The 144,179-nt window shown below is 38.1% G+C and overlaps 3 long non-coding RNA genes across 4 annotated transcripts; all 3 read right to left on the reverse strand.

The window, feature by feature from the left end:
• Positions 1-10,002: 10,002 nt before the first annotated feature.
• LOC143693726 (uncharacterized) lies at positions 10,003-43,279 on the reverse strand. 2 transcript variants are annotated; one of them, XR_013181664.1, is made up of 3 exons: positions 43,069-43,279; positions 42,764-42,956; positions 10,003-10,493 (listed from the first exon to the last, which is right to left on the reverse strand). It is a non-coding gene; the product is annotated as an uncharacterized LOC143693726 (long non-coding RNA). The 2 variants fall into 2 exon arrangements; XR_013181665.1 differs by lacking the exon at positions 10,003-10,493 and adding an exon at positions 13,262-13,377.
• Positions 43,280-47,320: 4,041 nt separating this feature from the next.
• LOC143693727 (uncharacterized) lies at positions 47,321-95,217 on the reverse strand. The gene is made up of 6 exons (XR_013181666.1): positions 95,005-95,217; positions 93,810-93,926; positions 83,369-83,436; positions 54,599-54,733; positions 51,891-51,954; positions 47,321-47,856 (listed from the first exon to the last, which is right to left on the reverse strand). It is a non-coding gene; the product is annotated as an uncharacterized LOC143693727 (long non-coding RNA).
• Positions 95,218-105,357: 10,140 nt separating this feature from the next.
• LOC129118029 (uncharacterized) lies at positions 105,358-118,053 on the reverse strand. The gene is made up of 6 exons (XR_013181667.1): positions 117,943-118,053; positions 116,854-116,916; positions 113,345-113,437; positions 112,642-112,781; positions 106,328-106,425; positions 105,358-105,403 (listed from the first exon to the last, which is right to left on the reverse strand). It is a non-coding gene; the product is annotated as an uncharacterized LOC129118029 (long non-coding RNA).
• Positions 118,054-144,179: the final 26,126 nt, after the last annotated feature.

The raw sequence follows: 144,179 nt of genomic DNA on the forward strand, positions 1-144,179 counted from the left end.
AATAGACCAAGGATTCAGTGTTAATAAATAGCAAATTTTTATTTAGAATTTTGCTTTCCCATTGTAAAAGCCCAGAAGAAAAGGCACTATACTGTATGTGTCTGACACTGATAGCCAGATAGCCAGAGTCAATGATTGTTGGCAAGAACACGCTGTGAGAAAGAACAGGATGCACCTGGGAAAGGAGCCATACAGATGTAGAGCAACACTTTTCTGGGACAAATGTTCTTGTTCTAGCTCCTGGAAATAAGCACAACACAGCAAAAGCACATGAATGAGGCTGAGAAGTGGTCATGGACTTCTGACCAAGGGCTGACTCAGTAGCATAGATCAATATTTCCATAGACCCTGAAGACTTCCGACTCTTTTCCCAAAAGGTTGACAAGAAAAAACTGCACATGATTAAGAATTTGCATAGGAAGCATGAAACAGCTCCAGCAAGGGAAACTTATCTATGAAAAGGCACCCTCAGGAAGACTAGGCAGTGCCTCAAGCACCCTAAAAACAGCAGCAGGATCAACACTGGAGCTAGAACTCGTGATTGCTATCTTTCATTCTTCCTTTCTTTGTCTCTACCTCTCTTTACTCTGTCTCTCTCTCTTCTCTTTCACTCTACCCCTTAAGCAAAATCCATCCAAGTGTGTTTAAACTAAAAAATGAGGAACTAACTTATATCAATTTCCATGTTAAGGGTGTTAATTCACTAATAAAACAATTCTAAGTTTTTGAGGATCCTCTGACTGTTGCCATTCGTTTTTGACAATGGACATCTAGCACTCTTGGGTGCTCCCTTCCCCTTAAGGTGGGACATCACACCAACAAAACAATTTTTAATGCAAACAGCAAAAGTCTCATAAAGCTTAGAAATCAATAAAATACAGTGATTTTGAAGCATGCTAACTTTCTCCAGATGCCAAGTGTATTTCAGTCTGTTCTGCATCTGAGTTTCTTTAACAATTCAAGAAGGTTTTGATGCCTAGGGCCACCGTAGGAATTTGTTGACCCCCACCCTGTTAGACAACATAACTTCTTACTCTTTTATACCTTCTGGCTTTCTAAAATCAAATACCTGACTTGAAAATTAGATAAATGTAGTTTTTTCCCCTCACCTAATCAACTGCACATGAAAACAGAAATTTTAGGAAAATAAAATTATTAAAGCCTGTAATAAGCCCTGCCAGTGAGGAAAGCTATGCAACAGCTTTCATTTCTGTATCACATCTGCATTTGCTAAGATTTACTATTCAGAAGCTCCTTCTGCTCTTTTTCCATTGTTATTTGATGCCATCAACGTATTCATCATCAAAATTCAAATTAGCTCATCAAATCAAATTTGATTTATTAATCTAAAATTTCCAGGACTGATCATCACTCTCTGACAGAATCTCATAAAGACATTTACACATGCATTTAAACAAAGGTATAGCATGTATGTTTTAGATATGGTAAGGAGGCATGATTAGTGCTAACCCAGCTTCCTCCACAGGTGAAGATGTAGCTCCAGCAGCCTCCTTGGGGCTCTCAGACATCACTGCTCCCAGACACAGAAATAATTGCCCTTTGGAAGTGCCCCTCGGGGTGAATGGCAGAGCTGACCTGCAGATCACATTCATTTGGAGCTACTCTGCTTTATTGAAGCCTATTTCAGGAGCAAGCAGCTGCAGCCAGGGTATGTCTGAATGAGAGAATCATGTCATTCAAACCACATAGTCCACTAAGGAGACTCATGTTGTTATGCAAAAGGCTACAGAAAGCCAGGGTATTCTGCATTTCACAGGCTCAGAGGAGAAAAAAAAATCAGATGGATCTTTCTAAAAAAAAAGTAAAATTCTACTTTTATTAACATACATTCTGACTGAGAAAGCAGTCATATCCAGCAGAGCATGTATGCTTTATCCTAAATGCATCTTAAGCTCAGTGAGGCTTATGGGGCCTGAGCACTCAAAAGTAAAAGCCATTGCTAAGAAATTTTTCTTTAAAAAATCTGGATGGTAGAAATCTGTTACAAATGCAGTAGCAGGGGCACACACACCTGGACCAGATGGAACATCAAATATTCACTCAAAGGTCACTGTGGACATCCATTTTGGAATGAAACATTCATATTATCTTGGAAATTACTGGATGTGACAGATGTTCGGTTGCCATAGAAAATCAAATCCTCTTTACTAAGGTGATTAAATACATCCGTGGATGGCTGGTTTTATTGAAAATGTCTGCCTTAAGATCAATGAAGCTTATTTTTCTATATTCTTTGTTTGGTGTGACCAAATTATTCATGCTTGTTTATGTAAAATAGTCTTACAATTTTCCTGGCAGAACATGGCTTCCTGAAAATAACCTGTTCGAGTCCTATCAAAATACTGAGAAAAAAGTTGTCAATATTGACTAGAGACCAAAATTTAGAAACTACTTGCAAAGATTCTGATAGCATTTTCATTATATATATTGTAATATCATACCTTTTCGTGTCTTGGTAGCAGCTGGATCAGGACCCTGATGCTCACAAAGCACATAGGTATTCAAAAAAGTATTGAAAAAAACCCACCTGGAGTGTTGAATCAAGCATACAATACATAACTCACTGGAATTACCAACTGCATAACATTGGAAACGTGATTGTTCCTTGTGTTGTGTTGTTTTCTAATCCTTACACAAAAACTCTCAAATTAATGCCAAAGACTCATTTTCCAACAGAGATTCTAACATAGTGTGTTAGGTGTAACTACATGAAAAGCAAAATTCTGCTCTATATAGAGAATATAAGTTCATAAAGAAAAGTTAATTTTAATTTGCTTTTGTGAAGCACATCAAGATTTGTACATTACTGATAACTAATTCTAACACTGTTCAGACTGTGTGCCTGTGATGCTGGGATCAGAGCAATCCTTATCCCAAATCTGTATCAGAGGATTGCCACAAAATCTATAGATTTGGGACATAAGGTAATGGCAAACCGAGGGGTAACAGAGTTTGCAGCTTGTGAACAAATGTTCTTAGCCTGTAAAATGTGAAAATATATCAATATCTCTAGAGCCTGGAGAATAATTCCCTTTTTTTTAGAACATTATAGGATAAATTGCTATACAAGTGTAGGTTTTGCTTGCATTTCTGGGCAAATTTCCTTATTGCTAAGTTGTGAAACCTAAACAGAATCTACTTTGGTTAATGACTCTCATATTTTCATCTGTTCCTGTTACCTTTACTGCTGTTCATCTGTGAAAATGAACAACAGACATGTCAGTAAGCAGCCTAAGACACTTTAGCCAGGCCTTGAGGTTTCCAAGAACTCTATTTTCTTGAAGTCTCATCTCAACAATACTCAGTAAAGCTCCTTAAAAACTTCCTCATGTAGGGCCATCTCAATTTCTCATATTTCTACTTTACAAAGAAAACTGTCTTGCATGTAAGCAGTTTTCAAAGGGTGTCTGTGATTCAGGCAATCAAGTCACACTTTGAAAGAAACTGTCTCTCTCAGTGCCTTTAGTCATGTCTGAAAGGAAGATTTAGATTTCTAACTCACTTAAGCTTTTCTAAAAAATATGTCTGTCACCCATCTGAAATTAATTTACTCTATGCTTTCTAACTCTCTAGGCATTCGTTCCAAGATGTCATCACTCTGTTGGTAGTTTTAAAATAGCTACATGTACAAATTTTCTGAGCAGTTCCAGTTTTGCAATGAGTGATTTGTCAGTGCTTCTTTTCAGTCTTTTCCTTTCCATGGCTAAAACATCAACAAGACTAGAAAAAATTCAGTTTGTTTGGTTTTTTGGGTTTTCTAAACATGCATTTACACCACAAAAACATTTTGTACTGTGTGCTTTATTTCCTTTACTTTCATGCCTAATAATAAAGTGGAAGATGCTGAGGTTCAAGGACCACCTTGCAGTTTTTCTTCAGGAGCAGGGATAGGGGTTAAACTCCACAGAAGCCCTTTCTGTATGTGTCCCAAGATCAGTGCAAAGTCTAATATTGCCAACAGAAGCAACAACATCATTAGTCCTCCCCTTGTGGGTGATGATGGAAAAGAAAAACATGCTGCAGTCCACTCAACACCAGTGTCTTTATTTTGAAACCTGTTGGCACTTCTTTAGCAAGTAGGGAGCAGGATGTGCTGCTGGGGTGTGCAGGCTCATTCCTAGCAGGGGTTTGGCACAGTCCACTGGCAGGCATTGGTGAGACATTTCACTCTGCTTTTCAGCTTCCATGAGTAGCAAATAGGCCCTAGCATGGCCTCAGCTGGGACCTTTCTCCTTTTATTGATAAAATTATCTCTTCCATGCATTCACATTGATTTACCAGTATAAAGCAATGGTTAAAAGGGACTCCCCATTTTAGGCTTTACCATGTAGACCTGAATAGCTTCAGGACCACCTGTCTCTTTCCCAACAAGATGTAAGGCAATTGGGAGCCAGGTCTTAGTTCTCCCTTCAAAAGAGGCTGTAACTAAACAGTGAGGTCATTACTAAAGATGTAACAGGTATAGAAATAACTGAGTTGCCATCTTAAGGTTACCTGAAATACTTCTCCAGTAGATAGCGGTTCTCTCATGAAGACTGTGACCGTGAAGATGCTGTTCAAAACATTTGAAAGCTGATGCAAAACATTAAATTGTATGCAGTTATCCATATTTTGGAAAATTTCTGTTCTGCTCAGTTGTTTAATCTTGTGGCAGTCTCACTGCACTTGCATCTCGTTTTGACAAGCCACATTTAAGAGTCCAAATTGACTCGTGCAAAGCTCCATTTCTTTTAAAGAAACCAAGAAAAATGACTTCATGTGTATCTTGGATATTCTGTAAATCAGAGTGTCACAGTTTTTTCATTCTTATCACCCAGTACACAGATGCTCTTCTACTTTTCATCTCCATCTTATCTCAGAAAGCACCTGAGGACATGGTGAAGACCTGTCTGTCCACCAGAAGAATTTTTGTGGTTTGTGGAGATGATAGAATGTAAAGGTCTGGGGATGAGAGAAAGAAAGCTCTCTCATCATCTGGCTCATTCAAATCTGAACAGATTTTTGCTAAACTCCTTTTAGCAAAAAGGTTTTGAGATTGTCATACAAGCAATTCTGTGATGGTATTTTTTAGACAGTGAGGGGAAATGACACAAAATGGGGATTACCTATAATGTTTCACTCTATGATACACTAACAGCTTTTCAATTCTCATTAAACTTGTCTGTATTTAGGTTGCAAATGTATAATAACTTTTACCACTAAAATTATTATATAATTTTAATTTAATTAGCCTCCACACTCCACATACAAACATGCACATAAACTACTTTAGAAAATATTTCATAGAATTAGTAATACACCTTCTGCTTAGACTCTGAAGTAGGTAGTTTGGAACTAGATATGGCAGACTGAGAGACAAAGACACAAAAAAGGAATTCCTTGAAAAAATGCATTATCCACTTCTGAAAGCCTTTTGTCATCAGTTAAAAAACCCACATGCCATACAGATGTCACCACTGCCAGAGTGACAACGTAACTGAAAACTGAGTAAAAAAAGCAAGTGGTCTGAGGGCAGCACTGGAGGGAGTGGGAGATCTCCTCAGACCTCTGTGATGTCTCACCCCACTGGTGCCAGCAGGCCTTTCCTTCTTGTGACAGATCACATTCACAAACGGAAGGAACTCAGCTGGGCCTGACTCATTCATGTACTTTTGCCTTTTACTATGTCAGCTTAAGTTGGAAATATTGAGGTCCAAGGAGTGCCTGGAAGAGCACAAGGATTCTGCTGTTGTGTCTGATCCATGGGGATGCTGGGTCATGACCCTAAATCTGTTGGCCCCCCTTATCACCCACCCCTGCAGGAGCATTTCAGGGCAGTCAGTTTCCTTGCATCTCTTCAATGGCTGCTCAAACTTACTTTGAATTTTTCACACTTTCTTGTTTTCTGAATCACTTAGCTTATTTTCACTTTAGTTTCCTTCAGCATCTTTGTGAATCTTCTGCAAATTCTTTCCATCTTTTCTTCCCCATGAGCACTTTCCTAGCTAATTTGCATTTCTATGTCTCTTTTCTTTCCCCTTTTCTTGTTGTCCAACAATTCTTCCTTGTTGCCTTTCCCATTTTCCTGTTTTCTGTTCTCCTTACCTTTGAAGGCATGCCTCCCTGCTGATAGTGAGCTCTCCATTACTTGTCATCCTCAGCTGTTAAAGTCATTCCTGCTCCACTGGCAGCACAATGACTCTCTTTTCCAAATACTGTCAGTTATATTTTACATCATGGAAGTTTTGTGCGCAACCAGCCGGCGATGTGTGACCACAGCTCTGCACTGCAGACCACAAGCCCTGAGCCTCCCTCCAAATGCTCCCCAAGTCCTTGGCTGGCCAAGGCTAGCCTGCAGGAGCAGAGCTGCAGACCTGGCATCCCACGGATCCCTACCCACGACTCAGGGGTGTCCTCCTCTGAAACATCCCCACTCCCGAGTGCACCTCTTCTAAACTCAGGAGCACTGAGTTAATGTTGCTCACTGCTCTCAGAGGCAGAATGTGCTGAGGGTGACTGCTGAAATCAGATATGCAGAAAAGTAAGGTCAAAAAAACAAACTGCACATTTAAGCTTCTTTCCACCCCTTTGAAAATAGAAATGATTGTCCTGGACATCAACTAATCCCTGCAGGCCACAGCTGGAGAATGGCCAAGTTACTGCACCAAGGAAAGGAGGACTGCAAAGGTTGCAATAGCCTAAATAAGCCTGAAAAAAATATAATGAGAAATTTTGCTGTTGCAGGGAAAATGCTTGTTGTAATAATAATAGTTACAAATGGGAGTCTGAAAGAATTCTGAGAATACCTTCATGATAACCTATGGGAGGAAAAAAAAATCATCCTATAAAAACTGATGGAAAAACCTGGAATGAAAATGTATGAGCTGGGAATTTATGGAAGTACTCTGTCTAATTTATAAGGTACCCTTTTAATTTATTTTTTCTTTTTCTTTTGGCATTCCAGTCACATCTTTTCTGTCTGAATGAACAACCAATTCTTAAGATCTACCAATGATAGTGTTCCTAAGCCATCCTAGAAACTAGGTAATAAACAAACAGATTTCAATAAATATTAATGTCTTATTCTTCACTTCAAAGTTAATGTAATTCCACTTATTCTGGTAATATGTTTTTTTTCCCTTACTATCTCAAATGTCAAAAAATAATTCATTGACCATGGATTACTATGGCACTGAAGATTAATTATTAAGTTCAGGGGTCACAGGTTTTATCTATACATAGAAAACTAGGGACAGTTTATAATTTATTTTAACATTTAAAAATGCAGTATTTTTCTGAACATGCTGCAGCTCTAATCAATCTTTGATAAAGTCTTCAAAGAATCAGAGGAGGATGTATAGAATGTTTCAGTACTGCAAAAGCAAGTAAGTTTTCTCAGATGAGATCCTTGAAACTCCCTGAAAGATTAATATGGTACTTTAACATAAGTTAGCTCTAAAAGAAGTCTTCCACCTCCATTATGTGCCAAGCCTGGCAGCTGTGCCAGACTTTGTGTTTTAAACCCAGCTGTCTCTGTCTTAATGTAAGTTCTGTTCAAAGAGATATTAATCAGACTGGCTAGACTGTTGGGACTTAATGTTTCACTACCTACTTTTTCATGTAGGCTTATAAACTTTATGTTGAGATATAAATTAAGACTATTTGCTTCTTCGACTCCTTGCCTGAGGGTACCTTTTATTCTAAGCTATCTGATGAGCTATACAAATGATGCATGCAAGAATTCCATCAGCTTTGATATGATGTTTATTTCTTCCTGTTAATGAAAGGATTTCCATTTTTTATGCATATTTATTCCGGTTTAAGAAAATGCCATCTCTGTATTGCTTTAAAATTCACTATGATGGAAAGACTTTTTATTAAAACAATATTTTTCTCCAGTTTCAAGATTGGCACTTGCATCCTCTCACTCTGACAGTTTACATTATTTTTCTGCATAATAGGATTGAAGCAGTGGAAGATTAACAGGAGGCAATCTAATTTAATGGTTGCAATTATAGTTGATGAAGAAATGTGTTAATCAGGAAAAATATAACTCTGATGACTTCCTATGTGGGGAAAAAAAAACAGAAAAGAAGGAAAAAAATGTGGAAGAGAAATCTGTGCTGGGTGAGCCTTCTCATCTGTATATCCACTTTTGTTCTAGAATCATATTTTAATATAGATATTCTTGCATTAAATTGCATTCTGTAGTACATAGGCTGTGTCAGCCCAATGGCTCAGCCAACAGAAAATGTTGAGGAGTTACTCCAATGTCTTCACTAACACCTGAATAAGTACTGATAGAAAAATACCAAACACTTTGCTTACTAAATCATCCATGTAGGCAGGACTCCTGCCTGCATAACAGAAATGAACTGTGGGACTGCTCCTCCATTTTAGCTGCTTTTTAATCCTACAAGAGTGTGTAAGTATATAACAACTTGAGAAAACTGCCAGGGTATTGTGACCACTATAAACCACAATCTGCCTGATGCTCTAAAATGTAAAGTAGCATGCAACTGGGTGTTGCAACCTCACAGATCAGGCACTCAAAAAGGGTTCAGGGAACTCCTGACTCTCTTATTTCCTTAGGATTGGTTGATGCATTTTCATAGAAAATATATATGGCATTATTTAGTTATTATCAACATGACACGGTAAAAAATTACAGAAATACAGCAATTTAATAAAATATTATTTTACACACGGGGAGCACACTTCCTCCTCTTTGTGTCTTACTTCAGGAAATAAGAGAGAAGGGACTGATCCAAAGAGTGACCCTTCCTTCCTAGATATCCTGAGTAACCCAGCCATAAGTATCATGCATCCAGACACCTGACACAGTGGGCCTGGTACTGATTCTGCATCCCCTATCATGGGGCAGCATAGGTCTCAATGCCTGCAGCATTCCTGCAGGTACCTCCATGGACCTCTGCCTGCTGAACCAGCAGCTGCTGGCCTCATGTAGGACAGCAACCTTCTTCTCACAGGGCTGTGAATATGAGGTGATTCTCAACTATAAAGCAAAATCCACTACTTCAGATCCGACTTCCCCCACCAGGCCCTCCCACTCCCCTCCCAAAAAAAAAAAAAAACCAAAGAAACCAAAACAAAAAATAAACAAACAAAAAACTCCAACCCAAACCTCCATTCTGCATTCAGACATTTTTGTACAAATTCCTCCTGGAAAAAAAAATGCATCTCTGTCTCAGGGGAAATTTCAGTGAGCGACATTAAGAAGCAGAGGAACATAAACAGTACACAAAATGAACACTGAGTGCTTTACATAAATATTTGCAGTAGAACTGCATATTTTTGAGGATTGATTTTACGACTATAAAAAACATATTCTCCATGTGTTATGTTTAGTCTGATGACTACCTTCAGTGATGAGTATCTCTACCAAGTTCTCCCACCAGCTAAAGGTTCTCAACATTTGCAAGCAGGAAGAGCATCCCTTCCCAGCACCAATCCCAGTTTCAGGAGCAATATAATGCTCTGTGGGTCTCCTCCTGTTGTCATCCTGTGGACTACAGGGTTAAGCAGGGACATGCAGGGATCATGAAAGCATTGCTGGAATGGTCTCCTCCCTCTGCCAGCCGTGTGGAGTGGTGAGCCCCTAGGGTTGGAGCCCATAGGAGAATGGTGTCAGAAGGAGGACAAAATCGGCCCAGACCCTTGCTCCTGTGAAGAAATTAATCCACCCTACCTTTCTTTAACACTGTAGCTTAGAAATAACAAATAACACTGCCCCTCAGCAGCAGAGGCCTGAGGACTGTAGTTAACATCTACCAGCACTTTGTGCTGAGACTATATACCTTTTTGGCAACACACAAGAAGCATATTATCATTGTTACTATCATCATCATCATCATCATCATCATCATCATCATTATCTTTTGAAGGATGTGGAATTAATGGACTTAATGCTATCAACAGTAAATAACTACTGATTTTAAACATGCAGAGTACCCTCTAAGGCAGAACTTTGGTTCTTTATTACTTGCATTATAACAGAAAGATTTCAGTCATCTGAAGAAGCTGAACAAGGACTTGTGTTTCAAGTGACCAACCACAGATTACAAACAGACACTCTGCAGTGAAATGTTCATAGATATAAGATTTATATTCAGTGATTTAGTCACTATTTTGTGAACAATTCTGAATAGCAAATATCTTTGTATGCTTCATGGTCCATTCACAAACAAACAAGTTAAATACAGTGGATAATCTATTCATAGCAGATAACTCCTGGAACTCTCATGCTACATGGTTTTAAACCTGATCATCCAACTGTTCCCCTGGAGGGAAATCCTTGTGCATAAACAAGTAAGACTTCAAAAGGTGTGATCTTGCATTATCAGCACAATGCAGGATTTTTTTTCTGATTTGAAGCACTTCAGCTCTTCCAGAAGGCTCAATCTTCCAAACTCAAGAATTTCTGGAAGCAGCAAGTGATCTCATTACTTTTAGCATAGGGCTGTTTTCATGACCTAGAAGAAAAACAATACTACTTAATTTCTAAACTTGGGCATAGATATACATAATAAAGTAGATTCTGAGGAAAACTTTGCTCTGGCCTTTGGGTTTTGAAACAAGTACAACCATTAGCCTATTCTGGCAGATGCAACATGCACATATGATTTATTATCACTCATGGGCAATCCATCATGCTCCTATCTGTCCTCCTCCCTTGACATCCTCTCATTATGAAATGTTCTCCCAGCACTCCCTCTTCTGTGCTTGACTCAGCCTTCTGCCTTTGCTTAACATGTTTTTATGAGCTAAATCGTAATTGTTAAAATTGACTCTTAGAGCAGTTAATGCCATGGGTCTTTAGTGTTTGAAACATTTGTTGTGCCTTCAGGATATCTCATGGAAAAGTAGACTGCAAACCAACTGTAATATAGCTGCCATTTTCCCCTGTTCTCCTAGGAAAGTTATTATTGTCCTTTCCAATTGGTCTGGAAATAAAACCTGAATACTAATTTATTAGAGTTACAGATCTATATTCATTCAGGATGCACCACAAATAGCAAAAGAATTCATTCAAAAATACTTTTGACTTCAAGCTGAGTTAGGAAACTGACATTTAAGAAAATATGGGCTGTACACACCTCATATTTCATCTATGGATGATGTTTAGTTTAAAACTTTAATATAGAAAAAGAAGTCAACATACTTGCTTTTCTAAGCAACTTTATGTTTCAGAATTCTTTATTTTTTAATCAAAAAAAAGGAGAGAGAAAATACTCTATTTTGAAGAAGGAAAAAAAAGGGTAACAAATTGGTTACAGAAATCAAGGTACACCTCTTACATCTTCCAGATCCATAGAGTAAAAAAAACCTTGGATGGAGATTGCAAATTGAAAGATAGTGGCAATGATAATATGAATAACGACATACAAAAAAAAAAAAGAAAAGAAAGAAAGAAATGGAAATGAAAGAAATGGAAATGAAAGAAATGAATAGAGAATATAAATGTAAGAAGTAACTTGGAACTTTAAAATGAGCTCACTGGAAACAGAAATGGAAAAACCATTGGACTGGAACATTGAATGACAGGGATGGAAGAGGAAAGCGTGGAGGAAACCTTGGTGTGCACACAACTGAAGTGCTTTCAGAAACACTTAAACAGGAGGATATTAGCTGGCTTAATTCAGGAATTATTTTGAGTTACTAAAGAGAACAGAAGGGCTGATTATAAAAAGGTTCAGCTTTGTGGATAATATTTAAATGTTTTCCAGTACTGCAATACACAGCAGGAAAATCTATTGCTGTTATGTTAGACACACTGCATAATAATATGAAACTTTTCAAGGAAACTTTTCAACAGCTAATGTTTCTGGCAAGGGAAGGGGATTGGGGCAGGGAAAAAACCTGTTCAAGAAGAGAAAGAACTGGGTATTTTACCAAGATGTGAGTTGTGAAATTAGAAGTGATCAAAAACCAATAGTTTGCAGTTGCAATTTTCAGGGATGTGACAGAGATAGAGAGTGAAAAAATCTGGGTTTTTTGTTTGTTTTTTCAATAGGACCAAGTCCAAATCAGCTCCTTACAGTTTGTTGGAGAATTAGAACCAAACCTGCTGTTTCTACCTCAGAAGACTCTGACAGTGCTCCTTTTGATTTCTGTGTCTTCCCCATTTGAGCATGGCTAAAACAACAGCAGGATATTTCCAACTTGGCTTCCTCTTCCTTTCATCCGACTCTCTTTTTTCAGCTATTTCTCTGGTCCCCTGAAATACCAGGACTCATGGATCTAGGCCATGATCTGGGGTCAGATGAGAACCAGCAAACAAAAATAAGTAGCAAATAACATTGGTTGAACCAAATCCAGTTACATTTCAAGATTTTTTTCTGTTCCTCCAAAGAGGAAGATGCAGCAATGAGCCAGAAAGAAAAAGGAGTTATTGTGTTTGGATATTATTTCACTGGCAGAAATTCACAGAGTGGGATTAATAAAGATATCAAAATAAAGACATTTTATGCCGTATTTACTGTTACAGATTTAATCTATTTAATTTATAATCCATTTAAATTTCCAATTCATCCGCATATTGTAAAATTTCTAGGCATTATGTAAAGGAGTACTGCCTAATAATGGAGTGATCCAAGGAAGAGGGGCTGAAAGTCTATTATACATCTATTTATTCTGACCACAGGAGCTGTGCTTTGGTGAGCATTCAAGGACACTGAAACTTTCCCTCAAGGCTACCTCAGTTATTTTGCACAGGGCTCCATGGTGTAATATGGGTCCATCCCATGCAAGCTCCTTTTTGTGTAAATCCAGACATCACATGATTGTCACAATTTATATCCCCTGACACTACTGATTTTTGGAAAAGCAATTGAAGGAATTGCCTGACACGCTGCCTGGGTATGGTAATCAAATAAATGTGGGTTTGGCCTGGTGTGGCAAAGAAAAAAGCAGCTATCTGGAAAAGTCATTCTGTCTAGGAAATGAGAATAAACGTTTTAATTGACAATTTAATTGTCATCAGGGAGGTCCATGCCCTGCTTTTGAGTGATTGAAAACATTTTGACATTTTTTTCATTCTAAAATAACAAAAAAAATACACCAAAAAAACCCAACCAACCAAACAAACAAAAAATCACTCTCTTCCTGACAGACTTCCTAGAGGGATTTTTTTGAATCACTTTATGAAAAAATTTTGATACACCTGTGGGAAGCAGTGAGAAGTGAGGAAAGATTTAATGCTTCATTGCACTTCAGGGTATCTGCAGGAGACATCTCTAAAATTACCTTATCTTATGAGTAGTGCCTTTAAATGTTGTAGTAGTAGCATTCACATCACCAGAGATCAGGAGCAATTTCATTCCCACACCCCATTACAGATGATCAGTGCAGAAAAGTCTGAATCCCAGAAAAGAGAAAATGTACTGTCAGTGTCTAAACATCAAGCAACAACATCCTGGCTCAGACAGCAGCATTAACCCTCTCTACCCTTCCAACAGAAGCTTGGCCTCACTTTACTTCTTTACACCTTCCTTTTTTCTTGCTAGCCCTGTGACATATTTTTTTGATTTTCTTTCTTTTTCTCCTTTTTCTCTTTTTTTTTTTTTTTTGTGGTGTTTTTTTGTGGGGTTTTTTTTTGGGTTTTTTTTTTTTTTTTTTTTTTGTTGTTGTTGTTGTTGTTTTGTTTTGCTTTTGCTTTTGCTTTGGTTCAGGGCTTTGTAGTAGTGTTGTGAAATGTTGAAATGCTATTATTGACCATTATTGTGTACTCAGGCTGTTTCCAATTTTCTTTTTGTTCATTGGGTCATTCCTTTTTTTTCCTTTGAAAACTCCTTACAAGCTGTTTATTTGTCCTTAAACTAAAAATACAGGGAGCTGTCCAGGTGAGTAAGTACAATAACCCATTGGTGTGGACATTGTACATGAAATGGCCATCCCATAAAACTTGAGAAATTTTTATTTTTCAGTTTGATCTCCTGGCTAATTTACTGCGTATATTTTCTGTTTTACTTCATGGAGTTTATTTTCAGGGCTTGGCTGAAATTGTCAGCATGGACAATTTCAGTACTAATTAGCTTATTAGCAAAGCTGAAGTGGCAAAGCCCTTAGATAATCTCTGTTAGACAATTTTTAACACTTAAAAAGTTTTTACAATCTGTAGTAATATGTATGTAAAGAAAAATTAGCTTAAATTTTGTAGGCATTTTTCACAACTCTTGGTTCTAATAAATTGTAAATATTACTTTTCCTGGTTTTGTTTCCATGTTTTGGGTTTTTTTCAATCAAGGACACTCAGGCCAGTTTAAAATTTTGTTTGGTTCTACTACTCTGAGCTCTGCCTTAATTATAATGTCTATCCTAAAAAGGCTTTAGTCAGGGACTATCTTTTTGATATGAAATACTTTTTGACATTATATGATATGATTGTTATTATGTGATATATAGGAGCTATATGTTAATAAAATATTATAGTAATCACTGAATTTCAGTATTTTGGCTATGCTTTCTGATTTGATACGACTTGATAACATTTTGTGAAATAGTGAAGAAATAAACAAAAAAAGCTTAAGAGAACACTTTCATAACCAAAAGTAGGTGTTGTTTTTATTTAATTTTGAGCAAGCTCAGCTTGCTAATTGTTTAAATTATCGTAATTATCCAGTCCAAAAGGGTGAAATGGGAAAATCTGAATTGCCCTTTCTTTAAATTAAGGTTTTCACTGAAAATGTGCTGTGTGTTTGCACTGATGATGCATAAATGTTGCCTCTAATAGATCAAACCACAGGAGATGTTTAAAAGCACTCAGTGTGGGCCTAACTAGTGAACACAGTGAAAGAATTTTCCAATAACTTCAATGCCTGCTGACCTGGGTCACTGCCAAGTGCTTTAGAAACCCTTGCTTTCAGACTTTTTCTAACTAATAATTAATGTTTATTACATCGGTTCTTATACCTCACCAGAAAAATCAGCACTTCTGCTGCTTATTCAACAAAATGCCTTATGCAAATAGATTTAAATTCATAATTTATTTGAATATATTTTCAGGACGCTACATCTTAGGAGCTTATTGGATTTGTTTTCCATATAAGCCATTGAATTCCATGACATCCTCAGAATTGAAAACATGCTTCTGCCTCTTAAATCTGATGAAATGTTACCACCACTAGGCATGATTTCTGTCACATACGATCTGGAGCAATGGACTAACCTGAGTCACTCAGCTCCTCTCTCAGCCTCCCACACCTGAACTGTTTTTTGTAGTAAAACCTGAGTTTCAGTGTTCTTGTTTATAGAACTTTCAAAGCTAGCAACTTCTGCTTATTTCAAAGTTGAAGCAAATTACTCTTGTTTAAAAAGAATGTAAAACATATTTCCCAAATAATAAATGCTTTGTATTTCCTTTAAAAATTGAAAATCAAAATCAAGTTGTCCGTATGTTGCTGCTGTAAAACATTACATTTTTTCCATTAAAACATTTTTCCACACTAACAATTTTTTCTTTAATCTTCCATGGAAACAAAGTTTACTTACTGACCAACTTTCTACTGACTTCTTCCCAGAGCTCTACATGTCACAGTTTGAAACAGGTGAGGTATTGTACAGCAAGTGGGGTCCAGAGAGAGGAGGAGAGAGAATCTCCTGCAATGAGAAGTACATCTGTGTCCTCCCGTGTCATACCCAGCATTTATCCTCCTACCAGGGGCCATAATCTCACATCTGATGAGGTACCACCAAAAATTCAGGGCAAAATAGGGCTGGTTCTTCAAGAAAAGTCACAGAACTTTCCAAATATTTTTAGTGCACATGTTTCAGAAGGAGGGAGGTACAAACATGTGCAGACTACATTGAACAGTAAAAGAAAGAGCTTTTTTCCAGAAATACTTTTGCAGTGGGTCCTTACAGAATTTTTAGGTGTTTTAAGGAAAAAAATAGGCAAACAAATTTGCTGAATGAGAATTAAAATATCATGTAACAGCTATCATAATAAAACAGTGACTTAACTGCTTTATTACCAAATGCTAGTAACTTTGTTCAACCACTTGAAAAATATAATTACCATTTGCTCATATACTAATCATTTGTTTTTTCACATTAATATTCTGACCTGGAAAAAAGTCTCTTTTTTTTCCTGTTTTTAATGATCTTATAACTGATGATTTTTTCCCAAATTAGACAGATTATTCTAATTTGTGGAATCACATCTACAAATCTACAAATAAAAGAAAAGCTTTTTTTTTTTTTTTTTCAGGCAGAGCCCAAGTTTTTTAAAAAGCCAACAAGTCAAAAAAATGTGGTTGCTGTTTCTCCATTGCAAAGGACTGGAGATGTCACAGATCCCTGTGTCAATGCCCTGCTCTTCCTGTCAAGAGGAAGCACAATCCACTGTGCTGCAGTTGGTGTTGCTTTTAACAGCCCCAGTGGAGAGAATTCTTGCCCACCTGATACTTCCAGGAGAAGCTGTGAGTTGAAATGTCAGCCTCCACAGCAAGAAGCACCTCCTGTAAATTCTCATCAAGGTTTGGCAACACAAGCTGAGATTTAGCTTGAAGGCAGCGAGGACACCCTTCTTTCTCCCACACATGCTAAATTCAAGGGTTCATCCTCAAGAAGCCCCTGGAGCCTCATGGTGCTGTGAAGGCCACACTCAGTAGTGCACTTTAGGGCACTGAGCTTGCTTCAAAGGCCAACTGAATCTCCACCAGAGCAGGCTGCTGGAGACCTAACTGGCATCATTGAAATGCTCTGCTAATATGAATTTAGCTGAATTTTGTTCTGAAAATACAAAAAAAAAAAAAAAGCAAACTCAGAACAATCATCACAAAATATTTTAATGGGATATTTTCAAAATTCTCATTATTCCAAGGTCCAGCAGCCACTAGATTCCTAATTCTTCCAATCGTTGGCGTTTGAAAAGTCTGATACTGTCTTGGGGTCTTTCAGGTGGAAACAAAATTATTGAGCCTCCTTTGAGAGCTAGAACCCAAAACCCAGCTGCCTGCCCCTGGGACCCAGTTCTCTCAGTCATTGTGCTGTGTGGTTTACTACCTGAAGAGACAATTATTGAATTGATAGCCTGTAAAATGAAAGGACTTAATATAACTTTAAGACAGAAAGCTCACTCAGCGCAATGCTCCTGTAGCTTCTTTTCCATGCTATGGAAATTTATAGTTTGCCAGTATGTCCTAAAAGTTTCTTCCTCAATTCTCCCTAGTAAGTCACCCTGGGATATGCTCTTTATACCTGGCATATCTTATTCTGTCTCTGGTGATCTTCCATTATTTTTTTTCTTCCATTCTTACAAAAGGTAGGAAAAGATCATAGGGGAAAATTTTCACAAACCCTTAGAAGGTTGTGTGTGTGTGTGTGTGTATGCAAAGTTTCATCCTATATATTCTGAAGGTATTTTGTAAATCTTTGCGGGACACCTCTCTTTCTTCTCTTGATTATTTTTTTTCAGATATTACAGGTTATAATAGACCTGTTTACCAGAGCAACTGAATAAGTAAAGCTTTTCTTGTGCAACTAAACAGAACACCTATGGGACAGAATGCACCTCTTGTTTAGTACATCAAATATTTCCTGTGTTAGTGACAAGGAAAAGAAATAATTGCCTGCAAAAAATGTCATGTAGTCCTCAAGTAATAACTAATATATTTAACATATTGTAATAACTGAAAATTCTAGGAAGAGGTTTGTGATCCAGAAGAAAGATCTTTAAAAATCTTTAATCTGATACATCTATTTCATCCTCCCAATTTGTGGTTAACTGCTATTCAAGTTATATGCACAATGAAAAAGGTTATCCTGAAAAGGATTTTTTTTTATTATGTTTTCCAAAGTTTCATGATTTTTCTTATTCAAATTGTGAAAAATGCCTAAACCCTTTTCATGTTCTTCTTTCAAATTGTTATTCATAAATTGAAAGCCTCAATTCCTCCTGTAAATTTCTTCCACCCCCTTCTTTGAGATTGTAGGTCTTAGAGCAACATATTGTTTTTACTTAAAGTGAAATTCTGCTTAGTATTAGCATTAGAAGGTGTCTGTGAATTTGTGAAATGCCATTTTTATAAGAGACAGAGAAAGAATCTTGATATTTTTTATACTGGAGGAGCATAGAGGCTACAAAACCAGCCATTGTTGGAAAAGGGGGGTTTAGTCTTAGGTAAGGGAAGAAAAAAAAAAATTTTGCTAAGAAAGATATATAGAATACAGAAAAATTAAACTGGATATGTGGAAAATCTTCTAATAAGTCCAGAGCACTGAAATGACTATTCAAGGACTTTCCTAAAATTAGAAAAACATGCAAGGGGAAAAATGGATCTGCCTGGGTGGGAAACCTTCAGTGTCCCTTCCCACATTATGATTTATGATATTTATTTGACATAGTAAATCTAATTTAATCTCACAAACCTTACTATACCTCTTTCATTCTATGATATTTGTCACTTTTTGTCTTCTTCCACATCTCAAAATTCTCAGCTATTCCAGTGAGCCATTGTCTGTTCAGAGGCTCATAATTCACAAAATCTCTTTCTTCCCACCTTCCAGTGTGACAAAAAATATTTAGAATCTTCTTTTTATGTGTTAGCCTAGCCCATTTTATCTTAGAAGCTGCCACATATATTTGTCTTGGTTGTGCCTGTATTCCACACAAGACTTCCCTTCATTTATGCTGTGGTAAGTCGCTTGCACTAAAAACAAAATCCAGCATAACTGAATCACACGAACTGAGGAAACATATTGTTTGTTGGAAACTACCAAAAATTGTTTTGTTTTATTTAGAAAGAATGCTGTTTAAACCATCCATCTATGGGCCTTTGAGCAACTCTCTAGGCTACTTCTAAGGGGTCTGTTAAAGATAATAAAAACAAATAAACCTACTCATTGACAGTAGACAGAACATCCATGTACAGGGATGTATTAGGAATGTTTCAGAGGATTTGCAAATTAAAAGTCTTTACATGAGAGTATTACACCTCCAGCTTTCATTTTTGTTTGTAAATATTAGGGCATAACTTCCAATAGATCTTTATCCTTGACAGCCCCTCATGATTTAGCAGGACAGGTACAGTTTATGAAGCACCTGCAGCCTGGGGGAACTGGATGAAACCAATCTGGGTCTTGCATCAAAAACACAAACCTGTGGGTTTCTGCTCCCACTCCTACTCATGAGAGAAGGCAAGGATGGCTTGTCCCTGGAAGTGCCCTGACACCCGCTCACTTCCTGGCGAGACAGACAGCTGCTTCTCTTGGCTCTCCTAGACAATACTTCTGATCTTTATATAACTGAAGGGACCTGGGATGGAGGCTTCCTGTGGCAAAAGGAAGATCTGACTTTAGAGAAAAACAATGCCAGAAGCAGCATCATGAGTCTCTGTGCATGGCTCCAGTCACAGACATAAATGCGCATTTCTGACTGTGTATGGACACACTAGGACAACCAGAAGACTGAGGTTTTCTGTCCTGTTCTCAAGGCTGCTATTAATGGAAAACAAGAACAGGAGTTCTGTCCTGAAACCTGGCTATGAAACATTCAAGAATACACAAAGAAGAAAGATTTTTACACCTGCTGAGCTAAACATTAGTAATTTATATCTTCTGGGACAACAGAACATTTTAATTTCCAAAAACCCAAGTTTGAAGTTGAACTGTTAAATTTTGATGGGGTTTTCAAAGACATAACTAACCATTGTAATGGTTCTTGAAGAAAAGAAGTTCTTTCTTTGAAACCATGTCCTTAAAATAAACTGCTGTCTCCTAGTCACAATTAAGCTTTTTAAGTATGCCAATTAGACTGTATCTTGTTCTTAAGAGATTTTGATTGCACTTCTGAGAAAGTGATTTGAGAATCAAGTCAATTCTCAGAAGAGGCTCAAGAAGCTTTTAAAATAATTTTTCTAATGCATGAAAGCACAATCTAAATGGATCTGTGTTTTCACATAAGGTCTTTTTCCTTAATGTATGATGTATTAAGCAATACTACTCATAGTTATAATTCAAATAATTTTAAGAGGCACCAAGAAGTTTATTCAAAAGGTGGTAGGAAAAAAGCACCCACTTGAAATCTTTCTATAGAGCAAACATCCCTGTAAAACTTTTTTTTCAGCTTTCAGATGACAGCTTTTAACTGCTGGTATTTTTGCTTTGCATTGCAAACAAGCTTAAGAGCATGTGAATATATTTGCACTGTAAAGGTGAAGATTTTCAAGGGTTATTACCATTTAAAATTTTGCTTTAAGAAGGCAGAGAGGATCAAGATGGAAAGAAGGATTCATGACATCAAGAGCTCAACCTGCCTATCTGCAAGAGAGCCTGGAGGTTCACAGATATGAAGACCTCTCACTCCAGATTGTGTTCCACCAAAAGGTAGCTTGGGAGGCAGCACATCCCAGGACTACCATTTCCTGGCTGCCAGGACTTCAGGGAACTCTCTGATTTAATTTTTCACTCAAAAAACCCCTGTTTTCTCAGTGTGGAAACTGGGGGTTTTTTTATATGCAGCTTACATAAAATGTGTAGGGAGCTTCACATGAAAAAAGTGTTTTCAATCTGTCTACACTTGTTATATTTTAAACAGCTGGCTTTTTCTTTCTAGGTTCTGTGAATAAAATTCACCAAAGTGAATGAAATACCTGAAAGTGAGTGCAGAATTGTAGTGCAATACAAATGTCATGAGTGTCAAAAAGATATAAGAAATATTATGGTGACATTGTAATATGTGGTTGTAATAAAGTCCTTATGCAGCTATGGCCCCTTGAACTACAGAAGGTCTCAGAATAATACAACACACACACACACACAAACCTTCCCCCATTATAAACTTGGTCTAAAAAACACATTACTTCTGAATGATTCTTGCTAATAGTGAACAATGTCCACTTGGCTCAGCAGTCCCACTGGCAGTGCGAGCTCACACGACCCTCAGCTCTCACCGTCTCCCATCTCACTGCCTTCTCACACTCCTGCAACCCCTTCAGCCCTGCAGCCCACATTGCTGCAGAGGAGTGGTGTTGTTTGGCCTGCATCTCCATTTTCATCAACTCTCAGCCCATTTTGCAGAATTTTTTTATAATTAGTATCAAAATCAATGCAAAAAGTAGAGTTAGAAAATGTTTTGCATGTCATCCTTTCCAATGCCAAAGTTTCTGACATAACACAATAGCCCTGAAAATTTAACATTTTATCCTCTGTAGGAGCATTAAGGCACTCCCCTGGTAAAACCCAGCTGGCAATTTGGCTGTAATGGGGTGCTGAAGGATTATAGAAGTAGCTGTATTATGCTGCACAAATACTCAATTGCTATTTGCATGAATTTTTTAATTAAACTGTCATTAAGAATTACAAACAAATCTGAATGTATTACTGTGATCCTACATGGAAGAGACAGAGAAGATGGGAAATAAAAGCTGTTTCGTGCTGAGGATAAATTTCTAAAATAAAACATCCAATATCTCAGCCCAAAATCATAAAAAAGGAACAGCCCAAACATGTGCTCTTATTCAAATCTAGGTTATGTTGGTTCAGTGCAAAAATCTATTAAAAAATTAAAGAGACAGGAGAAACCCATGTGAAACACACACAAAGTATGGGAAAAAAGGTCACAAAATGACTGCGATGTCTTAAAAAAATATTTATATGGAAGCCTTTCCTCTTTTTCATATATTTCCTAATATGTGTTTTGCACAAATTGATTAGTACAGATTAGTACAGATTTGAAATAATTAAATAAAGTTGAAATAAATATTGGAACATAATACAGGCATGGCTTCAAAACAATCTTAATTAGTTAGTTGATACCATGGTAAGACATGCACTACTAAGACTCTTATTACATAGTTTCCCATCTGTGTTTTATTTAAGCTATAATTTCTTTCTTGTTCCAGTAACGATCTACTCTGTTTCCATCAGGAATGTGTTGTTCCAATTAAAAAAACACTGTGCTTATATTTATCTTTGTTACAGGCAATGGGTTGATACTTCAATTCTCTCACCAACTTTCAAATTATCTTTATAAGGAGTATCAATTTTTTTTTACTTTATTTCTGAGACCACATTGTCTACGTTTAATTACAGATGTAATTTTACATCATTATTTTCAAACCTGGGCTTTTGGAGACAGCTTTCTGTTTTTCAGGGTATTTTTATATTATTATAATTCACTGATTTTCCATAGCTGTAACCAACAGCATTTTCTTTGAGGTCAATAAAACGCCAGTATCTGTACAAAGGAGCTAGCTATTTACATGCAAACATGGGCAGCATCCCACCACTTCAAAACAGAAAAAGAATCAGTGCCTCTGTTAACCTCTTTTCTCATTTTATTCATGTAGCATTTCAATTAATTTTGCTTTATTCAGTTAACTCTTGGTTGAGTTAACAGATTTGTCCCTAATAAGGTTCATGTGGGTGAGTGGCAATGTGGAGGGATGATGTGATGTGTGCAGTATTTATTTTAGCATTGAAGGAAAAATTCAGTTAAAAAAATGTGGCTCGTATTAAGTGTTGGTAATGGCAGAAGACAGGAGTATTTTTTGACCTCCTGTGAGTTCCACTGTTGTGTGCCAGTTTCTGAGAATTTCATCTCCTTAGGCTTGAATTTCCTTCTAGTCCCTTGATTTCAGTGTTCTGGTGGAACATTACAGTGCCAGGAGCCTACTGAGCAGGTTGTGCCAGCCTGGGGGGCTGCAGGAAACATCAGGGCTGGGCCTGGACCCTGCCTGGACAGCCAGACCTGGCTGTGGGGTTGGGCACCCTGGGCAGCTTCCCCCTCTGGCAGGGGGGGGACAGGGGACATGAGATTTAATACTAAAAAGTGAATGGCAGCAACTTCAATTATTGCAGTGACCTTTTGGAAACCACAAATGTCAAAAGGAGAGATGTATTTTGTGGGTGAAGTCAGGGCTATTTCAGAGCTGGAAGAGGTGAAGTACCTGCCTATTTCACATATTCCTGATGTTATAATGCCTTCTGTTTGGGCAAAGGAGCACACCACCATCTGCTACCCTCTTTAAAACTTACAGCATCTGCTTTCCAGATGTGTTGCCAGTGCATCTGGCAGCAAGGTGAAGCTCACCCAGGCTCCTCAATCAGGAACAGTTGCTGCCAGAAGCTGTAGTGGGGCCTCAGAGACATGGCAGGGAGAGCAAAGCACCAACACCTCCCTCCTGTGACTGACAGGAACCAAAAACTCTTCCTGACAGAGAAATATCTCTTTTCCGATCCATGCTACATGACACAACACAGTGAGAATCTATTTCATTTGATATTCTATAAGTTGCTACAACTTTAAGCTAATTTGAAGCTGTGAATAACATCATTTTCTCCTAAGAGAACTAAGTAAATGATCATTTTTAGCCTTTTATTTACAGCATTTCAAAAAAAAGCCCTCAGCTTTACCTGCATGAACAGTCACACTAAAATTCTCCAGGCAGTTTGCAGGCATAAGGATCAGTACCTGCATGGCTTCATACTCAGTGTTTGCAGAACCCCTTTAACAGCAAGGAGAAAGGGTTAGGAGGTAATTTTTTACCTGAATTCATGTAAATCAGGCATTTCTGGTGTATTTTGCTGCATATTTAAGCATTTCAGAGAGTCATAGAATCGTTAAAGTTGGAAAAGGTCCTCAAGATCGTCAAGCTCAACCATCAACCCCTGCAGCACCACCATGTTCACCATTAAACCCTGTCCTCAAGTACCACACCCACAAGGTTTTTTTGAGTACTTCCAGGATGGTGACTCCACCATTTCCCTGGGCAACCGGCTCTAATGCTTTACAACCTTTTACATAAAGAATTTTTGCCTAATATCGAATCCAAAACTACCCCAATGCAACTTGATGTTATCTCCTCTTGTCCTGTCATCTAAATCCTATTTTCATTTGACAACAGAATAATTAAGATGCAGAAGTACCTTTATGAAACAATTTTTATTATAAGTTAGCTTTTGTTGTTGCTGCTTTTGGAAAAAAAGTACAAACATATTCACACATTTTGTATTAGCAAAAATAGCTCTGGTATGGCATGACCTTTGAATACTGTGAAACAATAATTATGAGAGAAAAAAAAATGCAATCATTTAATCAGCTGCAGTTTTCTGTATTTCCTTAAATCACACATATGTTTTCACTCCAAATATGAATAAAGATGAGGTGAGTGCTCATTTTATGCACATCATTTCAGCCTTTCTTAATGAGCAGGCTTATTTTCAGTGCAATTTATGATTTCTTTTTCTTTTGAAGTTTTACAGGTAAGAAAATAGAACAAAAAGCATCACTTTCCAAAACTGCTGTGGCACGTTTTAATTGAACAGCTGTATAGCAAACTTGCTGCACATGTTCAGGCAACAGCAACATGTTCATAAATCCCATTAATTCCCTTCCCCTGAGGTCTTTGCTCACTGTTTGACTGATAAAGTTCAAATTTTATTAGTTATGACAGATCAGGCTTTGATTTTCCTCTCTCTGGGGAAATGCCATCCTGTTATTTTAAGGCGAACTGTTCAGTTCAATTTAAAAACTGCCTTAAGTTCTCATGACTGTTAATGCAGGGCAGCTTTTTAAGTCAAAAACTTCCTCACTTTCCCTGACAGGAGGGTTATATTGATTATGAAAAAAAATTAAGATAGTAGATGTAATGTACAAGGGTCCTCCCAGGGATTCAGTCCACAATACCTGGAACACCCTGCTTCCCTGGGCTTCAAAAACATGCACCACAGAAAGATGTGCAAATAACTTTCTCTTTTCCCTTCTCTTTTAACTTGTTTGGATTTTATCATTTTTAGTATGATTCCTCTGCAAATTCTTAGATATCCAGCCACTACTGTGCAGTTGGGTGCAGCTGGGAAGTCCCAGTTTGTGATGTTTCTGCCCTGGCTTTGCTTCTCTTCTGTTATACATGTGTACCTACAGGTTCACCCAAAAAGCTGAGCCAGAATGTGTAGTGGGAGAATAAAAGTCCAACCTTATCTAATCACGGATTTCTGAAAAGCCATTTCTCAAAATGAAGTAGTATAGATTGTTCTTGAAATCCCCAAACTGTGGATTACTAAAAGCTGCTCTGGGACAAATAAGAGAAATGAGACTATCATTGTATGTGACCATGGGCAGACGTCAACAGTGAATCAAAGCTGGAAAATTCTGTGCTCCTCATTTTTAAGACCTGATGAGTTTCAGTCATCAGTTGCACTGATTAGTGGAAATAATTTTGTGTCCCAGGAAAGTTTCAGAATTTTTCTTTTCAGCCCCACTACTGCTTTGCTACACACTTGTAATACTTAATGTAATAGATTTATAGCATTTCTCCATTAGTAAAATTGATCATTAAACAATTGATCCTATAGAGCACCTTGTAACACCTGATGTTAACTTCCCTCAATTAAAAAAAATGGACTGTGCTCATATTTTTTCACAGCTGAGCTGTTTGAAAGGAATTGAGGGTACATTTCACACCATGGGATCACTTCATAGAGTTTTAAAATGAACCTTATTATTGGCTTTTTAAAAAATATTCATAATTTACATTGACCTTTTTCCCACAGACTGCCATTATTTCTATATGCTCAAAAAATTGCAGTAGATTAGAGGCAGATAGTATTCTTTTAAAGAAAAATTGCTGCTGTATCTTTGAATTATCTCAAATCTCTGCAAATTGAATAATTTTGTTTTTAAAGATCAATTTTATTGCTAAGATAAGTCTTAATTTTCTGCAGTTCTCTGAAGCATCAGCTCTGATTTTTCAAAGCATATATATAATGTTTTCTAACTTCTTGATCTTCAGTAAGCGGAATGATATTACTATTATATTCATCATGAAAAGTAGCATAACAGTTTATTTATGGGGTAACTGAAATAAGAATGACAAGCAATCTAATGACAAGAATTTGAAATTCAGTGTGGGACCACCACACAGCTCTGTTTCACTGGTGAGTGGTGAGAAATTCCCTTCCACTGAGTCATTAGTGGCTTATACATGCCTGAATTATTTCAGAAGTTCACTAAAATGTTAATTATGTTTTTAAAAAGCTCTTTTTGCCTTATGAATGTTAAGGGTCTTTCAAAGTGATGCATATTCTCAGGGAAGTACAATCAAAGCCAGAAATAATAAAAATGCTATCCAAGCCCCATGAATCCTCAAAATTACTCACTTGTCTTCAGAATTAATTCTAAACATGAAAATCCACTATTAGAAAGCTCTTGGAATAATCACAAGAGATTTGTGCCAGAATTAAACCAAATTGATACCTGTCCGGTGCTGATATGCTCCTGTCAATCATCTTTGTCAGTTTTTCCTACCCTTAGACTTGCTATCAGGAGTGTCACAAAGCTTGCACAAAAATGTCTATATTTTTCAAGTCAATGCAAGAAAAAGAATTGTAGAATCATTAAGGTTCCAAAAGACCTCTAGGATCTTCAAGTCCAACCTAACATTGCAAGGTTCTCAACTGAACCAAGTTCCCTTGAAAGGTATAAATTGACCTTCACCTACAAATACCTAAGTAGACCAGAGGTAGGTGGTCAGGGCAAGTTTTACTCATCCAGCCTGTCCAGCTCCACATTCCTCACTAGCCATCAGGGCTGGTAGAGTCCAGGACAGAACTTTTGTTCACAAATAAGTGCTGCAAGGGGCAGGAGCTACAACTTCTGTGTTTTCCATGGACACAGCACATATTGTGTCTGGCACTCTCTCAGAAGAGGGACTGTGCAAAGAGATACCACATAGGTGAGTACCAGAATCATGCTCATGACCTGAATCCTCTGGTCTTGTGACCTATTCCACTCTCACTGGCCACAAGTGATGGAAAAATATTAGCTTTCATCCCTATTCTGAGTGCTGCTATGAGTACTTAATCATCTCTTAGATTGATATTTTATCAGATCTCACAAGGGGTTTGCCCCATTTAAAAGAAGGAGACTTACAGAGAATTAGGAAGTGGGAGTGGAAAGGTAGTACACCACGTCAGGGCTTGTAGAGCTCAGATTGCAGTATGTCTGAGTGCAAAAAAATCCCATTCTTGCATGACTGAGGAAAATATAATCAGTGAAATACTGGAAAAAACCTTGCCTAATTACATATTTACACAAAAGAGAGAAATGTCATTGGAGTTTCTCCAGGTTTTTGGTTATATAATACATGTTTAACAAAACTTTCTGATTATAACTGCACATATTTACTCAAGAGATGTAAAAGGCTTCAAAGAATATCTTTCATGCTCCAGGAAAGATTTAAAAAATATTTTAATCATTTACTATTGCTTAAAAATCTGTTGCCTTTCAGTTTATAAATATATTAACAGAATATTGTTTAACATATAAATATTATATAATATTTATAATATTAAATAATTTTCAGTTCATATGTTTCATATAATATTAATATTATATAACAATGCTCTTTGAGTCTCTTTATTATTGCTTTCAGCCATTAATAGCTTGGAACTGAAGCCTGAGTGAGATATTCCTTCTAGAACAGACAAAAATAGACCACAAGGGCTTCAAAATTTTCCTTTCTCCAGGATAATTATCCAGGATAACTGCAGGATTCAGCCCTATGTCCTGTAGAACCAAAATATCTTCATGTATTAACACACAAGAGATGTGATGGCTTTTGGATGACAGAGGCTGTTGTAATGAGAAGTCGCCAAAATAAAAACAAAATCCAAACATAAACTGTTAACAATAGATCAGCAGAGTTAAATAGGAAAAGTCCATCCTGCTGAAAAACAAAATGACTCGTGCCTTTTAAACTTCCCTTCTAAGTATTGGCAAGAAGGCAAAATCCTGAAATGGACCAGTTTTCAAACAGATGTTATTATGGAAATATGGAAACAACCCTAAAGGACAGGTTTCTGGAATATTTTGCTTTTTTTCTTGTAGCTAAATATGATCTTTCCCTCTCTCCATCCCATGGGCTTCCTGCTTCTTGCCCCACACTCTGGACACTCCATTGCATGGTGCAAAGGACCAGCAGACTCTCCCTGCATCCCACATTTCAGCTTCTTTTCTCCTCCTTCCCTGCTTGTGTCACAGCACACAAGCAACCCAGCAGCCTCCCACCCCTTTCTGCTAGACAACCACAGTGCCCTGGAACCATGAGGTCTTTCACCTGTCCCTTTCTCCCTCCCCAGTGACTCCTCCTGGGCTCAGCCATCAGGATGGAGAAGCCAGTGTGTTCTCCTTGATGCTGGCATGCTGGGAAAGCTGCACTCCAGCTTTGAGGTCAGGAGACCTCCAACCCAGGAGGAAAGGGAGGTGTCAGGTAAGAAAGAAGTGTCATCAACACCTGGGGTGTCAGGAAGGTTCAGGAAGAAGCAGGCATCCTGCTCTTTGCCTGATTCCTACAGGAACCAACAAATCTCCACGGGTTGTCTCATTTCTGTGGAGCCAGTATTTTCTGATGGAAGAACTGCTCTATCAATGATTCCTCTTTTTTTCAACCATCTCTAGTCCTGAGATAAATTTAATGAGGTTTTGTAGAAGCATCATGTCCTCACCACATCAAGCAGGGACACAAAGCTGCACCACTGAATCATCTGACGCAATGCAAAATAACTCAGCACAGCAGGGCTTTAGAAGAAGCTCAGGGAACAAGTGACTTGTACCTTCTGTCATGATGAACTCCCAGCTGAAGAGCAACTTCATTTTTTTAGTACAAAAGCACTCTTTAGTCAACAGAACTTGCACACAATTGACAGGGCTACACATTAAATCAAAATTTTTCTTCTCCTAGAGTGTGTACAATAGAGTAGGGTCTTCACAGTAAGTAATGCTAACAACAGTACAAAGGCTTGAGATGATGGGTCTGCATGTCCTCACCAGAGACCAGAGATAAATTTTACCCAAGACAGAAGAAAACTCCCTTTTGCAGAAGCCATTAGCAAATGCATTTCTTGTTTTAATAGATGCACCTCCCTCCCACTTTTTTGCACTCCCTTTAAATATGTTAAATATCCAAATACATTATCAGGCAGAGAAGGATATTAGTCGAATGCTGGTTTTTAATCTGTGACAAATACATTATGCATAATAGATTCCTCTTAATATTTCATAATAATCTTCATTTAATAATTGATCTGAGTCTAATTTGTAATGCTCATTACTCATATGAATTGAGAATGTTTTTCATCTCACACTATAGATCCAGCACGGGCAAAGACAGGAGCCGCGACTGCTGCTCTCGTTGTGTTAATCAGGAGCCAGAGCCTGGAGAGAAGCACAGGTGCAGGGTGAGAAGCACGTCCCTTCCCTGGGAATGTTCAAGGACAGAAATTGCTTTACTGAGTGTGCTCTGACGTATGCTGAGTGCATGTCAGCAGAGTGAAGGGCATGTCTCACGCTATCTGTTCAATTGCGCTGTCACCGCCAGCTCAGGCATGTCTTTCCCTGTGTTGACATGCATGACAAATTGCAGAAAAAGCTCTGACTGCTAATACTTTCTTCCTTCATCCCAGCTTTCAGTGCCGGTGAAATGCAGTTAAGCCTCATGAAAGGGCTGTGCTCATAAATTCTTGCTAGATATGTAATTTTTTGCTACATGCACTGAGACGATCTGTCACGGAATAACTCTGCTCATACCTTGGAATCCTGCATGTTCAATCTATTGTGACAATCACCACTTAAAAGATCGAAGGACTTTTTTCTTACCTTGTAATATTACAACATGCCAACAAATTATTAGTACCTGTGAGGATCTGTTGACTGAACCATAGTTGAATGCAGGCAAATTTTCTTGCTGCAATATGTTTCTGTAGCACAAAATATACCATAGTGTTTGAACCATCAGAGCAGTGTTTGGACACAGGAGGTGAATTATCCGGCCTATTAACAGATGGGCTAACCCAAGGAAACCAGCAATTAGTCATGTAATGAGCAAATATTGGTGGAGGTATTTTAATTTGTAGAAACTATGAAGCAAAAAAATGTGGGAAACTTGTTTCAACAGCTGTGAAGTCATGCTCTTACAGGAGAACTGTGGACATTTTTAAGCCTCAGGTTGTTTCAACAGATGTCTTGCACTCTACATTACTCAAGCAGTAACAGGTCACAATAAGCATGAAAGAAAACCTAGGGTGAGAGGACATGGTAAAGCCCCTGCTGCAGCAGACAGACAGACAGACAGACAGGAGCAGCTAGACACTGCTTGCTGCACCTATGCCCAGCACTGGATGGGACTTCCTCCCTTTTCCACATCTCTGAAATGCCTCAGACCTCACCTAGAGATAGCTAAGGTGAAGCCTTCCATGAACATAATGGGGTTTACTTCAACAAATTTTATGTGAATCTATGCAAACTTCTTTTTAATTATATTCTATATTGTGTAATAAGAGGGATTCTTTTTGTCCAAATAGAGTATTTTAAATTTATTTCCTCTTCTGCTACAAGTTCTTTGCTGTAGGAATTATTTCTTCACATGTGAAGGTGAGACACCTCAGGCACTGAGTTCCAGAATTTTGAGGGAGGCTAATTATATTATCAATACAATAATTTTCAAGCATAGAAACCCATCTGTCCTATAGTATATAAAACAAGTACTTTAGTACTCTCCATCCTTCTTTCCAGGGAAAGACCCTGTTGAGAAATGAAGAGAAAAGAAAGGTTTGTTGAAATAGAAAAACTCTGTCCTCCTCCTCTTCTGTGTCAGCATTGACACAGAAGACCAAAGCCATTCTGAGCAAACTTGTGGTATTACCCACTCTTTTGGTATTTGTATGATAACATGCATGATTTTTTCCAGCAGCAAAAATTATCAATCAAGACCAACAGTGCTTGACCCAAGCAGTCCTGGCAGTACTTGCATCTTTTAAGACCCTGAGTCATGTTCCCCTCTCAGGGTTTTCATTTTTCTGTGCTGATCACCTGCTTTAACTCAATCCTAGTAATTGTGTATGTGTTGCATATAAAACACACAAAAAAAATCTTGCTGTATTTTGGATTGTCTGACACCATAATCAGCTCTGGTCTAAGCTGGGCATGTGACCAGCTCATGACTTTGTCATCATCTCTGACCTGGGCACTTGCATTAGGTCTCCCAAACAGCTGAGATAGATCTGAAAATGGGGTTAGGTGTTCACTGGAAGTTAAATGTCAGAGAGGATAGGGAAGCTTCACAGGAATTTCAAATGCTCTACCTCTAAAAGCCTTACACTGATTAGTCTCCTTTGCTTAAGCACATTCTCAACCCAGGTAATTTGTGTTGCTAATGTAAAAGTTAGAGAGTGGAAAACCTCCAATGCTGAATATGCACAGATGAATCCCACTGTTTCTGTGTGCAGTGCAGAGCAATTCCAGATGGCTTTGATGCATATTAAATGTTTATTATGTTTTCTAAAATTATTTGATTGAGTTTAACAAATTATAACTGAGTATCTGAAAGGAGAGAAAAAACAAACAGATACTCAACTATAACATTTCAAAAAGCTAAGTAATTGTTTGTAATTGCTATTCAGAGATATTTGTTTTCATGTATGGCAAAATAGTTTTGTTGTGTGCTCTCCAACAAGGACTTTGGAAAGCAGCTTCCAGAACAAGGTGTTCCTACTCACTATTTGAACTCCTGGCAAAAAGACAATAGGGATGAGGAAGCCCTTAAAAATAAAGCAGGCAAATAAGGTTCACCAGCCTGCCAGGATAAATGCATTCAAACTGGTTTGTTAAATCTGATCATTTCCCAGTAAGATTGTCTTTATTTTTTTTTTATTTATTTTGGTGCATAGTAAAATATTTCCAAAGCACCAAAGTGCTCTATTCAGAATATTAATTGTTCAAGTTAGTTGCTATGGCTTCTTCTTGACTTCAGAGAGAGCCCCAAGAAGTAGAAGGTCCCAGGTTTTTTTTCATTCCTGCACATAGTGACATGCCTTCATATTGCAGAGGCTCCAATGAAGGCAAACTTGCAGAAGATGGCATGAATATTGGATTAAATCACTTGTGAGCTTGACCTTCATTACAACTCACCATGAATTATGTTCATGATGCTTACCACCCAAGTTAGTCAGACATCTCTCTAACTCTGGTGAATTCTGGTCAAAGTTAGTCACAAAAGTCTTTTTGCTGGGCTGGATCTGAAGTTTTGCAACATCTACAAATTTGTGCTTAAGTATCTAGTCACCCAAGAAAAAACTAAATTTTAGTCCCTCTACTCCTAATCTCCAAATGCTGTGATAACAGGTGAAGCCACTGAAAATTAGTGAAAGAAGAGCAGACAAAACAAATTAAAATTTAACATGAAGTAAAATTCAGTTTGCTTCCAGCTCACCAAAACAATCTTCACATAATCATCAAGATTTAATTAAAATTTCTCTTGCACCTCTTAAACTGCTTAAACTGATGCTTGAGGTTATTTTCCACTTTTCACCTCTTGAATATTTTTTCCCATTTATAGGTGAAATGGAGAAAACCACCTGAAACATCAAGCACAGTTTGAAATGGCATTTATAGCTTTTCCCATAAGGCTTCCAGGATCTTAGTAAATGGTAGGTTTCTCAAGGATCAGATCAGCACACCTCACATTCATGATCATATATTGGAAAAGGTGGTTTTGTATCATACCTAGGGAAACCTCTCCCATGACTTCTGAATTTAAAGACAGGCTATGCAATCTCTTGGAGTCACAGCCTTGAGCATTTTCAGAAACCAGTGTTGGATTTTCCTCAATGATAAAAAAGCTATCATCAGATTCAAAGCCCTAGAAAGGAGTCCTTTGAAAAGCATCAGTGAAATACAGATGAATATAGACAGGGTAAGAGTGCTGAGGCAACAAACAAGGGAATATTAGGCCGTGTGAGAAGATCCCTTGGAAAGCTCACAGTCAGCACTGCTAGAGAAGTCTTCAGAAATTTACCAGACAGCATTTCACATGGCCAGGAAGAAAAGACAGGTATAAGAGGTGAATTAAAGCTGGTCCATCTGAGCTGTGCTGGGCATTCAAGACCTGCCAATCTCAGCCTCTGTGTTTAGGTGAGGTTACTAATTATTTCTTCTTAACTTCACCTGCACACATGAATATTTTCATAAGTTCCTAAACTAAGAAAATATTTGTTTGTATTTCTCTCCATGGTAAATATTCTCTGCTGCTAATTCTCTTATAGATGGAAAGTACTCTATTATTTCAACTCTACAAGATGCATTTTCCTTTCTGCTTTGTAGTACTCAGGACTGTGCATAGACAGGGGCAGAAGTTGAGGCATTTTTGCTGCCCAGTATGAGAATGGCAGGTTACAGCTGGCAACTCCTTATGACTGCACTGCTGAAGCCTAATTTTCCCACCCCCTCAGTCATTCTGGGTATGTCCACTGCATTGAAAACACCAACCAACAAGCCAACCAAAAAACAACCAGAAGGTGAAAGAAAATGAAGGTGAAAAAGACAGTGAAAGGCAGACTTCTTTTAACAGAATGAAAAGCTAAATTTTCTATTTCTCCGGAATTTTCAGTGAAACAAATGCAGGTGGAAGGATCAGTGGAAGAACAGTTTTCCCATTTGTTCTTTTCACACACGGGGATTTAGATCCCAGCAAGTCCAAGAACTGAAGTATATTTTAAGGTGTACTATAAAGGTCTTCCATTTTGAATCATTATTTACACCAAAGCAAAATAAAGCAAACAGGGTAAATAACATTTCCCAAAAATCAGTTATTCCATATACCTCCTGCTGCACAAAGATTTCATTCTCATATTTTTTTTCTCTCTTAATAGGTTGCAATTTAGGAAAGTCTTTCAAATGTGAAAATTATCCTGTATGCTTAAATTCTGTAATTACCGAGTATTTTGGAAAATAAATCAATGTCTAAAGAAAAGAAGTCTGCTTGAGCTCCATGTTCAAAATTAAGTCCACTGTAGTGTTTTACTGAATTAAATGTGCATTTGACCCCTACCTCTGTCCTAAAGCCATTGGGAAGTAAACACTCACATTACTTAAGTTTTTTGAAATCTCTTACATGAGAATCCTGACTTAATGTCTCCTAGATAATTTTTGTTTGTATTTTTATCTTTTCACACTTTCTTTAATATTTCCAATGCCATGAAATCAAAAGATCATGCATTATTCCACACAATGACTCATCAGAGCTATGAAAGTTACCCTATTTCCTCAGAGGTTCTACATGGAATCCAGAATATCTGTCGTGTGTTTTGGTTATTTTTATCATTTTCAGATGTTCCCTGGTTCTTTCAGGAAATCCACCTTCAAATTTTTGATGATTTTTTTCTTCCTTGGTATTTTAAACAAAATGTATGTCATGTTCCTGCACTGTACTATTCTAACCTCTTTAAGTCTCCTTGCAGTTTAACTTCCTTCTATTTGCTGATACACTTAATTTGATGTAGCTGTCAAATTTGACCAGTGACAAATGTAACAGCCCTTTTAAAATAATCACAAGATCTTAAACACTAATGGTTATAGTACTGCTCAATGCATTAACCTCAGCTCTCTGTATGACAGAGTTTCTAATCTATTATGTGATACTGGATGCTTTGATTCCAGCATAAATCAATAATGTAGCACTATAGTGCATGCATTATGGAATTTCTCATGTAAGAAAATACCTGCTGGTTTGTTTGTTTGGTTTTTTTATCTATATGACAATAGGTTATATTTGTCATGCAATAAAGACATATTTTTTACTATTTCAGAGTGATAGTCCTATTATAAATATTCATACAGGAATCATTTCAGGCCTTATCAAATCCAATACAATAGATGATTAAACAGGATTGATATTAGTATAATGTTTGGGGTTTTTTGTGTGGTCAAACCCTTATGAGGTGAACCTTGCACATGTCCATGCAGAATATTATATGCAAGTATAAGTTTGCATTTCTTCAAGCCAGCTCAACAACCAAAAGTAGGTACATTAGTGCAGTTCCTGAGTTTGGATAACTCAGCTGGAGCAGAACATCAGAGGATCAGAAGATTCTAGAAGGTTCTGGCACACATGTCCTCTGAGAGGAATTAGTTCAGCTATCTCTGCAATGCACAAAGCTAAATGTCTGTACCTACTGCAATAAATACTTCCATGGATTCCCATCTTCTGCAGCTAGTCAGGTGTGTATTGCCAGTAGACCCCATACAGAGATTCGTACCTTTTGAAAATAAAGGAGAAGAGGACCAAAAAGAGGGCAGATTTCCGAAACTATCCAGATTTCAGTACTTCTGACAAAATTCAAACACTTCCCTTTGGCCTAGAAGAGCTTACTCACAGTGTTACTCTTAACAAATACTTATTTTTGCTAAAATCAAAATGATCAAGCAATGAAAACGAGCAGACTTTTTTTAAGACACCTTATCTACACTTCCAAAGAACAAGAACAGAGAAGCACAGCAATTGGCAATTCAGGCCAACTATTAGAAAAGCTGACTGCATACAAGTCTAAATGGAAAAGATCAGTTATTTTTTCATTTAGACTGCAATAATTTCTCTTCAGCATTCAGAGGGCTCTGCCACCTCCTTCTACTCTCCAGCTGTAAAAATTCTTCAGAAAGTACTGAAGTAAATAATGAGCTAATGCAATTGCTGTTGCAAAGTATTTACTATTTTTGTTAGCCCTAGAGAAAGTGCTGACAGATTATTGTGTCCATTTCTCTGTGCCATACCATCAAATTTGTGTCTAATAAATCAGTTAATTTCAGTATAATTATACTTGGAGAAAGATTGGACCATGAAGGTCATTGTTAGTCATTTGAGATTTCTTGTTTTTTCAGTCAATAGTTCTCCTTATTGAAAACTTGAATAAAAAATTATATCATATTCTTATTTTTTACAATTCTTCATTGAGTGAGCAATGTCCTTGGGAGGGATACTTTTATTTTGCTCTCCCTTTTCATGTACATCAGCAGTTCCTTATTCAACAGTTCTCAAACAACATAGGAGAATTTGTATTTGACATTCCAAAGCTCATAATCTGGGGTGCAGAACTTCCACAAAGAGATTCCCAGAAACAGAATGAGCAGAACCAAGAGAAAGGAGTGAAAAGATCTACCTCCTCCTGCTGTCAAGGGTACCAGAAGTCCTAAGACCTTATCTTTAACGTCTCACACAAATCACAGCCCCTAGGGATGGAGTTGAAAGGATGATTTGATGGAGTTGAAATGATTTGGAGGTTAGAAGAACACTAATGAGTTGAGTCTCTGAGCTCTGCCTGTCTGAGTCCATTGACTTTGCACCCTTGCTCATTGTCATCATAGCAGTCCTACCTTACACAGTGTCTGCCACTCCTCACTTGAACAGATAACTTATACAGCAATTGCTCAGAAGAGAATAATTGTGAAAACTCAGCATTTTGTCAGTGTGAGGTAGAAGTCAGACACAGCAAGGTCTGAAGTGCAGCAAGACTTTTTACAGCAACTATGTTGTTTTCAGTCCATGAGGTACAGGGGTGCAAAGGCTGGGGGACAGGGAGGACACGACAGAACTCACTGTACCCTCTGCTCAGCTTGTAGGTGAAAGCAATATCTACAGTGGGGAGAGAAGGGACAGAAAGCCACACCGCCAACTCCACTGACAACAGGGAAAAGGAGATCATAGAGAAATGTGGGAAAGTTTGAACATTTTTTCTTATCTACACTAAAATGCATGCTCTAGCAAAGTCTATCTCCATTTCCCCAACAAAAGCTAAGAAAATGAAAGGACAGTGTCTTTAAGACACCATGGTTATCATCTCTCTCTGCACTACTCAGGAATATGATGGGAGGTACCAATATTTGACTGTATCCCAATTAACCTCTTGAAATTGCAGTGAGAGATGGCAAGTAAGAGTAATTGCAGTAAGAGTATTCACTACAAAAATTCCAGAGCATTCTTTGGTCTGCTTCACACTGTTGAGCTGGCTGAAGGAATTCTTTGGAATCTGGTGAAGTAGCTGTCTCCTAACATGCCAATGAAAATATGACACTGCATTTCCTTTGCTGTTTTGGGGCCTGTATGTGAATTGGCAACATGGCATTATACTTAGAAATGAGTCTTAGAAATGTGCAGTGCTCGAGCTCTCAGTCTGCTTGAGTATGCCAAGTCAGACAGAGCAATAGGTCCTCTCACGGTGGTGGCAGGGCACATGGCACATGAGAAATGCCACACTATATGGGCAGATTTTTCAAGGATCATAGAGATGTCTCCTGCTGGGCAGTTTAGATCCATGTCCAGCCTGAAGGAAAGATTTGTAATCTAGCAATCTTTCCTGGGATAGGATGAGAGGCTTTCAGGCAGCAGGTGCCCAGGGCTCTCTAAGGGAATTACCTCACAATTTTCTACTTACAATTTGTATTTTATACACCAACAATAAAAGAAAGATATAATGAAGAAATCTCCTTAAGAACCTGGGGAGAAAGGACTTGGTTGATTCATGGTCCCATTCAGCCTCAAATGTGGAAATAAAGTTCTAATAGGAAGATGATTTGAGCAGAAGGAAAAGCTGAATTGTATTTCTTCAGTTACCTTGAGAACAATTCACAGGGACTAGACTAACAAGCTAAAAACTAGTAAAATCATGTGCCTGGTAATCTGTTCTTCTTCTGTGCCAAAGCAATGAATTTTGTCTCATCAACCAGTTGTCTCTTGGATGTTCTGTTTTCAAGCAATTACAGAGAGTTTTAGATACAACTTCACATTATAAAAATTTTATTGGATATGTAAATTGAAAGGCTGTTCTCTGTTGAACTATAAAAATAAGGGTAAGCATAAAAGAAAAAATTCAATAAATGAGATATATATACATTGGATATTGGAAAGGCAAATTAATGCTAAGCAGAATAATAAGGGCTGGAATTGGACCAAAGGACAAAAATAAATAGGAGGCTAGAAGTAAATTGCCTGTCTTCCAAAGAAGGCACTTGAGCCCAGCAGCAGAAAATGGAAAATGTACCCTAACCACATTTGTATATTACTTTTCAATCACAAAACAAAAGTTATCTTATGCAGTTGCCAGCATGTTCGGTGAACCAAGAGTAGTACTAAAGAAGAGTTTAGAATACAACAAACTTTATCTGAGAAGAAGGAAACTGAAGTTCATACAACTTAACTTTATTTGAAAATGAAGGACATTTTCATTTCACTGAGGAATTATGATACGTGAGGGAAGATGTAGCCTGACTAGGAACAAGAGAACCTGAGCAATACAGTTCAGACTACTAGAACCACTAAGAAATATTTCCTGACCAAAATATTTCAGAGTTTTGACTAACATAAATCACTAAAATTTTAAAGGTTTCCACAGAAATTAAGAATCATGTTCTGACCTCTAGAACATCAAAGGCTTAAAGGGAATTCTTTCTCCTATATGTCTGAATTCATGAAGTACTAAAATATGCTTTTTCTTCATATTTTGTGATATTCAGTAGCCTCAGGAAGGATTGCAGACATCCTTCCTTCATGTTCCATATTTCAGAAACTGCTCCTTAAAATCTCCCATCATAACCATAAATGAACTTCAAACAGTTATGCAGAAAAACTTGTCTTTCATTTAACATTAGATAATATGTCTTGTATTTCTAATAATAATGAATCTTTAAGTTCTCCTCAGACACAGTACAAAGATAAATCTTACAGAATAGAAAGTTTCATGCCCTTAGATAGGAAGATACTGTATGGGTAAAAAGAATCAATGGTTTATTTAAGTTATTTCAAAGCTGCATCTAAGTCAGTAAAAACCACTAAAAGCAGATCTCACTTGCAGGAAGTTTTTAAGGATAGAGCTTGGAGTTAGTAAAATACATACAAGAATGATTATGTGATGATGACTTATTTAAAATATCCCTTAAGCACCTTTCCGTTCGCTGTCACATTAGTTAATCTTATGAAGATTCAGTTGTAAATTTTGAGTAATTTCTCAAAAAATATCTACATCTTTGACAGCTTCATCAAGTCACTGCAAGGTTCATAAATTCAATCAAAGATATGCTGTATTTCTTGGCTCAGATACACTCTTTGTTTAATTCAATAGAAAGCTTCTCAGGCCTTTTGGGGCAGTGAACCATGGCCTGCAGAACTTCAAGGTGCTCCTAAGACAATGCAGGTTGCAATGAAAGCCAGTGAAGCAAGCAAAATTTGTCAAATAAGCCACACAATTTATTCTTAGCTATTTAAAAATCTGATTTAAGTTTCCTTGTACTTTACCATATGACATCTCTACCCTTTTAGCAAGAATTAGCAGGTAAAAATCCAATATTGGCAAGTTTTTGCATATTAATAAATTAAATAAATACTAAGAAATTAAAATTCAGGTGCAGATAATGTTGTAAATGTATATTCACAAAAACAATATAGAATTGAATGGGCTTTTAGGATATTTGATAAACCAAAGTTTGTATGTCTGGTGTTCTTTTTAATTTTAACAGTTATAACTAAGTTTCTCAAGTGTAAATTATCAGTTTTCAGTCCCCATGTACAATCCAGGCTTCCTCACACAGCTCCTACTCTAAGGCATCATCATGAGCCCACAATCCTGCAGTTTTCTTCAATATTAAGGAAGCAAAGTTAAAAAGGGAAAGAGTTATTAATACAGTTTACATCTGTAAAGTTTTGGCCAGCAAATGGCCAAAACTCACAACATAATCTACTGAAACTATGTCACACAACAAGTATTAACCACCTCTACATCCCTCTTCCCATTTTATGCCTTTACAGAGAAAGCATGCAATTCGTTGTGAAAAAAACCTGTGTTCAGCATTCATCCTGGCATTGAGTAAAATGGCTCAAACCTCTGTGATGCCTTGATATATGATTCAGACCCTGTATTTTAAGGAGGCTGATAGAGGATGGAAATAAGAGTCAGATCTTAGGTCAATTTTGGAAGCTTAAGGCTGAATTTCCTGACTTCAGTTGCTTTGAAGATAATTGTCAGCCTTTTGTAGTTATTATAAATATTTTCATAATATTCACATTTCCTGATTCCACCCTGAAAGAAAGCAGGAAATGCCAACAATTGGGAGAATTGACATTTGTTAATGGAGCAAATGGCTTGCCTTTGTGTACAGTACACATGAGCTGGATAAGTGAAATTTTAAATGCTGATCCAAAGCAAATGCAAACCCTGAATTTTCTGAGATTTCCTCTTTATTGGAACTTATTCTCACATATTTCAGCTGTAAACTTTCTTGCCAACTCAAAACAGCCCTTTTGAAGTGATAGCCCCGTAGTGAAAGTAGAAAGTGTATGGCTTATGGTATCATCTTGTAGGGTGAGAGGGTAAAAAGAACAGGAGTGCTGTGTATCAGACTGGAGCTACAGGGAGGAAAAGTGAACATGTGCTTGTCAGAAACAAGAATTTTGTAATATGAATGTACGACATGCAATATATACCTAAAGAAAATCCCAGGTTTTCAATGAAACTTCCTTCAGTTCAAAAAGAGCCTGCAGGTTTAACAATCTGTCAGAGCTAATATTATATATGTGACCTTAAATATTCATTGAGTTTGTAGAGATTTCATCTCCTTTTGCATTTACCAAGAATTATTCATAATATGGGAGTTTCTGTCATAATTCAGACACTTTAGGCCAAAAAATGTAGAAAGAAAACTAAAGCCCAAAAGAGGAAATGACAGTGATGGAATGGGGATAAGTGATAGTTTTAAAGAAACTCACTGTACATCTATAGTTTTCCCTTTTAACACCTTATCTTCAAGCTATACTTCATTTAAGATGTCGACACAGCTTGATGTGAAGTGCATAATTTATCGAATGCTGACTTTCTTGTATGATTTATTTTGTTGTTTTGCAAGTCAAGTACAATCTTGCAACTCTGTCTTACGCATAAAATACTAAAAAAACCCTTTGTGTTTACTGAAGCAGTGATCAAAACATGAACATTATATGCCACATCTAGTTTAAAGCACAAATATGAGTGCCAAATTTGCCTAAAATCAAATCACTCATCCAGAATGCACAACATCAAAGAGTTTTGATTCGATTTGACAAGGCAGTACAAGGCACTTAATGGAACATTCAACACACCAATACAAATTTGCTTTGCCTGTTGCATCACTCTCTACTTCCTGCTCCTTATTTTATGAGGTGATAGAGTTGACAAAAAGGAGATTAGAGAGATCTAGATGGAAATCTGTACTTTGAAACTTGGCTTTTAAAATATTATTTATCATTTGTATTACATCAAGATGGAGAAAGATACATATTCCTTATTTTCAGAATGCAGTGCCTGTATCTCTATTCAAAACCAAAGATTAGAAATTAGTTTTTATAAGTAAAGTGATGAAGAAATACATAAAAAGGATGAGTCACATGACAAAGAAAATTCAGTGATAAACCTTAAAAATAAGTTCAGAAATTGTTTGCAATATTGGGCATACAATTCATACCAAAGATCTAGGCACATGAAATTACTATTCTAGGCTTATTATTACCAAAAGCAGGCTTTATAATTGCAAAATGTAGTCCTTGCATTTGAAGACATTGCTTTTTTACCCACAAGTGTATCCATAGTAAAATAAGCCTCATCAAATCCTTTTATGCAGAGGTAATATGGAAGACAGGCAAAACCTTTTCTAGAAAACAGCATTGTTATTACTAGGGAATATGTCCTATACCTAGAAGTATATTCACATATTTCTCTTGGTTCATCTCTCTCTCTTTCAGATGCCCATGGATACCCATCTACAAGGATACCTACACACCACGTCTGACTCAGTTGAAGGACCTACATCTTACACTTCTCTCTTCTAACAGTATCAAATGTCTGCTCTTCATGTAGCTCTCGTGAGATATTTGGTACTTTCTGATTGTGTCCTTTTTTATGGCATCATAAGGAGTTTGCCCTTATGGAAAGAAATTAGGTATTAGAAAATTATTTTGAAGAAAAAAAATAGATATCAGGTAATCAATTGGAAAGATATTAATGGAAAGTTCATGATACACTAAAAAGTTTAAAAAAAAAAGAAGAAAAAAAATCTGCATCATAGTCATTCAATGCAAATTCACACAGGAATAGGTTTGTCACATTTTTCTATTTTTGTTCTCCCCCTCAAAGGGTCCTCTCTGTACCAGTTCCCAGGTGTCTCCCATCACAAGCCCACCCTCTGCATCCTGGCACTCCCCAGCCCAGAGCAGGACTGCACCCTCTTGTCCCATACCACTGCCCCAGGCAGCACCTTTCTCCTTTTCCCCTTCCAACACACAAAGGCAACATGAAATAAAAGGTTGGGCTCTTCAGAATATTTTTCTCCCACAACTTTCAACAACTATAGTGTGATTAAAATGAGTACTTCTGATTAATCAAACTGATAGTTTTACCTCCTCATTAGAAGAACTGGTTTTCTACCAGCAGACTCCAATAGAGATGGACAGACAGACATTAATACAATTAAATGCAGGAAAAATTAAACTATAGAAAACAAGTAAAAAATTTTACCCAACATAAAAACCCCTTTGTATCATCTGTCAGTTCTTGCCACTGTGAAACATCACTGGAATTCAAGTATATAAGTTTTGTAAGATAAAAACTAAAGTTTAAAAAAAGGGAAATATGCTCTTCTGTGTTTTGAAAGGTAATTATTCTATGTCCGTATGTGATTGTGTGAGGTATGAAATAACTAAATATTCAAACTCCTCTAATTTAAGCCTAAAAAAAAAAGTAGAATAAAATGGGTTAGCTGCTGTCTTCCTGGTAAAGGCTTCTGGTCTAGTTCAGACCCAGTAATCAATGTGACATTATAACCAGGGACATAACAAGAAGCAGCTTGGACCATGAAAAAGCTCTCTGATTTTTCAAAACAAATCAGTCTTTTTTGGATGTGTGCACAGCCTGCTGCTCTTTAAATCTTCAGAGCACTGAAAATAATGGCATTTACCTCCCAAAATCCAAGCAAGTTTGTCCTGAGAAATAGAAGTACTCCTACATAGACAAGACTGGGTTGTCTGTGATTGAGTTTCTTTGTTCAGGCTGAGCAATTGTTGGGTATTCTCGAAGGCTTCACAGAGACACTGACTGCGTTTGGCATGCCTGCATTGAGTTGACACAATCATTTGTCCTCTTTGCACAGTCTAGAAGAAAAGAAACCACAATAGGTATTGGGATTAAAGAATTCAACTTTGCTGGTCTATTTACACCAGACAAATAGAGTACCTGGAGTATCTGGAATCAGCACATTTCTACCTTAAAAATAAGGAATCCAAAGAGCCTCCAGTGCCACCTTGGCAAGTGTTTCTCCCACTAGGAACTTGAAGTGACAAACTAGATTGAGGTTCAAGGCAAGGTTTGGGCTTCAATCCAGCTGTCCGTAGCATCCTTCAAAAGCCAACAGAGTTGCACAGCTCACCCTCTGCCCAATTCTCCCTCCAACAAAAAAGGATGACAACATGCAGGTCCTTACCTCTGAGAAGTAATAATCCATGCAAATCAGCCAGATAATGCAAAATGACATTGTGGGAAAAAGAACAAAGCAAGAAAGAACAGTCAGCCATTAATTTCACTGTACATCAAGGATTATTGACACATAAAATATCAGAAACTAAAACATTCCCAGTTCAAATTGAGCAACATCCTAGCACAGCACCACACTCATTTCAAGAACTCTTTCCTTATAACATGTGATTATATGAAGCATAATTTTATTTGTATCTAATTTCAGGATCTTAGAAGTTCCTGAATTTCCAAATGACCCTATGTATCTTTTCTCACAAAACCTTTTATTGTTAAGGAACATTGTGTCAGTCAGCCAAAACTCTGTTTGTCAAAGCACTGTGATTAGTTCCAAATTTTGGCTCTAATACTAAGTAATAAGCATTTTCATAGATACACCAAGGATTCTGAATAGTTTCAGTTATTCTAAAAGGTTGTGGAAAACTGTGGTACTTAGAGACATGAATACTTTATTATAATACCTCAATTATTAGCTTTACTCTTTATGCAAATAATATAAAGTAGGGTATGTGTTTATAACACAATATATTTGTCAAATAATACAGCACAAGCCATGCACCGTTCTGTCAAACATTCTGCCAAAATGGCAGGTGAGGAGAGAATGTGGAAGCAACATAATGAAAATGTCCAAGTCAGTCATTACCAAAGAATGAGTTCTTTATTTTGTCCTGTCTTGCTTTTAACCACAGGTCATGCCTCCCTAGAGGCATAAAGTATATATATATATATATATATTATATATAATATTTTATATATATATATATATATATATATATATATATATATATATATATATATTATATATAATGCTACATAATACAATGTAAGTCTGATCAGTTTCATCTGAACATTTCAAAATTGTATTTTAAATATTGATATCTCATTACTAACTAGCAAATACTGTTAGGAACAAAACTCAAAACTTTTATTTTCTATAGGAGGAAATGATCCCCCCACCAACTTCATGTTCTACTCCAAGTCATTAATCAAGATATAATTAATTAAATTTTTATCATTCCTCAGAATGGAGAAAACAATCTCTAACAATGGTCTACTGAGCTGTAGCCATTAATCTTAGGTCATAGGCCATGAAGAAATGACCTGAAAAGGTACTTTAATTAACACCAAGTATTTGTTACAAGTGATAATCATGATCGTTTTAGTATGTGCCAAGCAGAAGATAAGACTGATGAATCTCTTGTGGTTAGAGTATTGATTTGTAATTTATATGAGAGAAAGATATTTTAACAGAAGGGAAAAGGTATCAAACATTTAGATCAGAGGTTATAGTATCTTACAGGTCTCTGAGGACTTTGTTTTCCTTTTGAAGAACATGTTTCTCATGTAAGTTATCATTATGTACCCCACAAAATATAAAAATATTGAGCTTTATGATATGGCGGCCATATTTGTATACATTACGTTGACTTGTTGACTGTCACTCAAAATAAATACTTACAAAATCCTAAATCTAAGCATTTGAGCCCTTGACTTCAGCCCCTTTATAATTTTGTAGATCAATTTTTCAAAATATCAGTATTTGTGAAGATCAAACTCAGAGTTCCCATTCAACAGTGGGTATCCAAGGTGAGTGGATAAAAAACTTTAAGACTTGTGCCTCATGAAGAGACTTGCACCCCGTACACCTTCAGAAGTGTCACACAGCAAGGTGCTAAGATAAATGAAAGAGATACTACAAGTTGGCAGGTGACAATTCCCCAGATTTTTTGAAAGATGTGTGCTCTAAAGCTACAGATCTAAATACAATCTAAATTACCATAAGAGATATACCTGTCTCAACTTCCCGCAATGCTTGAGCTTTGCCTTCTCCAAAACACAGAAGACCTTCTGCATCTGAGCTATTGCAGTTTATTGGAATCTCTTTTCCTTAAATTTTAAGAGGCATTCAATTACTTTTTCTGCCAATTTCCTATCTCTTCAGCCAATTGAAATGATTTCTCTTTTATGGTGTCATGTTGCACAGAACATTTTGGAGAAAATAAGTTGCCTTTCAGCATATGAAGGAACAGCAAAAAATCCTGCATTTAATCATCCAAGAAAACCACAGAAGAGCTAGTAATGAGTGAGCTACACAAGAAATTCTCTCCACAGCTGTTTCTAGAGTACACCAAATGCAGTTTTCATAGAGTGGAAGTACTGTTTTGCAGTACAAGCTTCCACAAAGCTGGTCTAGTGCAGAGAAGCTGGGAAACATACAGCCAGCTTTACTTCTGTTACTTTGCACTGGACTGTTTCATTTCTCAGTAAAATCAAAGGAATTATATGCATAAGAAAATTTTACTCTGTGGAAGGGGAAAAAGGGGGAAAAATGAGCTGAAAGTCTGAAAATTGGAAAAAAGGGGGGAAAAATGAGCTGAAAGTCTGAAAATTTTAGCAACTAATCTAAGAATATTTAAATTATTCCATCAAGCTCTTTTGTTTTGACAGGTGCTTCAAAAATTATTTGATAGTTCACATTTTTCTAATGTCATCAGCGTAATGTTGTACAAAGTATATGTGAATTATCTGATGGGCCTAATGTACTGAGCAGAGGGAGTAAATCCAGCTGTCTCTGGGGATGTTAGTTTGCTTTAGCATATGCCAATTCATATTGAACTTGAAACTGATGTTGCTCCCCATTGTGCTGTTGCATCACTTACGGACCCTTGTAATGCTTCCACAAGTGAAGAAAGAATATTCATTAGAATAAAAGCTGTGAGTATTTCAAGGGGTGTTTCTGCAACAATGAATGAGAATTTCCCTGTGGCAAGGAAAAAAAAAAAAAAAAAAAAAGAAAAAAGAATTGATAGAGTCAATATCTTAATGGGCCATACATGGCTAAACAAGGCAATGAAATTAAAGATTTATGCTTTCTCTGTTTCTCTATTTGGTATTAGGGCTAAGAAACTTGTGGAATATTGCTACTCATGAACATCAGGCAATGTCATGTATTTATGCTCACCTGTGAAATTCCAAGGACATTAAAATATGGTCATCTTAACAGCTCCTGGTTTGGATTTCAATGAGAGCTCCCAGAGCTCCAAGTCCTTAGCGCTGCAGAAAACAAAACCACTTTTATCCAGGCATCCAAATTTTTGTCCAACAGCCAACATTTCAGTTTGAGATTTTTGCCCCTCATTCATGGTCCCATTTGGGATCTGATCTTTTCAACACACTTGCTGTTTTCAAAATAGCTGAGTTCCATCAGGAACATGGAGGAACAGATAGAGCAATGGATGGCACCTCTGTACAGGAAAGCAAGGATGGAATGTGGTAAACACTTTCCGGGTGCACAGAATAATAGGAGGAAATCAGACCTGCCAAAGAAAAGGGTCAGGCAGAGAAAAAAGCTTGACTTTTTGACTGCATAAGGATAGCTGTTAGCAGCCAGAAAATTATCAAAGAAGGACCTAACGCCTAGAGCTTGTCCTAAGTCAATGCTCTCTTTACAAGCAGGCTCAGGAAGCTGCCACCATTATGGTCCAGTGGGACAGAAACAGAGCATGGCATGCTGTATTTGTGTGCAACTGCACTCCTACAGTGTACTCTGAATAGCTTTCCACCACAGTGCTCTTTCAAATAGCTTATCAGCAGCAGGAAATATTTCCCCAGTTGGAGGAACTGCAAAGGAGGTGAGAGAAGGTGATCTGACAGTACCTGCTTCCTCAGAAATGGTGACCAGCAGCAGACAGGCTTGTCCCCCATCTACATGTCTGAGTCTGTTCTTGTGTTTAGGCTTACATTCTACAAGGGGAGTCCATTTCCTCCTCCATTCTTGGAAGAACAGAAAACAAATATCTATACATTCTCCTCCAAGGCTGTTTTCCCACCTCTGATGTTAGCTGACTTACTCTAGATTTAAGCTTTAGAGAACCAAAAATCAAACTAAGTGGGTGAAAGGAGGCAAGATCAGAAGCTCATGCCCCAAGCTTACACATCAGGGCAGATTTTGCTTTTGGTTTTTGACAGTCTGTGGGGATGGTTTAAGTGGATGAGGAGAGCTGCAGCAGAAATTTCAGGAAGAGCTCATCAGAGATGTATTTTTTCTGCTAAATCCAGAATCAAAGCACAGAAGAAATATGCTCAGGCTAAATACTAAAAAGAATATTTGGCAAGGAGAGTAAAGTGGAGAGCTCAGTTTGCAATTGCACAGATCCAAAATACTCCATCTAGTCTGCAAACAAGCAGCAAATGTAGAGTGTCATTGATGAACATCTAAGAACTTAAGAACATAAATCACCACTCTGATATATGTGCCTACTGATTAAATTTATGAGATTCACTAGTAAGATGCAACTCATTCCAGGGAAGAAGTTGATTGTTCACCATGTTTGTAACATACTTACAAAGCCTCCTGGATTGGAAATATCATAATTAGAAAATGTGCATGCACAAATTTAGAACTAATTATATAAGAAAGCATATCATATCTTACCACACTTGCACCATATTTTGGAGAAAACTTTAGACTCCTCACCTTCCACCTTAGAGCTGAGAACTGCGTACTAGATAAGATGTTTTCTGTAGTAAGATTACGACATTTTCTTGCTGAAATGTGTGAAATACCTCTTGTGCTTTAATTAAGAAGACACTTTTTCAAAAACAAGAAACCTCCTTGCCCTGAAACAAAACTTCAACCATCACATATGGTTTCTTCATATATGTTTGAACAGCTCTATGTGAGATGTTTAACAATGTGGCAACACTTGGGGGATGACACTGCAACCTGCCTCATGAGGAGTGATATCTGGGAAAAGCTTATGGCAATTCCAATGTCAGCAGCATCAGCAGCAACTCCTGTATGTAACTCAGAGCTGTGCTTGCCTTTTCTTTCCATGCGTACAGGGTAATCCTCAGAGCATTACCAAAAATGTCACTGCCTTGTGTCAGTTTAAGCAGCCAAGTCAATGTGGTTTGTGCATGGGCATGATGATTATATCTTAACATTTTCCATTTAGTTACTGAAGTCATGCTTACTGGGGAGAAAAAAATGGTATGGATTATTCTGCTCCAGTATGTGAAAGCCATGTGAAAGCCATGATTGATGACACGGCTCTGAGGAATAAGCCTCAATGACATCTGCAGCACTGCTATGAGGTTACTAAAAACCACAACCTGTGAATTGAGAAAGAAGCCCTTAAAAATGATTGCTGACAAACACAATGAAAGAGATTTATGGATTGCCTACATCAAGAGTGTCCAATCCTTGTGAAGTGGATGGCTTGTCTCATTCATTATGCTACTGTGACATGAAAATGAGATTCTGCTCCTTTCCCTTTTTTTTTTTTTCATTTCCACTGAGTGAATATCAGGGACTCCCTTCCAGGGAAAATAAACATGACTTATGCAGCCACTGAACTTTCAGTGATTTGAGCCCTTCATTCCCTTAATGGTTGAGGAAAACAGGATGTCTTTAGCTCCAAACAAAAGGGATATCACCTTATCAACAGTAGATTTTAGCAAGTCTATTATATGGCTGTAAAGTCAAAACCACTTTTAAATCCAATTATCTACATTTTTACTGCCTTTATTCCTGAAAAGTCCTCATACTAAATCATTGAAGGTTGACATCTCAAGTGTTAAATATACTCAAACATTGCTAAGTTCACAGTAGTCAGAGTCTTTTCTCAAGTGCATTGTTATAAAATGCAGTCAGGAAGAATCTAGAAGACTCTCAGCCACATGCAAGGACAAGGACACAAGGGTTGTTTCTGTATCACATGGTAAAAATATATATATTAAAGATAGAAAAGAGACAGTGGGTCTAAGAGTTAAAGATGAAGAAGCCTCGTTCACAGGCAAAGGCTATTCTCAGAACTACTTGTAACCTGTACTGTCAGAACACCTTGCTGTGAGCACTAGTTCTGACACTGTGATCTCCTGTTTTAATCTGGTGGAAAAACATGCAGCTGTGAAAGCTGAATTGGAAACAGATATTCTTCTTACACCAGTCAAGCCTTCTCTGAGAGTGTGTTTTACTACCCAGAGAAGAAAAAAGGAAGATAATGTCTGAATCTGCATATACAGCAATTCCTGAGATCTACAATTCACACAAAATGAAAAGGACCTTGTGTTTTTTGAAGGATTTTTGTGACTTAAGGTCTTGGGCTGAGACAGAAGCTGTATGGAGGGAACAACAGGTAATGCAAAATGGCTGTGCTGCTAATTTATGTCAAACCAGCAACCTTAAAACTACAGGCTGCTCCTGGGTCACAGGAGTTGTCAAGGCACTCCTTTTAGTCTCTGTTAATATGGGGTTCTGTCAGGTCAATCAAACTCTCTATTTGCTTGGGGATTTTACACTGCCACCCATTGGTGTAGTGGGATGCTCCTGCCCTGCTCCACAGCACACTGTGTTACACTGCTGGAGGGTTTGCTTATAGTTCCAGTGAGGCAGGAACAGAGCATGGCATGTAGAGCCATGTAGAGCCCATGTGCTGGGACAAAATATGAGAAGGAAACACCTTGATACACATATCTAATCTACAGAACTTTACATGGATTATGTCTGCAAGTACTGGTATCTCTTTCATTTCTAATGTTTAAACATGAGCATTTCACTCTGAAGAGAACATTTGGGAGTAAGATATACAGCCTAGTTAGTTGTTAATCATCATCAAAGAGATATCAAAGGGTCACAGAGAAAGTTCAAATACTTATCTAACCTAGTCACAGAAAAAGAAATATCAGGCTGTAAGTAAGTCAAAAGAGAATGAAATAATTTAATTCCAACACATATCCTAATGAGAAAGATTGTGTACGGGAAACATGACAAAAGGTATAAAATGAACAGGCAAGCAGCTGGATGACGATGGACTGCGTTGTGGAAATATGAGGAAATTAGTGTATCTTGTGGATCATGTGGAAAGATGAGGAAATTACTGTATGTGTTGTGTCATGTGAAAACATAAGTTGCACCCTAGGCTTTATTATCAGAGCCTTCTTGTTGATATAGGCTGGTTTTGCTGCACAACCCTGCAAGGATGGAGGTCACACGACATCCCCTGGCACCATATTCCTGTCCTTGGTTGATCTCAGGTTGAAAAAGCTTATCTCTTTGAACTTCTGTTTCAACGTTACACCCATTATCTTTTGTCCTCTCCCCAGGCACCTCTGCGAACAGTCTGGCACCATCATACCCTACTGGTAGAGACTGGGAGGCTGCTGTGAACCCCCCACTAAAATCTCTTCCCCAGGATAATATGAACCCCTATTACCAGGCCTCTGCTCTCAGGGCAAGCAATCTGGATCCCACCATCTTGGTGAGCCTCTGCAGAACACACTCCAGTTTGCCCATGCCTCCCTTGTACAAGGGGGCTCCTCAGTGGCCTCCCATCCCTCACCCTTCTGGGTGGACTCCTCCTAGCCCATCTCAGTGTGTGTTTGTCTGCCTCTGCTGCAGGTAGGGGCTTTGCCCACAGGGTTTTCTGGAGTACACTGCCGGGATGGTTATCCACACTAGCTCCAAACCAGCCTGCTCTGCTGAAAAACAGAGCACCATGTGGACTCAATAACTTGCCAAGAAAGTTACTAGGAAGCAGGAGAAATTAACCTGAGTGTATCTTCATGCTGCTGCAATCAGATGATTTCTGATACCTGCAATAACCTGCTTAGAGGTAATTGCACAATACAGCATGGCACAAGTGGTACTGTGGTCATCTCCTTACATGAGGATAGAGAACAAGATGTGACTGTTAGAGCTGTAGCTGTGACAGTCTGAAACACTTAACAGCAGGCTTAGAACAGCTATCTTTGTGTTATAAATGTGAAAGTTCTAGAAGTCAAACTTTATCACCTACTCAGCTTCTTGAACGCCTGTGCTCTCAGCAACAGTGACCTTGAACCAACTCAGAGCTTTATTTTCCATAATGCAAGGACACCCTCACATCCAATATATAGTACCCAGCACCAAATACATCCTAGACAGAGGCAGATATAAATGTTGGCTGCTTCCTGATACCATAACTGTGAGTTACAAGCTTCTGATAGTAGTTACTGTCTCTTTGTCCTCACTAAACATTTTATTTAGCCTGAATGATAAAAGTCTCTTTTTTTTTCCTCAAAAATATATGCAAAATCCTATAAGGGATATAAAGTAAAAACTGTGCATGTGCCATGCTGAAATGCAAAATGAGAAGCCTGGCAGTCAATTGTGTAAGACCACTTTAATAAAGTAAATATTACGATATTGAAAAATGGTTCCTTATCAAGTCAGCTTTAGAGTGGGTAGGGAGGAGGACAAGGGAAAGAAGAGTATATGCTACAGACCTATGAAACACTTAAATGAACCAGAAAGACTATCTTTCCAATAAATATGCAGAGCAGATTCTCAAACACCTTTCTGAGATGTATTGCATTTTATTTGAAAGAATATATGAGACACTGCCTGTGTCGTTATCTGAAAGGTGTATTCATTAGTATGGTACATTAATGTTAAGTCATTTAGTCTATGTTTACTTGGAGACAGGGCAATTTTGAATTTAGCACTGTACAATCATCCAGGACTTATGGAGCCCTTCTTTGAAGTTTTTGAAAAATTTTAACTGTTCACATACCTGGAAAACTCTCAGCCTGGGCCAGAGAAGTCAGTTTGGGCTGATACCCTCCTTCTCAACATGTCTGCTGGTAGAGAGTTAGGTGAAAATTATGAGTCACAGAGATTCTTTCCTGGAAATATCCTGTGATCATTTTTGCAGAGATTTAGAGCCCTTTAGAGCTGGATACTGTCTCCAGGCCACCATCTCCAATTACTACAGAGTTCTATTCCTAAACTTAGATAAAACACACAATCACAGGGGAAAAAAATAGGGGTTTTTTTCTCTCTTGGGCTTATCTGCCTTATACAGTGCATTACAAACTTTCCAAACTTTATACAGTGTATAATAATAAAGAAGCAAATAATTGAATGAATAAGTTAAAACGTGCCCTTGTTTTCTGGGAAAACTAGAACAGTAAAAAGCTGCAGCACTAAATCTTTTCCATACATAGCAACTTTGGTGGAATCTCATCTCTCACACTCTGCCTAGGGTAGCACCTGCCTCTTCCTCCAGACCTTGCCTTTGGCACCAGAAATTGATGCTAAATAGTTAATGCAGCAGATGTGAAGAATACTATTTTTTTGAATGATTCAAAGCTGCCTTTCTTTTCTTTGGAATCCTGTCAAGTTTGTTTTGGCCAGCCTCAGAGGTTCTCCACCCAGCTCTGTATAAATTTGAGTCTGATAATTTTTCAGCAAATAAAGTCATTAATCATCCCATTGGGTCACTTAGGACAGCAAGGTCTAAGATGATGAGCAGCAAGTCACCCAGGCTGCTGCTCTATGAGAACAATGGGGAGTTGGACAGAGCTGCACAGGCCTCCTACTCTTTCTGACTCTGCCTTGTACAATTCACAAATAAGGACGTAACCTTGAAATGTGGAATGGTGGGCAGAACTCATCTCTTTTTGGTCATACTTTGAGTTAACAAATTCTAGTGGCCACATAATCCTAAACAGGGCACAGCAAACTGGGTGATATGTGGCATAGAGGACCTGCCCAGGATCAGAAGGGAAGTCTCCTGGGAATCAGAGCCATATGACAGTTGATAAAAATGGCACTCAGGGTTTCACGCCAGAGCTATCCCAGTGACACCTACAGCCCAAAGTAGGTCTCTCAGCCATATCTCACTTTCTGGGGAGGGATCAGCCACCCCAAGTGCTTGGGCAAACTGGGTGTCTTCCCTGGTTATATTTTGAGATCTTGCACGTACTGTGTCATGGGAAATCTACAGCCATTGAATCTGTACATCCTGGACACAGGAGCTGAGAAGATGCTGATGAGGGTCTGCATGGAAAGTGCAAGGAAAGAGAAGGCAATGATGGCCACTCCTGACTGGCTCAACCAAGCATAGTAGTGATCACCCCATTTCAGGGAACCAAGAAAAACCATACATACCTTCCCTTGCTCAACAGTTCATCCACCAGAGAACATGTTCTCAGGAGTTGGCACAAATCAGGGCTTTAACGCTGCACTTTCTGTGCACTAACCCACAGACCTCCCAATGAAGCTATTAATTCCCAAAAGCTTGGCATCCAATCTCTCACCAACCCTGTTCTCCCCTGTCTGGGTTTCACCTTCTGACTGACACTCATTCCTAGAAGGGTGTACTGAAATCAATTCCACTTCATGTGTCAGACTGGACAGGTTTGTTCTCTGGCAAAGTCAGTCTCCAGCATTCACCATCCACTCTGTATGCTCCTCTTCCTCTCTTACTCACTTGCACATACCAGGTGACATAGCTGGCACCTTTCCCAACAGTTTGAAAGTTGTGGATTATTGATCTGGCTCTGGCTGAGGCTTGTAATCCACCTTTCCAACAACGTTTGTATTACCTCTGTGTCAGTGTGCACTTTTTTTAGCAAACTCAAGCTTATCGTGGCAAGTCTTGTCCCTAAATATAATAGAGTCCTTTCTCCCAAAAATTCCCTCAAGAAATTCTCTGATTTCCTGTCCCCACCAGCTCTCTTGCTTATTGCTTGAGCCACAATTTACTTAGAAAGTATCATAGATCACCCCAGCTATGAAACTATAAATATAGTATATATGTAAATATATATGTAAATACAGATGTATATATGTATATATATATGTGTGTGTATATATATATATATATATATATATATATATATATATATATATATATAAAATATTGTACATAAATATATAAACATCCCAATAATCAAATTAAGGAAGACTGACAGACAATGGTTGAATTCTCAGCAAGTCCTTCTTGATGGACACTTTATATATATTGGCCTCCTTCAACTACACAGCAGCAACTGCTCCTGGGTTGCTTTTCATGAAAATATGGGGTCATAGCTTAACTAACAATTAACAATGATTCATTGTAGTTGTCCCTTTCAGCAGTCAAGGAGTATATTGGTCATACTGGTCACATTATTTTGACTATCATGAGGGGAGGGGGAAGACTAGTCTTGTACCCCATTTTTCCCAAAAAGACATGAAGCCTGTGTAAATATTACCTTTGGTTTTATAATTGCTTAAACATGGTTCAAACAGCAAAGGAAGGAAAGGGCTTTACCCTGTTTTCTTATTGTCTTTTCAACCAAAAGTTTGAAACAGTTTGTTGTGAGGCATCCCTTGAGCCCAGGTACGCTGGCTAGCACAGCAGAACATCTGAGATTCTCCATTTATAAAGTGATTTATCATCTGTGCTGTGGTCTAGCAGTGAACAGGGGATCTACCACTAGAAGCAGCACATACCTTGAATGCCACAAGGAACAAAAAGTGTCCAATCCCCATGAAGGTTGACGAGATTTGTTTCATTAGAAATTATTTCACTCCACTGTGGTCTGTCATCAGGGAATGTCTTCCACAGCTACAGCAAGCAGCGCATACCTAGTGCAGAAGGGGTGAATGATCTGTATTATCATTCATGCTATCATTGTCATACAGAAGACACATTTTTCTCCATTAACAGTGCTGTAACTTGCAAAACATCTAGGGCTACATTTTAATTCCTTTTATCTGTTGATAAAATGCAAACCATTTTTCTTTCCCGTGCATGCACCCATGGCTATTTATTACTGCTTCCTGTGCCCATCAGCAACAAAATTCTTGCTGTTTCATCAGTAAGAAAGTCTAAAACAATTTATAGACCATAACTTCCTCTATGAGAAATGTGAATTATGTGGCCAATAGAGCCTTCAGCTACTTGCATGAGTATTTTTTTCCCAACCAGTCTCTGAGATAGTTATCTACACTTTCATTACCCCAAGATGACATTAATGCCATTCGGTGCTGACTGGTCTGCCTGATAAAGCTAAGCATAAACCCAGGCTGATGCAGAATGTGACTGACAGTTTTCATAAGAAAAGCCAGGAGCACATATCACCTCCCTAGAAAGAACTGCATTTGGCTGCCAGTTAAACATATGAATTTTAAAAATGTTACATTTGATATGCTGTATTAAATTTTACATGATCTCATTATAGTCTATATCACTTTCTCCTCATGTTCCTGAATGTCTTTGACAGTCATCTGTCAAATCACAGGAGCTGATGTCCATTTGCAGAGTAAAACCTTTTTACATTGGCAATGAGTAGGAAGCAACACTTCCAGGGAAAGCACCTTCATAAGGAAGCAGAGGAAGAAGGGTAGGACAGAGAATCAGGATCTTGCTTTAAATCTGGGATGCAGTGTAGTGCCTAAGAGCAGCTGTCCCACAACACACCTTGCCTCTTAATATGCAGAATTCTGAAGCAAAAAATGCTTTTTCATGTTGTAGAGCATGTGGCAAACACAAGTTTAAGCAGTGGATTTATTTGGGAGGTTAGAAGAATACAGAAAACTGAATATAATACTAATACAGTCACCATAGGAGCTGGTGGCTTATTTTGATTAATTCAATTCTCTCAACTTTAATTTGTTCCTACTTATTTTTACTATAGCTGTGCCACAGATTTGTGTATTGACAGACTCAGTCACATTCTAGTAATTTTCATGAAAACTGAGGGTTCAGGGGCTAGGTATAGCTTGGACTTCTGACACCAAATTTGGCAGAGATATTTCCAGTGAATATACAAACAACCAACACATTTTGAAGCCAGGCTATGATCCAAATCAGGAACAACTGCTGCCCAGGACAACTGAAAGAGGCAATATTTTCTGAAACAGGAGGAAAGCTGTTCATTGGTAGAAAATTTTTGCTTCAATATTGTCATTAACTTTTGACATTTTAAAATGTAAAATAGTGATCTCTTGAAATAGCATTGGTGCTCTCTGTATTGACATACAGTTTTTGGGAAAAATGTTTAGAAATATCAAAAAATATTCAAAACAAAATGAAATATTTTCTGTTCAATTCCAAATGCATTATTAGAATAATTTTTATTATTTTATTTGCTTAAATTTCTGATAATCCCAAAGGTCTTGCCTTGTTCTCTCACCCTCTTCTTCGGAGTCAGCAAATTTGTCATCCAGTTCATTACTTGCCCAGCTTAACTTGACACCATAAAGACATTCAAGGTAATAGAATACTGGCCTAAACTTTTGGTGATAATAAAAGTGAAATGACTGTGAAATCCTGGCATTATCTTCAATTTGTCACAGGAGATGAAGGGTCATTCACTCAGAACCACTGTTATAAGCTGTCTGCCAATTCAAGCTATTGTACTCTATGGTCTGTACCCCTCCCCCATACTATTTGTTCACTTAATTTGAAATCCTGTGATCCTTTGCAATTTCATTTCTGCTTTCAATTACTTGACTTGTTCATTTTCCTGAGTAGCCACCTGAAATTGCATAGAGTCTGCCTATATACATTTAAAACTTTTTTTGCTTTTACATTCTTTTTTCTTTTTATGCATTTTTTGCTCTTGTTTCATCTGAACATCTTTGTTTCCTTCCAGTGTTTCCTTAATCCGAACCTGTTCTCACCTGGTTGTCTATTTCTGTACCACTTGTTTGGCTTCACAATTCCCTGGACCTTCTTTCTTCAAATAAAAAAAAAAAAAAAAAAGGTAAAAAACAGGGAAAGGGAGGAAAGGAAAAGGAAAAGGAAAAGGAAAAGGAAAAGGAAAAGGAAAAGGAAAAGGAAAAGGAAAAGGAAAAGGAAAAGGAAAAGGACATTTGCTGGTCTTGGGCCCTGTTCCCTTTAACGGCAGATAATTCTCTTACCTTCTTTACACCATCTGTTCTTGCTTCCTATTTCCAAACAAAATTGAAGTACACTGGCTGCATCATCATGAACAGATCACTGAAGACATCTGCTCAGTGAGCAGAGGTGGTCAGAAGAGCAAATGAGACATGAGACTGCAGTGGGGAGGGACTACAGAATAGCATTGTTTTGATTTCTGGATGTGCTGAGAATTTTTTGATCACACTGGACCTGTCAATACAAAGAAGAGCTTTGGAAACCAGCCAGCTGCTGGAAAAATTTCCAGAGAATATGGGGTCCAGATGCACCCAGGCCTGTGTGGGCTGAGGGGGGACGTAGGCAGCCCCAGGAGGTAGGAGAGGTCCCACCTCAAGTGTCCTGTCTCTTGTGTGCAGGCTGTGCACAGACTGCTTCAGGTGGCTGCTTTGGCAGCTGACACCACCATAAGCAAAGCAGTGACAGAGAAATGTCCATAACAGGATGAGGAAAAAAATTATTGTTCCTGCAGAGGCTAAGTGGACACTGCTTGGCCAGGGGAAAGAAATTATTGCTGGCCTTGACCTTCCTTCTGGATAAATCTCCAAACTGAGGTCTCCCATCATCATGATAGTTGTCATTTTTTTTCCATAATGGGACCACATATATTTTGGCTTACTAGAAACAGTTTTGCAGACACTCATAGCTCAGTCATCTTCCAGGTTCAGTTCTCACATACTCCAGTTCTTCTGTCTTCCTGCCTGGACTCTGGAAGCTTTCAATGCCTGCTGTCAGCACATTTCAAGAGGCACTAACTTGAAATAAGACAAACTTCTCTTAGCATTTAATTCACCCGGCTGGCATGTGCCAAGGGAGGCATGTCATGTTTACATATCACTTTTTATTATAAAGTATTACCTGTCATGTGAGATAGTCATAAGTCACCTCCTAGTTTAAAAAGAGACTGAAGTGAGGTAAAACCATTCTCAATCTTCCAGAACAGCACGGTGGCAATACTCCCACAATGAAAAAGACAAGAACCTGGACTTAAAAATATATTGGTTTTATATATCATCCAGCTTAATGGAAGCAAATATTCCATTATTTAAGATAACAAGTGCAATAAAAAGACATACTCACGCCATGCAACGTTGGCCCCAAAGCCTTGTCAATCATACTAAAGACAAATTGTCTTCCTTAAATTTGTTCTCTTGGAGTTTTTTATCTTTGTAAGAACTGCAGTAATTTCAATATTGAAAATATCTTGTTACATAAAATATTTTTTCAGTTTCTTATTTAAGTTGTTGGGAGCAGAATACAAGGCTTGAACCAGTGATAGCAGTGGCTCTGAAAGGAAGGTGTTGCTTTGGGTGTCACTCTGTACTGAGCCTCAGTCAGAAACACACACATTCCCAAACTGCCTTGCAGACAATGAATCACTTTCTGTAGGAATGCCAGAGCAAATTGGCACTAACTGCCAGATTCCTTCCTAGAACAGATAGTGAGGAAGGGCAGGCAGAGAGTTACTACTCTCAGCCAGGACTGAGCAACCTGACATTCTCGAGATTTCAATTACCAGTTAATTACTGCCCACTTGTGGCAAAATGACAGGGGCTTGGTTGGAAACAACCTGCAGAGAGACAGCAGACACCCAGCTGCAGCTGCACCAGGTCTCTGAAATTTGATGAGAACATGATGGCTTTCCTTGTCTTCCACTATCAGGGAAGATGTACTCATCAAAGCTAGAAGAAAGGTGGATGGCTGGAAGATATACCATGCTATATAAAATATGCTTCTACTGCAGAGATTGAAACAGTTAAATGTTTTGTGCTGTGCCAGCACGTAACAAGGTAAATACAATCCTGCAAAATAGGGAAGCTTACAGCAAAGAATCTCCACAAAATATTACTGTGAAATACCAATACAAAAAGTATTTTTGTCTCTTATTTACAATGTAAGATTGAATTCAGATCCTAAATTGAATAAGTTAATTGTGGGCTAATAGATAATCTGCTAACAAATATTGTTTCACAAATGGTGGGTTGATATTTCTTCCAGTCAGCACATAGGGATGAATGATCTATCTCTTTATATATGACTAAAGCTAAAGCAATTTCACCAGCTTAATATTACACAAGTGCTTTAGGAAAGTAATACTAGCTTCTCCCTGCAAATCAGGAACTTGAAAGCTCTAAAAGCAAGACTTGTGAAATATAAAAAATTTTACAGCCTGAAACATTTAACAGTTTTATGAAATGAGCAGCCATTGCAGACTGATTTGTTGTTTTAAAACCTGCTTCCTGAGATCCTGCTATTTGCAGCAGAGTACATCAAGGACCTTTCAATTCAGAGGCTTGAAGAGGCTATAGCCTGGAAAACTCCAAGGGCAAGGGCAAGATCAGGGAAGGGAGGGGTATGGCATTAGATCATTCTTAGAATATTACATCTGTTATACGTAGCTCAGCTCAGCAAGAACAGCTTTTCAAGAGCAGTTGCTATGACTTTTCACAGAGTCAGAGAATATCCTGAGTTGGAAGGGACCCACAAGGATCATGGAGTCCAACTCCTGGCCTTGCACAGACCCCTTCCCAAGACTCACACCATGTGACAGGAGCATTGTCCAAATACTTCCGGAACTCTGTCAGTCTTGGCCTGACACTTCCCTGGGGAACCTTTTCCAGCACTCTTTACAAGCCATGAATTAGATCTTCTTGTTTTCTTCCTCACCTTACAATAGGAAAATTAGAGCATGAAAAAATTAGCAAGCCTATTTTCAAAGGTGTTGAGCATACCTGCTCCATATAAAGTGAATGGGATCTCTACAAACCAGACCATAAATGGTTAAGTCTTAAGTCATAGCTGCCTGCTGTATTGCCAACAGGAAGAGAATCCGTATCTCCTGTCCCCAAATTTTTTGCTTTAACCGGAAGTTCTCACACTTGTAATGACTGTTCTTTTTATTTTCGTTGAAAAATAGAAAGATTTGGCTTGTGACACTACTTTAATAAAAGATGTGGGTCCTCTTTGATCACATGCCTGGCCCTCCTTTGGCAGAAAAAGGGAAACCTTCTTCCCAACAATTCTTCAATGAGAGAGTACACATTTATTAGGGGCCATTCCTAAAATCCTTAGCCAGATAACATTACGTTGTGCCCCCATTATATCTGCCTCATCTACTTTTTTGTCTTGTCTGTCAGCAATTAACAGCTAAGCCAAGTGTATTTTCTCCAATTCAGTTCAGAGTAAAATAGGTCTTTAAAAATCTACAGAGGGAGCATGCAAGGTGTTCATGTACTACAGTGATAAGTGTAGCACAAATTAATTGGAAGACTGCTTTGCAGCTGTGAGGGTAGTCCTAGTCCTTACCTCTGACATGAACTTTGCTTTCTGAGAATTTTGACCAGAAAAGTGAGGATTTGCAAAGTCTCCTGTAGCATGAGCTACCCTTGTGGAACCTCTGTTGATTTTCATGTGCTGGAACAGCAAGGGACAGCCAGCTGCTGGAGTTCAAGGCAACAGTCAGTCACAAAGAACTGTTGTTTAGGGAAAATATAAATTAAAGAACTCTAAGTGAAAATAATGATGAAAAATAATGGAATAGAATATTGGATAGTCAATATTCTCTATGAATCACTGGAGCAGGAGCATTCACATGACCTAGTATTTTATAATAAGACAAGGTAAAATATCTGAAAATAATGAGCCATAATAATTGATCCCAGCTGTAATGAAAATATCACTTGATAGTGAAAATATCACTTGATATCACTTCTAGTCCTATTTGGCATTGGCCATGATTTGGGAGTGGTAAAAAGAAGACATGACATTAAATAGAAAGTGTTGGAGAAATTATGATCTATAGGCAATGCAACATCCCTGGCTTCTGAATTTGGCCTTGTGCTTTCAAAGTTCATTGCTGTAGAAGCAATTACATTCAGTGAGCCCATGAGACTGAAATTTGAGGGCTTGAATCTGGACTTGAGGATGAAATGAATGAGGGGGGAAAAGAATCCAGTTCATGCCAATGATAAAAGCTATTGCCAGATTTCAGCTGCAAGAGAACAAGAATGAACATGCCAGAATGAGGAAGGTGCAGAGTCACAGCTAATCTTCAGTGGAATATTTCTGATCTGCTAAAGGAAAGTTAAGGACTCTAGTACAGAATTCACAGGATTGAGCTGCTTTATGGATGAAAATCTCTGCAATAGAATTTAAGAAATAAAGTATCAATCTTTTCTTTTTTGTGATAATCTAACTTTCCAGGTATAGAGACAGAAATTATAGTAATTTGGGTACAAATGTGCCTGGAGATAATAAGATGATATATTTTTCCTACCAGGTACTAACTGAAAAGAAATAAAAATTTAGTTACCTAAAGTAATGAGGCCAGTGTAGAAAAAATGGCTATAGAAAATTAAGTCAATGATGAATTGACTTAATTCAGTCAGAATGATCTATGATCAACTTGATCTAAACAAAATGAAACAATAAGTGTACCTCTGTAATTGATATTCTTTAGGGCAATAGAGAAAACTTTAATTAAAGAAGAGGAATGTAAAGTTAACTGTATCAAGAAATATTGAGAGAGCACCTAGAATTTTATTAGGATAGATACTTTTTAAAAAAACTATGCAAAATCTGAATCTTGAACAAAAAGAGACAAAACAGTTTCAGGCCTGCAGACAGCAAAATAATGTCAATGAGAACACAAAGAGTAAACTTACTAGAAAATGATAAACAGGAAGACTCTATTTTAAAAAGCTGTTTCTAGTAGATGTGTGGATGTGATTGAAATATTTTGTTAGATGTTGATGAAGCCTTAACCAGAATTCTGCACAAATCCACAGTTCCTACCACAAACCATTTTCTAACCAGGTAAGCAAAGATAAACTTGGTAGATGATCTTTTGAGGAGAGGCTAGGAAAGCTCAATTTGTTTAGTAAATCAAAGACTGAGTGAGGATCCAAGAGCATTTTGCAAGATTGTCTGAGAGCAAACCAGAATTTAAAACAAAACAAAAAAAAAACCAAACCCAAACAAAAAAAAAACAACTTGTCAAAGGGAAAAACATTGTCAATAAATAAATTTACATTAGACATGTGAAGCCAGTTTCTACTCATAAGCATAAAAGTGAGAATAGCTTCCCTGTGTGAGTTCAGAGGCATAAAATTTGAAGTTTATGACAGTGATTATATGATTTCAGTATCGAAATGTGAAAATCTTTGGATAATATGAAGAAATGTCCTCTAGCTTGTATATTCCTGAGTTTCCTGATGTTCCTGATACTGTTTAGCTTTCCCTGGGACTACTTTGCACTGAACTTTATCACTTACTTATCCAGCATGGGACAAACTGAGAAAAAAACCTGCCACTTTAACATACTTCATAACTAGCCTATAAATATATTTCTTTGACAAAATAAGGCCAAGAATTTCTCAAGGGTCAGAACAATAGGCATTTCTGAAGATAATGAGCACAGTCAGTGCTGCTGTAGAGAAACAAAGTAGTGGGAAAAGCAATATGAGAAAAAGGTGTTGAAAAAAATATGATTGAATACCAACCTTGCGGCTTAGGTTCACAAGCCAGCTACTAATTGGTCATTATAACAAGTTAGTTCATCGTTATCTAGTGTTTCTTACATCTTCTTCAGAAGCACCTAGCCTTACTCAATTTCTAGCAAAAGAGCACCAGTTTTAGATGATTCTTTGAAGTAACTTGTTAGAGCACATTTTATATAGTTTCTCCATCATCTTTTTTAAGAGGGACAAGAGATGAGACTCTTCTGCATATTAGTTGGAAAATTACAGAATATTAAGGGGTTCTGGTAGCTGCAGCAGTTGCACCAGAAGACAATGGAGAAACAGCAAAAAACAAATCAGGCTGAAGCCCAATGTTTCTGGGGATTTGTTGTGGTTTTTTTGGTTTTAATTTTTTTTCCATCATTTGTACCTGTCACTCTCTTGCTCTAGTGCAAAAGCTTAAGTTCCCATGGTGCACAGGTGTAATTATTAGTAGCTATGCAAAATATAAAGCAGTGGAGAATGAGAGTGAAATATAAGAAAAAAAGAGAAAAAGATTTAAAAATCAACAATGAACATAATCTCCCGTCCACATGCCTCTGGGATTGCAGCAGAAGTATGAGACAAAGTCAATTACTCACCAAACTAAACAACAAAAGGGTAACCTTAACTCAACACCTACGAATAAGAAGTTCATAAATAATGGACAAAGTAATTCAGAACAGTGGAAGTAAGAAAAAAGTTGAAATCATTTCAGTGTATGTAGCTTCTGCAATAGTCAATACTTCTTTGTATTTTAACATCTTAGAGTTCCAGATGGGTTTCTGCCTTAGTTTTGATACATTTTTCTCCACTTAAATTCAAAGCACAAGTTTTCCCTTGACTTGATGATATACTCAAGAAAGATATCATATGCTTAACTGAGACACTGAGAACGTACATTTCTTCTTAAAAATAAAGCACAAATCTCAGAATTTGAATTCCAATTTTCCAGAAACAGTTCATTTATACCAGATTGAAAAAGAAACCAAAATAAAAACAAAGCATACAGAAAAAAACAAAAAACCCCACAAAACAAAGCAAAACAAAGAAACCAACCAACCAACCAACCAAAAAAAAACAAACAAAAAAACCCAAAAAACAAAACCAAACAAAAACCAAACAAAAACCCCCCAACCCTATCAACCAAATAAACACAGAAAACCAAAACCACTGACAGCATGGTCAAAGACAGATTTAAATAAAATACTCTATGTTGAAAAATACTAAAAATAAGTTAGAACTAGAAACTATTGCAGTAAGATATGGGCTCATTTTCTGCTGTGTGAAAAATAGATAAAGCACAGTCTGGAAATGATAACTAACTCTAAATTATGTCCTTTTTATGTGTGCAATGAAACAATTCATTATTCATATAAAATGGTGGGAGAAAAACCTGCCACTCATGCTGTCTGTGTGACAGCAAAATATCTTCTCACAAATAATAGAAAGTATTATGATTAACAATTCACACAGAAACTTAGGGAAAGCTAAATCTGAAACACCTGTGAGCATGATTTCAAAGGGCTTTATTTTTGACACACCAGAGTGTACTGGAAGGTATTCAGGTGGATGTATGTCTTTCTCTTTGGATTCCAAAAATGTTAAACATTTCCAAAGGGGTTTTGTTTGTTGTATTTTTTTTTAATGGGGGAACTGTCATATGCCTCACCTTCCCCAGTGTTTCTCATAGCTTAGACTAATCTGTGACTCGAGAAAAGGCTTTAATGCATTTTCATTGTCTTTAATGATATAAGAATTATTTGCGGTATTTTTTTCTCTTTCTATAAATATCTGCATTCATTTTTTTCAAAACTTGTCAAGCCAGGAAAAAGTTAGGATACTAGTCCTATTTGGTTCTCTTCTTCCCTTTAAGTGATATGTTGCTGATGACTCATGGAACCTCAGCTCCACTGATGACCCTTGTCTCTAAGATATCCAGTTGCTTCTTTCTTCCCTGAGATAAGAGTGCTACTTTTTGAAATATAAAACAGAAGAGAATCATGTGGTGACTGTTGTGGACTATAAAAAATATGCTACAAAGACTCTTCTGAGAGCTGCTTGAGAGCCGTTGTCTTAAATTATTACTTTTACACACCATTGACAGTAGTGTTTACATTGAGAGAAATTGCAACGCTCCTAGTTGTTCTGAACAGAAAAAAAAATTAAAACATGCACCTAAAAATACTATAATAAAATGTCCTGGCTCATTTGGGAATGGTATTATTTGAGGGATACATTTTTCTGTCCACTTTGGCAAACTTACAACAGATTTGATTTTTCTTTATGTCAAAAAAAAATTCTCCTGAAAATTTCTTAAGCCAATAGCTATTGCAAGGAGAATTAAAGATGCAGGCAATATTTTTCAGATTCACAAAAGCAATTGGCTAGAGCAAGAAGAAATCTAAATTATAACTATTAGATAAAAAATAAGAGTATTGATGAAATAACTGTTACAATGAATGAGATAAAATGGGATAATAATTTTCTGGTTTGAGGTTAAAATGCAAGAAAGCAAGAACCTAAAGAAACAAAGCTTAACCAAAAGAAGCAAAGCTTAACCAAAAGAATTCTAACATAAATTTCCCATGGATATAACACAGTTTCTATGGGATTCTACTGGGAGTTGAACACAGTAAAGCAAAGGTTACAATCATAACTCAAATGGCAGCTTCTACTGATTAAAGAGCAAAGGCTTGGCTGGTGTTCAATAACCTTGACAAGGACATTTTAGAAGAGGTTGACCCCACTGAATTTTTTGGTATATTTTTCTGTGAAGAATTTACATGATTGGCACTGCTCCAGAAAATGAAGCTGCACGAAGGCAAGGGACTCAGCCATGGACATGCTCAGTGCAGTGATGTCACTGAGTCATACACATGTACTAAAAATGAACAGCATCCTAACTCCAACCCCAGCTGTTGCATGAGCCCTACACAAGGTTACCAAGCCTTTGCACAGCCAAATATTTCACAATAACTGGCACTGCAGTTTATATTCCTGCAGCCACGTTTCACCCCCACTCCACCTGCAGCTCTCGGCTCCCTTCTGTGGCACACGAAATGCAAATTGCCATTAGTAGCGGTAATAGACTGCAGGACTGATGTTGACTTGTCTTGAGCTGGGTTTAGCTTATTTGAACTGTGATAGCAATTTTCTGGCAACTATGTAACTGTTCTCTAAATCGGTTTTGATTTCATTTAATCTTGTGCAACGATGTGGTTAATGGTTATTGTTAATAACAATACCCAGTAGCTGCATTCTGCGGCAGAAATTCTAGAATAAAACAAGCTGTGGAAGAGCACCAACACTGGTAGATTGATCAGAGGTCCCCTACAGTGAACACAAATCACAGTGGCTGCCACTGGTCTTGGCAGGAGGGCAGCCTTGCAAATCAGGGACAGCAAGGACAACTGAAACAGAATTGACAAGCAAGGAAAGGAAAGAGTATATACATACATATATGTCGTGTCAGGAAACCAGAGATTAATAACCCTTAGGAGACTGCAGCACTAATAAAGAAGGTATCACTGTGACCAGTATCAAACCCTTTCTGGGCAATGCCTCCAAGGCACCAATGACTCTTGATATCCTCATCCCTTGCTGGAAGAACCCTGAAACAGTGACATGCTGACTCAGAGAAGGAGTAACCATAACAATAGTGAAACAACCAGGTAGGAGAGAGGAAATTTGGCCTTTGCAGGTTTTTAGGGTTTTTCAATTAAATATTTTAATAAGGTGTTGTTAATAGGGCTAATAAGGTGTTGTTAAAAAGTTGTTAATAAGGTAGGTTTCTTTAGGTTTTTTCCTGTGTTCCTTTGGACTATGACTGTTCTTATTATTGTGTCTGGGCTATTAATAACTATTTGTTTTATGTGTCAAGAATTTAATGAGACTAACAATAAATTATTCTGTCTATATGTCCGCTGTGTTCCCTGTTTGCCCATAACAGGGTATGAATAGGTGTATAGATCAGTTTTGTGATACAATGAAATCTTACTGTGGAATTTATCTTTTTTAAATGGCACTGTAGGGATCTGCAACAAGGCTGATGTCCTTAGAGTAAGAGCATGATTCATTCAGAAAACACAGACATTGACTTTAGGATAAGATGGATTGCATTAGATACATTACTGACTATATAAACTAGATAAACTCCATTGAGTATTAAGTGACAAGACTAGCTGTAAGTCCTGTTCTGCACATGCTCACATTTAGTCACAAGGATAGAACCCCTGAGACCCCAGTGATCCATGTCCAGGAGCAGGCAAAGTCATACTTGCATGGGACACTTCATCTGGCTGATGGAGGGGAAAATATCAGCAATAGCTGCATGTAGGAGATAAAGAAATGAGTGGTGTAGTTTGCCTGAAGACTTTTGCTATTGGGATATTCCTGGATTGCCTCTGTAGCAATAAGCTGAGGTGCTGTTAACCCTTATATTAGTTACCACTCGATGAATACACAATATTTTTCCATAGGCAGGGCCATATGTATCTATGGCAAATTTTAAGCTCAGCCATTCTTCTCTTCTGAACAAAATAAAATTCAAGAAAATTCAAGAGTGAAGTCTGGAAATTATTTGTGGAAACAAATTTTAAGAAGACAAAAATATACATGATGTTTGAGCACTAACTTTTTAGTCAGCCCTCCTGAAGACTGTAGGAGAACTTCTTTGGTGTTGGTTTATTAAAACAGAACATTTTGTTCATAAGCATCAGTAGAAATGCATGTGGAATAACAAACCATTCAACTCTTCTTTCATTAAACTTCTGGACACTACCCACAAGATGAAAGTGAACCCTGCTATGATTAAAGACTTGTGACTGTGTGTGGATTGCTAATATAGCACCTAATGAATTGGTGTCTCTCCCATTAGCCTGCCCCTAGCAGACTCCTCACAGAATTCACTAAGTGTATTAAAGAAGGGGCAGGACATCTTTCTGAGCATGGTAAGAGGGATGAGGGCTTTTTTCAAATCCATATTTACAGTATGTGATACTGGATGCTCTTAAATCCTGCCAACATGATAAGATTTAGGTACCTGTCTCAGAATTACATCTATTTTCTCCTTCAGAGAAAGAGGTCTCTGGACACAAATTTTATCAAATAGGAAACAGACTCTGGAAACACACAGAAGATGCACTGGAGGCTATCACTGGTTTCTAACCTTGTATTTCCTGTCCATAGGACCATACCAAGCCATCTGATTTCATTTCACGAAGTGCAATTTCAAACTTTATCAGCATTGTCCTACCACTCTCTCTTGTCTCATTACTGTTCCATAGATGAGTTGGCAACACTAATTTATGAAGGGTTTTTTAAATGGCAGCTTTAACAAGTTCTAAGTTGTGCAGCTTTTATTTTCTTTCATTTTTAGGAGGCAGGGATGAGGGAATATGTGGAGGAGGACTGTTAGGCCTTCCTGCATTGTTTTATATTTCATTCAGGATGGCATTTAGTGCAGCCAAGACAAGACTTTTTCCCTCTAGGGCCATTTTACTCTGAGTGTTTGACTACAAATATTTGATAGTACTTTTCTTAATAATCCACATTAGTTGTTTTCTGGGTGGTTTTTTTTGTTGTTTGTTTGGGTTTTTTTTCACTTTTGACACCTAGATTCCACTGTAGTGAGCACAGAGGGTATCTATCCTCCTGCTTATCTCTAGTTTGAATATCTCTGACTCCTGCACTGCATGTTTCCTCAACAGTCCTTGATTCTAATCAGTTTCCAGCAGCTCATTTGTCTCTGATTTCAGTGATCATGTCCCAGCTCTTCCCTGCTGCCACTTTCTGAACACATCTTCATGGGTATCTTATTCAGTGAGTACTGTGATGGACTAGTTCTTATTCATTTGCCAAGACACCTTCTGCTATCTTTGTGCATAAGCAGAGATAAATTTAAATCATACACAATAACACAGTCAGTGAAAAACACATGAAAGAATCCAATAGGACAAAATGCTAAATAAGGAATCCATAAAAAGATTGGGTTTGTGACAACAGTTTTCATACCCAGGTATAATTATCAAAATAACAGTTATGCAAGATGTTGACTGAATGGGTAAGAAAGATTTTTTTTCTATCAGAAAATGGGCCAGAAAAGTATAAAACACAAGAAATCAAAATAATTTCAGTCAAGTTTTCCTTCACCAAATGATTTTTTAACAAATCAAATACTAGAAAATAATTGCCTTCTTCCTTGCCCCAAAGTTTATTAGTTGTAAATTTCCTATTATTTACCTATGAAAATTCCATTTCAGGAGTTTCGGAATTGTTTCAGAAGAAATTTGATATCTTCAAAAAAGAATAAATAAAAGAAAAATAATCTAATAATTTAAAGTGTTCTCTCATTTTTTTCCATTTCCAGTCCAACAAACTCTGATAACATTCTCCAGGATAAAACCCTGGTTTCAAAGAACAATGTCTAATAGAGAAAACATTCTAGTGAAGCAAAATTAATTTGGGAACAAACTAAAGTTTAATCATTTATTACTCTGTACATATTTCTACCTGCATGGTGGTATCCAAGTGGGCACAAGGCACCAAGGGTACAATACCAGTCTCTATACTTATTTTTTGTCTATCCTGTGCCTTATGAAAATTAGCCTGTTGTTTTGTGAGAGGGAGTTCAAAGGTAAACACCTAACTCTACAAGTTAGAGATGAGCCTTGTTTTCTATGTCACTTTTCCAGTGGCATAGGGTTGTCTTTAGTGGTTACACACCCAAATATTCCTCCAGCCAGCTGACTAAAGGCTTCTAGGTGCAGTAGTCCTTCTGCAGAATACCAGCACCAAAAGAGAGGACTTGTCACACCATGATGCAGTCCTCAAAGCCTCAAAGTTTTCCTCTGCTTTGAGCTTAAGACAATTGCCTAGTGGCAAAACCATATCAGCAGTGAATCAGCAGGAGAGTGTCAGTTTTGTTAAATTACTGTTATAGAGTAAAGCCTAAGATTGCTGCTACCATCCTATATTTTTAAGGTAAGTGATGGTTCTGTTCATATTTTTTTTCTGAAAGTCTGTCTCAAGGGAGAAAGCATTTTTTAAACCAAAAAGAGATAAAACATCCATTAAAATATTTTATCTTTGATGCTATTTTTCTTTTTCTTTGTTGTCTTTCTTTTGATTAAAAGTTTCAGGGTTTTCAAAAAACAATAAAGTTTCCAGTTTTCACTGCAAATAAGATTTTAAAAAGTGAAATGAGGGGGCAAAGGATATTATTTCTAAGAAAAATTGTTTCTCTAGCAGAGTCCAACAAGGAGCTGTTCATTCTGCAGAAAAGCACACACAATGCCTGCGCTTAACAGAATGGAGTCCTGTTTTCCCTCAGAGAATTGCATTGTGTTGAGTTCTGTCTGTACTCAGTGGTGGGCCCATCCAGCAGCCAGACGCCAACCACTGCACTCAAAGGGAGAAAATCAAGGTCATTTTCACTATTATTCTTTCCACCTTGAAGATTTCCCTACAATGGAAAGAGTCTACTGTAGCTAACCCGCTGCAAATTATCTTTTAAGAATAAGAGTTTAATTAAAGCACTTAGGAGAACTATCTGAGCTAACCTCTAAATATAGAGTCAAAACCTTGAAATGGCATTACTCAGTCCTTAACAGAGGTCACTCTCATCACAGAATGCAAAATAACTAGCAATACACCAGTGAGGGGCTAAGTACTGCCTTCAATAGGGATCTTGAAAGTACTTGGCCTGTGCAAGGTGTGACCCTTTCCCCGTAACACGTTACACTTGAAGCCTGGGCATTGTGGTGATTGGCTTGGTAATGGCTGCAGAAAGGGAAAAGTAGGTAATTCAACTTTCAAATTCAGAGGTTAATCAGGACAAATTTAAAACACAGAGCTATACGCCCCTGTTTTGAAAATAATCCTACAACAGGTCCAGCATTTGAGATACCAGACCCAATCTCCGTGAGTCAGGCAGTGACTCTGCATATGGGTAATTATTCCCATGATCCAGGCATGCAGAGATGCCCACAATGGCCTGGATCTTACCCTGCTCTATCTGCATACTGCTGGTCTGCCTAATCCAGAACTCATGGAAGTCAATAAACTCTAATAGAGGTAATCTGCTTTTTCAGTTCATGTTTTCTTCAGAGGTCCCTTCTCCTGTAAATGCATTAATTAGATGCTGGTAATGGCAGAGAGAGCCAAGCAAATGCTTTGCAGGCTGTGACTTACATCCAAATCTGCTCATGTGCTCACTCTCCATCCCTTGTGGCTTCATATGGACACAAGCTCCAGAGTCAGATGCAGGAGAAGACTTTTGAATTAAGTCAAAATCTGTCTATAGTGATTAGATAGCAAAGAATGGGCTCTGAATTTTCAGTGGGGCATTTCTGTGGCACTAGTTATCTTTACACATAATTTTCTATAACTATGCTTACTCTCAGCGAGTAAACTTCCAAATGATGTTTTACATCACAAACAACAGTCATAATCTAATTCCTTGTTGCAGAATAAGCAGCAGAAAATCAATTAATTGTGAGGATAGACAATAAACATTTTCTAACAAATAGGCATTGCAATAACATTTGGAATTCACAGACCATTCCATGAAGAACCAGAGACCGTCAGCAGTTTGTTGTACAATCATGTGCCTGATTACATGAGTCAAACTATTAACTCTTTTGAGTTGTAATTAATTTTGATTTTATTTATTGCTGTTTAGAGCAATTAATGATCAGAGCTGAAAAGAAAATAATATTTGAGAAAAAAGAAACCTCTTACAAGCCAGTTTATTAAAGTCAGCAATTAAACTGACAAAAGATCAACAGAGTTGTGACAGAGACCTGTAAAAGTCATCGTAATTCACTTCAGTGCCTCTAGGAGGGCTGTAAGTTTTAATCTTACAAATGCAACTTTTCACCCTAAAGCCTGAGACACCCATCTAGCACGTCAAAAAGGATTTCTCATCTTTCTCAAAATCCTAAGTTCAATGCAGACACTCACTTCTTATGGAATGAGCTACTGCAGTCTCACAAGCATGCTTTCAGGTACACTAGTGGCTCTGCTGTCATTCCTGTGCTCTGTCACTCCTGCACACAATGGGTTTTGTATTCTCTCAGATTCCAAATTTGCAGGCTGTTAACTTCCTTTCTTATTTGTTAATTGTGTCTTTTCTAATGACAATACTTTAGGCTGTTTTTTGGTATTTCATAGTGTCTGGAACAAAAGCACTGTATGTACATTAAAAAGAGAAATAACACCTCATGAAAAGGATAAGAAAATCATGTTGTGAATTATTATTAAAGCACCAGACAGTAGCAGTACTGGATGATAACACAGTTCTGTCCCATGGGGCTCATTACGTGAAGGTACAGCTGGAAAAGAGATATTACCTGTACAGAGGCACAGGTTCACCAGTTGCTAGTTTGTCCTAGTCTTATACATGTAATCCTGTTCCTGAATGTCTTCAATGCCAGCCTGAGCAAAGCAGTGCCCTGCAGCTCACACAGACCCTCAGTACCAAGGCACCAGCAGGACACCATCACTGCTGGAAAACACAGCTTGAAAACTTTGATTTTTCTACCTCTCCTATTCAAACTAAGGTCAAATGGGAGTTGACACCATTTTTCAGTGAAGGAAGCATTTTCCAGGAAGAATGAACTTTCCCAAGGGACTTAAATTACTTACAAGTTCTGCTCAAATTTAGTCTGTAGCCCCATAGCAAAGAGAGGGAAAAACATGGAAATATTCAATATTGGATTTCTGTTGCTTTTAAAAGCCTAATATTTAAACATGTTAACTAGCACAAACATGCATTAAAACTGAGGTAGAATATAATTTAGATATGTTATCTAGATAACATTTATTTTGGTTTTCCTCCAGGTCCTATTTTTGTTTATTTTGGAAAATAAAAAAGTAAAAATTTTGTTTCTAATGGTGTGGACAACAAAGTATTTAAGTAGACTAAATATTTAAGTAGACTAAGATTCACTAATCATATGATCAAGAGCTGTTTCAGGCATCTTATCCAGTGATCTGTGTGAAACACCACAGAAACGTGAAAACCTGTGAACCAAGTGAAAAAATGACATGCTAAGTTTGTAGCAGTGCTCTGGCAGTGAACTTTTAAGGTGCCAAATAGGAAAAAGGGCAATGTGACAGAGCGAGTGAGCTGGAAGAGAAACAGTGTTACATTCTTGAGTCACACAGGACAAACTCAGTCCTCCGAGACTTTGGTCACCTCTTACAAAGGGCTGCACTTCTGCCTGACTGGAGCTCCCGTTTAGCTCAAGGACTGTTTTCAAGCAGCCAGCACATCACTGCAGCAAAGCATCAGTGCCCATGCTCCTCCCTGTGCTTGGGAGGCTGCTTGGACTTGGCCAAGTGGAGCAGCTCCTTGGAGCACTGGCATTGCCAGGGGCTGTTCATCCTGCTGCTGCTGTGAGTCTCACCCAAAGCATTTCACTGCCTATGCCCCCAAGCCCTCAGAGATGAGGATGTTTCCTATATCTGGTATCAGTATGACAACAAAAAACACGAGTATTTTATCAATGAGTCAGGAATATTTTCATTCTGTCCACCATTCTTCTGAAAAACACATTTGCACAGCCTGAAGCAGAGTTAAAAGGATGTGCACACCTGCTTAGGGATAACTTGCATTCAATGAACAGGACATTTATATAGCATTTAAATACTAACATAAATGCTGTAGCTATATATCAATAAGGACTCAACATTGCAATCATACTTGTTTACTTGTTGCTGAAAACAGCTGATAACTTGGAGATGGCAGCCATAAAAAGTCAGGAATTAATGGTGTGTGGTTGAATGTGGTGTTGTGTAGGGAGGAGATGAGTGAAAGAGCTGAAGTGTTTACAGAAGAGATTAACCTTTGTACAGGAGTCAGAGTAGTAAGAATGTCCAGAGTTATGCCTAGAAAACAAACAATCAAAACATTATTAAAAAGGGGTGTCAGGAGTCCAGGAGAAGGTTTCATGATGGGTGAAGGATGAAGAAAAACTATAAGGAAGAAACTGGTGGAATGAGTGGATGTCAATATAGTAGGTATATCCATATTATAAAAAATACTAATGAAAATATTTTTCTTCTATTAAGATTAATTTTATTTATAGATAGAAATGATTGCTTACAAGTTATTAATAATATTTAAATGAATTTTTCTCTGTCCACAAAACTCCAACAGGTTCTCTGTACAAGACAGATTTTAGATCACTGTGATATACAAAATTTTTAATCCCAAGGACCTGTTGTAAAAATGTGTTTATTAGAGCTTTGTTATATGAAATGCTAACAACCCCTGTATTGGTGGAATCAGAATTCACTCTTTGCAAGAGTCTCACTGAAGGTGGCAGGATTATGTAGGTGACTAAGTACATCACACTTCTGTGATCTGCACTGTGATAAACTAAAACATCCATCTAATCCTGGATTTTTTGTCATCTTATACCTGATTTTCCAGTGCAAAACTGGATTGCTTTCTTTTTGTTTAGTTGCATGATTCATAAAGGCATTTTGAAGCTAAATTCCTTTTTATACAGTCATATAAAATGATAATCACAAAAGGCTCACTTTGGGGATGCTATACCAATGTTTATATCAATATTTTAAATAGCAATGGAGACTAAGATTAAACTTTGCAAGCTCCCTTATGAATTTGATACTAAATAATAATTTTAAATAAATATGCTTTAAAAAAAACCAAAAAAAAAATTAAAAGTCTGTTGTGTTTCCAGAAGACTTCAACTAAATGTATACAATGGTCAGATATGTAAGAAGATGGGTGCCATTCACTACCTATGAGATTCATTGATGGAAAAATAAATTAGATTTTTTTTAATACAGAGAATCACAACCATTTAACCCCTAACCCTCCAGTCTGTGTTGAAAAACAGAGCAGTCTCTGATTATTGCTTATAACAGGAATGAGAAGTCAATCTGGAAAAATCTGCCATCTGGATGCCACCAGTAGAGCCAAGCCAGGCAGCTCTGCTCCCACTTCTTCTCCAGCAAGGAGCAGGAGTGGGAGCATCCAGCACTTGGGCTGGATGGGCTTTCCTGCCCTCTTGCACATCTTGAGCCTTCCTGATGCTTTATACACAGTGGGTTGCTTTGCCCTGGGTGGTGCAGGCAGGATGAAAAGGTGGCCTGCAGCTCACATCAGGGCCAAGGTGCAACTGACATGAAGTGATGAGAATGAGGAAGCCAAAAATCAGCTTCAGAGACACAAAAAAGTACAAAAATGTGGTGAAAGCAAGTGAGATGAGCCAATTATTGATATGGCACCTTCAAAATGTCACTGATGGCTTTCAGAGGGCTGAATAGCATATTAAAAAAGTAAAGTTCATGAATATTGGAGGATTGGGAAAAATATTGCTTGTGTAAACTATAACTGTGTAACTAAAACAAGATTCAATTCAGTGAGGGTTTATCAACAGGTTCTGCTGAAAACTGAGAGAGCAATGTAATTAGTTTGTCCTGTTAACTCAACCTAAGTGATTTATACTTTTGAAACCAGAGGGGATTTAGTAGAGCCATTAGATGTTATGTCACTATAATTAAGGGATGTTTCTCCTAGAGGCCTAATTTTTTAAAAAACATGAAAAATTTTTCAATCTCTATTCCCCATAAAGGATAAAAATATCTTTCTTGTATTAAAGTTCCATGACTCCAAACTGAGTTTCAGTACATTTGATAACCTCACTAGTGCTCTATATTTTAGTGGTAACATATTTAATGCATCCCTTGATGTCATGAAGGTGTAAGTCTAAGCTGAAGGTTATAGTTTTAAATGGCAATACAGAGTCTCTTTATTAAAAAGATATTTTTCTGGTGATGACACATGCACATAATTTGGTGGTTCTTTCTTTCCTGCCCACCTTCCTTCAAGGATGCACAAGTATGTCTGTTCTACAAATGTTAGATCATTCTCCAAGAAAGGGGGAAAAGAGCAGTAGGCAAGGACAGCTATTTTTTCTCATGCATAGAACTGTATATCCCAGTGTTAATATTCACAAAAAGGGAGTGTGCCAGCAAAAATTAATAACTGACTCATTTCCTTATAGTGTTTAAAAGGACTTAGGTACATTTCTGACATATCATTTTATTAGAAGGCTTCTTGGAAGAAAATGTTTACATCTTAGGCATTTTTCCCTGCAGGTAAGTAACTTCTAACAGATTAAGTTTATCATTGATGGGGTCATTTTATATCAGGATAGCAGGATGTGTTTCTCCTGTTCAGTACTACAGAACTTATCATAAACAGCAGTGCAAAATGTTGTTTTTGTGAAACATACAGATCTAAAGGAACTATAATCATAACACTAACATGCCATATAGGGAGGGAGCTGTATGCTCTTCCAGAACTGAGGGGTTTTTGTTGTGGATTTGTTGGGGTTGTTTGTTTGTTTGGTTTGGTTTTTGGGGCTTTTGTTTTTTGGGGTTTTTTTGTTTTGTTTTTATGTTTTTGTGGGTTTTTTGGTAGGGTGTATATTGAGGGAAGTACTGGTTGATCACTGAAAGACTGAGACCAATTGGGCCACTGGGATTTGTGGGGATGAGGAGCTAATGAAAGGAGTCCTTTAGCTCTACACATGCTAAAATCTGTAGGCTGGGACAGAAGAAAAATGAGGCCCAACAGAAAACCTGGCTTCAGATTGGAACATCAAATGAGCTTCTTGCTGCATGGCAGGCTGAGCCAAAGCCCACACAGCCATGGAAAAACATTCCTACTTTTTCTTGTTCATTCTACTGAGCATAATGAGCATGGGAGAGACCTGGCTTCCTGTAGACCAGTCTAGGACTACCAAACTGTAGCATTACCATCACCTAAAGATTTTTTACTAACAGTACAATAGACAAATTTCAGAGCTGATACTCATTATGACCAATATTTTATCTCGCTGTTTTTTTTTTTTATGTCCAAAACTGCTTCGCCAGATCAAACCCCATCACTTGCTAGACTAATTGTTGGTTGTTAAAATAAGGACTGCAATTTACCTCTTACTATTGAATTCTTAATTTGGCAGTTTATGAAATTTAAGATCACATGAAAGCACATCACAGATGAAAGGATGTATGTTTAATTGCTTAACAGATTTGCTGCTGTGCAAAGACTGCAGAGCTGCTGTCCAAGAGCTATCCCTTGGGGTTCTTCCCTCTGGCTTTCAGAAGTGAGAGCTATCGTTACAACACAGCACTCTCCTTCCAGGAGTTTTCCAGACTGGTTTGGATAAGTGTGGAAATTCATACTTATGAGGCAGACCGAAGAACAAATCAAAGTACGCTTTGAGAGTCTGGCATTCCTGGCTGTGAAATGAATGGCTAATCTTCCACTGACTTTAAAGTCAGCTGGAGCTGCTTCAAAAAAAAGACAAAAAAGCAATACTTTAATTCTTCAGGAGTGAGATTTGTTACTGCCAGTAGTAGGTATGCATCACATGAGCTCTCCAGATGATGCTTAACCTGAGCTCAGAGATACACAGGCTGTCAGCTGGCAGTTTGTATGACAAAACATCACATACATTTGTGAAAAGCCACACTGAAGACTAACCCTTCTTCTGTTTTCATAAGCACAGTCTAATTGGATATGATAAATAGCATAAATGTAACTGTCTTCATATTTCTGCAGATAATAAAGTCAAATTCTCATTTGGTATTGTCCTACTTCTAAAATTTTAATGAAGCATTATGATAAGAACCAATTTTCTCTGTTTAATCTAATCTGAACATAAAAGACTCAGAACAGCACAATTACTGTGCTACGGCATATATAGAAAATTACTCATTATTACTGAGCTCCAAAGTAGAGAAAGAGAATATTTCCAAAGGCACAAAATGTCTAGGGCTATAATTCCTGTTTGCACTAATAAGAAACTCTCACAGTACCATTAGCAAAGTAATCAGCTTTTCAATATTTTAAGGTCACAAAAATATAATTATAGAAATAAGAAAATAATTTTACATTTTATTTTATTTTTTGTTGTTTACTTATTCTTATTTTCAGATGAGCATCTTTATATTTAAGATTTCATATTTAAGATCAGGGGCTGCATCAATCTTGTCAAAGTGACTTTAGTCTGAGAAAGAGCAGTAACAAAGCATATATATTCACACACTGAAGTTATTGATGGATTCCTGCTCTTTGCCAAATTAATTACCAAGCACTATTTGATCTTATGTGAGTTGATAAATATACTGGATCAAACATTTATAGACTAAAAGATTCAAGATGAAATGTTGGATATCAAGGCTAACAGTTTTGCTGCACACCTCAATGCCTCAGCCCACAGGCGCAGCATCCTGCCCAGGTCTCACCCAAAGTTAATCATCCCACTGTTTGCTCTGCACCATCATTTTTGATCCTCAGTGCCATCTATTTTTATTATAAGTATGATTGTGGTAAGAAAGGTTTCTGGCATGTCACTGTTTATTCCAAAGAGGTCTTAAGGCAGGGAAAAAGGAGAAAAAACAAAGCAAGAAACCATCAGAGAAAACAAACAGCATCCTCACTGAAAAGGAGGGCCTGCAGAGCACATTCCTAGATCTGATGGCAATCGCAGTAAGACCCACTGCCAGCAGCTCATATGATGTGATAATGACTTCTCCATTACCAGGCAATCTCAGCCTCTTAATTCCTCCATGAATCGTGTCAAGGAGTCAGTACCCCCTCCAGCAGGGAACCAAAAACCTGCTACCCACATATTCCAAGATTTGAACACTCTCAAGAAAAAAGATCTCCCTTTTCAAACTGCACATTGTTTCTGTAGGTTCTCTCTCTAGTGCTTAGTGTCCAAGTAACAAGATCTTAAAATAATGAGAAGAAGCCTAGAATAAACCATAACTTCTCATAAATACAAACCTTTGTTTGCAGACACTGAAATAAAGGCAAATAAAAGAGAGACTTTACAGGGGTGCCATCTGAAAGCTTGGCATTTTGCAGCCTCTCAAGATCATGAGAGAACAAAGAAAGCTTCAGTCATGGTTTGTTGAGAGGTATATCCCCACAGGTAAGAGTTGGAGGAAAAACATGATTAATGGTTACTATGCAATCCTTCAAATAAAACCATATTTTCTGGGGAGATATAAAATAACAGTTTTCCTTCTGTTCACAGTGAAAATATGCTCTGATAAGTTTAAACATCCTTAAACACCTAGCTGCTTTCTTACTCTGTTCCTGGTGTGGTCTCTGTTGTGGATAGTACAGACAGGGAATATACACATGGCTACAGGATTTTATGCATCTGAGAGATTGATTCTGGCATCAGCAGCATCCTCTCTCACCCTCTCAAGCATGTAACACCAGGGATATTGCACCAGGGATTATGGTAAGGGAGGAGGTGATGAGAACTAAAGGATGTAGCAACAAAGTGAACACTAGGAGAGAAAACAGAAGGAATAAGGGAGAAAAATCAGCTCCTGGAATGTTACTCCTCCATTTCAATATCTTTGCAGTGGGAGTAATTCTACATTGGCCAGAGGAGATGTTCAACTTAATTCCTCTTTTCGTGCTACCTCGTCCTACAACCATCTGAGAGATACCATCTGATGCAATCAAACCCTGGCCTGAAGCTGTACAACCAGGAGTATCTACTGTGGGCTGTAAGCAGCTGGGGCAGAGCTAAAAGCAGCACAGTCAGACACATCCCACCACCCAAAACTCCAGGGCAGCAATAAAGGCAGGAGAGCTGTAGTACTGCAGGTTAATAAATGTGTGAGAAAAAAGCCACCTCTCCTCACCCCCTCAATTGTCAAGCCACTGTTTTCTTGTTTGTAGCAAAAGTTGACATGGCAGTTCCATGGTATCACTGGAACTTTTCCTGGCCAAGGGCAGTGGAACCATTTTGTGACAGTGCACAGCCAGTTGGCTGCTCTCAGATACACTGAGACTTCATTGATGCCACCACCCACATGTAGGGAAAAGCTTTCATAACTGCACCTTGTGTGCCCTTAGCAGCTCACTAAACTTTTGGGACCTAGCTGCTCAACCCTTCGTTTGCCATTCTGGGCAGAGTCTGGAGCAGATTCCTTGGAAAACTTTACACATGGAGATGCAGTTATCTGTGAAATTAAGGAGCACCTAAAGCAAGCAGGAAGTAATAAGCCACTATGGGAACAGACAGACAGCAGGTACACAGTTCACAAATGTGACTGCTAAGAAGGATCTTGGGTGTCTCTGAAGTCACCTTGCTTGGATTCCACATGGGACTAAGGCTTGCAAACAGACAGTCCAAGAGAATATATACTGGGGGGAAATTTCATTCAGCTCTCCATCTTTAAATTCAGTGGTTACCTTTACTATGACAATATCCCATGGAGGCTTTAAAAATCCATACTCAGGAATTTCCACCACTTTTCTCAGCTCATTTTCCCATTTGCTTTCCTTCTCACATTTGCTCATACAGAAAATCTTGCTTTTCTCACACAGAAAATCCACTGCTTCTTTATTCTTCCCATTCCTCAAAGGATTCTGCTTTTTCTACAGTGTTTGGAATAAACAAAAATCACATGGAACTGTGCCATGTAGTCTTGTTACTATATTTCAACAGATGGTATGCAGTATTGTTCTGGATGCCTGCACAACAAGAAGCTGCGTCAATATCCTTGCAGGGTTTTTTTCCTGAGGTCCTGGGAGATGCAGTAAAGCAGCACTTGATGTAATTTTCTTCTATTGTAGTTCTGCTGTACACATGTAAAACTAAACAAACAAGATTCTCATTTTGAATGTGTTAATCACGCCCACAGTTTGAGAACAATGAAGAATTAGATTAACTTGCATCTGTAGGTGTGCACGTTAGTCTGCATAAAACACACATACACTTTGTACAGATGTGGGAAAGTCAGGTACCCTTTCTTTCTCTCACTGTGTGCTGTGACAATCTCCAGAGGAAGTTGGTGTAATGAGGGTCACATATCATGATTGTCAGATACAACATAGTAGCAATTACCCAGGCCAGCAGCAATTGTGACCACTCTCTGCACAAGGGAACAATTTCTAGAAGTGGCTCATGAGCTGACAAGATTAAGAGTGACCAAAGCTGGTGATTAAAAGTTTTGACTAAATCTGCTATCAGCAGTGTTACAAAACTGTAAAGCTGAGGAGAGAGGTGTCTGCAGTTGAACATTCAGACTGAAATGCAGGGCCCTTTCCAGTTTTACCTGCAGCACAGCACCAGCCATTTTCAGTGAACACTGGTCAGCAGAACACTTCTGTAGTCAAAAGTAGTTGAGAAAATTAAATTTGTCACAAAACCCTACCCAGCCACAGAAGTATTTGTTTGGGAAGTGGTCAGGCTTGGATGGTCTATGAGCCATCTAGCTAGGAAACAACAGCAACAACAAAATACCTACTATATATCACATATGTGTGAGTGTGTCTGTGTGTGTGTGTGATTGTATATAATTTGTGATTAACAAACTACAGATTAGCAGGAATAATAAGTATGATATGAAAAGCTCTTAGTCTCAAATATGCCAGCAGCACTGAATAACTTTGAATATTTTAGGGACATAAATCAACTTAAGGACAGTTCTTAAACATGAAAAGCAGCTACAATGATTTTGATATTCTGTGCTGTATAGAAATAATCAAATTCTCCTTCTGAGGGACATGAAAAGCGCTGCAGGTCACTGGTGCTAGATGAGAGGGTGAGGAACACATTCAGTGCAGGCAGCACAGTGTGCAAGCTGCAGATTGAGCTCTGGGTGGCAGGAGCCCCAGGCAAGAGGCCATGAACTGGACCCTTTGCACAAAAAACGAGCACAGGGACCTGTGGGGAAGTCAGGTGACCGAACTGAGAGAGACACAGCAGAAGCTGAGGACTCAGCAGGAAGAGCCCAGACCTTCATGTGCACAGACTATGAAGGCATAAAACCCAGGGGTTACTTCATTTGGTATCCCTTCCTGGAGGCACTCAGCTTGAGCTGTTCTTGTGTTACTGCATCATGAATAAATTGCTTTAAGGATGCAAGAGAAACCCAGCCAGCAACAAAATCTGATCTGACTGTGTGACTGTGGTGGGTGTATGCAGGGAGCCAAGCAGGGCATCCATGGGCTCACCAGAGCCACCCACTGACATGGAGCTTCAGTCCCAGCAGTGCAGTCCCTGGTGGTGGGAATGGTGGCTACCAGAGTGCCCTCTGAACAGTCAGACAGGAAAGTTTCCTTATACATGAGACATTATAGGATAAGGTAGTATAAGAGAGGTACCACACAGCCTTGAAAAATGCCAAGGGTCACATGGGCTAGCCCAAGCAATCTGTCCTGCCCTTACACTCTGTGACACTTGGTGCACCTCTTATCTCAGTGTGGCTTGAAAGGGAAAACACATCACCAAGAGACAGGAAGAAGAATTTGGAAGGAGAAAAGAATGAAAATTCTGTCTTTCTCCATTTATTTATTATTCCAAGGGTGGTATGAGACCTGATTGAAGTCCTATCTGGGTGTGTATCTTAGTTAATGTGTTGACAGGCATTTGGAATAGCAATTCAACCTGCTCAATCTGACTGAAAGAACTCAGTGTGCTTTGAATAAAAGCAAGACTGCCTATAACCAAATGATTGCAAAGATGGAAGGAGTGGATGAGTGCTTTGAGCAACTGAGTCCAGTTTCAGTCATTGATGCTGACATTATTGTATGATGAATCTTAAAATGAGAATTTTTTTCCTCTCCTTACTTTTCCTTCTAGAATATGGGTCCATAGTCTCCACCTTAAGAAATATTTCCTTTTGCAGCTGCAACTGAATTATGGCTGATTCATCCCAAATAGTTTTATCATAAGTACCTCATTTGGGTTAACTTGTTCTTCAGTTTCCAGCAGTGTCCTCTGGGACAGGCATATGGGAGAGAACCACCCTCTCCAGACCCATTCAAGACACCATTTTACATTCCTAACTAAGCCAGATTCTTTTGACTTCTTGAAGTTAAAGATGTTTTCCCAAATGTCCTTTACCACCACTGAGATCCTAGCACAGACTCATGCTATTAGCCCCGAGATGTGTGTCTTTAGCCTGCATCCTGCTGTACCCATTTCTACCCTTGTTGCCCTCAAGATCACACCATGTCAGTGTACAAGATTCTGGTACTGCATATGCCACAGATGATTCCTATATCCGTCAGTCAATTTAATTTTCATGTTCCTGTCTTTTATGCCAAGGTCTTTATTAGAAATAGTAAACAAACTTTGTCCAGAGAGTCCTTGAGAAAATTGTCTAGTAACCTCTTTCAGCTTGATCATTTGCCTCACAGCATGACTCATTGTCATCTCTCATTTAGAGAGCTCCTTACCAAATCTCAGTTCCTGTAATAATCTCCATCTTCACCATTTTAGCTGATAATTTCCCATGTGACACTACATCAGTTTCTTTGCTCAAGGTCAGATAGATTTGATCTACTGCTTTTGTCTACAGAATCACAGCTTTCTTTTTTTTCTAGAAACATGAATGAAGATTCTTATCAATCTTTGATTAGATAGGCGTCAGGATAGCCTGACACAATGTGCCTCTGACCAAGCTTTACTACATTTTATCCCCCTTTCCATTTATCTGCAGAGTTTTAATTAGTGTTTCTTTCAAAGTTTCCTACATAATCCCTGCACACAAGTGAGGTCAGTAAAGTCCAAAAGCCATAAGGAGATATTTTAAGTCCCCCAGAAGATAATGTGATAATTAAAACAAAGTGATAATATGTGCTTGATGCAGCTGTGGGTGGCAGGGGGAGGCAGAAGATCCAAGTAACTTAACCTCTAACCTCTAACCAAAGTTATGCAGATTCTCCCTGTGTTTCCTCTATAAAATCAGGGAATGACATTATCCAGTACAAAGTGGAAAAGCAAGAACAAGTAGAATTAAATTCATAAGCCTTACCTGTACCAGTTCAAATCAGCAGTCCCTCCCCTGCAGGGCTGTCTCCATCAGGGTGCCATAGCAGGTACCTAGGGAAGAGGAAAGAAACAAGAAAAGCTCACTGTTCTGCTTTCCCACTATCCCAGCTCCACAGTTTTGTGGTTAATGGATCATTGAGGAAAAGGCACTATCTATCTGTTAAATAGTTCTTACTGTACTGCATTGCTTTCCACAAATCAATGGAAGTTTCTAGCATTCACAATATCTATGAAAACCTTGTTGACTTTGAGTTCCTTACCAGCTGCTTCTTCTGGATGCCCTTGGTTCTTTCACCAGGAGAAACACCAAACTATCACACCTCATCACCTTCTCCACTCCACAATACAATTCCTCTGGTTTGCCCCTTAGCTCTGTTTTCTGGAGCTGAGCAGCCATACCCATGGAGGTATTCCCTGGGCACAAGCCATTGAACACCTTCAAGCACCTTTGCTCTCCTCTTCTGGGCTTTGTCTTGCCTTTTCTCTGCCTCCTCAATGTCCATTCTACTTTTGCCCAAAGCAGTTGGGCCATCCACAGAAGGGGAAGAAAGTTTAAGATCTTTCAGGATGAAGCCAGATCCATACAGAGATTACTCTGGGAGATCCTGAAAAGCACCTGAAAGACAGTGCATTCATTGGTCACAGTCAGCATGTCCCACTTTGCTCTGCACTGGTGCGGCCTCACCTCAAGTCCTGTGCGCAGTTTTGGGCACCACAATATAAGAAAGATATAAAAGCTATTAGAGAGTGTCCAGAGCAGAGCTGTAAGATGGTGAAGGGCCTTGAGGAGAAGCTGTATGAGAACAGCTGAGGTCACTTGGTCTGTTCAGCCTGGAGAAAAGGAGACTGAGGGGAGACCTCACTGCAGTTGCAACTTCTTCATGAGGAGAAGAGGAGGGGCAGGCACTGATCTCTGCTCTGTGGTGCCCAGTGACAGGACCTGAGAGAATGGCCTGAAGTGGCGTCAGGAGAGGTTTAGGTTGGATATTAAGAAAAGGTTCTTCACCCAGAGGGTGGTTGGGCACTGGAACAGCTCCCCAGGGAAGAGGTCGCAGCACAGCCTGACAGAGCTCAAGTGTTTGGAGAACACTCTTGGGCACACAATGTGACTTTGGGAAGTCCTGCACAGGGCCAGGAGTTAGACTACATGAATCATGTGGATCCCTTCCAACTCAGCTTATTCTGTAATTCTGTGAATTTCCATACTCCTTGCCTTGCCCTTTTAGAAAAATCTAACCCTTTTAAACTTTGTGAATCCCATTTTTAGGTGTCTGCTTCTGGTTCAGCAGGTAACAAACAGAAACCAGCAAATTAGCACTTGGCACTGCCATGTTTAAATCGTGTTTGAGAGATAGCGCCCTCACACCTGCCTGAGGCCATTCATAATTTCTTTCTGTATGACCTTTAATTTCTGCACAAGATATTTGTTCACTGAACAGATCTAATTACCCAGTTACAGACAAATTGCCCCTCACATCCTGCACAAAGAAGGTCAAATAGACATTAACAGCCCAGACAGTGGAGCTGTACCAGAGTGGGCCTGCCCAGAAGGGCTGCCCATTGCCTGGGGCCTCAGCTCTGCCCAGGCACATGCACCTTCCCAGGGCTCCAACAAGCTCCAGCACAGCCCTGATCAGGCAACCAACAGTGCTGTCTTATTTTATTTGGAGGGAAAGGAGAAGCTAATAGACTACTAGACTACTAGACTAGACTAGACTACTAGAAATGGTACAGGGGAAAAGGGGGCATGTTTGTTTTAATACTCTTATTAAAGAAAAGCATAGCATTACTGACTCTTTAACTTTTCATTCAATGTCACTTATGCTTATTAATTTATTAGAACCTTAATTTTTACAAGTGGCTACACAAGCAATTGCTTTCCATTTCAGCCAAAGAGGGACTTGTGATCTTTTTATTGTGATCTCAAAGAAGAAAGTGAACATAAATTTGTTATACCATGTTCACCCAGAGCACAGATATGATTGAGATTTTCAGCTTCCCTGACACTGCATGTCTGCTGACATTGCACATGTGAGTCAATATAAAAATTGATGCAGTACCTGTATGTCTTGAAAAGCTTCAGAACTGATAATCTATCTTAGCACACAATGACATAAACTTCACAGTTTTTCAAAACTGTGCTCTTTTTTAAAAAGAGTTTTTGCTGCTGATGGAGATTTTTACAGGCTTGTGGTTTTGTACCACAACCAATATAACAAGAGAACATTGCCCTCTGGTGTCACAAGCTTTGCGCTTGACAGAGCTTGCCACCTGCCCTTTCTTACCCCTTTTCTTCCTTCTCTTTATTCACTGCACTGAGAGCCAGGCTGTGGTTCAAAGGCATAAATCAGCAGAAGGTATGGAAAGGGTTGTTTCCTTTCCAATGCAGAATTTTTTGTAACAATTGCCATGGGTGTGAAAACAATCTGTCTAAAGTACTGAAAGCCAGAATTAGTTCCCTTCAGGTTGAATGATGCTGTTAAATCTTAGCTGATTCTTTTCTTTGACCAGTTTATCAATTTATTTATTCATCCTCTTGAATAGGTTTTTTTTGGATTTTAAAGTAAATATTAGAATCAAAGCCATCAGAAGACTGGAGCTAAATTTGGGAGCTTATGCTACCAACTGCTTTACTAACACCTGTGTTTTTCTGATCATAACTGAGTTCTCCAGCTCTGCACTTGGAGACATCTGAGTTCTGCCTAATTGCTCACAGGTTTGTCCCCAAGCACACTCCAGTATATTAGGACAAACGAGTGGCAGAAAACAGCCAAATCAAATGCAAAGAAGCCAAATTATTACTTGCTGTTGGATGACAGTACCAAAAGAGAGAGAAGAAGCATCATTGTTTAAGCAGTTGGGGAAGGGGCAGGAGGGGATGCAGTGGGAGTAGCACAAAGTTTAGATTTATCTTCCTAGCCTTTCAGGCTCTGCTGTCAGATGGCTTGCACAAAGAATAGTAAGGTAAAGTGTCAGATTTTTTTACCTCAACTCTTAAAGCCAAAGATTACTTTTCCACTCAAATATTCCAAGTGTTTAGTAAATGCAAATTTCAAAGAGATAGTTGCCACAATGAATAGATCTTCTTGCTAGCTAATTAGTCCATACAAAATGTATAGACAGTCATTTTTGCTAAGGAGTCAGTGATGATTCCAACAGATGATCCACTGATTCCATCAGCTACTTGCAGCCACTCTGAAAACCACAAGGGACAGAAGTTTAAGGTACAGCTTTAAAACATAAGGTAGAGACTGACTGCAGGGGTGGCCAGATGGTGCTACTTGTAATTGGCTGCCTGTTAGACAACTCCCTGGACATTGTCTAATCACTTACCTTTTGCTCAGTGGGATGCTACATCTAGCTTGAGCCTGATAATAGTTGATGGTCTAGGCTCAACTCCATGTAGGACCCCTCACAGACCATGGAAACATATCCAGGGGTTATTTTTTCTCCTCTTTCCCTAGATATTGGAGGGACATGCTCCTCTTAGTGCATTAACCAGAGATAAATAGATAATAAGATGAGAGCAGGCACACTATATGTGGCTTTTTATCTGTCCTCTGGACTTTTTCCCAGATGCACCAGACCAGTTTTTGACCCAGGCTCTCCACTACTTTCTAACCACTGAATTAAATCCTTAATGATAAACTGAACATAGAGATTATCTTCCCAGCCATTTGCAGGACTACTCACTTTGAATTATTAACCAAAAAAACCCTCATTTTTCTGCTCTTACAAGAAAATATAAATTGCCCTCTTGAAGAATTGAGGGCTGACATTATTTTTGTGCATCTTCTCATTTGCAGATGGCTTTTACTGAGGCCTTTGCTAACAAAAGGATTGAAAGAGGGGAAGTAGGAGGCTGAGGTCAGATATGATGTTTAATTTAGGAATTAGAGAAAAAAGAAACATTGCAAACTGAAATTTGAGAGGAACTTCAAGATATGCTTCACCAAAAAATTTACAGGGGAAAAAAAACCCAAAACCCATTTTCTCTTTTAAAAAGAAAATTACATGTAGATAAACAAGCTCTGAAAAATCTCTTGAGGTACTGAAGAGGGAAGTAGGGAGATAACTGTATAAGAAAAATTGGTTCTGTAACCAAAATGCAGTCTGCAAGCACTGTTCTATGAAGCTATTAAAAAAAAACAAACTGTAGTTATAAACATGTGGTAAATATGTATTTTATTCTGCTTTTAATGTCTTTGACAATGTCTGTCTACACCTCCCTTATTTAGAGCCAGCAAAGTTTTTTTGGTGGTTATATACCGGACCAAATTAAGGCATTGATCAGGCTAAATTTTACTTTTGTTTGCTATGTTACTTCTTGGCTTGTTCCTTCTATATTACTTCTTGGCTTCTTGACAGTTTGGAGGATTTGGCAGCAAGGAAGCTAAAACTTGTGTCAGGCTACAGTGCTTCAATCTGGGTGTGAAATTCAATGACCGTTTGAAATTCAGATTCTGCAGAGTCATGACATAAACAAATGTAGCATTGAAAGACATTCTCCATAGGAAGCTGTTTAGCAGACAGAGAGCAGACTGAAAAAGGTGGAGTGACCTCACCAAAATTGATTGCAAGATTACCACATGAGGGGCCAGGCATTAATTTTGCCCTTAAGATTTACTTGCAGTAAATCATGTCATGAATGTTCTCTTTGGCTGGTAGATCCCATTTCTCTGGTTTTGCAAAACAAATATTTAAAAAGAAAAAGCAATTTATGCATTAACTGGCAGGTGTGGTAGCCAACAAGCCTCTGAAAGGTGTTGATTTTTCCTATATGCCAGAGAGCCAATCTTTTCCTATGCATCAGTTTGTCTTGCCATCTACTTCTAGAATTATTTTTTAGGATTTTAAATAAATCCATGGAGATTTTACTTGTCACTCCCAAAAATCTGCTGAACTGCCCTTTTGGTTTTGGTGCCATGAGTTCAGACCTATTGCTGAACCTCTGTTGGTGGAGTAGTGGCCTTCAGCAAGTGATTTAAATTCTTGCTTTCAAAGGATGCTATTAGAAAACATGACTGAGATGACACTGATTGGAAAGATGACTGAGATGACACTGAATTTCTTCTTAGCTCCTGCATAGCTGTCTCCAGAAGCTGCTTAGTCAGCCTTTGCAAACTCCTGAATTTGCAAGTTACTCTTGGCTGAAGAAGGCACTGGAGCCACTGGAAACTGAGGCAAATTGCAGACAAGCTGACTTTCCCTTCCCTCTCTTCACTTATTTACCAGATTATAAATTTGCATACAAGCCTGCCTGGGAATAGGCACACTTGGGAGGAAGGTCTGCAGAAGAGAGCAGTGTGCTTCAGGGGCAGTAGCACAGTGAGGCTGATCCAGACCTCTGGCCTTGGAGGTGAAATGGAGGATCAGTTCCCCAGACATCTGTCTCAGCTGTCACCCATCTGCTTTTGGACTTCACACACAGCTGTGGCAAAGCTCTTAGAGGCACACTCTGTCTCTTACACATTGCTCTAGCATCTGGCACAGCAGGGTGCCATCACTTTAAAGGTTTTAAGCAGCACTGCTACAATAATGATTGGTAGAGAAAGTCAGATAATTAATTACTTTCCAGTATACTTTTCACTAGTATAGCGTTCAATACAAGTATTGACTGGATTAATTTAATTTCAGAGTTGCAGAAGCAGCTTTATGGTTATTTTTTATTTTAGAGTTGATTTTTTGTTTATCAAGACTTTCTTTATACTAGACTAGGACTGTCTCTGGGGTGCTTGGAAATGAACATTTTATTTGCATTCAGACCCAGTACGGCCACCCTAACCCAATCCAGCCATGGAATCTCTGGGTGTTGCGTGGTTGTGGCTGTTTGTCCCGGGTGTGACAGCTAGTGCTGTCACTGCTCCTTTTGGAGCTTCTTCTGCACACAGTTGTACTGAGCAGATCAACTCTGTCACTCCCCATGTAAATCCCATTTCCCAAGACCTCTCCTGCCTTTCTGTCAGCAGCTGAAAGAAGAAAAGATGACTCCCAAGCTACTTTAAATTCTCACTGGTCTACTGAAAGCAGTAGATGCAAATCTCATCATAAACTGATACAACTCCATTATTTTCAGTGGAACTATGCCCATGAACACAAGTTTCAGATCTAATGCTTTCCAAAATCATTGAGACCGCTACCCTTTGGCTGTGTCTGTTTAATGGTTTCTGTTGTAAATTACTGTTACCAACACAGACTATTCTTCAGCCTAAAGCTCCTTATTGAACTGGGGCAGCCTCCTACACCCTTAACCAGAGTAGTGATTCCAAGTGTAAGTCTATAAACAGAAATGCTGGGACTGACAGCAGCCTGCCTTTTGGGAAAATCTGCTTTTTGTCTCTTGTCTTTGGAACAATCACTCATTTTTAATGAGTTTGGATTTTTTTTTTTTTAATGTTGCAGTATTATTTAAGGCTATTATTTTACTGGGAAAAAGATTCAACATGTAATGAAACATTAGATATATTCATCTTAATATTCAATGCCTATTCCAACTATATTTTGGTCTCCTGGTAACATTACTAATGACTTGTCATCATGAAAGAGAGAAAGAGTGAAGCTATTTCACTGGATTCTGAAACAGCATGAAATCAAGTGCATGTTACACCGATTTTGCAAAAACAGACTGCTGGTAGCAATTCTCCCTGTGTTCAGCAAACCATGAAATAACACTATATCAGATTTCTGGCTCTTGAAAACAGGGAAGCATTCCAAAGACAGTGGCTTTTTGGCACTGTCTAGCAGAAAGGTGGAAGTGCTGAAACATGGAACTTCCTTTCTTGCCCCTCTCCCCATGCTCAGATGTTCACAAAGAATCAGTGTAACAATCCTCCAGAGCATAGCTCAATGGAAACATGGAAATTAATTGTTGCAGTCACCTCATTACTCGACTGTCAGTGTTAATAGATGTTTAGCACTGCACTAAGAGCACCGGTGGTGTATGATTTTATCACTGCAGATAAGTGCTTTTAAAGTAAAGGCTCACCACAAGCAGCTGAGCCAGGTGCTGAGCACTGGCAATACAGCTTGGGATGCCCCTGCCCAGCAGCTGGGAAGAGAGGAAAGGATCAGAGCTGCACAGCTCCCTGATGCTGGGTCATATGAGCAGCTTAATCATGGAAAACTTGTCTCACATGAACAGAGCAGGGCAACCATAGGGAGCCCTAAGGTCTGTACGCCATAGCAGGAAAGGGATACAACATTCAGAAGGATCTATGATTTGCAATTTCTTCTAAATTTCCAGAGGACCAATACGAATACAAATAAAGTATCATCACCACTCTGTGGCATCAGCAAGCACAAAGACAACCCTGCACCTGCAGAGCTGTTTGGAGGCAGTGCTTCTGAAGAACAGGTCAGCTGAGCTGGAAATACCCACCTCACAACTCCTCTTTCAAAAGCCCAGCATCAAGCATTGCAGTACAGAAAGAGGGTTTTTTTCTTTATGCATCATGGTGAAGTACCTTTCTTTATGCATCACGGTGAAGCATCCTTTCAAAACGTTGGTAGCTTCATCCTCAGACTTCTCAACTGTGCCTGCTTTGGAAATAGACTAAGCTAAAAAACTCAAAAATTCTTTGTGAATCCAGTCCTGAACAGAGTATCTGTCTAGATGAAGTTGAGGATATGGCCATAGCTGATCAGAGGCCAGATGCCCTGGAAATAAATTCCAGTGAAAGCTGGGAAAGGATTCCTCAGAGTCCATTCTTCATGCGGAAGTATAACTCTTGTGAATAAAGACACATCGGGGCATGTGCTCAGAAAATTCCATCTAATTCTATCCTAATTAAGCAAGATAGTTCAAACCCTGACAAGACAAGATTAGGCTGTTATTTTTATTATTCTTTTTATTTCTATGCAAGAATGTGCATAGTGAAAATGATCTCGCAAGACAAGATGCTGCATTTGCTGCTCATCCTTTTTACTTTCCAAAACTTGAGTAATGCTTCAGAAGCAGAGACCAGGTTTAGTTAGCAGTAAGTAATTGTTATAAGCTCACTGCCATCAGAGTATGTCCATACCAGATGAAATATTTTTCTGACCTTTGTTAAAGTGAGCTGGCTTTAATGGGTGTTAAATTGTCATCCACACATGAAAAGTCTTTGATTTGGGCTTTCCAGTGCTGAAGCACTGTTTGCCCAAGCTAGTTTCTTTGGTCTGTTTCTACAAATTTTGTTCTGCAGATCTCACTTTCTCCCTCTCCTTCTGTGCTTGCAGTGCTCGAAACATCAGTTGAAAAGGAATTTTGAGTGTCCGTAATTCACTACAGAAACTTTTCAGGCTGCAAAGGAGACAGATGAGACACTAACATTGACAATATCAATGAAATAAATCCTTCAGCAACAATAAATTGTATCTGTGCTTGTTTATTGAGTTTGGGGTTTTTTTCCACCTGTCCAAAGTGATGGAAACTCATCAAGACAATGCTACACAGGTTTGGGAGTATACTTAGTAGCTGACAAATTTGTAAAGCCACACAAATCTTGAAGCTTGTATAAGAAATTAACCAAGGTGTTGTCTCTTTCTTCCCTTCTGGGCTGTCAGTGTGGCAGCCCAGAAGATAGGAGCTAATGTCTCAAACACTGATAGCTGGACAGCTGTGGAGTCAACCAAGGATTGTTGATAACAGCAGACAAGGAATGCTGCTAGTAAGACATGGCAGGAAAGAATGAGATCTGGCTGGAAAAGGGGGCCATGCAGAAGTAGGGCAGCACTTGTCCAGGACAAACTTCCTTGTTATAATTCCTGGAGATAAGCGCAATACAGTACAGTGCAAGTGCAGGAATGAGACCGGGAAGTGGGCATGGACTTCAGAGTGGGGGATCAAAACCACCCAAGACCCCTGAAGCCCTTCTGACCTATTTCTAGAAAGGTCTGAAAGAAAAGACTATGCATAGTAACTAATTTGCTTAGAAAGATAAACACATCTTCCAAAGGGGAAAACCTGTCTGTAAAGAGGTATCCCAACCAAGCCTGGGCAGAGGCCCCAAGACCATGGACATCCCATCAACTGGATCAATGCTGGAACCAGAACTGGGAGCTTATTTGCTTCCTTCCTTCTTTTTTTATTTCTCTTTCTTTTCTTTCTCTCTTTTTTTCCCCTCTCTTTCTCTGTCTTCCCTTTAATTATCTTTCTTTTTCTCTGCCCTGTGCTTATATAGTAGGTCAGCAACTAATATACCACTTTAAATGCCAAGTAATTTATTAAAAACACTTTGTGAGTTTTTGTGAACTCCCTGAGTTTTGTTGTACCTTTTGAACATGAGCATTTAGGAACCTTGGATGTTCTTTTTCCACACAACATGAACAAACAACCTTTGCTCTTGAATTGTATGCCTCATTTCTAATGTTTTAAGATCAGCACCCATGCACCTATACATTCCTCAGTTATGGTCTGTGCTCTTCATCTCAGTTACCACCCCAGAAGGTAAAGAAGGCTTTTAAAGGGGCAGCTCAATTCTTTCAAAGTAGCCACGATCAGAAAGCCTACCAGGACGCTGCAGTGATGTAGATGGGATCTTGGGCTGATACACTTGCAGCAAGTAAAAATTCCAGAAATATTCACATGAGAGGAGGAAGACATGATTTTTACTGCAATCTACTGTGTACTACCTAGACTATTTTCTTCACCCTGAACCAGACTTATTTCTGCACAGGAACATCCTCTTGAACAAAGAACACCCTTTCTCTTGGGCTACATGTAGTGTCCGAAGCCTGGATATTAGATAATTTTTTGGTGAAGATGGTAAGATCATGAATTCACTACTCTATTGTTGAGCCTTGCCTCTTCTTGAAAGTGAATTCAGAAAGCTGTCAGCGTTTTATTTCTCTGTGGAGAAGAGAGATGGCACAATGCCTGTAGCCTTTGATGAATGTCAGCAATGTAAAATCCCTGAGTACCTCATGTCTTTAGAGGCTTTATTTGCAGATTTTCATGCTTTGCCTAAATGCAGCCAGGATTCTGCTATAGGTAAACTTTCACATGACTCAGCTCTACCTCCTGTGGTAAAACATTCTGACTGCCAGCAGTTCAACTGTTGGACAACAGAGGAAGAAAGACAGAAAATGCACTTGATGCTAGGGTGTGTGACAGCATAATCTTCCAAAAATCTTGCTTTTCTACTGCAGTCTTGGGAGTTGAAATTTGTCTATAGTGTCAAATATGCCGTATCATTCAAAATAGAAAAATGTCACATTAGAAATCACTAGTTAAAGAGTGGTAAAAATTAAATACAACCATTTGCTGCCATGTGAACAGTCAGCAGAGACTGCTGATTTTGACATGTCAAAGCCCAAAAGATAGATTGTGTCTTTCAGAGAAGGCAAGGTGTAGGGCAATGAGGATTACTAACTGATAAGCAACTGGGTCAAATTTGCTCCTTCCCCAGCAGCAACAAGAAAGGAGTAATTTGTTCTGTACTTACCACAAAACATGAGTACTGTGGGGAGCAGAGCTCATGTTAAATATTACCTCAAAAACTGGCTCCCCACAGTGCTTTGCTTCTTTGATATAAGGAGCCCCTACAGCATATGCCCTCCACCTGCAAACAGAGAAGTAAAATTCTGTGGATTACAAGCTGCAGAAGTGGAGCAAAGAAATTAAGGCACAGTAACAGTGAATTTGGGGTGATAGGAGGGGATCTGACTTATCAATCACCTTTCTGGATACTATTAGTTTATACAACATGATATCATGTCAATCATATGTCAAGGATCCCTGCAATGGACAGAGAGTTTCCTCTTCAGCATCACTTCAAGTGCAAATAAAAAAAAAAAGATTACAGCCCTGACAGTTGGGGAAGATGTGCTTACCAGAATCTGTTTTAAAATTCAGATTTGCTTTTCAATTCCCTACTCCTTTATTCTTTGGATTTATTTTTACATCCTTACATCTAAATGCACTTTTCCTGATTCACTGCATCCACTGATATTTTTCATAATCTCTTGTAAAGAACTCAATTCAAATAGGATATTTTGGTTAGAGGGGTTTTTTTGCATATCAGTCTGAGGGGGAGTTGAGGTTTTTTATGCTATTAGTGACCCCTTAGACATTTTGATGCTTTTACTGTCCTTGAAAAGAAATTCTGAGTATTTCTAAGCACAGTGTATTCCATTTTCACTACATAAAAATTGGTGGTTATTAGCATTCTAGAGGCAACATGTCTACCAAGCTGACTGCAACAAAGATAAATTATCTGGTTTATGCTGCATGAATTCTTTCTTTATATAAATACACACATCTATGGGACTATCTAACTTCATCATCCTAGCATCAGATAGCTACATAATCAACTTACTGAAATTAAAAATTCGTTGAAAAAACCAGCCTTTATTTCCTTAACTGTGTCCTGTCTGAATAAAAATAAACTATAGTTACTAAAAATTTCTGTATATAAGTTTTTCTAGGGGGTAATTTTCAGTGAACTACACAGCAACATTTCCATTTAATTTCAAAGATGAACAGTTTTGATGAATACCGTTGGTTTTGTAAATACAAACTAGACACTAGTAACAAGGGCCTAATAAGCAAAAAAAATGAACCCCTAAGGATAGGAACCTTCAGGCAAGGTTATGAAATTACATTACTAGTGAATTTACAGTAAACACTTACTAACTCACCCCAATATTTGTATTTCAGCAAAGCTGTTAGGCTTGACAAAAATTCTGGCCCTGCTTTGTGTGACTCCACAAGACTGAGGATGAGGATGGTGCTGTCAGTGCTGTGCTCCACCATTCCCCAGCGGGCACAGCAGCTCTCCCCTCGGGGGCTGCTGTCTGTCTGAGAGGCTCACAGCACGAGGGTCGTGCTGGGCACACTGCCCAGACCAGCAATGCTCTCTGCATGGCAAACACACACAAGAAGGTACTTAAAGCACAGAAGAGTCACTTTTACAGACGGGACAACAGGTAGAATTGTACTCTGCACCTGCCCGCAGTTCTTAAAGATGTCACATTAAAGCGAGGGTGCGGTAATTAATCAATTAAACTTATCAATTAAACTTGTTTATTGTTGGAATATCCAGGACAGCCAGAGGGATGTCCTGCATTCCAACAGTTCATTGATATATATATATATATATATATATATTTTTTTTTTTTTTTTTTTTTTTTTTTTTAATTCACCAGCTCTGGGGTGTTGTCACTGTATGTAACACAGCACTATCTGTTACACAGTTATAAAGATGTACACATAGCATGCAAATATCTCCATATGCTGGGTAGTCACAGCTTTGTTCCTATTGTGTCTGGACCTTTGGTCTTGAGCTACCTGAGGTTTTGACATGGCTGGGCCTGAGTATACTCAGTGCATTTCTGAACAGAAAACAAGAAATCAGAAGTCATTACAAGCATCATTCCTGTCTGTGCTCTGGGGGAGGCTGGGAAGAAAGGAAATAGCTTAGGCTGTCATTTTATGTTTCCACAAGGATAAAGCATAGTTTCAAAACTAGACAAGGATTTCTTATCACTTAAAAATACATTTCTGGACACAATGCCAATAAAAATAATGAAAAAAAAAACACTTCTTAAACAAACAGAAGATAATATGAAGTTTCTGACATTTCTGGCAGAATTTTCCAGTATTGTAAACCATGACAGAATTGAGCTGAACTTTGTGATACAGATCTATTCTGGTCCTCAGAGTGAGGTTCCAACATGCCAGCACTAAAACAGAGATACAAATTTGTGTCAGGAAGGACAGGCAGAGACAACTGTCTGCACACACCAAAAGAAATTCCACTTCTGCAGATCCACTCCCTGCAAAAAGGGTTATGTTTATATTCATAAAAATGTTTTGCCTACTGAGACCTATTTGGTCCCTTCTTGATTGCACTATTACATTTATTTAAATATTGTTTAAATTCATATCTCGTCATCCAAACATAACAAAGCCTACAAGGGAGTTTAAGATGATATAGAGCAAGCTAAAATGATCTTCAATTTTTAATCCCTGTCTTTCCATACTAAACAAAAAGGATGAACATGTCTTCAGCAAGTGAAACATTGCTGTGGCATGATAAATTTCCAGATGGTGCTAGGAATAACTAAATGAGTTCATATCTCTGATGTAACTCCCATGAAATTAATGGCACTATACCAGGAATTAATTTTCCCTAGATCAGTACAAGTCAAACACAGAGAACTGTAGTAACATCAGTTTTCTGCACTCTATTCATAAAATATACAAAACACAGAAATTTCTTAATTTACACAAATTCTTTTTGTAAGTCACTTCATTAGCATATAATAAATTTCATTTATGCATTTAAATAATTTAACAGCAGCATACAATTATATAAAATAATTTCACTGGAACATAGCATGTTACCTTACTTATTATCATCTGAACAAAGCTATGTAGTCTTTCCACTTATAATATGGAAAACTAGCCACTGTGGATATTAAGGGATCTGTGGCAGTCTTTTAGTGACTGATCATTACAAAGGAATAGATTAGAAGTAGAAAAATAATTTACAGCGTAGTTAAAATATCTAAATCATAGAGCTGTAGAATGGTTTGAGTTGGAAGGGACTTAAAAATCATCCAGTTCCATAGGCAGAGACACTTTTGACTAGACCATATTGCTCAAAACCCCACCCAACCTGGCATTTAACACTTCCAGGGATTGAGCATCCATAGCTTCTCTGGGCCACCTGTTCCAGTGCCTCACCACCCTCACAGTAAAGGATTTCTTTCTTACATCTAATCTAAACCTAATGTCTGCCAGTTTAGAGCCATTTCCCCTTGTCCTGTCTCTACATGCCCTAGTAAAAAATTCCTCTCCAGCTCTTTTGTATAGTGCTCTTTCAGATACCAAAAGGCTTTCATCAGGTCACCTTCTCTACCCTGAATTTCTTATCAATGAAAAAGCCTCCAAAATAAACCATAAAAAAAGAGGTAATGAAAGTGAAATATAAACTGGAAGTTATGACCACAAAACAAATTAGGCCCAGGTTGCAAGAATAAACAGCAACAGTATGGAAATTACACCCTAGAAATGCTGGCAAAGCCAATTCCTTTGGTAATAGTAATTGGGAAAGGAGAAGTCACTGTTCTAGGTAATGCTTCTAAAACTGTTTTTCCTGACAATTCAGTGCAGGGTATCTTTCTGATTGCTCTCAACAGCTAACAATACTGGAGAAAGCTTAAGCCTATGTTTGGTATGACAACATGTTTTATTTTCCCACCCCTAGAAAATCCCACTAGGCAGAATTTACAGGAGATTTAGGAAGTAAGAAGTAAGCAGATGAGGTTGAAAAATCACCTCTGCAGTCTCCAAAAAAACCCAGCAGATGTGCAGCATGAGCTGCACATGAATGATGTTTTCAGAAAAGGTTAGTCCCTGTCTAACTCTGTTTTTACATAAATCGTTAAAAATTTCATACCTTTGTTTAAAAATTTTTGAAACTAATAGCTGGAGTCTTTGTAATGAGCTATTTAGGAAGGACAAAAGAGACTTCCCTTGTAAAATTCAAGATTTTGAGTCCGCTTGCTGGCTGATGCTCCCTCCACGAGCACAATGAAGGCTACGGCATTTCCGTGCTAAAGGTAAAACAGGTGGTGTTCATTGGACATACCAGCTACACGAAAGCTGGGCATCCAGTCTAAGCCCAGTGTCAGCAGGATGACCATACAGACTCAATAAGGAGAAGATGAGGCTTCCATTACAGTTACTTGAAAGAAAGATGTGTTTTCAGAAGCAATTCATTTCAACCTGTCTAAGGTACATGAGTTATTCTCTAAAGTTTCTCCTCTATCTCAACTTTTCTCAGCTTTACAGGGATGACTTTCTTACACCAGACACCTATTACAGAGTCTAAATTGGGCAAGAGGAATTGCACCTTTATCTAGTACAATAGTACTAGTTGGTGGAGAGTTTTCAGTGAAGGAAAATATTTGCACATAATTATTCTCTTCTCACACTGAATGTAGTTTTTAATAGGATAATAACTGGGCAATACAAGCTTGAAGTATCTCCAGTTTTCAGACCTAACATATTTTGGTTTTTTAAGCCCTCTTTCATTTGAGATTTCACAATACAGATGTTATTGCTTGTCTTCACAGGGTACCTAGAGGAAAGTTTCACAGTGGGCCTGGCTCAATTCACATGTGTTAACAAATTCCCTATTCTCAACACTTTGAATAAAAATTACAGTAACAAGCAACACATGAAGGTAAATACCAGACAGAAAAAAGGCAAGGAACACAAAATATCTGGTAAATCTTATCTGTTATAGTAAAACGTTAGCCATTATTTGATCTGGAGAGGCACCATGCACTGTTTTTTTGAGTCAGTCCAGCAGGTGCCCCCAGATATAGACACTGAGAGAAAACACCAGGGAACTCAAAGGAAAGCTACTATTGCATCTGATTTATCCATAGGGCAAATTTGGAGGGTTTATTAATTCTGGCAATAGCTCAGTGCAGTTAAGAGAACAAAAGAATCAGATCTGCTCCTTATCCTTCTGAATAATAACATTTCCTACAGGACAGAAAAAAAAAATCCCACACACAGATTATGATCCAGTTTTCCATCTTCATTCAGTTTGTTGTGTTTTGGGGGTCCTTTTAATTTTCAGGTTGACCTAAGTCTTGAAGATACAATATTAAAATACTGTGAGATAGATTGGCATGGATGGATGGATGGATGGATGGATGGATGGATGGATGGATGGATGGACATAGATGCACACAATCTATCTGGAAAGAACGAAATCTGGGACATATTGCCAATATCTATTTTAGAGTAGGTTGCAGGCATTTTTGTGCAGTTCTGAGTTCCTAACTCAAACTAGACCTCTAAATCTTTCTAGGTATGGCCAGTACCAAGATTTAGAAAGCTGGCAGTCAAACATTGTCTGTTATAATACATGTATTTCAGTCACAGCTGAAGGCATTTTTACTATGCTTAAATATACAACTCTCAGGATTGCAAGTGAGGCACTTATTAAAATTAATGGACTTGATATTTGTACACTGGAAAAAATAATTGCTTACTTCATGAAGTGCTACAAATGATGAGTGACCTGAATATTATGTTAGTGAACATTCATAACACAGTGGATAATTTTGCAATTACAGATTCCTATGACATTATTAAAGCTAGGTCACTTGTTGCACTAATCTCTTCTCTTATGTCTCCTGGCATAATTACAATAGTTACTAAGTACAGTGCTTTTTAAAGAGATGCACTGTCTGACATTAAATATTTCAACCTTACTTATAATGAGATCATAATTTACAAACTGCCCTTAGTACTACAGAAAGATTTGATCAACAATGAATCACAGAATTGAAGACATAAGTTAAAACTTCAATTTCTTTTCAAGAATTCTTTGTATCTTGTGAAGGTTAACAAAATACTCATTTGAAAACAAAACAATCTGTTTTTCAAGGTAGATGCAATTATACACATGCAAAAATAGGTATGAGGGAAGAGCAATGGATCATCTCATTCTTCCTGTATATGAGACAAATTGCACCTCTGTCAGCACATTTCTTTGCCAGCAGGAATACTGTTGTGGGTAAAAGAGCCAGTGAACATAATGTGCTATGTTTGGAAGTTCAAATATAATGTATAGCAAAAAGGCCCCTGCAAGACGTTTTTAAGAAAAAATGAATACATAAGAAGAAAGGTTCAATCAGATATCACAATTAGATAAATCAACAGAAAAATAGAGACTGAAGAATCATATACCCTTTGCAATAACATGAAGTGGATGCAGCATTTCTTTACAGATATATGAATTGTAGTGTGTGAAGTAGAAATTCTAGGCAGAAGGAGACACCAATGAATTAAAAACCTACAAAGAAATAAGAGAGGAAAACATTGCTATTAAAGTTAATAAAAACTCATGCAGGCTAATTATTCACTCCAGATGTATTGAATGGAACTGGGAGACTGCACTGTATCACCGCAAAATGACTGTTAATGTTAATAAGCACATAATTTGAAGCAATCTGTGTTTCTCAAGTTTTATGAACTCTAAGCTAGCAGGATCCCTTTAGAGGGAAAGATCAATGAGTTTGTCTACTGAGGTTATAGCAGGAATTAAAGAAAATTGCATAGATTCATTCAAGTGGGGAGAAGGGTAAATTATTGTAAGGGTTGCAAGCCTTGTATATTAAGTACTCTTTGATATAAATTAAAGGTTTCCAAGAACTTTTTCAAGAATTTTTAAAGATTTTCAACATCATAAAGGTAAGCTTGAGGCTTTGCAGGATAGACTATGAAAACCCATATTGATGTAGCTTTTGGCAACCCTTGCTGGATGAACAGAAAACTCACAATTGTTATTTGCGTATTTCTCACACGTATTCTGGTCAAAGATTCCTAAAGCAGCCTTCACTTGTCAAAAAAATGTGTGGACCTACTTCCTACAGATGCAGATTTCTATTGTAATAAGCAGAGTTGAACTCTCTGTGGCATTATATCCCCTCTCTCCTAGTACATGCTGACCCATTTCCATGGTGTCTTCATTTGAAATGCATATGAAGAGCTATAGACGTATATGCTGCTTTGTGAGGGGAAATTCATTGAAGTCACACAGGGGAAAAGTGATATTATGGACTATAAAACAAACCCTGACAATCTGTCCAAAGCAAGGAAGCAATGATTTCATTCAAAGCTAGAAAATTACAATAACATAAAACTGCTGTTACCCTAAAAAGGTCAGGTCCTCTGAGGTAAGAAAACAAGAATGTTTATTTAAGAAATGCATTTCCCTGATGAGACTAGATACAGAAATTAAACCAACATTTTGTACAGCATTTAAAGAGAAAATGTAGAACATTAGTGAACACAGCCTTTGTCCTTTCTTTCCTTAAAAACAAAAACAAAAGAAAACCAAAAGCATTTTTAAAAATCCTAAATTCAGTCTCACAGAAAACCACAGGCACTGTTGTAAAAATCTGTGAAATTTTCCATCAGCCTTTTAAAAGACACTAACATGATGTACAATACCAAAATGCATTTTTTCCCCTATTTTCTCCTATGTTTACAGACTGGAGAAGCATTTGAATTGATTGTCTTCTTAAAACCTCAGGAGATAGAAAAGCTTTTAAGGAGGCTTTTTGCACACTTTCTAATATTTGTTTTCATGTCTCCCTGTGCACCAGATACTGTATATCTGCATTATCTTTTTAGCAGGTTTTTTTACCTGACAGCCAACTCAAGACTACTTAGATAATAAGGTGAAGAAAAATGGTTACAAGGATCTAACTTGCTCTCCTATCTCTCTTCATATATGTCCAATGTCTTTTCATGTGCATTTGATATTGAGACAAATACAAATTTTGTGTGCATCCAAAGACCTTTCTTAATCCTTCTATATGGCAAGCCCTTCAAAGAAAGAAGGCCTAACAATCTGTAGAGTTATTTGTTTTAATCCTTGGCTTCCCATTCCAGGAAACTTTAATACCAGCAGATTTACTGCAGCCCACAATGATCAATGATTCTTCAATTTAGGGACTGCTGTTTTGTTTTTTGGGTTTTTTTGTCAGATTTTTTTTTTGTCTTGTACTTTTATTACAGATAGCTTTGGCAGCTATATTTAAGTGTTTCTATTATTTGTCTTAGCACACGGAACATAAGAGATCAAGATAATTTCCACCACTTTCTGTTTACTCACTGCCTATATCCAGGCATCTAGCCAAAGTCACATGTACTGTCAGAATTGAAGACTCACACCAAATTGCTTCTGAACTATGAATTCATCAAGAAAATTGATGCTGTTTTCATAGCATTGAGCTTCCAATGGTGTAGGTTTATTTCCCTGCTTAAAGCAGCACTTTCCAAGGAAGTAATTTTCATAAATTATTAGGGGAATATTTGGGAATACTTTTAAACATCTTCAATGAATTTGATATAGCCTGCCAAGGTGACAGTGTAATACACATCCACATTGATTACTACTCTACAATCCTGACTGTATTTTCCTGGTCTTCAGAGTAAAGAGACATTTTCACTCTTTTTGTCAGGTAAAGACACAAAGGATGTTCAGAGAAGTAGTCCAAATTAATAGCTTATTCCTGGCATGAAACCATACATTCATTCATTCATCACAAGGCCAGAAGAGATTCCAGTGATCTTGCAGTCCTGTACAGCAGGACTTGCTGAATTAGTTACTGTTTGAGGCAGAACACATGATGTAAAAAAGTACTGAACCTATATTCACACACTTCTGGTAAATATATCTGTTTTAACCTGGATGGGACCAGGACTCAGGATAAAAGAAAAAAAAAAGCTTATTTAGGTTTAACTATTGCAACAGAGTTTTAGGTTCATTTTAGAAGTATGGAGGTTTTTCACATATTTACGGTCTTTAGACAACATTCCTACATTTCAGGGCCAGAACTCAATGAAAAAAACAAAACAGTGTTTCCCTCTAAAAAGTATATTGTTGTGGTATTGTTAGGGTCTTTATCACCTCCTGAAGCCCTGAAGAACTTCTGGTCTCAACTGACTTCTAAGTAACTAAGTATGAAAAAAATTCAAGACTAGCATGAGAAAAAAAGTCCTATATTTAAATGCCCTTGGTGTTATGGGAGGATTGAAGTGTGACAGAAGACTTGACCTGCATACCATATGACAATGCTTCCCTCCAGAAAATGTCCATAACTAATGCTCTCAGCCTACAGGTTTCACACTGGGGCAGGAAGAGCCTTCCCAGTGTGATGACATTTCATGCCCCATGGGAGCAATGCTGGAGGCACAGTGAGAGGCTTGATTCAAGCAGATTAAGGCTTGCTTCAATTCTTGCTGGTGGCAACCAGGAATCAAAGCTTTGTCACCTCTCTTATCCAATTTCTCACCACATAGCTGCTCTTTTCTGGGTGCTTAGATTCAAGCGGTTTGGATGTGAACTGAGTTTGATTCCAGCCATTGGCCAAGGTACATATCAGAAGGCAGAACATGTGTACTCTGTGAATCCCTGATACTGGGGTGGAGGAATTAGCTGTATCAATAAGTCATTATTTAGACACTCATTTAAAGTAATGAATGTTGATGGACCTAAAAAGTCCGACTTCTAAATTTTAATTTTGATTGATGTGTTTTGGTAAATTAACATAAAATTAAGGATTTGTAATACTGGTGTAGTGAAAGGAAAGTCTTAACATTAACGATGTCTGGAGAATTCCTCCAAGCAATTGATAAGAATTACCCACTGACCTTGGAGGAACCATAATTTGGCTCACCACACAGTAACAAGTTTCAGCATTTTGTATTGATATATTTTTTAGAAATGTAATCCATACTTGTTTCTGCTAACACTGTTCAGCCTAATGTATTGAAGCAGGTTTTAAAATGCCATGAATGTAATACTGAGTTCCTGAAGACATTAGCATGTACTGACAGCACATACTGTCAGCAGGATTTTGCAATTGATATTTTAATAGAGACAAGTTATCTTGCAAGAAAATTCCACCTTTTTCTGAACTCAACGCAGGTAAGCATGCTAAGGTAAGCTAAGTCAGAAGAGGAATGTTCTTCTTCTAGGAACATGGTTTTACATAAACAATTTATTACCTTTTCGTTCCTAATTCAGGATTCAACCTGCCAGTGTTTTTAGAGTTGGCTCAGTCCATCAATTCACTCAGACCTTACAAGGATGCTTTGGCACAGAAATACAGCTTAGCCTTGAGTAAAGCAAGGATATTGGCTTCTAATAGTCTTCAAAATAAAGGCATACAAAACATTTGAGGAAGTGGGAGTTCTAGCTCTAGGTTGCTCAGGACCTTGGTAGGCATAAAACCAGACAGCTACAGGAAAGAGAAGCAAAATAATGGAATCCTTTGTCCCTTAAGTGCTGACATCTCTCTCCCATCCTGAAGTATGTTTTCTCACTGAGCAAGCCCACCATCCTAAAATATTCATTCCATGTTTAAAAATAGGACAATTTTCCACATTGATATTTGTTTCTGTGTCACTTAGCAAGTAGTAAGATACAAAGGCCGAATAATCTTTCAGATAAGCAATCAGCAATTTAACTGTCTGGCAAAATTTGTTTATTCAGTTGGCAGTTTAGGCTAGACATCATCTGCCAACTGGAATGAAGGATTTTCTGATGCATAAGCAAAGTTTCTGGCAGACTGGAGCAAACTTTTTACTATTTCTTTATATATCCTATAACTAATTCAACAAAAATTGTTATCAAATGAAAAGCTCTGAAAGCCACTTACCATATCAGCCTTTGGGCACTGTATAATGGTTTTCCATTATGGGCTGAAATTAAGCATTTATAAAAAAAGCAGTAATTTCACAGTTAGTCACCCAGAAATTTGGCCATGTTAAAACAGCATTTTAGAAAATTACAGGTAATATTATTCCTGAATGGAAATTGCTGCAACTTCTGTTTGCCTCATGGGATAGGAAAGCTCAAAGAATTTTGCAGGAGGAAATAGTCACTGAGAGCCATCATGATTAGTCTGAATGTCAGAAACTGAGTTGTGAAATGAAATAAAAGTACAAGTAATTCAATACAAGAATATATGCACTGATAAATAAGAAATAAATGGCTTTTGTGACATTCCAGTATGACCCTATGGTTTCCTGAGGAATGAGAAGATGAAATACATGGTTTTATACAGTACTCAAAACCTATCCAAACAGCACTGAAGCCTCAAGAGTCTTCTGAAAGTCATGCCCCAGAAATGAATCCACATTAAATAATGCAGCACTCACATACTCCTTTCTATTTTTTTCCATTTATCCATGATGGCTTAACTTTAATACACTCACTTATTGAAAAGAATTTGATTTGATTCACTTTTGCACCTGAAGTGACCAAGGAATAAGAAAGAGCCAGTGACTTGGAAAGAGCTGCACAATTAAGTAGAGAAGGTGCTTGTTCTATGTCCTCTTCTCTGAACAATGATACTCATAGCAGTAACACTCTTCCTACAGAAAAACTCTAGCCATCCAGCCAATAAAGATAAATCAACATCAGCAACAATAAAACTACGTTACTCACATTTTTAGAATAAGCATCCAGTGCCCATGACCTCGAGAGCTTCATTCCTGAAAGGAAAATGTTAAATGTGAGCCTTCAGGCCTGCCATCAGTTGGGTGAAGAAGGTGAGCAGGTACTGCAATAGTGAACACTGGCACAGAATCATAAGATGCTCCCTTTGATGATTAATTCACAATATCAACCTTCTCTCAGCCATCTATTAGCAAAACATTTTGCATAAGCTGACTTTCAAGTACATATTTACAAAACAGTGAAGTCAATCTGAAGACAAACCTGAAATCCTTCCCAAACTGTGGCCATAGTTTTGTTGCATTTATCAAACAAACAACAAAAACAATTCAAAAGAAACTAAATGTAATTTTTAATTTTATACTGAAATATACAAGCACTTAGTGAATTTATCTGTCTTTCTAAAATACTAATAGAAGCCTTAATTAAGCAATTAAGCAGCGTACAGAAAACAGAAAAAAAGTTTTGGTTAAGCTGAAATAGTGTTACCCTCCATGTTTATAAACATGATCATAGTTTAATATGTAATAGTAATTTGATTTTATTGATGAGTTGCTATATTTTGAAAAAAATAGTTTTGAAATACTGCTAATTTTAAGCATCTTCAAACACTTTTTCATTCAGATTTAGCAGTTTATAAAGACTTAGATCTTAAACAGCACATTACCTGATAGGGAAATACACTTGTTTCCAGCTTTTATTTCTGACAACTTTATACCATTCCACATTTTCAAAGTACTTTGTATTTTTTAAGCCCAAGATTCATTTCTTGCCAGTGGAGAGCATTTCAATTAGCATCTTTAACTAATTGTTTAGTATTGGCCTGTCCACTACCAATACTCTGAAATGGCCATTCTGGCTCTGAAACAGCCAGAAAATTCTGGAATTTTCTGGCTCACCATTTAGCTGACAAAACACAGCCATATTACAACACAGAGCCTTGCTGAAAAAGCAGTACAAACCTTTAAAATACCAACAGACATTTAGAGCCTTGTATGTTGCCAGCTATCCACAATAAGCATTAAGGAGTCATGTGTCCTCTTACAGCCACAGTGCTCATCTGTAGAGGAAATAGAAAATCAACACAGACTTTTAAGTGAGATTTTCTGACTGCAAGGGAGTAGATGAAAAATTAATTTGGAATATTTCTGCCTCTTTCTTCTTTCCTTTGAACAAAACTTGATGCCCTTCTATATAATTTTGAAAAATAAAATATTCACTTTTTTAATGAATTGGAGAGGTGTATTCAAAAGTAAAGTGGCAGTAGGTGAGAAACTTTAAAATATTTTTCTCTTCTGCAATGACATGTAAAAATGCAGCATTTCAGCTTTGTTAGTGCACCTTTTAAAGATACTTTGAGAAATCCATAGTACACGGTATATCATCTTTTAATACAAATGCCTTTTTATCAGATGGCACTACTTTTTCAGATTTCAGAGCAGTAATTAATGAGAACATTATAAAAACATAAAAAACAGATGAGCAAAACATCACTATATGCAAAACATCAAGTAAAATAAGGAAAAATGAAGGGCTGACAAAGAATGAAGGAAAAAACACTGATCAGCAAAGACAGACCTAAGATTGCACAGACAATAGTATGAAAGGGTACAAAATTTAGACTGACATGCACATTACAAATTAGATTTAAAAAATATAAATAAAAGACTTGTCAGCCATACAGAAAAGAAGAAGGGAGGGGAAGAGGAAGAAAAAGCTTGGCAGCTGTGGAGCAGATATGGAGAGACCTAAATCAATATAACACAGAAAGACTGCCTAGCAGTAATGACAAAATAAAATGAGATTTCTGCATCCAAGATGGAAGGAAAACTCAGAGGCTAAAGCTTTCATATGGAGGAGGTTCATCATTACCAGGGTTCTGAAAAGGATACCAAATGAAACAATAGGTTGCCTAATTTGACTTGATGTACACAAAAAGCTGGCATCAGTAGTAGAGAGCCATCATATAGAAACCCCTACAGTTACAGGGGATAGTTAAAAGATGCACAAGGAGGGATTTGTTATGCTTACTTCAGTGGTGCAGAAAGCCATACCGATTTCAGAGGAAAGATTAACTTTGAAAAGAAAAGGCAGAAAATCAAAATGCTGAAGGCAGAGTATTACGTAGATTTACCAAATAGATCTGGTAAGACTATCCTGACACTTTCACTTAATAAAATAACTGCTTTTCTACACAAGGGGAAAGAAGCTTGTCAGTCTGTTTGGATTACAGCAAAGTACAGCACCACATGGGAAATTATCACTTATATGGAAGAAAATGTAGCTCTTGTACAAAAACTGTAATGCTGTTAGAAGGAACATATTAAGAAAAAAAAACAACAAAGGACAAAAAACAGACCATGTGCTCATTCTAGATATATTTCAATATAGCAGAGTTTCTTGATTGTTTGTCTTGGTTTGATCTTATTTAATCTTTTTCTTGGTCATCTCAATGTAAAAGCAGGGAGTGTGCTAATACAGTTTCTGGTCACACAAAATTGGGAGACATAAAAGGATCTGTATATCATTCAGTAAGCTAAGGATATGAAGAAATAATCTGAAATAATGGCAATAATTGAATAAAAGGGATCAGATGAAGACACCTAACACTAGGAGGAAGGATATTCTTTTAGGAATAGAAAAAAGACATTACTGTTAATTGACTAGCAATGGCTATCTGAAACTCATGTCAACCCCACATCTCCCAAATCTATTCAGACCTGGGATACATTATTCCCAACTGACATCTATTAAAAACAAAAATTCTTTTGAGATCTTCTAGAGTCAAGATGGCACATTCTCCTTGGATAATGTATTAAAGAACCTTCTTTTTTTCCTACTGTCAAATTTCTGCTTAATATGTGTACTTCTTCTTCCATCATTCAAGTCCTAAGAAAAATGCTGAATACTATCTGACACAGACAGACTATCTGAAGTCCTCCTCCTTTCTGAAGTCATACCTGTGTGCAGAAAATATAGATTTGGGCTTGGAATGATGCACAGGAGCTATTCAGACAAAAAGTACATGGAGAGTCTATAACATGGAAAAAAAAAAGGTGCAAAAAGAGATTTACACTGAAGCATACTTCATATATAACAAAAAAAACCCAAAAAAACCCAAAAAAAACCACATCCAAAAAATAAAAGGCGGAGGGGAATAAACCAACAATGAATCTAATTAAGGTTGGTAAAAAAAGGAGAATTTTACCCATAAGAGGTGCTTGCTGCAAATAGCAGCATTAGAGACCCAAAAAATCCTGGCTTTAAGTTGTTTTTAAGAACATTAATAATGGTTTGTAAAGGAACTTATATGAACGTGTTACCTGAAATAACTGGAACAAAACTCATCGACAGAAGGGGACACTTCCAGACCTCTGATCCTGGAAAGGGGGTCTTTGGCAACTCACAGAAAATATCTCTAGGATCTGGTCCAGGTTCAGCCAGGTGCAGCAGAGAAAATGTGACAAGAGGATACCCAAAGCACATAGTGGTTTGACTGCAAGGTTCTAGCAGGTCTCTACATAAGATGTGCAAATTGCAAATTTGAGACTTATGTGGTTCAGCTGAAGTCCATGCTCTCTTACACAACAAAGACCTTTGCATCTCCAGCTTTTAAGTTCTTCTCCAAAGGCTAGGTGAACTAGAGCAACTCATGGAAAAAGGCACAGGAGGTTTTTTTAACATGGAGCAGGAGGTTTTTTAACATGAGCAAAATAATACAATTTTCCTAGTTTTGCTCTTGCACACAGCTTGAAAATTTCCCCTGAAGTTTTTCAAGAAAGTTCCAGCTTGTGACAGACACAGAAAGTTATAGCATAAGGGATATGAGCCAAACAAACACCCACACAACTAAAAAGAAGCCTTTCTATGCCTTGTGTAGTCAGCTGGGGGGTATGTGCTGGGGAAGTACAGTAACAGGTATCACCATTATCTTGCCTGTGATGCCAAAAGTACAGGCCATAGGACAAAAGTCTTGCAGTATTAAGAGATGGTAAAAAAAAGTGAAATGGCTGCAACTAATGGGTTTTTGAGTAGGCACAGGAGATACCAGATAATGTTGAATGTATTGCATTTAAAGTAAATAACAAGGAGTCCAAATGGGCATTCAGTTCCTTGATAATTAGCAAGCCAGCAGGTATCAAACCAGGCACGGTGCCGATAAGCCTTTCCTGATCACATCTTACTCTGTGGGAATTTTTAAGCTCTGAATGCAAAACATAATACAGAAGTGTTAAAGACTATGCTGCTGTTTCTTTGGGAAGATGAGATTCCAAAGGACAGGCCTAGCACTTATGTGGAGCTATGCATACAGGAATCTGACCCATAAGCATTTGCTTTTTGGGGATGTTGCCAATTCATCCCTGGGCAATTTTACGTTAAGCACTCTTTTGTTGCGGCTGTGGAAGAAAATTAGTTGTTCAGTTATTCACAGTGGTAACACAATGCTCTTGTCACAGCTCTCATCAGCTTGGCTGTAGCTCTCCAGATTAGCTCAGTGGTGTTAGCTTAGTCTCCATCCTACCAGGGTCAGAACCTATCAACTTCAGATGCCTCGTGCTCAGTCTGTCACGTAAGAGCTGAAGGGTGCACATGAATAAAGTAAGGGCTTTACCTCTGACTTTCAAAGTGAAAAGCTCTTAGCTAATGACATTTCTCAGTAGTGTTAAGAGGCTAAGAGTGCTCCACATCTTTTTGAGACGAGTGATGATTTGTTGGCTAGCCCTTCTGTTGGAGTAATGCTTTAGATTATTCAAGGCTTTAAAGTGATCAAGATCTATTTTTGTCATACAGAGAAACTTATTGGTAATCCTATGGTCAGACTGTATATTCAGACATGGAATTTTCATTTCTTCTCACTGAGTTTCAATGCAGAATCTTCTGTAGTCTGATCTGCATATTTTAAATAGTGTAATTATAAACCAACCCTTTATCCAGCGAGTTCAAATGCAAATATTGGCTCTTTCCTCAGTGCAGGAATTGGTTTGTGCAAGTGAATTGCAGTTTAACTGAAGCTACTATGCCCTATTTTACTTAAATTAATGTAATTATTACCTGGCTAATTATCTTGTTGAATTACTTGTTCTGTGATTCATTAACTGGGAAATTTCTTTCTGGATATAGAAGAATATCTGAACATCCACCTATTTGTATCACAAAATACTGATTAGGAAAACTCGTGTTACCCAGTGAGGTAGACATTTCTTTTAGAAATGTCTTTTATAAGAAAACTCTTGAGTCAGTAGAAATGAGCCTATTGTAAGGACTGTGAATTACTTCTCACCCTTGGAAAAAGCAGTTAGTTTTATAGTTGGAGCAGAAGACAGATACAAGGGAGCCTTCACAGCTGGTATCTGGTGCTGTCCCCTTTCCATAAACCTGTCTTTTGCTGTCTAGCACAGCCCTCTGTTTTACAGCCTCTAATGGTGTTACATATTCAAGCAAGGAAGCAGTGGGGGAAGAATATTTTCATAATTACCAAACACATTCCCAAACACTGATATAAAGTCTATTCCCAGCATGAAATTACACAAATAAGTCAATAAACTTTAAATCATCTTGTGCAGAAGCAACATGAGAAGAAAGTCCAGAGCATCCTCGTTGCAGCAAAGAAGGAGAAATGCAGTGCTGTTTTATAAGGGTTGTAGCTAATTGAGGTGATATACAAAAACACACAGAGTTACTTTTGTTTTCCAAAGTTTCTTCTGCCATTCCTATTATGTTTTGCTATAAATTAAATAGTTGTTGCTGCAAAGTCTCAGTATAAATAAGCATGGAGGCAAGCCTGATAAATGCTCAACAATCTGTGCAGAGCTAAAGGAAACATTACATTTTTCACTGCCTGTAAACAAAATCCTTTTCATGTAAGAGCATTTTTTATTTCTTTGTAATCAAGCATTCTGATTTTATAACCTTACAGACTCATGTGCACTGAACAACTCCCATCAATTCTGAGTTCAATACTAATCCTGACATGAATATCCAAGAAATAGATTGTATTTCTAACAGGAATGCTTAGGTCCCAAAATACCACTAAATGATGTAAAGCTTCCTGGAATCCTATATTTTTTCCCATTTGCACTTATGTCTTCTAGACCTTGCTAAAACTTCCCAAGAAGTTGGATTTAGAGTTTAAAGACATTATCTACAAATTATTGTTCAAAGAAGCTTTAGAAAGAGGAGACACATTTCAGGTGGAAAAAAAATGACATTGACAGGCTGAGAGACGGACAAAGTATGAATAAAATAAAAAAAATTGAGAAGGTAATCCTATGAATGTCTCTATCATTGAAATCACCACTCAGAAAGCTGGCAGAACAGGTTATTTCTTTACTGGAACAGTGTAGGAACAACCAGAGACTATGATAAACATCCTGAAGCCGAGCCTATGGCTTAATGTCTGAGATCTGTAGTCTTCTCATCATGAGGTAACCAATTTTTTTTTTTGTTTGTGCAGAACTAAATTGAAAAGCTATTGCTAGCAGGTCAATAAGGAATCAATAATTCAATCAATATTTTTTCAAGATGGTCACTGAGCAAGTGCCAGTGATTATTCCTTATTTGCATTTCTTCATATTCTTCTGGCATTTACATCCATTTGTAAATCAAGCAGAAGTCCACAAGATTAGTAAAAAAATCAAAACGTGTCTTTTTCCAAACCTTGACTCAAAGGATTGCTTGACTATTCAACCCAGACCCAGCCATGTTCATGATTACTTACTAAATTACCATTAACCAGATTATCTTGTTAAAGGAAAATAACTCTGTGTAGCTGTGAGGTACCAAAGTAAGCAAAGAAACAATTACCAATGGGATCTCCAAGAGCTGCACACAGAATATTGACCAAGTTATGTTTGAACACACACTCACCAAATTAAATGCAATAATCTGGAGAAGAGATATTCACAACTGTAATTCGACTGGAAGGTCACAGTCTTCCTTTGAAAACATGTTGTTAACATTAATAAAGTTTTCAATATCTTCAGCTGTCCAGTTTAGCAGATAAAAAAGCAGTGAATCAAGGGGATGAGATGCCATAGGACCACACACTTAAAGTTTAGTGGTTAAGGCATGTGACTAGAACTCAAAATCCCTGAAATTTCTCCAGCCACAGACTGCTTTTGAGACTGATGTAAAAGACCTCGTCTCAAAGCCTGAGATTCTCCTCAATGGAATGGTATTTCTCCACTCAGCAGATGTACTGTGCATCTTACCTTCAATTATACTGTCAAATCCCAATTTCCAAAAATCATGACCTATTTCTAACTCTTCCACTCACCAAGTGATGAGAACTGGGGGAGTCTTTTTCTTTGCCAATGTGTTTTGAATGTAGACTGTCATATTTACCAGGTCTTCTCTGGAACAGGGAGAATTAAGTCATATTTTTCAATGGCAGCTTTTTCTTCCATTCCTGGGGATCTGAAAAAATACAGCAAGCTTCTCACAAATGCACATATCCCCAAAACCTCCCAAGCAATGATTAACTTTCTGTTACCAAACAGATCAATAAGTAGCAAGCTGTGTTGGTACACTTAACCAGCACAGTTTGTGTTGGTGCACAATATCTAATGCATTTGTCCTGCCAGGAAAGCAGCTGGGCCCTAAGTTTTTCTCTTTGGCTACATTCCTTCTTAACCATTGGCATCCTTAAAGTAGAAAGAGTCTCCCTTGGAAGCACAGGCAGATTATGCCTCTGAAGCTTCCATTGTTCCATCCAGCACACATCTACAAAATCTGATTTTCCACACAAAAGCTCAATGTATTACTGCATAGAAAAATTGATCGTTTTATTAGGAAATACCTCAAGAGTCTGCTAGCCACAGATTCAAGGGAAATCTCCAAGTTAATATTCTTATTTGAAGATAGACTCAGCTTCATTAAAAGAAAGGTTTAATTACCACTCATTTGAGAATATTACCAGGAGTACTCAACACTGTGATATGTTACAAAGCACTTAAAATATTTATATTAAAGTAACTTACAGACCAATCCTTCACATATGGAAACCTCCCACAACTTCAAAATCAACATGCTGGTTTATGGCTTAAGTTAGCTTCATATTGAAAGCAGAAACACTGTAAGGAAAAGGGAGTTAGATTCTCTTCAAAATGTCAGTGAAGACATTGAGACTGTTACCATGAACAAGTAGACTATATCAGACAGAGCTGTCCACTGCCAAGCACTTGCATCTATCTTTACAAACACTTCACAGCTATTTCAGAAGCTATTTCCTTAATATTCATGTTAGTCAATTTGTGCTACTGTATCTTTCTAGAAATCAGGCATATTTGATATATTCCCAAATCTAATAGCATGTGGGTTTTGCTTAGAATATGTTTAAGATCCTTAGAGAGGGAAAAAAATTAATCTCCATTCCTGGACTTCCTTCTTTTCCTTTACACATTTCATGGTAAACAAAAGGTTTCATTCACAGACTGCAGTAAAAACTCAAGTAATTTTAAACCAGCTAATTTATCCAGTTTGCAATTTTTTTTGTTGTTTTAATTTTCTTCTGCAGGTGCTCAGTTCATTATTCCATGATCATTTGCATTTGTATGAGCAGAATATTTTAGAGTCTTTTCTTTTACATCTTGTGATCTTTCTTGCAGGCTTCTGGTCTTCTTTCATCTCCTGTCACTCTCTTATCCAAAGTGCTAATCTCAGCTGTAACTGTCTCAAACCTTTCCTTTCGTCCAGAAAGACTACTGAAGTCTGTAATTTATCACTTCCCTATTGTAACTGCAAGACCAGCTCCAAGCAGAACAAGCCTTATCTCACTGATAGCTACTTTGTCACCTTGTGGCTGCAAAGCTTTCAGGAATGGCATTTGGTACATTAGTTGCAGATGGCATCAAGGGGATTCTGAAGAAACACATTTTTCTTGTTTCTTTACCGTTATTCCTTGATACTAAAATGCCCAGGCAACTTTGCAGTGATTGCACTACATTTTTAAAATATGGAGACATCTTCTGTGTCAGGTTTCAAATGTTCTTGGGCAGATTTTTATGGGTTTGGAGCTAATCCAAAAGCCAGCTTCTCTGATGAACATGTCTTGCCCCATTAAGCTTCAGTATTAACACCACTCCCCCTTCACAACTATTGTTTCTCCTATATGTGGCTGTGGGAAAGTTAGACTTCTCACTAATACCATCAGAGTTTGTGGCTTCTAGGTAGCTATTTTACTGCAATCCATGTCTAATCACAGTATACCCAAGAAGCTTAGTGCTGTGTTGTAGCAGACTACAAATTAGCTTGCTTTTCCATTAAAATACTCCTAGTTTATTCTTTTCTGTGTGGTTATAAAATTGACTGGCTGAACACTTGGGCACTTGTGTGTTTTGTTTGTCTAAATGATTGATATTTAAATGGCCTAATTGCATTCATTCCACCTTTTTATGGTTGAGCAATGTTTATTGCATTTTTTTTTTAAGATGCAAAGAGAGCAAATTCATTTGCAACTCAGGGAAGAATTTTATTAATATGTGCCACGGTGGTTTGAATTTCATAATGGATCTTATTTCTTGAATATGTATTGTGGCAACATAAGGTTTTAAGATCTTCATAGCCCTGCAAAAGTGCCAAAAGTCCAGCTGGTTTAGCTAGAGAACTCTGTAGCTAGTGTTGAGGCTATGAGGGTAAACCCTGTGCTACTGCTGAAGAAGTACAGAGGCAAAGACAGGATGTAGGGATTATAATATTTAAAGGAATAACCAAAAAGAGGAGGGGGAGGGAGAGAGAGAGGGGGGCTTAGTGCTCTTCAGAAAACTATTAACAGCCTATAGGCAATGTTAGAATCAAACCAGTTTTCTCCAGTGACTCAACAAGATGCAAGCATTTAAAAATCCTCTTTCTCCATGACTGCAAAGAGGAATTGGAGGGATTTTGACTTGATAACTATAAGTAGAAAAGTACCAATCAATACAAATGAATGTACATATGAATACTACTCCTGATGAATTTAATCTTCATGTTACTGTGAAGAGTAGATCATGAGAAGATCATGAGAATCCTCATGATCTACTGTGAAGAGATCCTAACTTTCTACAAATATATATGATTTGTAAGAAATGGCTGAAAAATCTGAAAATATTATTTCTGTTCTGTACAGTAATTAGGCCTTGGCCAGGCCCTGTTTAATATTTATGATATATAGCTCCTTCTGTCATAAGGTGTTTTCTTAGAATTTTAAATTAGTATTTTTCCTTTCCAAGTGAATATTCAGCACATTGTTAACAGGAAAATCATGATGAATAATAGCATTTTCATTTCAGCCTTGCAATTCCTCACAATATAAATCCTAAAAATGCTTATGTTCACTTCCATATATCTCTTGCCAAATGCTCAACAGGTTTGTTCTTACATAGAAAAAAACCCAGTTCTGAATTGGCTTCAGATTCAAAACATCAGAGTAGCATGTAAAGAGTCAGTAGATACCTTTTCAGACTAAAACTATCTGAATTACCCACCTATGGAATACTTGTCCTCCTATGGTTGAAGATGTTTAGTATCATAGATGTTAAGTATCACAGAATTACACTATCAGGGACTACATCTGGTCCCACCTCCCTGCTCTAACAGGGTCATTCTAGAGCACATGGTTTGGGATAGAGTCCTGACAGTTCTTCTCCAGTGAGGGAGACACTGCAATCTCTCTGAACAAACTGTGGTCACCTGCACAGGAAAAAAGTTCTTCCTAACATGTTCTTCCTAAATCCTTACTAAAATAGCTTTCTTTTGTCTCTTCTGTGACAACAAGAATACTGACAATACAAAGAAACAAATCCAGGTAGTGGTTTACAGCTGTTGAAGATTCATCTAACTTGATTTAAAATAACAACTTTATTCTGCAAACGAGAATCAGACTGAAGTTCTTCTACTGCATTTAATATTTCACAAAGGTCTGTCCTTCCTCTAGGCTTTGTGATCCATTGGTTTATGTGGTGACCAAACAAACACCTAGTTACTGCTACTATGTTGAGGTTAATGTCCTCTTATGTTTTCCTTCTTTCTTCTTCACTGCAATATCTTTAGTAATTTCTTTTCAACATGAGCTTATTAATTATTTTCACCTGTACAAATAAAAGGGGAGGAGAGTAGTATTGACTCTATTTGGTGCTTAAAATATCTCAAAATTAGTAGTATGAGATGGAAGAAAGACATTTTTTTCAACTTAGCTTGCAGACCTTGCGTGTTCAAGCTGCATGTCATAGTAAATCATAGACATAAGGGGAAAAAAAACTAAAGCAAAAGGCAAAATTACAATAGTGGTAATGAGGAGGCAAACTGTGCATGCAGTTGAGAAAACTGATTTCAGGAAATCTGAAGAACAATTTATGGGTAAAGCAATTTCTTTGCACTTTACAATCAGTTACAGGCCTGCCTTGTAATGTAAGTCAGTGTCATCTTTGACAGCTAAGACCAAAATTATGAGGAAACATTGAATTCTTGTACTACCTTGCCTATACACATCAGGCAGGGGAACCCAGCTCACCTCACTGTGTGTCTGCATGCCTTCTCCAGTTGCACTGAAACTGGGCTCGAACACTTTGTTTTCCTTGCAAGACAAATATATAAGTTCAGTATTATATACTCCACCATATTTCACAATGGACTTGTCATTGTACAAACCAAACCCACAAAGTTACTTTGATAAATATCCTTGCCCTTCACTTAACATATAATTGCAGGTTAAGGTCACCAGAATTTCAAATCCACTTTGTGGAATTTAGAATCTGAAAAATACTATTATAGTTCTTTCATGTTAAAGAAAAAGCACAGATTGTCTACTAAATAGAGGATCTATTTTTCTCAAAGCTGTTTATGAGTCTCTGACACTCTCTTTTCTGCTTTCTGCTTCTGTTGGTGTCTCTTCTGTGACAGCAAGAATACAGACAATACAAAGAAATAAATCCAGGGAGTGGTTTGCAGCTGTTGAAGATTAGTCTAACTTTACTTAAAATAACAACTTTATTCTGCAAATGAGAATCAGACTGAAATTCTTCTACTGCACTTCTTCTACTGCACTCTGATCTGATCTTTTTATCTCCTGTGTGTACCTTTCTCTCATTTTGCCAGGTCCATACGTATTTGAAATCCAAATTGCTATTTTTAGTAGCCATTTCACATGCATTCATTTTGATATCAGATGAATAGTCTGTTTCCCTATTAACTTTTTAAATTTTCTTTTTTTCCCTGTCTTTTGTTTTGTGTCTTTTTTCACATATCCCCTATATAAGCAAGATGGGGCAGTTTTATTTTCAGTAGATATAATAGCACCAAATTGCTTAAAATACCTATTTGCAAACCATTATTCTTAAAATCCAGTATACAATACAATGTTTAGGAAGAGCAACAATACAAGGGCCAAAGAAAGGCAATGACACAAAACAGAACTAATATGTAAGGCAATTAAAATTAAGACAGGATTTTTAGCAGATGACGTATCTGCAGTCCAAGACAGTGTTTAACTTCTAAATTCCTGGATACAGAGTGTGTTCCCCCAGCCTGAAGGCTTCTGGATTATCACTTTACCAAGTGAACTGTGATGCAGCAGAAGTGAAGCGACCCATGTCTCACTCACCTTGCAATCAGCCACTCTCTCTCTCTCTGTGGAGGTGAGCCTCAGCAATGCTAGTATCAGTGACCTAAAGGCCATGCACTTTGGGGGGACCAGAAGGTCCATGCCATGCTGTGCACCTTCTAATCCTGGGAAATCTGCATAAATATTCAATCAAAAGATACAGGTGAAATTCTCTTAATTAGGAAGTGGTGCCCTAAAATATGAACCATTATTAGGTCATATTTGCTCTAACACGGAATTGAAGGCAAAAAAATAATTATATTCTGAAAGAAAGAGGATTTTCACCAAAGATAACTTTTTATCAGACTATAACAAGAAACCATATGTAGTCAACAGTGAGTCAGGCAGAGGGATTGAGGCAGAAGCATTCATGGCAGTATTTTCCAGTTCAGTTGCAAGCTGCTGCTGTGCTGTCACTATTTGCTTCTGGTCTTCCTCCAGCTGGTCTGGACCCTGGACAGCATGGCAGCTCTCCACCTGGGTCCCTGGGGACAGGCACATTTCCCAGCAAAAAAACTCAGGCCTCAGAATTCTGTTCCTAAGATATAAAGAAAAGGCACACAGAAATCAATTTGTACCTAACAAGATGTAGAAATGAGGATAGTCAGCTCCTGCTGAAGTCAACCTTCCAGCACCCCAAATGCCTTTAAAATCTAGTATGAATCAACATTGCTCCATTCCAGTTTGGACCAGAAAGCAGAGCTATTACACTCTAGCTCCCTTTGCAAGCAATGGGTAAAAGATTTTATATCAATTTCTCTGGGAGGGTGTTTAAGGCTTTCAGAAGCCTGCAGAAAGTTCTTCAGCAGTTTGTACCTACATTTAACTCATAACTTAAATAAAGATCCTGTAAATATTGTTCCATTCTTTTTTTTTCTTTTTCTTCATGTGAAGCCAGATAACTTCAAGACTGTATGAGTAGAAGCTAATGAACTGAGTTCATCATTTGTTTTTTTCCATTTTTCTTTAAATGGAACACAAATTTCAGCTAAGTGACAAATAGACTTGAATGAATTATTGTTTTGCAGTCAGGCCTGGTTTGCCTGGCATACTTGCCTTTCAGCTGCTTCCAATAGCATGAAAAAACTGTCAATATTAAGCAGCACTCTCACACAAACAGAAACCCTTCACTTGCTTCATGCACCAGACATTTACAGGTGGTTAAAGAATTAATGCACAAGCAAATGGACTGATACAAGCGCTGCAGTAGCTTTAGCTGATTTTCCAGCTCTCTTTGTTTTGGATATCAGATTAGGAATTCAATCCAAGCACTGACACACGAACAGAGAAGTTTGGCTCACATTCCCAAATCCACTCCTTTTTATCATGTGCACATTTTCAAGGAGCAGTCGTGGGTACCTATCTAGTGCACTACCTCACTGTACACACAGAACAGTTACCTGGGTTTGTTTCAGACTGGGAATAATGCAGACCCTTCAGCTCATGTCTCCTGAGATAATCAGGCACATTATGAAAAAAGACTCATTAACAAAAGTGCAAGCACCTTACAGAGCTGCCATTACTCCTCTGAGACATAAACTATTTCTAAATCTATGATGGAACAGAAGGGGTGATAGCCCACAGACCTGTTCAATTATCAAAATATAACACAGCTGGCATGCAACCTCTACATTTTCCTCCTTTATTAGCATTATGATTGTAGAGCTGAGGTTAAAGATTTTCTATACTCAAAGATGTCTAAAATCTGATTGGATAAAGCCAGGAGAAACCTGCTGTATCTTTGATGGTAGCCTGGTCTTGAGCCAGAGGCTGGTACCTTGTGAGATCCCTCTCAACCTAAGTTTTTTTATGGTACTATGATTCCTGTCACTTAACCCCACTCCTTTACCACAGTAATTTCCTAATCCTTCATACAAGGAAAATGCAACTGGGGCTCTAAATCATATCAGATGATATGTCACCTACCTAAAAAAGCCCCCCAAGGATGCAGACCATCCCTAAAAAACAGCTAGGCTAGTATATATTTACAATGAACCAGGAGGTAGAGGAGGGGTGAAGAGGCAGGACATAGGAAAATCATATGTGTAGAAAGTTTTAAAGCTGATATTTCTGCCAGAGACCAGATATTATCAAACTGCAGCTGATACTCTCCTAGGAGCTACCTTCATGGCTTTAACTCAATCTAAAATTGAATTGTCAGTAAAGTAGGGCACATGGAAAAGTCACAGCTCATTTTTTTTTAACTCAAAAATGCTTTTCAAAAAGTAGTACCAATGGTTCTCAAAGCTTTTTCAAACTTTAAATGAAAGATTTTAATATGGAGTAAAGAGGGCTGCCAAACACAAACTGAGATTTCCAGTTACAGGGGAACAAACCATTATTCTCTTACGCAGTGAGGTCCCACTCATGACTGAGGCTATGAAGTGTCACAGGAACAAGAATAGGTAACATATTCAAATAAGTATCAATTCATTTAAGCCTTTTTTTCTCCAGTGGAGATATAAAAGTTTTTCTTTAAAATTAAGGATAAAAAGTTTTCTTTGGGGCTGAGTGATCTGAAATAAATTTTTAGAAATACTTATATATCCTTGAGTAAGTTTATAAAGGAACAGCAATTACAGAAAATGCCACCTATGCTTTACTGCCACTCAAAATCCTGCCCTCTCAGAGAGATGGACTTTTGATTTCTTTTTCTCTGTTTTCTGCTCTAGATTAGGGCATGGAGGGGCTGGGCTGAGGCATGCAGGATGATGGAAGGGCATGCACCTCCAGTGGCATCCTGTCAGCCCAAGGACACCGACCTGCTCTCTATAGATGTTGGTGGTACTGTGGGTGCTTGGCAGAGGAATGACTGTTTCCTAGTACGTGTAATTGCCACTACCATTCCCAGACTTGACACTAATTTACCTTTCAGCATCCTGAGGGGCCTTTTAATAACTGCAGCCTTGCTCACAGGCCTTTTAATGCTTGACAGGGGACACAACTGGATTTACAGCCATTAACAAGGTAAGAGGGAGGGAGTTGGGAGGTAACGTCAGCCATTTCCACTGATCACGTGGGAAGAGGAAGAATGATGGACGGCAGCATGCAGCAGATATGAAGGAAGTCAGATGGAAGACAACAGCAATGATATCCACAGGCAATCCTTTACACATCAAAACATGAAGACCCTAAAGCCTGTTGCTGCCTCAGGAGCTAATTCCAAGTGCCCACATTCCCCTTCCAGCCCTGAGTCTGCACCTCCTAGCACTGCCAGCTGCACCATCACTCAAGCCATAGACACAAAAGCAGAAGGAACACGGGGTGTGGCATAACTGAGAAAGCTGGAGATGCCCAAGAGCTTGTGGGTAGTGAGGAAGCTCAGAGCCAAGAAGGCTGAAAAGATGAAGACTTTTTGCACTGGCAAACTTTTAAAGGAACTGGAGTTAGGCCTGAAGAATAGAATACCAAGGCGCACAAAATTAGGATGTTTGGGCAGAAAAGCTGACATGGCAAGAGAGAAGGGGAGAAAGCAGCAGCATAAGAACCTCTTCCATTGATGGGATAAGGAGAGAGGGCTAGAAAGAGATGAGGGGGTGAAAACTGAGAGCAGAGGGTGTTTTTCTCTGGACAGCACCAAAGGACTGAATTGGGAGGGTCAATGAGCTGTGGTTCCTTGTGTGATAGTGGTCAGGAATGCTGGAGGTAGTGCTGCCACCAAATTTCTTAAGCCTCTACCAGGTGTGTAATTCCTGATGCCCTCCTAAGATACAAATGCACTAAATTTGTCCTGTTTGCATACCCACATATGCTGAATAAAAATATCTGTCCACACTTTGGGACAGATATGATTCTATTCAGTTTTAATAATGAGAAATCAAAACTTCAAAACAACAAACAGAAATTCAGTAAGGCAGTCACCTCTGAAAAACAGGAAATATTTTCTTGGATTTTGGTGCTGAAAATATATTAGAATTGGATTTTCCTATTGAAAAAATACATTTCAATTTTGATGTTTGGGGTCTTTTTTTCCAACCAGGATTTAGTATTGACAAAGCCTACATGAAGGCTGATATTTGCTCGGGGTCTAAGAATTGGCATTCTAGCTGAAAACGGACTGAGAATTTGGTAATTAACATTTTAATTATTTTGGTAACAAATACATTTAGTAACTGATGATCTAATTGCTGAACTATATATAATACCATAATCAATTAATATTTAAATTTATTGCATTTTAAAATCACTGCTTCTTAACTAAAATGTTATTTCCATATGGATCATTTAAGTTTTGAATATTCAGTGTTTCAGATAGCAAACTTTGCACTGAAAATAGTTAATCTGATTAATTTTAACAGGCTTCCCACATCAGAAAGGGCACACAGCAGTTGAGGTAAAGGGACTCTCTTTTTTTGGCATCTCTCACTGTAGGAGTATAGACATTCAGAAGGAAATGGAGCTGAAGCTGTTTTACACCTGTCCACTCTTACACCTTGCAAGTATTCCAGCTCTGTGCCTGATATTTCTTATCTCCGAAGTCAACATGGAAAGATTAGCTATTTTTATTGTTTTTTCAACAGCCTTTGAAATGAAATAAAATTAAATATACTACAGTTTTTACACAATCTCTTCTGCAGTATCTTTAACTGTGTTTCCAGGCAAAGGTATTGTAAACCTTACTGGATTTCAGATTTAGCAGTTTAGACACGGTATAAATGTATTAGTTGTGAACATTGAACAAATGTTTCTACCATATTTTCCTCAGAACAGTATCTTTTGAGGTTTGTAAGCTTTCTTTTGGATAATATCATATGCAGAAAGCTCTCACTTAAGTCTACCTGCTTTACCATTTATTCTGCAACAACATCAAACTTTACATTACCAGAATAAATGAGATATTTTTCTCTCAAATTTTAACTCAGAGACCATGTAGATAGGAAAAAAAAACTTCCTTTGTCCTGCAGATTCAGGGAGATTTGAAGGAACTATTATCACCGCTGAGCTATTTTCAGTTCAGCGTGAAAACAATGAATATTGAGATCTTGAACATAGTCTTTGTTGTTTAACAAAAAGCTAAAGAAAAACAAAAAAGCCTTTGATAAGGAGAAGTTAAAGAAATAATAGGAGTAGCTGCTTTCCTTTTATCAAAGGAACATTTTTCATCACTTCAAATGAGAGCAATTTTTTTTTTTCTGAGTGTAAATGAGAGGTATTCATTTAAATGCTTACATGTCTTACCCAGATCCTAAGCCTTTTCCACAGAGATTTCCCTGGTGATTCAAAAGCCAGGTTTTATTTTGCAATGAACTGCACCAAAGATTTTTGGCTAATCATGTCAACCCCTGCAGAAAAAACTCAAATTAACTGGAGTCCTCACTTCAAAGGTAAGATGTACATACTTTCTCTAATCTCTGCACACAAATGGGAGTATGAAAGTCCTTATTCAATGAGGACCTGATTCCTTCCAAAGAAGACTGAAGCAGATAGGTCCAAATCATCTCCTTATGTAAGATTCTTCTAATTCTAACACAAGACCTGAAAGAGAAGATGCTCATAGAGACATAAGTTTCGGGAAGCTGTGTGATACACACCTAGTGAAGTAGCTGGTGAAATAAATCTCAGTCTTTATAAGTCAGCAAGATTGAGCTATAAACAAAAGGCAAAGGTAATATCCATTCTTTGAGGGAGGATAACAGCTGTGACTATCCAAAAAATCTGATTTGACAAAATTGTCTCCAGAAAAAGAGTCCCTACAAAAGACTCAGATTTTGCAGGACTTGATCAAAGGTTCTGAGGGAAAATAGATAAGATTTTGTTACATTTTAATATAATTTACTATTGTTACTTTAATATCATGGTCTCAGAGCTGTAGAGCAATGAAAAAATAATATGAATTTTCAAAAATTAATAACATTTCACAAATCTACAGGGGCCCCATTAGACATCTGAAATGTACCAACTGAGGTGGACAAATTTACTGCTACTTGCCTTTCTTCCTTTTCTAAGTATAGCTAATACAACAAATACTGCAGGAAAGATGTCAGTTCTGTTTAATATCTTGACCTAAAGGAGTTTTCTGCCACAATCTTGCACTTCACAATCTCCATCTACAAGGCAAAGGCCAACACTACTGTTAGTGTATCTTTATGGACCACTGACTTGAGAGAAATGTGTGAGAGGGAGTGATAAAGGACTACTCTGAAATATTAATTGTATGGCAAGCACTTTGTATTGGGTTTGCGTGGCAAAGTTTTGGTGGCAGAGGGGGCTACAGGGGTGGCTTTTCTGAGAAGCTGCTAGAAACTTCCCCCATGCCCAAAGGATCCAATGCCAGCTGGCCCCAAGATGGACCTGTCCCTGACTAAATCTTAACCCATCAATGGTGGCAGTTCCTTTGGGATAACAGATTTAAGAAGGGAAAAAAATGTTTCGTGCAGAAGCAAATTGTGGCCAGAGAAGAGAGGAGAGAGAATGTATGAGAGGAACACCTCTGCAGACACCAAGGTAGTGCAGAAGGAGGAAGAGGATGTGTTTCTGGCACCACAGCAAAGATTCCCCTGCAGCTCATGGTGCAGACCAAGGTGAGGCAGGATGATCCCTTGCAGCCCATGGAGGGCCACAGTGGAGCACAGATGCACCTGCAGCTCATGGAGGACTCCCCACAGGAGCAGATGGATCCCCAAAGGAGGCTGTGACCCCATGGGAAGCCCATGCTGGAGCAGACTCCTGGCAGGAGACCTGTGAAGAGAGGAGCCCATTCCAGAGCAGGTTTGCTGGCTCTGTGCTGGGGCAGTCTGTTCCTGAAGAACTGCACCTCTGGGAAGGACTCACTTTGGAGAAGTTTCTAGAGAACTGTCTTTCCTGGGAGTGACCCTATATTGAACAAGGGAAGAGTGTGAGGAGTTTTCCCCATGAGGAGGAAGGAGCAGCAGAAACAACTGTGATGAAGTGATTGCATCACCTATTCCTTGTCACACTGCACTGCTCAGGGAAAGAAGGTGGGGAATCAGGAAGAGAGTTAAACCCAGAAAGGAGGAAGGGGTGGGGGGGACAGGTGTTTTTAAGATTTTGTTTTACTTCTCTTTTTCCTATTCTGATTTAATTGCTAATAAATTCGATTATTTTCCCCAAGATGAGCCTGTTTTGCTCACGATGGTATTCAGTGAGTGATCTCTCCCTGCTCTAATCTGGACCCAAGAGCCTTTTGTGATATTTTCTCTCCCTTGCCCACTTGAAAAGAGCAGTGATTAGGCAGCATTAGTGGGCAGCAGGCATTGAGCCAACAGCCAACCACCACACAACTACATGAGCCCACCACCACTGAAATCCTAACTAATCACCATAAAGATAATGTTTGGGGATTTATGAGTCCACTATTAATTCTGAATGGAAAAAAAAAAAGGTGATTCTGTCCCCCTCCTATATTTATATATAATTCCATTTAGGTTTATGCAATTTATGGAAGCTGTCAGTCAAAACACTTAACTAGTAGCCCCAGAGATCTCCTGCACATTTTAGGAACATGCAGCAATACTCTACATATTCTACAGGTTCCTGTTCTGGCAGAAATTTTCCATGAGGGACAGAATTAACAGCCAGTAACACACAACTCTCTTCTTTCTTAATGCATTATAAAGGGCTACAGCTTCCACCTTCCTAAGGCTAAATCCAAAACAATTAAAATGGGTAGACTTCTGTGTCTACTGTCTATTCAATACAGCCCATGGAATTTTTATATTGACTTTTGCTCCTGAAGAGCTTTGTTACAATCATCTATTTAGTATTAGACCATTCTTCCCCCAAACACTCCATTAAGCAATATCAACTTGTGAAAACCTATGCAGCTTGTATTGTTAAAGTCCAAAGACCATCTAAAAAGATGAATGGAAAATAACTGTGACTCATGATACATATTGGCACAGTACTTATCAGAATGGGTGCAGAAGAAAAAAACAATTCTAACAGAAAGCAAGAGGTCCTTATGTAGCAAAATCCAATAGCAAAGAGCAATCAGCCTTCTTCTAAATGCAAACCCAAACAGAGACAGACGTGGCTACCCTCACCTAGCTAGACTTAAGAGACAGATCCAGAATATGAAATACTCAGAGCTAGAACAATCCCACTGGAAAAGAGCCTCGAGGAAAGTTGCTGCATTTTGTTGTTACAGATTCCATTTGATCTATTTTTTCAGTGGCTTTGAATTTCCTGCCTGCTCCTGGATAACTACACATTCATTGAAACAGAGTAAAAAATGTATTATATTATTTGGTAATTCATAGTATGAATAGTAATTTGCATAATAGGCCCCTAAAATCCTAAATGGCCTTGTAATGGAAATTATATAGATCAAAATATATCTCTAAAACCTATGTAGGGCTATGCTTATTTTTGTATAATTCTAGGTTTAGCATAAGTACACACTGCAGCCACAGAGGTGATGGCTGCATAGTATAATTTTGGGCTCCTGTGGTATTCCAGGCATCTCTGGCTACCTTACCTCAGACCCTGGATTGTGGAAACCTTGAAATAGTGACTCTCTAGACTTTTCCCTCAAGGAAGATTTATTCCAATCAAAGTCAGGTAGATATCAATAGAAAACAGCATTTTAGATAACTGAAATTTTCCATTTAAAAATTACTACTTTCAGAATTTCTTTTTTTTTTTCCCCTCAAAAATATTTCAGATTACACGTGTTCCCATGCTGAGTGATGGGAGTTGCACCAGACAACATTCATTCTGCACTGCCACTTAGATTGCCTACCTCTGCCAGAGGCATGGCACCTTCCTGATCAGTGAAGAGAGAGGCTACATCTTGGCACTCCCTTGGTCCCTGGGCCAAGAGCAGGCAAAATAATGCTCTGGGCTACTGAAGACAAGAAGAGCAAGAAATCAAAGAAAAGCACGTGGTTCAGTGGCATTAGAGGCTCCAGATATTTCCACTGGATATTCTAGTTTTGACCCTCAAATTCCTTTGGTTTTCTCTATGTCATTAAAAAAAAAAAAAAAAAAAAGAGCCTATTCAAAGGTCCATCTTGTACTCCAAAGCTGCTTTAAAGTGAATGGTTTTGCCAACACCTTGAAATGACTGACACAACTAAAGACCCTGCACTGGGCAAGCTTCTAGAAGTGAAGCAGTCAACTGCCTTTCACATCCAGTATGCCGCAATGTTATTTTAAAAACTCAGTAATCCTAAATTCTAGGACAACCCTGGGAATTTAACCTATCATAATTTCATTGCTTAAAACCTCACAAGTAGATAAATCTTGCAGACCACAACAGACATTGTTACTGTTCTGAAATTGCTGCTTGTGTCTTCTTTGCTGTTGAGTCTTCTTTGCTTTCCTATCTTGAATTACATCGGGATATTTCATGTATCCCTATTTATACCAGTCATGATGCACTGACTTTTTTTTTTGGACAATTTAGGGGATGAGCACTCTGCATTATACACCATGAACACTGTAATCTTTATATTAATTCCACAAGAGATTACTCTGTGTATATATATTTATATATACACAAAAAATACCTGCCAGGATAAAAATATTCTGATACCATCATTGTGAGTAAGTCAAGTTAATGCTGGATCTGACAGGCTGATAAGTAAATATGACCTCTGATTTTCCAGTTTATGGTATGAAACACATTAAAAAGCATTAGTTTAATCAGGTCATCCTAAGCAGATGGCTAATTAGTGCTATGATATTAATTCACTTAGTTTGCATGTTTAATTTATGGTTTTTTTACTCATTTTAATTTTGCTAACAAAATACACAAAATAGAAAACCTGCATATTCAAACTTTTCTACCTTCAGAACATGGGTTTAGGTTTAAAAGGTCACAGGGAAGGTGCATGCTCAAATTTGTATATCGTTTAATGTAGTCCCTATAATACAATCCCTGTTCCCCATAACACACTTTTAGCTCCAGATATAGCCAGAAAGCCATCTGACCATTCCTCACAACTTTTGAGAGGTGACTTTAATTAACTACATCTCCACAGAAGCTGGCCTTTCTCATGGTTTGGTCTCCTCTCAAAGGAGAACTGAGCCAGCTGCCTAAGGTGCTCCTCTTCAATTCATCTTTGTTTGAACTCACCATGAGCAATTTCCTGCCAACTCCATATCCTGTCTTCATCCCAGAGCTACCTACCCCCAGGATCTGCACTTTCAGCCTTTCAAGCCTTATTCAGAAAACCACAGTAACCAGCAAGAGCTCCTCAGTGGCCCCTTTATTTTTGGCAGTTCCAGCATTTTGCCACCTCACCTACATGGTTATTGAGAGATTACTCACCTGAAACTACTGCCTTGCTATTCTTCTTGTCTATTGTGGGTTTTTTCTCCCCAGTAGCCCATATTTGATTCAGTATGTGTTTAAACAAGATAGCAGAAATATACAGTGAATGTGTCATGGTTTATAAATAAAATTATTCCATAGAGCAAGCCTGCATCCGTGAGAGCTCCTAAAAAGCTACCACCAGAGCTGGAGACTTAATGAATAAAAAGCTGCTATCCTGTGACCCTCCTTTGGTTTGATTAGTTCCTTTCCATACTAGAGGAATATGAGATGACACAGGAGCTGCTGCAAGTCTGACACCACCACTCTATTCCTTCACTCCATTTGTCCCATGGTGATAAGAGCAAAGTAGAGGGGATGAATCCAAGAGTTTGCCACTGCTGCAATTCTTCCCCACAGGAGACCTCCATTTCACGCCAGAAAATATAAAGGTACAAGATGAGGGCAAGATACTGTGAGTGTTGTTTTTTAAAACTCAGAAAATTAGGCATGTCTTTTTGTCCTAAAAAGAAAGTAGCCAGGTTAAAAATCATGCAAATAAAGCTGAGATTCAGATAACAGTCATGAACCACATAACGACAGCCTGCTATGTAGTTTAATTGTTGGCAAGTTTCAGCTTCCTGCTGACAGGACTGTACCCACTGAGGGTCTCTGAATCAGTACAGAAAAGAGGCAGAACACTTACAAAAAGGAGGCAGAAAGTGTTCCTTCATATCCTTAGCTGGTTTCAATGTTAGCTCTCAGGGAGGGGACCCCTCCAGTCATTCAATTCCTTCATCAAACACTGAGTATTTGTATGAAATAATTTAATGATTAGACTTCTGGTTAAATTTTTCAAAGAGTGATTATATTAATTACTTCTGGAAGTTAATTTCCCTACATAATTAATGGCCCATTGAAATCCATAATGCAGCTGTTTAAGAAGTGTTGGACTATATCCACCAAAATCTTCAAAACTCATGTTCGGTTTCTTGCTTTCTAATCTAATAGAGTTTTAATTAGGTCTCAGTGAATATGTGTAATAGAAATAGGGAAAATTAATGCAAAGTTAGTCTTTTTTCTTTTTCAGTGTTGTAAATTATGAATGGGTGCTCATCACAAATTCAGCCGCTCAGTCAGCTTGCAAGCAATTACAAACAATTCTCACCATGTAGCACGATAGCATAGAACTGCATCAAATAAATTATTTAAAAATCTGAAAGTTTTTTATTGTCAGTGGGAGTGAAGAAAGACATCTTCTGATATCAGCACCTCAGAAACACTATTATTAGGATTTCTCACTGGATTCTTCCCATACTTTTGCTGAAATCCAAGGGAATTTCTTTTTATTAAAATTTGGCTTTTGATAAGAAAAAAATGCCCATAAATGGTATTTTGGTAAATATGTCATAAATATGAAGCAAGCAAGAAGGCTGGCAAAGTAAATTGAATACATGTCCTCTGACAGGATTCTTCATTGCTGGGATTTGAGAATTTAAATCAGAAATTCATGTCCTGATGGCTTTAATAATCTTACATGTTATAATGACCTTATAATGGAAAATGCATGGCTGCTTTCCCCTCTTGCTGAGGGGGGAAATGACACAAATGTCATTACAGCCTCAGGCATTCCCAGAGTGCAGCAGAGCCCGTGTTACAGAGATTTCCCATCTCACATTCATTACAGAGATAACCTGAAGAAGACTCGGTGCTATCGCAATACAAAATCAGGTCAGCCAAGACTTGATGTAGCTGATTTTTGAAACCCTCCACCACCCTGTACTTGTGTTAAAGTTTTTTTTATGACCCAATCATTGAAGCTCTAAATCCTCACTCTGTGGATTGCTTTTGTGTAATCTGCTACCACTGAGAAGAGTTTAGCTTTGCCATCTTTGGCTTTGAGACAGATGCAGGCTATCACAGAGCTTTTTAGCTTCCTTTTCTTCACAGGCAGCTCCCTTTGGTCTCCTCAGAGGTCATGAGCTTGAGGTCCCTGACATTCTGGTCCCTCTCTGGAGAACCTATCCAGAACCTGTCACCTATCTCAACACCTCTTTTTAATTGGAAATCCAGATTTGGACCATCTTCAAGTACAGCCTCAACAGTACTAGAGAAAACCAAACAGTAAATTCTCTGGGTTTCCTGGCCATGCTTCTCCTTACTCGGGCCAGCATATTTTGGTTTATTTGCATTGAGAAAGCACTACTGACTTAAAAAAAGAGTTAGACCCTTCTGAATTAGCAGTGACTGTGAAAGATTGTGGTGAAAATCTTGTTTGGTGGAAATCATAAAATTTAATTATTTTGGGCTTCTGAATACTGGGTTGGAGAGCTCTGGTTCTCAGTAATTTATACCCCTGTTTCATCAAATATTTACCAGTATGATTTTATATTACTGACCACAGTTATTTCTTTTTGTCTCAGGATTAACTTTATTCAATTTTGAAAATACTGCTAAAAACCAGCAGAAATTTAGAAGGAGTTTGCTATCTGTTGATACTGTAGTTTTGTTTTTTTTTTTTCTTTCACTGCTCTGATTCTTTAAATTCAAGATGACAACTTCTGCTCCATTACATCAGGCAGAGCCATTACCTTATGTCACAGAGAAGACATAAGCATTACTTCCACACAGTTTTTACACTGGATCTTTGTTCATTTCTTTCCCCATCTCTTTCCTTTACAATTTTCTACACTGAGCATCACTTTGTCCAAAAACACCTTATCACAGTGTATGCAGAGAAATAAGACAGCTGTTTCTGAGCTCAGACCTGCAGCTGTTTCTACAGAAAAGAGCCATTAGACAAACCCGGATGGGTGCATTTGAAGAAAAAACATTTAAATGTTGCCAGTTACACACTTTTTTCCTTCACCTCTAAAACATATTTTGCTCCCTTTCTTACAGAAAACTTCTGTTACTTTTTATTGTTTAAAGGAGTATGTTCTCACATTCCTTCCTATAACCTGTTATAACAAAAATATTTCTGCATTTTTCTGCCCAGCATTGACTGACTGCTAACTTCACAGTCTGATCAATGGCACTTCCTACTCTTTAGAGGTATATAAGTAGAGCACAGACTCATTACAGATATTAAAACACCCAGCTGTTTTAATGTCACTGAACAGACCTCTTTTATATTTCCATTTTTAAAAAGCAGGTTTTTGTGGTCCCCATAACTGAAATTTGGGTGAAGGAATATTCATCATGCTTCCAATAATAACTCTCCACCATGACCTTTGATACCTCACAAGAACCTCTGCTCCAGAGGCTGAAGACTTGCACAGCTACAGGCCAGAGATTAACACAGCCCCTCCCCTTATAGGTATACCCATGTGCTCCTATATGAGCAAGCAAAGACCCTTTGTGTGGGGCACAGCACATACGAGCATCTGCACGTTACTGATACTTCTGTTGCTTCCATGGTAGGAAATTATACACGTAGAGCAGAGCTCATTTTCTACTTCCATAAGCAGTACAACAGATCACCTTATTATTCTGCCACAAATTGAGTGTAGTTTTCACTGTGATGCCTCAGAATGCAGACAGCCTCTTTCACTCACAAATGAAACAGCACACAATGCCTGCCAGAGCCAATACTCCCACGTACCAGCGTAATGCTTCACTAAGTTGAAGAAAGAAGCTTGCCAGCCTTTCGTGGTTGTCATTAAGCTAAATGAAAAGTACAGAGATACTTGCTTAGCAGGCTGTTGATCTTTGAATACCAAATGTTTCCCCCTTCTAAAAGTCTCCTTTTTCCTCACTAGAAGCACAGGTGGATATTTGGCAGCTTCTTCTATGGATATGCTGCATTTCAAGTTTCTGCTCACTCTGCCTCCATTGTCCCATGACACAGAAAAGCAGAAGCTTGGAAAACAACTTCCTCAGCCAGGCTGAGCCACCCCTGTGTTGCATCTCAAGTGGGAAGTCCAATAGAGCTTATGAGCAGGCTAAAGCAAGGCTACCTTGCTATTATGCAGCTCTTAGTGCTGGGGTATTGCATGTGCTGGGGGAAGAGCTACAGCAGCATTCTGGAAACAACCAGCTGGCTGGTGCACACACAGCATGCACATCTAGCTCTAGATGCTCGATTGTCAGGATCCCAGCATACTTCCAATTATGTCAAATGTTGAACTGGCATTCATCTGACTTCCAGAGTAGGAAGGTGAAAATGGCTTCTCTGCTCCACATATTCTCATACAGCACAGTAGAAAACATGGCCCTGGTTTTGGGTTGCTTTCTAATGCCATCCTTTCTGATCCAGCAACCTCTGACTTCTACATCCAGCTTGAAGTACCCTGTTAGTCATAACTGCCCTCTGCTTTCAGTCCTTGAAAGAGATGACTGCACATCATCTGAAAACCCCTCTTTGTGGGAAGATTTCAAGGCTATCCTGTGCAGTAGAAAGAGATGGGGATGAGCCAGACAGCACAGCAACAATTGGCAGCTGCAGGAAATCAGTCCCTAGTCCTCTGAGAAGAGGGAGAAGAAAGGGGAGGCCATATTTTTGTGCTGTGCATTATGTCTAAGGGGAAGGTGGAGGGCTGCAATAATCCGTGGTTCTCTGGGCTTTGTATGGGTCCAATCCGGCCAGCTGGAACCCAAGCCCACACAGACCTGCATGGACTGAAGATAAAAGACGAGGAGCGCTCTTCCACCACGTCGGGACGAGTGTCCTGTTTATTGGCTTGGGATGGGACACTGCTGGCCACAGCAACCACCCAGGTGGCAAAAGAGGCCAAACCTTTACCTGCAGTGGGGCTTTATCCCCCAAGGGAAAGGGGGCAGGGAAAGAGGACCATGGCCAATGGGATGCCATTGGGGAGGGGCGAGGGGAGGGGTATCCATGGGGCAGACCACCAGGTGTGTAGAAAGGAGTGCATGGGGAGAAACCATGTGATGAGGAAGGGGGAATAATCTACATGACATACCACATTCAGTACAAAATTCCCGTTACCCAGTGCAGAACAACTACTAAATAAACTATTTAGTGCAATACAACAGAGGGCAGACAAAATAACCCTGTCCATTGCCTCAGGAAGAGTGCCTTGAAAGGAGCTGTGGAGGACAGCCCCAGGAGTGATGGCATTGTGCATCTTTCCCATAGAAAACTTTTTAATACCATCTCCCCAGCAGCAGTGCTATGATCCTTTCCCAGTTCCTGCCTGCCTAGCTCACTGCCCCCCATCCCACCCCAATGCCTCAGTTCTGTACTTGCTGGCTGCATCTTTATAATCAAATAGCACAATTGAAAGTCCTTGGCATGCACTGGCTGCTTCTCTAAGCTAAAATTTGTAATTGTATTTGCATGTTTGTTTTAATTGCAAACAATCCAGATGCAATTTCTGATGAGAAGAAGGAAACAATAACTGTTCCTATTGCCAGTTATGTGGCTAGAATGTTTACAGTCTTACTTTCAAATGCAGGAAAAAAATATATCCAGCCTTTCAAGGGCCAAGTCAGACTGCAAGAAATCTTGTTTTATAGTAGAATTATTTCAGTGGGTTAGATGAGCAGAACTCAGATCCCAGAGGTTAATGTTTTAGAAATGGCTACCCATGGCAAATTGCCTGTGTCCTGGACAAAATAATACAATATAAAATAGCATGACTAGCATCTAGGGGTGACCAGCTTTATTCTACCCACTGCTATTTCTTCTTGTTTATCCACCACTCAGATATTCCCTTCCAAGGCTTTTCCACTTCCTTTTTGAAATATTCCCATTGCAAAAAATGTGGTCATGTTTTTTCTTCTAATTCAATAAAAAATATACGGAACATCAAAGCCTTACTTTTGTTGCAATCATATTTTTGTATGTAGAGCAACACATATGGCTTTATATACAGGTACAGACAGAAAGATAGATGCCTCACTCTCTCCCTCTCCTCGTATTCAATTCTCATTCATGTATGCTCAATGGAATTCAGCTCATGGTATTGTAATATAGCTCTTCTATCTTTTTAAAGTAGCACACACTTTCTATTTGGTATTATTACCTCTAGAGGCTGTAAATAAAATACATCATGTATAAATCAATAAAAGACAACAAAGTGAAAATATGTAAATAAATCAGGAAAATATGTAAATAAAAAGGACTATTTATTTACTGCCAGAACTTGCCAGCTGTTGAAAATAACCTGCTGCCCCTTCAAGCTGGCTGACTTGACAGTAATCTAGAAAAAAATTCAAGTGCCAAGTGGTTCACTGTATGATTGAATATTTATTACAATGGGCATATTATCACCTAGGCAAGTGAAAAATGCCTCTGGCATGGGGCAGCAAGAAGCAGCCAGACCAGCTAAGAAAGTCTTTAATTTAGAACTAAGGACTCCTAGATAGATTTTAAATGGACTTCAATTAAGGTACTCCAGCCAGGAAGGTCCATTGTAAGTGGGTTTTTTTATTAATCCTGATGGCATGAGTAGTTCAGTATTTCACTATAGGTTTCACAAATGTTATATAAAGCAATTATTGATTACAACTCCTAAAAGTCGCCTAACATAATTATCTTAGTGTTTCCTTTCAGGATGCCTCAGACCTCATCAAAGATTCCCTCATTAAAAATGGATAATATGGGGCAGGATTTCTTATCTCTACTATTTCTCCATGTGGAATTCTTCAAGATTCTTTTACATTCATGTCACCTTCTGCCCTCTGAGTCCATTGCTCTGTAGCTGTATTTTGAGCATTCGCCCTTCACGTCTCATTATTCTTGTTCCTTGAGACATTTCAGGCTGATCTGACTCTGGCTGTGCTGCAGCACACAACAGTCACCAGGCACATTTCCTGACCCTACTGAGGCAACCACAGAACTTCTAAGCACAGCCACTCACAACCTATGGTGGAGAGAGAGGAAACCAGAGCCTACAAGAAGCTATCTGTTCTCACAAGATTCCTTTTCCTTAGTCTTGGGTTTCTCCCTAAGCATTTTTGACTCCTTTGGCTATGACAATCTTTGATTAACATGTAAAGTTCTTCAGACCATTTTGATTTAATTATCTATTGTTCTTGTTTTTTCTTATAACTACCTCAAGAAGACTCATGCAGGCAATGCTGCATAACATGGCTTTGCTAAGTCAAGACCTTGGAAGTTCTTAAGCACTTTGGTGAGCTAATATCAGTGTTCTGTGTACAACCACCTAAATTCCCTACTTTAGGGTGGCATTGCTGAGCACCCAGTATTTTTGGAGCTGCAGAATTGCCATTGAAGTGTTCCTAAAGTGATCAAGGAGCCCGATTCTAAGAGCTGTTTTCCTTGCTCATGCTTTTTCTCCTTCTTATACTCTTTCTAATTTTTTCACATTTCACTCCACATAGACATATATGGCACATATCTGCTGAGTTCTCCTAAGAGCTAGGCACTTACATAAATTCCCATTTCAAAATGATTTGAACTTGCAGAAAAAACTCACTGTCTAGGGCAATATTGAGTGAAGATGGCTCAGCATGCTACAAATTACACTTCCCATTGCTAGCACAGCTCCCTTCTGCTGCAGGGGAAATAATTTCCTAGGAAAACAGGAGGTGTATCAGCACTGCCTTCCCTCAGGGTGATGTACAAGAAACAAACACTGCTGGCTGCTTCTCTGAGCTCTACATGCTCTCTAGGGGTTATAGCTGCTGTGGGAAAATATAGGCTTCTGATCTGCAGTTTAATAGGAACTAACAGCAGCTGAAATAAAAACAAAATAATAATCTGTAGTAATAATAATAACGATTAAAAAAAAAACTTACTGGGCTGCTGTGGCCTAAAATTTGGTCCAAATTCCCAGCTGCACTCATATCAAGTTGGGAAAAACACAGGTCCAAGAACAGGATACAATAAGTAATCTCAGACCTTGAAAACTGATGGTTCAGGATATAAATTAGGGTGTTCTTAAATAGAAACAAGTATCACCTTTCTTGGTTCCAGTCCTCAGAGGCTTGGACCCTAAGTTCCTATGGGAATATTTTCTAGCCTCCTTTCTTGTCTCTGCCTATATAACCAACCTCCAAATTTATCAGTTGATTAAGTACTCAAAAAGGCAGTGCAGCTGGTTTTGTGGCTAATTTACAGGAGTTAGAGGGGTTTCCTTCTGCTCAGGCTTTCTGCTAAACCTGACCTAGCATTTGCATGCTGTCTTGTCCTCACCTGGTTAGTTTAATTTAAAGTAAGAACACACTTTTTTCTTGCCCTGTAAAGAATCACCTTTGCAGTTGCTTCACTGTCTTCTCTTCAGTTTGAAGTCTGCAATTACAGTATGACAGCTGTGTGACCGAGGTTAAAGAAAAGCCAGCAAGTCTGATTCATTGGTGGAAATTTAGAGCCTCCTGAAACTAATAAGCAGAGTAGAGGGAACTGGTGTAATTTAAGTGAGAGCTCTGGGGCTTTCTGTTCCCCTCTTAAAAGGAGGTAGAGTGGGAGCTCAGGCAGAAAAATGAATTTTAAGATGCCTGGATAAGATTATTTGATAGATGATTTGCTACTGTGCTCTAACCGCAACGGTTCTGCTGCCTTTAGCATTCTGAAAATAGGGATCATGAGGCTGAAAGATAAAAGGCTTAGTGTTCAATGGGAGAAATGACAAAGAATGGGGCAAAAAAAAAGATGAAAAAACAGAAATTAGTTTTTTGGTTCACATTATGTACTTCACCTCACAAATTTTATTTCTGTTATATTTTTTATTTCTGTTATATATATTTCTGTTCTAGCATCTTTTTGGTTAATACATTGCTTAGAGAATGGTTATTTCTTTACAATTGTATTGGAACTATAGCTTATGAATCTAGTACTAATTCACAGTTATTCAAATTGTGCCTTCAGAAACTGGTGCTAAAGTCTTCCTTTCCACCAAAATGGTTCTACTTCCCTCACACAGAAGAATGAAAAGCATTGAAATGGCATTGAAAGAGCATTCAAATGGGTTGGAGAGGGCACATTCTCTTCAGCAGAGCCCACTGCATGTAGACTTTATGAGACAATGATTCTGGCTGTTAAGCACTCTGCCATCAAATCTGTAATTATATCATTATCCAGTTGCTAAACAATGTGGATGTTGAGGGCCTTCATTATTTTCTGCCTATTCTTATCTGAACTTGCTTCCTGCCAGATAAAATATCTAAATATGTTAGCGAGCTGCCTGTTGATTTTTGTGAGGTTTTGACTTTCATTAAACACATTTAAACAACAGCTCCTCAAATCCAAGTCTTAGAAGCAGCACATATAAATAAGATAGATGCAGTATGAACCAAACCTAACACAACACCACAGTGTTCCTTGCACCTGGAAAACCCTTCTCTTTGGCCAGTCATTGTACTGAAGTCCCTACGAAATTGTCTCACCTTTTCTTTCTACTCTTCTTTCTGAACAATACAAAAGGCCAATTCCTTTAGGTGCTGTGTTACCATTATCTCTCCATTAGTGAAAAGTGGTGGTTGTCACAGAAACTCTCAGCTCCCAGCTGGCCACAGAAAGAAACCGATTGCACATCAACTCTGAGCATTGCCTATGGCACCCTCACGGCTTGAGCAGGGAATAAAACTGCCCCTGGGGACAGAATCTAACTTTTGACACTTGTTCCCTTTAAGGCTTGACCATAACATCTGCGGCTGCAGACCAAAGGCGTCCTGACAAACAGCTAATGGCCTTTTCTTAATTACCAGGTAAAACTGACATTCATTTTCTTTCAGTCACTCAGCACGTCTCTGAACAAGAATTGATGTGGCTAAATTGTGTTTAATACCAAGCTGAAAAGATGATTTTTGTGAAAAATTACTGTTATCCATATCTAATGACAAACAGATCCATGCTTTGACAAAAGCAGCAGTATGACTTCAAAAAGACTTTTCCTTTTTTACAAATTCAAAAAAAATTCCTTTCTCACTAGACTTCATAGAGCACTAAACACACAGCAGAGAATGTTTCACTAAATGCTGTTATCGTTTCAGTTATTTGCTTCTCAGCTGCACCTTAAATAACCTAAATTAAAGAGAAAATAGTTATTCTTCTTTTGCCCCTGGTTATATTACATCCTGGGAGATACAGATGTCCCATGTGTAGATAGAGGTGACAGCAGTGGCAATGTATAGGTAAATTGCAGTAAGAGCACCAAGGGATGGCAATGTTGAAATGGCCAGTTAGTCTGCTCTGTCTCCAGAATTATCCTATTCTAATATTCCACTATTGTAGATCTCTTGATAAGAAATTCACAGGCTTGCAAGGCAGACTTAGGTCTACTGAGCAGAAGCAACAGGAGGAAAAAATGTGAAATCTCCTTCAGAAGATTTGTGTTGGTTGAAGATATGTCTCTGGTTTTCATTCTAAGGCTGCCACAACACAAGAAGATGCTGATATTTTGTTCTTATCTGCATGACACAGCTCCAAAGACAGGTTACTACAGCAGTCTGTATATATACTCTTAATGCAAGTAATTATTCTTAAATGGTAAAATCTCTATTCTTTCACTACATCTTGAAAAATGCCCATTAAATTGTACTTAATAGAAATGTAATTACCTATATCCTTTGTCACTTAAAACAAGCTAACCAGATGGCATGAAACAATCTCAGAAAGAGCCTCTCAATAAGATATTTAGATTTAATTAATATACAGTAACTAGCTGATTAAGTTAAATGCTTATTTGAGACTAATAGTAACCTGTTTTTTATTATACTTTCCATTTCCTGTAGCTAGCAGAGCAATAAACTGCAGCTCTGAAAAACATCAAACAACATGTTTTACACGTTCCAGTTTCAACTGGGATAGAGCTAATTTTCTTCCTAGTACCTGATATAGTGCTGTGTTTTGGAATTAGGATGAGAATAACGTTGATAAAACAGGGATGTTTTAGTCACCTCTGAGCAGCCCTTCCAGAGCCAGGACCTTTCCTGCTCCTCACACCATGCCACCAGTGAGTGGGCTGGGGATGCACAAGATGTTGGGAGGGGACACAGCCAGGACAACTGACCCACAACTGACCCAAGGGATATTCCATATGTCAAGATGCTCAGTATACAAAGTAGAAAAATTCTGGTCAGGAACACTTCTTCAAAACTGGTTGGGCATAGTTTGGCAGGTAGTGAGTGTTTGCTTTGTGCAACACTTATTTTGTATGTTCTAATTCTTTTATCATTATTATTATTATTATTAACCTTTCCCTTTTTTTTTTTGCACAATTAAACTGGCTTTATTTCAATCCATGATTGCTGCTAGGTTTTTTCTTCCATTTCCCTCTCCAACCCATTGTGGGTGGGATGGTGTGTGCTGTTCAGCTGTCTGCCAGGTTAAACCATAACAAATGCTTATCACCTCTGATCACCTCTATGGTGAAGAAGATGAGAGTAATTGTGTGGTATTTCTGCCAAGTAGCATAGTAAGAAAATTATTTAAACCAGAAGAAACCTAATGTCAAGTTAGGTAGTATGGGAAGTAGCAAACCCCTGCAACAGGAAATTTCATGATCTGAAGAGCATCCCAGCAGGTTACTCACAAGGAAATGAGTTTGGCCTCTAAAGCAGCTTCCAAGTCCCATCCACCACGAGAGAAATGTGGCAGAGAGAAGGAATCCAATGCAAGACACTGAGAGACTGAAAAATCGAGAGGAGCACCAGGAGGTCAAACTTGTTAGTCTTTCACAATTCTACTGATTTCCTTGGCAGCCACTTGAGAAGCACAAACCTAAGACATATGTATATACACTCAATTTTCTTTTGAGCTGTCAGTAAAACACTGAGTGCCTCATGGGTAAGTGGAAGCTGAATCAGGTCTGTGCAAATAGCTCCTTTTAAAAATACAAAAATTCATATGGTAACTGTTAATTACATCTGCAGATGACACAATATCTTTAGCAGCATGTTGGATCCCGAGTATAGGGTGGGAAAAATATGTCTCACTGCCAAAAGAAAGGCATCAAGACACTATATTATTGAAACATTTAATTTAATACGCTTGGATAGTATTCACAGTGTTGGTAACCCCCTAACTTACTTTCTTTCATTCCAGAATTCAATATTTTAATATGTTCTTAGAATCTTTTTAAATTATTAAATCTGAATTAAATCTATTTAATTCTATCTAAAATCCGTTTTGAACCTTTTTAAAATATAGCATAAAAAATGCTGCAGGTTTTCTCTCAAAAGCCATTAAAAAAGCCAACAACTCAAAGCTACTTTCTAAACATTGTAATGATGTTCATCTAAAGCAATTACAGCTTCAATTAACTGCAATTTCATTTGAGAAATGTTCATGCTTGGAAAAAAATTTCCTTTTATTTAAAAAATCCCAAACATCCAAGTACCTTACAAACAAAACTTAGCACTTGTGATTATCCACTTGAATGCTGGTAATGGAATAATTGAAATTTGACCCTTCCTCTACTACACAGCAATGTTAATATAATGCAGGTCAGACCTGTACCTTTTTTTTTCTTATAAGAGTCGAAATAAATAGGATCTTTAAGATAAGTTTCCCATTCTCCATTAAGCTGACAGCATGGAGTCTGAAGATGAATTAATTGAAATGAGTGTGTTATGCAGCCAAGAAATGCATTTAGCATGCCCAAAGCAAAATAATTATCATCAGAAGAGACCTCTGCAACCTGAACTTAAAGGCCACCAGGTTGTGAGGAATAAAAGCAACTTGTAATGATGAGAATATAATCTATGACTTGTTCCTCTGCACATAACCCACCTGACAGGCAAACAAGTTAACCTATCTCAGGTATGAGCATCTTCACAATTAAGTTTTATTATTAGTTGACTGCTATTTCTGTCGAGAGCCTTTGAAGTGTCCATCATAATTTTTTTTAATCCAGTGATGGGGCAAAAAGCAGTATCTCAAATCTTTTATATTTTCCTAAGTAATACCCCTAATTCACCATGAGTCTTGGCTCATGGTTAAAGTTTTTCCAAATTATGAAATTATGTCTACTCCAATGAAAGAGGAGAAGCTTTTAGACTCCCAGCTCAGATATGTTTCAATTATTATGGCAAAAGCCATTGCTACATGCACTCAGCAAGGCAAGAAATATCAAGCTGGAGTAGCCCTGTATCTCGTCATTGTCAGTGACATTCACTTGTGGTTCAGAGGAACAGAAAATATTTTACTGTTAAGATGAAATATGAGAGCAGTACACCAAGAAATATATTTTCTCATGTCGCCAGTCCAACCCTTACAGAAAGATTGGATCAATCAGGCAGGTCTTTTACTAGACTTCTGTTTGAAAATTAATGGAGAATAGTTCCTGATGTAAGCCTACTGGCTAACACTTTGACATTCACACAAGCATGGCAAATGACAAAGCACTTTGATAGGGACATATCTCTTTTTTCACATATTCAGTCAGCTTTAGGTATTACATATTTTCTACTAAATCTCTGTTCTGCAGGACTGATTCATATCTAGTGTAAATCAATATGGCTTGAATTAGGTCAGTGTAGCTGTGCTAATTTACACTGGTCTTCAATCTGGAGCATTGATTTTAAACTAATATACTACATTTCTATATTAAAGAAATACAGATTTCATCTTGACATAGTACTGTATTTTGCATCTCTTCAAGGAACAAGATTAAGATGTGATTCATACTTTTCAAGTGATTTTCATATCAAGCTCCTTTATATTTATCATTTGCACAGGGATTCCTGAAGATCTTCAAAAGCACCAACAGCATCAGAGTATCATCCAACAAGACAGCTGACTAGAATTATTTGTAGAGTGTCTGACACTGTGTATTTATAAATCTTGTTGCTTAATTTAGAAAACAACCAAATAACCCTAAGATTTTTAAAACAAATAAAAACTATAAGATTTCTCACAGAAGAAAACTGTTGTTCTTCCTTTCCCCCATAATCATAGACATCTTTGGGGTCAGCCAGCTCCCCTGCTTTCTATTGACTGAATCCAGGCATCCTATTTACAAGCTGCTTCAGCAGATGGAAATCCCAGCTCCTACCAACAGGAAAACTCATGAGCCAGGCCAGCCCCATCACAGTCACTTTGGGGATGGGGCAGTCAGCCTGATTAAAAAGATGGGGCCAGGCTTACAAGCCTGAAGGACTGGGGCAATTAAACAGCCTGTCAAATGAGCCATTTGGTCCTAAGGACATCCCAAGAAGCAAAGTCTAGAGTATGGACACAGTAAGCCAGAAAGATTGGATATAGTTGTCCAATGCCCCTGCCAGGCAATGAGCAAAGATGGCTACAGAAAGAGCAGGAAAATGGAAAATAAAACAACAAAAAACCTAGGAAGCATCAATGACAGCATCTCCTCTGAGTCTTGGAAGGAGATGACAGGCCTTTGCAAAAGGTTTCAATCCATCAAAACACCATTTTTGACAAAAGAATGTTCTGCAAGAAAATTGTCTTTGAGTTCAAAACTTTATATTTGTGTTACAAAGAGAAGAAAATTATATTCATACTTTGTTCTTAATGCAGTGCTGAGAAACCTTCTTGGTAGATCTAAATGTATTTATCAGCATATGTTTAAAAATGGATAAAAGGAAAAAGAGGTGCAAATATTTTTCATGGTTTGATTGAAGAGTCATGAAAGATCAGATACTTCAAAAAAAAAAATCTGAGAGTTCCACAAATCAGTGGGAAAATCAGTTCAAATTCCTCCCACCCACTTCAATGTACATCTTCTTGCAATGAGCATGTACTTCACAGCTGATAATTCACGTGGCTATGAAAAGCTGTGAAACTGCAGAGACCAGATACCAGAGACAGGGAATCATAATCAATTCATGCCGTAAGAAGCACAGAGAAAAAAATAAAATCAATATGGAATTTCACAGCAAGGAAGGGTTAGGACTGAGTAGCACTGATATGTATGAATAGCTAAATTTATGCTATTGGTTCTTGCCTAGAGAAAGAAGAATCATAGATGAGCTGCACTTCGGACTTGGTATAATAAGGGAAGATATAAAAAGCACAAGGTCCTAACCAGTTAGTAGAACAGACATGCTCAAGAAGTTTCCCTTGTGCATCTGAGCTGTGTCTGAAGGAGTTTCATGCTAAGGCACCTTTTTTGAAGTATTTTCTGTCTGAAAAAGTAGACTCTGAGTGGAACACAATAAACCAGGTTAAAGTCTCAGTAGATCTATAATCACATTGCAGTCCATATACTCCCTGTAACCCTAAGGTTTCAAATTGTCTGAGAGGTCAAACAACTTGTGGCCCAAATTTTCAGAAATAACCAAGAGTCTCTTCTGAATTTGCACTGAAATAGTTCAATAGAACCTGATGTGGGATTCAAGTTTACAATTCAAGTTTATTTGGAGTTCCTCAAGAAAGAAAACTCAGAGAACCTGGACATGCAAAATTCACTAATTAATTATGCAAGAAACAAACCTAAGGAATGCAAAAGCAAGAATTAACATCTTTGTGCCACCCTTACTAGCTAAGGACCAGATTTTCACCATAGTTTCCCTTCATTCAGTGTCTTTGTCTCAGTGAAAAGCATCCCAGGCTTTCATTAGTCCTCTGTACAACAACAGACAGCTCTGGCTGAGGCTGTACAGTCCATGCAGCTAATAGTAAAATGGAATGCACCTGTATTTCCAGAACAGCAGATTTTAATGCCTCAAGACTCATGCCCACCCAAGCACTTCAGTCTCCCAATTAATCTCTTAATGGAACAGCTAATTTCCAAAATGTTTTCACTTAAGGACTTACCCAATGATGTCCTTTAAGTAAACTGACCTCAAGGTCTAATTGTCATTTTAAACAGAATACTGTTAGTGTGGTAACAGCATTCACAACAATGAGAATAGATATGATAAACAATTTATTATTTGGCTTGCAGCTTTGGCCATTGGGGATCATATTTTCCTTGACAATATTTTTAAAGATATGTTTTCAAAGTGAATAATTTTAGTCATACTTTCTCTGAAGTCTTACTGATGACCTACATTACATAAGTACTTTAATCACATACATATACATATAATAATATAAAAATAAGCTATATAAATACCTCACAGAATGAAATTTCTCTTACCTTTTTCTGAGGATCCATCTCCAGCTGGGACAACTGGGTGTATTAATGAA

The sequence above is a fragment of the Agelaius phoeniceus genome, chromosome 3, assembly GCF_051311805.1.
Source record: "Agelaius phoeniceus isolate bAgePho1 chromosome 3, bAgePho1.hap1, whole genome shotgun sequence".
Lineage (NCBI taxonomy): Eukaryota > Metazoa > Chordata > Aves > Passeriformes > Icteridae > Agelaius > Agelaius phoeniceus.